Genomic DNA, 139,604 nt, shown 5'->3' on the forward strand with positions numbered 1-139,604 from the left:
TCAAATCTTTTAAGTTTACAAATGTTTTTACACTCAACGAAAACTTTATGCATAGAAACAGACCTCCCACCTCATTTGCTTAGTCTGTGGTATCGAATTGAAGCGTCAAGGATTAAATTTCACATGTGAGGCGCAATTTTTCTTTTGTTTGAAGGTACTTCAAGGGTAACATTTTAACTTTTTCAACTGTGCACTTATAGCTACTTCAGTTTCCGAGCATTTTATACTTTTAATGGCCCCTACCATTCTAGACAACCGAATATTTGTCTGCGTGTGTTCGGTGATGACCTTCTATACTTACAATTGATACCTCACTAGACTTCTCAAATGCTTTTATTAGTCAAAAAAATTATATTGATTTGTAAATTTATAAAGGCCAATTAGTTAATACTTTCCAATGAAAGAGATAGATATGTTTCCGCCATTATTTTCTTCTAGATTAAAATTGGAAAAATAAATGGCTTTCTTCTTCTTCTTCTTTTTTGGGGTATCTGTATGAGCTTCATGCTAAATAGTGGCAACGTTTTTACTTAAAGTGACGATATAACTAGACTTACATGGTTTATTTTTGTCACAAGTTGATACTTTTCAATATGCTTTTGCAAAGAAAGATCAAATATTGATGCATGTAAGTACTTCAAGGTCGGCGTGTCTTCCAACTTTTTTTCCGCACTTCATAATAATATGGTTGAGATACTTGTTTATTATAAGCTATGAAAGTCATTTTAGTTCCTTAATGATCGTGAGAATCAAAAAACTTAAGCACACCATTCATCAAACATTTGTAAAATACTTCCAAGTTTTCGTAAAACTTAATATGGTTGAATTTAAAAACGACAAATGCGAAAAACAACTTTTCAAGATTTGCTTCATGACACGTCATTTTAAGCACTCTTTTTCGGGAAAAAAAAAACTAATATTGGTCAGTGCAATAATAAATAAAATGCCGTGTAGAACAAATAAAACGTCAAAAACCCGACAGGCGACGGAGGAAGCAGGCACGATGTTGCGAGGGCAAGTGTAGGACGAGCAGCATTGAAGAAGGCAACAGGATGTCGACATTGAAGGGGCCAGCAACGGACGCGTGATGGTGTTACCTTCTCGTACCTCGCCCTCCCCACCACCTTTCTCATGGCGGTCCCACCAGCAATGGCCTCACCATGACCTCATCCTGGCAGGCAGACGCCAGCTCCCTTCCCCTTCACCAAAAGCTCCAAAACATTTTAATAATTGTTTGCAATCGTCATGCGCCAGCCATGAACGGCAGCTATCAGCAGCAGATCGCCGGCTTATTTTTCACCCAAAAGAAGGCAAGTCTCACTTAGATTCTCTGCCCTTTCTTCTTATAACTACAATGAAGTGGTAAGCTTTCTTAGTGTAGATGCATGCGGGCATGAGGGCGGTCCCTATACATCTCCTTTATGTAGAATGGTAGGGTAATTGGTGAAGACGGCAATCAAGGAATGGCTACTCCTGTTAGAATGTGGACGTTCCGGAGCCATTTGCTCAGCCCTTCCTGCTAAAAGTCGTCAGTAAAACTGAGGTCTGGAGAGAGCGATGGGGTGCTTGGAGGAAGGAGGACGGATGTTCGTGGTGGTGATGATGAGGAAATTGATGTGCTGGTTCAAGGAAGTCGTGGAGATCGTCTGCGATCTGGTTTCGCTCGCTCTGGTGGTATTCCGATGTACCCATCTGGTTTTCGGGCGGACTTCGACACCGGTCTCGAGCCAACGTTATCCCACCGTCCCTCCTATGCTTCTCAGCCAAGGCCGTTGACATGCGGGCAATCATTCTACGCCTGCTTGGTTCTCTTCTTCTCCCTATCCTTTTTTCTTTGTTTTCTTTTTGTTCTATCTTTGCAGTGTGTATATCTGTGTGTGCGCGCGTGTGTGTGAGAGAGTGAGAGAGAGAGAGTCTGTGTATCCCTCTGTCCATGGTTTTCCGTCGATATCTCTGCAATGACTAAATAAAGTAGCAATTCAAACAAGAAAAGATAGAAAGAAAAATCGTGGTATTTACTATTTTCCGTCTTCTTTCTTCACTAGTGAAATAATGAAATGCCCTAAACCAGCAGAAAGCCAGTCGACTGGGTCAGTTCGTCTAGCCATAATTTGCAGTTTTTCTGTTTCCTCCTTTTCCTTTGTAGGAGAAGAAGATCCAGATCAAAGGATCGTAGTAGTTTTGTCCAGATCATGGCTATTTTTGTTGCAGTCAGTTATCATGGTTTTTGTAATCTTGCAAGATGCATTTTTTTTCATGGGATTGTAATTATAAAGTTGTGAATCCCATGGTGATCATTTTGCCTCTTCAAGAAATTCAGCCAACAGGCTTCCCCTTTCAGGCCAGCCATTCAGTTAGCACATGCCGGTGATTCTAAGTGGAAAAGTACCAGTCATCAATCCTCATTGTTGGTAGGAACAATTAAAAACATAATGGTCCTGAACAAGAAGTGAAAAACTGAAGAACCACAAGAAAAGAAATCCACCGGGTCTCCTTATACACGAAGACACAAGCTCATGGTTGTTCTGTCAATCTACTGAACATGTGCTCTTCCACTGTAGTTACTCTTAGCTTAACTCTTCCCAAGTGCATTGAAAATATTTTACTTAGCCAAGAAGCTGAGCATAACTTCTGGATTTCTCCATGTATCCTACAACCCATCACTCTTCTGCTTATGTACCTTTGCACGCTGCACCAAAAACGAACCGTGTACTGTATTTTGTTTAGTTGCCTTCCATTATTAGCCCAAGACTCTGCATAATCAGCATGACTGGTCTTTGGAAGGAGAAGCTGCACACATATGTGAAGAAATTCAAATGGTGGGCCGACTTTCAGCCTACTTGTAGTCAGCATGAAAGTGGATCTGGCTGGCTTCGGAAACTGGGAGGTTGATCACAGACTGTTTGGTCATGTAAATACTTATAGTGTTGATGGTAATTCAGGTAGTTCATCAATTGATGGTTGAGATAGAGAATCCAATTTTGTGATTGAAAATTGATAATTATATCAAGGAGTGTTGATGTTATATGTGTTCCTGTCCAAAGACCAAGACGGCTGATTGCATGACTGATCAAGAACCTGAGAAGGGAGCTTCACTAAGATTTAACAATGCCGCCATCAATTTCACTTGTTTCACACACTCAGTTATCTCTCTCTCTCTCTCTCTCTCTCTCTCTCTCTCTGGGCAGGAGAAAGGTTGCAGCATCTGCAACCAACGATGATTGGCATCTTCTATTGTTTTGTTGATTAATAAATAAGTTTCTCTTAATCAAAGTCCACATATTAAATTTGAGTTTTTTTTTTTTGTGAAAAGAAAATATGCTTTAGATTATGAAGATTTCGGGCTCTTGCTAGTGCATAATCTTGTAAGTATGGATCTAAATATGTGTATATACCTAGCGTAGACAATTGTTTACATGTCAATAAGTTCAATCTATCTTCTTGGCTTCATGAGTTTTTCCAATTTATGCAGATATCTATAGGTTTTTTTGACATGCAAGAACATAATAAATGGTTCATGCTTGAAAATGTTCTCAGGGTTTACCTAAGATGCAAAAATTTCTCAGGCTTTATGTACTAGTTGATTGGTGATTTGCAAATATTAATGAAGCTGAATCGTTTGTATGTTGGAGATACTATGAACCAACACGATGTAAATCTTGCTAAATATGTGTATATACTTAGATTCAGCATTTGGTTGCTAGCTAGATCCATTAAACGAAAGCAGCATATGAGAACATGGTAAAGCATAGTTCTGCTCCTTATCTTGAATTCAATGGTCGTGGGTGTAGACAATCCTGATTTAAGTGGGAACCCAGTCACATGGTTGTCACTTTCGGATGGCCTTTAATTTTTTATATGTTGCATAACAACACAGTAAGCCAATTCTGGAAACCTGGACCCATCTCTTCTATCTAGAAATTCAAAGTTAAACGCATTGTAGCTTATATGTGGTTCCAACTTAGTCGCCTAATCCTTATTTGCTGAATTGTTAGTGCCTACCTACATGTGTTGTTCGCTTTAAGAAATGTCAATCACAAGTTACAAATTCTCACTTAGAATTTGATGATAGGAAGCTCGAATTGTTAACCAGTGGAGCAACTCCTGCCGCCAACGTAGATTTGCAGTGCTGATGGACAAATTGAGAAAGATATCTTTGTATAGCTCGACTAAATTGGTCTTTGCTTTGTAGATCTTTGCTAACTTTGCAATATGAAGATCCATCTGCTTTCTCTTTCTTAACCATAGATAGTACATACAGACACATATATATACTTAATTGCATGAATATGAAAATATTTAGTCATGGGGTTAATGAAATCCGCTCAAAGAGATCAGGTGGACAAAAGTTGGTACCAGTAGTACATCTAATGTATTCAAACTTATTGGCTTGGGTTAAGGCAGAACCCCAGCAAAAACAAGTTTCTAGAAAATAATCGGAAATATTGCACGAATTCCATGTTGGGGAGATGGTCTACGAAAGTCTAAGTTTCGAAGCTCAATCCATTTCTAGCTTGGCTTCATTCTCATTAAACTGAATTTGGAATGCACGTCAATTAGCTGTCTGGATTTTGATCTTGCTCAAGATGCATGTCCTTGGCTTCCCCCTGCATCCCATCCCATACTCTCTGCAACCTCATCTTGATTATGTATGCGTATATGTGTGTATATATAATATTTGTCTTTGCTCTCCCAAAGATGCAAATGAGCATAGTTAACTTGCTCCAAGAATGATAAGTTAAGAACCTAGTTTAATACAGACACACATATATATATATGCATATGTTTTATGACATGAACAAATTTGATCACTTTCATCAAGATGAAGCGTGCAAGCAAAGGGATGAGTATGATTGGTCGCTTATGTTGGTCCATTAATGATAAATCAAACCCTTAATATGGGTTTAGTCTACTTGTGGCTCTCTTCTTGCCTTCTTTAGACGTCCATGAACCACTTTTAAAAACTTTATTATCCATTACTATTGAATCGTTGATAAAGCATTAGGGGAAGTTGGTCATGGCATGGTGCAACTGACATCCAACTTAGGATCATTATTCATTGCTGAACCCAACTCATGATATAGTTTTTGGACATGTTCTTTAACTTGTTCGATCTATTCATTCCTGATCTGAAATCGATGAGGGCCCGATGTGATCCAAACAAATAAGTAAAATATACAGACACTCCTTTTGTTGGATCCTTGTAAATTGCAATGCCATGTGTTCTAGTATCTTTCTAATATTAAAACCAAATAGTTCTCTTCTCTGCAATTCATGCCATTAAAAACCTACATGGCCAGTTCTACAAAGCGGTTTGCTTCTCACAGGCATCAACCTCTTGTGCGAGCCAACTCGGCCACCTTGGGACCAAGGGGAAAGAGTAGAGTCTTGACTCTTTGTCCTTTGCAGTCTGGCCCATATCTGACCAAGACAGTAATAAAAGAAAAGTGCAGGTGCAGCATGTCTAACCTGGCTCGGCCCTACTTGGATCAAGAAGGACCCCATCATATCTAACCCAGCTAAGCCTAGACGTAGAAAAGAGACCAGGGGGGCCTCCACTCATCTGGTAAGGCGGATCATGAATGCCGGAAAACTTGCCAGATGTCGCGAGCTCGAGCCAGTTGGGTGTACTTCCTCGAGCTTTAGATCGATGGGGTTTGGCCAATGGGGTGGTTCGCATGGGATCGCCTAAAAAAAAACAAGGAGGGGACCGAAGAAACAGCTTTTGAAAAGTTTTCGTGTCCAAAGCAAACTTGTTCTCGAGCTTTTTGCAAAATTAAGTTGTTAAGTGATTGGTTGTCCTGCAAGTAAGAGATGAACGTAACAATCGAAAAGCACATTTGGTTCTTAAACTCTTATATAGTATGATTTCAGTTGGGAAAGCAATGCATTTCCTGCACGCTTTAAATTTTTCCACAGGAAGAATACATATATTTTAAGTAAAGTTGATATTGTCAAAAAAAAAAAAAAGTGAAAACAGTGAACGTTGATTGTTTGCCTTGGATTTACATATAATTTGTCCATAACCAAGACTGGATCCGACTTAAAAACTGAATCGAATTGAGTAGAGCCAAAGCCGTGGTTGTCCGCTTGTGGCTCTCCTTTTTGCATCCAATACAATGCAACTTCCAACGGGGTACGAGTGAATTTATATGCAGGAGGCTTACATGATCCAATTCTGGGTCTAAACTTTATGACCCGTGAATTAGCAATTTATCTGACTTTGCATTAAAAAACGTATGTGTAAAAATATAAGGTAAGGTTGTAAAAATGACATTTGAATCGCATGTACCCTTGACCATATTCAATAAAAACGACTTTGTATACATCCGATCGAGTATCTATTTAAAATAAAATCTGAAACCGATCAGATATCGCTGCTTAAATCCAAATCCAATATGATTTCATAGTTTGAAATGTTTTTTTTCCGGTTTATTTGAAACAAAAATCGAACCTAATACCTGATTTGAATCCAATCCATTAGGATCTCTAATGCAGATTTTAATCTAGATCCAAAACTTTTAAATAGCTGGACTTGGCATATGTTTATTATCTAGATTATGTCCAAATTTAGATGGAGAGGTAGAAGTGGAACTCGATCGAAAATTAACAAACCCGATCCGTTTTCACTTCCTCCGGCAAGACTCAGGAGCGTCGACGGGGGCCCGCGACGGGGCAGTGATGTAAATATCTTCCAATAGGACGGGCAACTCGGGGATGACATTGGCCTCAAAAGGTAGCGCCATGTTACTGGCACACGCTTGAAGTGCCGATGTATGCGGTGTTGCTGAGCTGGCAAAGGTACTCAGGAGCGCAATACACGAGGCAGGCAGAGAAACAGTCGGTTGACTAATGTCTACGGGCGACTCCACGGATACCCGAAATTACGCGAAACTCCTCCGACGGCCGAGCCACCGCGACCGAGCCCACCCCGATCGACCTCGGCTCCAAGTTGTGGCTCAAATTTAAACACCTGGTTACATCACCGAGCCTTTATGGCTGGGAAGTCACATTCATAAGAATCTACCAACGAGCCAAAAAAAAAAAAAAGGTTTACACCTTTGGAATTTATTCACAAAGTGGAAAAAAGAAAAGAAATAAGAAAGGTTTGTTGGACATATTGCGATTATGGTTGGTCGAGTGGAACCAATGTGAAGTCGACGTTGGCTCGAGCAACTTTCAAATTTAAACCAATCATTAATCCCTGGAATGTGAAGCCCGTACTCAGTTTTTTTAATGATAAACTCCAGTGCAATAATCGTGCATTTTCTGAAGATTAAATGTTCTTTAAGCCTTAACCAATACAAAAAGAGTTCCATACGAACAACTTATCGGTGGAAAAATAATCCCGTGTTGTTGATGAGCAAAAGTTAGTCGATATTAAAGTAAGCAACACACAAACGAAAAGGTGTCACGAGGGAAAGCGGTAGAAGTGACCATTATAAAATGTCACATTTTTCGGCGTGGTAGCGACAAAGCATCTTATAGTCGGCCTTCCTTCCATGGGTCCCATGGTCAACTCATTCATTCATTCAATTCAAGCTTGTTGTTAATTGCTTGACCTTAGGACTTGTGTTGGTCAATTGAGCACCAAATCTATCCGGGTTCGGTCAAAGTTCCAATCAAATTTTTATTTTCATTTGAATCGATTAGCTCATAAGATTAAAACTTCCACTTTTGGGGGTTCTGATACTTATAAGAATCGAATTGATGGTTGAGTTTATATTTATTATGGATTCAAAGCTGCGCTAATCCCAGATTTTAATCAAAATATACAAAGTCACCTTGACTTAGATCGAGTCAACTCCGACTGGGACGGGGAGGCGAGAGTCCTTGTCAAGCCCAGTGAGAAGTTGGCGCGGGGGAGGACGAACTGAGGGTGCTTTCGTCATTTGACACGCGCACCAACGGGGTTACGGGAGGAGAAAAAAAGTGGTGTGATAAAATTGGGAAAAAAAACGCAAGTTGAAGAAACGAAAATCGGAAAAGAAAATCTCCGTCGCCGCCCTCTCTCCTTCTCTTTCTTTCTCTCCCTCTCGCTTCGTTCTTGCGCCTCCACTCTTTCTGCCCTTCTCCTACAAAAGGTCTAGGGTTTTGCTTGGTCCCATCCACCAGAACGACACTTCGATACTCGAGGCGACGGAGGGCGCCGGCTTAGCGACCGCCGGTTTGGGTTTCCTGACGAGCTTCGTGGGATCCTGGGGCTTTTCAGGCGAGACTGTTTGTCTGCCGCATAGTTTTCGAAGGGCGCCGGGTTGCTCTGTCCGTCTATTCTTTCCGTCCCTCCCAAGGGCTAGGGTGGTGGAACGACGATCAAGACGAGCCATGCTTAGGCCGAGATTGGGACAAGGTTGAGATTTTGGAAGGCGGGTGGAGGGATTGCCATGGCGCTCGGGGATCCAACGTCGAGGTACAGCGTCGAATTGGGGATGCCGACGAGGTTTGGGCACGCGTCCGTCGCGAGCCATCTTGATGAATTGGCGCAGGCGGACGAGGATGGGGACGTTGTGGGCAGCAGCGGTGGGGCATGCCAGAGGAGTGATGCTGAAGCCAGTAGCAGCGGCATCGGCGGTTCGTGCGCGGTGGTGGGGGCGGCGACGAGCTTGGCGTACTTGCCCCAGACGGTGTTCTTGTGCGAACCCCGGCATGATCTGTTTGAAGCTTGCGTGCCTTCCGGGCCGGCGGAGAATGGTCTGGTCTCGAAATGGCGACCCAAGGACCGGGTAATCCCTGCTAACCTTCATTTATCACCCCGTTGGTCCGAGTAGTGTAACTAGTTTCTGCTGCTTATTTTTATGAAAATACGTAGTTAGCCTCTTGTTTTTCTTTCAAAATGTGAACTCCTTCCGGGAATGCCAGCGGTCATCGTCGTTTTGCAGGCTTTCATCCACCTAGCATTTCGAAGAAGCCATAGCTTGCACTTTTATTCTCTTTTAGCGTGTGAGATCCCCTGGTCAGATGCCTAAGTTAGTGCAGTTTTAGTGTTACCGTGAGACTCAAGATGCTTGTCTATATTCGTTGAGCCTGCTCCGCTTAATACTGGAACCAAACATGCAATGCCGTTACAGAGTTCCAATTTGTAAACATGAAGAATATCCAGTCTTGATACTCTTCTACTACTCTTTTCGCTGCTGATCTTGTGACCCAGCAAAACGTATGTCATGAACGAGGGCAGTTCATTGTGGTCATTTGGGTCTCTGTATGTGACAATTGAATAGAATTTCGGCCTGATGATTTTCTGCCTGGTGTTTCTTTGGTTGGAATGGTATCTGTGGGTACTGGTTCTCAACTATGAATGTGGGAGTCTCGTGGTTAAGTGTGGAAATGTCATGCTGGTATTTTCTTGAGAAAAGAAATATTAACTTGTCCTTATGCCTGCTCGGATTGAAACGTCTGTACTTGAGGCTTGATGGGCCACAGTATAAAGTAACGATGCTCACATCTCTTAGAAAGGCTTAAGCCTATGACTTTTGAGGACTAGTTAACTACTCATTTTATAACCTAGCTATATGCATTGGGTTCTTACTTTAAAATGAAGCTTATTAGGAAAACTAAAGAACATGGAAGCAACCTTAAAATGGAATAAAAAACTATACAAGTAAACCTAATGAAAAAGGCTGTATTTCAATAGTAACTAATAATTCTTGATAGTTCCTAACGGATAATATCTTAGGTCACAAACTGCAATTCACTGTTAACAATCATTTATTTCACATCAAATGCTGCACATCAGTGGACAAAATTATTCTGGACACACTCACAAATATTGCGTTTTTTTTTGGAAAAAAGCCAGATATTTATGATAAAAAAATTAGAACAAAAAATACCTGTTTATTTTGCATATTTTGAAAAGAATACGAAAATGGATTTAACACATTTTTTTCATTATTTTTACCTTATTTTTGCTTTAAAGCGTAAAAGTTAAGTTAAATTATTTGTCTTCTTTTCTATCATTACTAAAACATCTTTTTTTGTCATTTTATCTAGTTATTTTTTATGTTTTCTTGTTAGTTTATGAATTATGATTTGTTTTATTTTTTACCTGATTTTAGGATATTTTTATTTTTTTGGAAAATTGTCTAGATTTTCCCGAGAAAAACAATTTTGCTCTAAAAAACTCGAGAAAAACCTAACCATTCTCGATATATGCGACAATTTCTAAACAATGCACAATTTAAATTCTTGCCATTATATGATTAAAATGCTACACGAATTACAAAACAAATATGGAAAGTGTACAAGACACTCAGCAATTGTGCTTGGAATAACTAGTGGCCTATTCTATGTTCAGAGTTTATGCAGTAATCTGTATACTTCTAAATTTCTATTTCTGTTTAGCTGTTATTGAGATTGCTTGTTCATAAACTGATGTTACTTCTTCACTAAATCTCATGATTGAAGTCCTTATGCCTTCTTTAACTTTGTTGCTGTTGCAGATGAGGACAGGTTGTGTAGCGCTTGTGTTATGCTTAAATATAAGTGTAGATCCACCAGATGTTATAAAGATATCTCCATGTGCAAGGTTGGAGTGTTGGATAGGTATGTTTCAACGTGCATTTCCTTGTGCTTTACTGTTTCTGTCATGCTTTTGCTACTTCAGAGTTCAGACAGTGTCCTCCATGGTTTTTTCACTTGATAATCATACTTAGAAATATCAAAGATACTTTTATTTTTTTTGTAATTGACTACTGATGGTCAGATTTTTTTGGGAAAACAAGATACATATGAAACGGTCCCTGTTTATTTGCAGATCCATTTTCAATGGCAGCACCAAAGGCACTTGAGTCTATTGGAAAAGCCTTGCACAATCAGTATGAAAGATGGCAGCCTCGGGTAGAGTCCTTATACACTAATTTCTCCAAAGTGATAGAATTTAGCGTTGCATTTGACAAAAACTTTCTGTGTGTAGGCACGGTATAAGCTTCAACTTGATCCCACAGTGGATGAAGTGAAGAAGCTCTGCAATACGTGCAGGAAGAATGCAAAATCAGAAAGGGTAGTCTTTCATTATAATGGGCATGGAGTTCCAAAACCAACTGCTAATGGTGAAATTTGGGTTTTCAACAAGGTGCTTGTAGTTCGATTATACATTGCGGTTAATGCCTTCTGTTATACAATGGATTTTAATTTACATGCTTTTAATTTTTTACAGAGCTATACTCAGTATATTCCTTTGCCAATTACTGATTTGGATTCCTGGCTGAGGACACCGTCACTCTATGTGTTTGACTGTTCAGCTGCGGGAATGATTGTTAATGCATTCCGAGAGGTATGTTCAATAAAGTTAAATCCAGGAAGTATGCAAATAGGGGATCTACTGTAGAAGAATAAGGGTGTACTGTGTGTTAATGGTTAACAACTTAACAAATGACTGGCTGCATTAAACTGTAACCGTTAATCATGCAACCAGTTGCTATGGCAGTCACGATTACTTGCACGTTTAGATTTCATCTTCTGGCATGTGTGTTTTGTCATGGAATGTTTCTCTCCTGTATATGGATAATTTCTGCATTGGATGAAGGACAATTAGCAAGTGTCATGCCCAGGAGGGCTGGATGCCGGAAAAGAAAGTGGAGCTATAATTAAATGCTAATGATCCATGCTGAGTACTAGGAAGTGGACTGTCAACAAGATGTTATTTTAAAGAAAAATGGTAGGACTGTTTCAGTGGGATGGCTATGTGATGAGAGGGAAAATAATGATGAGAAACTTTCATTTCATGTATGAAGGAAATTGAAAATTGTGAAAGATACTTTGGAGATTAAGAGTATTATCTATATGGAATGACTATGACTTGTATGCTATAAGTAGGGGTTGTAAATTTTCATAAGACAATTCAGGTGCCTGTTAATTATTCAACATTTAGATTTACGTTTGTGGATATTGAATACATCAAATATTGGAGTTTGCATTTTAAATATTTGGAAAACTTAGAAAAAAGAAATAATAGAAATATACTTTTGTTCACCAGTGCCCCTTATTGTCTTCTACAAGCAGTAAGGTTTCGGGTGTTTGTTATGCAATTTCATAGCATTATGTTGCTTCAATTTAATAAGTTTAACTTCTATGTGTTTAGTAGTGTATAACTCAATCTATACAGCTCCTAAATTGTCTATGTTCTTGTTTAATTTGGCTAATTTGGTACACTTTTATTGACACTATGAAATGCCCATTTTTTATTGAAGTTACATTGTAATTGGAGATTAGATATATGTCATTAATCAGGTTTTTATTATAGAGGATGTCAAATAAGGGTAGTCAGTTGAAGTATATGGCAGTTAATTGGCTTTTATTGTTGAAAATCCCTCATAAGGATGGTCAATGTTTTTATGATATTCATGATGCTGTAAAATTTATTTAAGCAATTTAGGGCAACAGTTCTCAAGGTATAGTCTTCTCTTAAACGTTATGATTCTGCTTGCATTAAATACAGTTTGGTTACTTCACTATTGCTTATGGTTGAATTGTTCCAGAAAATTTGCTTTTCATGTGTCTTTTGTTGACTTTATGTCGCATAACTGTCATATGCTTGTTTGTCATCTCTTGTAAATTTAACAGAGGCTAGATTTGAACCCTACCAGTACTACGGCATCTTCAACGAAGGATATCATTCTTCTTGCTGCCTGTGAAGCACATGAAACGCTTCCTCAGAGTGCTGAGTTTCCGGCTGATGTTTTCACTTCATGTCTTACGACACCAATAAAAATGGCACTGCGTTGGTAAAAGAGAAACTAAAAACTGTTATATGTGATGCGTCATCATTTGTTATGAATCTTTGGCGATTTTGATCTTTTATGTCAGCATAATTGATGACTGATTTTCCTTTGTCCAATGTGTGGCTTCCAGTTTTTTTCTCTCATGTGTCCTTTGTAGTGGCAGTTTTCACCTTTCTGCATCTCTCTCTCTCTCTCTCTCTTTCACCCTTTTTTGAATATCAATGGTCATATTCATTGCTGGCTATTTGGTATCGTCTTGTTGGCTTTTATCTGTTACGTTTTTAAGGTTCCCAACTACTCATTATGTACACAAGGAGGTCGCATTCATAACTTGGTTAGCCTGTGGATATGATAATTGATTAAGAATTCCTAATCTAAAGCTTCTGAAGTCTCGTTCGGCATGTTGAAGAAAAAATCTTATGCAATTTTCACAATGATGGTTTAAACATGAAGCAACAAATCCAAATGGAGAAACAAAACTAACCTACTGCAATTACATCATTACATCTAAAGTAAACTTACAAGAAAAAAAATGAAAGTAAACTGAGAAAAAAAGAGATGAAAGTAAACTAAGATTCCATGAAATTCAGAAGGAAATGCAAGAATAAGAAAGTAGCCTGACAGAAGATGATGTTTGCCATACTGGATCAATTAGCTGTATGAATGTATCTATGGATCGTGATGGCAGATTTATTTTATGTCAATATGAACAGGTCATGCATATAGAGTGTCTTCATGGCTCAGTTTCCATTCATGTGGGTGCATCAAGAATGTGTCTGTGATACAAAATTTGTCCACAAACAATAAAAGTAATTGTTAACAAACTATCGCCTTTTCATAATTCAAAGAGGAGCAAATTGTCACATGGCATAATAGGAAATATATTATCAGATTGGTTGAGATAATCAAATAATAATGTTTTGAGTTCATACTTCATGATAATCGTACTTATAAATTTTGTTTTTGGGTCAATATTTTCCATTCTATGTATACATATGATGGTGTTATGGACTTACAGATTATATAGAAGTGGCTAAGTGCTGGCAATGAAACAGATTGCATATATGCATATACTCTGGCAAACAGATTGTATATGCATGCCAGGCAAACAGATCCAGAGCAGTGACATGGGGAAAAACATGAAGAAAAGCTTCAAGTTATATAAAACATTGATCAGAAAGGTTGAACAGACAAAGATGAACATATATAATGCATCATAAGACAGATTGTATAGTGAAACAGGTCATGCATTATAAATTAAAGAACTTATGTGCAATGACATACTAGGAAATATATTATCAGATTGGTTGAGAAAATCAAATAATAATGTTTTGAGTTCATACTTCATGAGAATCGTACTTATAAATTTTGTTTTTGGGTCAATATTTTCCATGCTATATATATATATATATATATACACATATGATGGGGTTATGGACTTACAGATTATATGATAGAAGTGGCTAAGTGCTGGGCAAACAGATTATAGATGCATGCCAGGCAAAGAGATCCAGAGCAGTAACATGGGGAAAAGCTTCAAGTTATATAAAACATTGATCAGAAAAGTTGAACAGACAAAGATGAACATATATAATACATCATACGACAGATTGTATAGTGAAACAGGTCATGCATTATAAATTAGAGAACTTATGTGCATACCACAGGAAAATCACAAAATAGATTATACATGCATGCCAGGCAGATAGATTGAGAGCAGAAAGCAGAGGAAAAAACTAGAGAAGAATTTACAAGTATATAAGTACGACACAATATATAAGCTAAAGGAAAAAACTAGAAATGAATCTAGAATTGTATAGCACAATGTATTACCTAAGAGCATCATATAATGTACCAACAGGAAGCAGTGGGTACTACGGGATGGTACGACAGATTAGAACCCACTGAGAAGGATTTTTTCCAGCCTTCCCACGTGACATAAGCGCTATTGAGTGGGGTGGGCCATCATTCGCCAGGTCTTGGAGTGCCCGTCGTACCACGAGGTTGGCTACTCTATGACTGGTGCTACTAGCTGGACAGCACTAGGAAGAGAAAGAGAGAGGGAGAGGACCAATGGAGGTAGAAAGCTGGGAGCTAAGAGAGTGACAGTGGGGAAAGGGGGAAGAGTGAGGCACTTGAACCGTATGGATTGATCCTTTTTTTTTGGGTCAAATGGAGGATGATTTTAAACTCTCATGGTTGCATCCACTCTCTCCACTGTCTCAGGTCGGATGGACACCTATTTCTGGATGACTGCATCTGATGCAGTGGGGAAGAGGACTGCTCCTTTAACCCAAAATCAGTGTCTAAATTAAACTAGGAGAATTGAAAGAAACGCAAAACATAACAGAAATAAATTAAGACAGGAAAACTCAAAGAAGATTTGGGTTTCATTAAACTGAAAACTCATCACAAATGAGGCTTTAAATATCTTTATATAGCCTACAAACGGATCCCTGGATCTGGATCTAAAATAAAAGAACAATAAATAAAAACCTAAAATGCTAGATCAGGATCCAAATAACATAAACTAATAAATAAAACTCAAATCGAGATTGAATCTTTTTCATGCTTTGCTCCTGCATCAGGATCCAAGGCCGCAACTTGCGTGCAGCTCCTATTTTAGCCTGTCCTTGTGACTTAAGTCTCATCTTTGATATTCAAGTTGAATGCGTCTCTTGAGAAAAATATAATTGGTGAATGCGAAGATTTGTGTTGATTGACTGGGCTTAATTATTTCTCGTAAGGATTTAGGTCATATTGTAAATGCTGCCAGGTTCTTTTTTTTTAACGTGGAAGTAGTGTTATCTGTATCGTAGGTTACAGTCCTATATCGTGCGATACATATACGATACACCTATGACACAAGATACGCTTGTGTATCGTAGACGTATTGGTTGTATCGTGCGATACGTACGATATGGCCGATACAACCCTGTATCGTACGATACATGGATAAAATGATTTTTTGGTGGTTTTTTACAAAAGAACCTCTCTCTCCCTCATTCTAAACATGTCAAAAAGTTGTGAGAGGGGAAAGTTTTACTAGTTTTTCTACAAAAATCACCCATTTGTGTGATAAATTGTTGATTTAGAGGAGAACTTGCTTGTCGATAAAAAGGTTTACTCATGGCCCGTGGGGATGATGGGACATTGATTGATGATAATCATAATATATTATTTATTGTAAACTTGTAATGTAATCTAAAACACTTCAAAGTGTAAACTTTAAAGTTGTAATGGATGTTTATTATGTGGTTATGAATTTCTTACTTGTCATTTCTAAATGTGTTGTTAATATATTATGGCTTATGAATGATGTGATGAGTTTTTTTTTTTAATAGAATATGTTTTTTTTTTCAATTTCTTATTTGTTTTTCCTGATTTTCCTGTTTTTTACTCTACTTTTTCTATTTTTTAAAAATTTTTATGAATTAAAAATTAATTTATGACACATTACGCTACGTTTACAATACGTTACAATACAATGTATAGGTTGGTCCGATTGATGTACGTTACGATACGCCTTTTACAACATTGCATGGAAGTACAAAATTGAGATGGTTCTACCACTGTAGAGTCTTCTGCTTGAAAACAAGAATGAAAGTACAATAACGCTTGGCTACACAATAAACCGTTGCTAATGCTCCTGCTCAAGGTTCTTTTAGCAACGATTTTTAAATATTGTGTCATCCTGGAACGTTTGACATCTGGTTGATTTCAGTTCCTTATATATATTTGTATGTATGTATGTACTAAAAGCATGACTTATACTTTGGGAAAAAATTCTTTGTTCATAAGGATGTGTATGTGGCCTCATCTGACCAAGCATTCATTTTAATGTTTTTTTATTTTCTTAACTTTTAAATATCCATTTTTTTTTAAAACCGTGAGTCTATCCATATGGCATAGCCCTCACCAATCTCTACATTTCTTTTTCTCTAGAATAAGATGCACTGGTGTTGCTTTGGCAAAGTACCAAGCCTAATATTGTTTTAGGCTTTTAGCCTAGCTGAGGAATTAAGATCAACCATGATATGGGATGATTGGGGTTGGAGATGTTGTCACTATGAATTTTGAGTTGAGGACCACTTATGAAGTCAAGTTTAGCATCACGTGTCCATTGTTTGGGAACAATATTTTATGTTTGTTTCATTTTTGGGAAGAAGAAACCTGGATGATTAGAACCCAGTTTAACAGTCCTAACATGCAGCTAAAATGAGAATTACATTGGCTACAACTACTTATTTTTATTGTAAGCAGTCAGTGTGTTGTGCAAGGCAAAATTATATTTCATAACTTGATTTGACTCTAAGAAACATACTTTTCACTTTGGTTTGTTCTCTATCAAGAAAATCAAGACAAAATGCACAGAGGAGTTCAAGATGGGCATTTTATGACCTTTGCAAGAGGGTCCTGGTTAACTTTGGTACTGCTAGTAAATGCTCATGTCTCTACCTATGTTGCTCAAGCCAGGGCTTCATTTATTCTCTTCTTGTTTCATGGTAGTGAACTTTTAATTTTTTTCGGGCTCCTTAATTCGTTGCATTATCTCTTAGTTCCTCTCATTATTTGTTGCTGTTATTGCAAACTGATGATTATTTGCTAGTGAAAAAGTAATTTGTTTTGTATGTGTACTCCTATAACTGTAATCTGCTGGTGTACTGATTTTTCTCGTTCATGCTTATGCTTAAGAGTTAAAGACTCATTATGTTCTTTCTTTTTTTTCCTATTTGTCTGTTATGATTGATGACTACATTTTTGTTCAGGTTCTGTAGTAGATCACTTCTCCGTGATCCTCTTTTTGGTGACATAATTGACAAAATTCCTGGCCGTCAAACTGACCGCAAGACACCCCTAGGGGAGCTAAACTGGATTTTCACAGCAGTGACTGATACCATTGCATGGAATGTGCTACCTCATGGTGGATATATATCATCTTACTAGGTTTCCTTCTTTTTTCCTTCCATTTTCAGTATGAAAAGAACACCTCACCTTTTTGTCAACTTTTGTCTTGCAGAACTTTTCCAAAAGCTCTTCAGACAAGATCTGTTAGTTGCTAGTCTTTTCCGCAATTTCTTACTTGCAGAGCGCATAATGCGTTCTGCGAACTGTTCACCAATCTCATTTCCAGTGTTGCCTCCAACACATCAGCATCATATGTGGTAGGTATTCTTCCAGATGATTAGTTGCTCCATTATATCTCTATAATTTTAGTCGATCATAATCGTCTTTGGCATTCTATTTACAGGGATGCATGGGATATGGCTGCTGAAATCTGCCTTTCTCAACTTCTTCCAACACATGCTGAACCGGATGCTGAATTCCAGGTCTGTTTTTTGCTTGATCTATTTCTTGGATTTGCCATTATTTTTCATATTTGCCATTTTTTGAAACCTTCTTGTTTCCATTTCTTTATGCAGCCAAGCCCCTTTTTCACAGAACAGCTAACAGCATTTGAATTGTGGCTTGAACATGGGTCTCAACATAAAAGGCCTCCAGAGCAACTGCCTATAGTTCTTCAGGTTGTAATGTCACTTTGTTGCTTAATGTGTTTGTTTTCCCTTGATGTTTAATAGTGCTTGTTGCTGATCTTGTTTGTCTCTCGTGAGTTTTCCATGTGGCCTTTCTTTGCATACTTCTGCAAAGTTTATTTTAGACCTATTATTGATAACAAGCTGATGAATTGCTTCTGCGAGATATGTGTGCCTTTAGCGGATATTAGACTGACGAGGAACTCCCGAGTGCTTAACAGTCGAGCACAAAACATAGTAATGGAATGCTCTTCTGTTGCCATGCAATAGTTCGTGGAAGCGACAAAGATACAGCCCAATGTTTGTTTAGAAACTGGAGCAGCAGTCAACAGTCTTGGATCGAGGGAGGGTTGTGTGCTCCCTTTCTATTGAGTGCTAGTCTTATTAGTCAAAAGTGTGCTTAGGCCCTAACTGCCCGTCTTCTTGACCAGGCTGTGTCATCGAGGTGCTTAGGTCTAAACAGAATATATTTTTTTTTCTCCTCCTTTTTTGTTGCTCTTCTGCTCTCCTACTTCTACCTTACCTGATTTCATTCTTTTCATTTTGCTCTTTTCCCCTTTTTCTTGTTTTTTCCATGTCACACGAGCTCTTAGAAAAAAGGGCAGCATCCACATTAATGCGATGCCGGCGCGGCTCTGACACGCACCCCAACTGCACCCTCTCTTATTTACTTTCAAAAGATTTTTCCCTCTTTCTTTTTCTTGTTTCTCTTCCTCGTTTTCTTTATGTACAGTGATGAAAGTAAAAAAAAAGACAGGTTAAGCAAAGAAACAACCATATATATATATATATATATATATATATATATTATGATATTCTTTCATATATAAAATAAATATATATGTACCATCACGGCACCCCGATACCCATGTTTTTTGGGATATGCTACATTGGCACCCACATCCGCACCGGCATCCTGCATCCATGTGACAGAGATTTTTGTCTTCTTATTTTCCTTCTCTTTCTTCTTCCTCGTCTGCACCGCCACCCCCTTCTCTTCCATGTACTGTTTTGGTGTGCCTAGGCACCCTTCTAGGCCTTCTTGAAGGGCCACTGCCTTGCACTTTTCATTAGTAAGGTGATAATGTGTGTATGGTTTCAGTCACTGCATCGGGTGTTTTGGGTCATTTGAATTGAGATGTTATCTACTTAGGTTGGCTACTTTTCATGGCCAATTAGAGTAGACATTTAAAATATGTAAACTACCTCTTCTCTGGATCCAGTTGAGGCATAGTATATTCTAGCAGGAACTCCATCTTACATAACATCAAACAACAATACCCCCCTGACAAAGATGTTGGTAATACCAAGTTAGTATGAATTATGTTTTCAGTGACACATTTTTAAATTCCTGTGTATGTGGGTGGAAGGAAAATTAGTCATGGGACAACCTGCGTCTGGAATTGTGAGAAAGCTTGTACTGATCCAGAGCTAATTGTGAGAAAGCTTGTACTGATCTAGAGCTATATCACATCACATGAATAGGAAATTATAAATGTAAAAGAAGTATAGACATTTGAATTATTATATTCAGTATAATAACCATCAATTATTAATCCCCATATCTGGTGTGTTCTTGATCTTCCTGTGGCAGTCTACTTGTGCACCCAGTGGCATAGATCCAGACTCAGAAGGCTACTTTGTCAAAAACGAGAAAAGGTCATTTTCATATATGAAAGGAATTATATTACTATGTTAGTATGTTTTTTTATTTTCTTGGTTTTTGCAGATCTACCTTTACTAAAATTAACATCTCCATCTGTCATCTGTTTCTTAGTTTCACAACATGTCCTCCCCTTTGTTAGTTTGTCAATGTCAACATTGTCAGTGTACTGCCATTATCTTGTCACCAAGTTGAGGTCATGCACTTCTAAAATTCTTGCGTCGTTTCATCCATGTCACTCCTCATTTTCTCTTCCTATGGGTTCGTATGAGGTTCCATCTGTGTTACTTCTCATTTTCATTTTTAAAGGGTATTTGGGTCATAGTCTCATGCACTAATTTAGAATAGTTGAATGAAAGGTAGTGGATTTGACAATCACTATGTGGCCAGTATGGATGGTGTCAATTACTCCAAAGTTAGTGATGCATGGGAATGCTTTTATCATGGTAACTGATACATTGCTTCAGTTAGTTGAGATAAGTTTTGATTGTCAATTAAATTGTGGCTCTCCATTTTGGAATGTTTCCATTGTCTCACCATTTAATAGTTTGTGTATTTAGACTTTAGAGTGGGGATGACAACTAATTGCTATCAACGGTTTTGGAGGCACTTTTAATATTAAGTTTCATTATTCTCTTGAAGTGGATGCATTGGGAAATTGTTATTCTTGTCAACTTATTTGAATATTCCTTGTTTGACTTTGACTTATTATTTGTGTTTTTTTTTTGCACAAATTAGGGATGTAATTGGGCGTTATGCTTTACGCTCGTATGCATTCAGATTTATGTTTAAGTGCACTGGGCATGAGGTTAGTGCCCAGGACTGTCTAGGGCCCTTGCTGGGCCACCTAGGGGCTTCTTCCTTTATATCTTCAACTTTCTTAAAAGTTAAAAACTTATAATATTAAAGTCTGTTACTTGTAATTTTTTTAACTGCTTTTGACTTCAGTATTCTTAATTAAGTTTGTGTTTCAGATCTTTTAGTCCCAGGTAGACTAATTAGTGTCGTCTAGATGTTTTAGACCCTAGCTAAGCACTGACTGTAGAACATTAACTATCTAGTGTTTAATAGGTCGTATAAATATACATATCAAGAAATATGACAAATATGGTGTTTCATTTCTGTTCATTAATACTGAGATTTTATATTCTCAGTCCTCTGTCCTCTTTCTGCATTAGACTCTTATGGTGAATCCATCCAGGTTTTACTTAGTCAATCTCACCGATTTCGAGCACTGGTTCTTCTTGGGAAGTTCTTGGATATGGGACCTTGGGCTGTTGACCTGGTAAGTTTTTTTATGCCTCTTTTTTTCTTCCAGACTTGTAAGCTTTCTTCAAAGTTTTTTATGTTATTATACCTTATCCATTATTTGGTTTTTGATCGTTGTTATTCTCTAGGCTTTGTCAGTTGGGATCTTTCCCTATGTGCTTAAATTGCTGCAAACTACAGCAATGGAACTGAGGCAGATCCTTGTCTTTATATGGACCAAGATCCTTGCACTTGATAAGGTAATGCTGTTTCAAGGTGTTTTTTTTTTTTAGGTTGTTGAGCTCTTAAATTTCTTTAGTAAGATTTTCTACTTTCCATTTCAGCTGATAGATGCTCTATCTTTCCTTTTTTTTTCTGAACATTTTTTGAGTTCTTGTTGTGGCTCATCTAAAATTTTGGAGCAATGATGTTCTTTTCTTTTTGTGCATTTTCTAGCTTTTCAATTACTGAACTTTGATATTGTTCTTGTTTTTGTCCCTTGTAAGTTTCCCGTAGTATTTTAGTAGTGTTAGTTTCACCAGAGTTTCTCTTGGTTTTTATTTCTAGTTTTCAAATGTTGTGGAATTCCTGTTTGACATTCATTCTTTTGCAAGTTCAGTCGTGCCAGGTTGATTTAGTGAAGGATGGAGGACATGAGTATTTCATCAAATTTCTTAATTCCGTGGACGCTTATCCTGAACAACGGGCAATGGCTGCATTTGTTCTTGCTGTTATTGTTGATGGACATCGGCATGGTCAGGAAGCTTGTATTCAGGCTGATTTAATTGATAAATGCTTGCAACATCTGAACGCTCCTAATCCACATGATGCACAGACCGAGCCTCTGCTTCTTCAGTGGCTTTGTCTGTGCCTGGGAAAGCTGTGGGAGAATTTCCCTGAAGCACAATTAATGGGTCTGCAGTATGGTGCGCCTTCAACATTTGAGCGTCTTTTGTCAGAGCCTCAACCTGAGGTCTGCTCTTCTCTTGTTCCCTGACTAAATTAATTATTCATTTCTCATGTTCCAGAAAAGCAATATGGTGAAGTAGATAATTTCTCTGCAGGTTAGAGCAGCAGCTGTTTTTGGACTGGGTACACTCTTGGATGTTGGATCTGACTCATTGAGAGATGGTCTAAGATGTGACGATGATTGTGACGATGACGAGAAAATCAAAACTGAATTGACTATTGTTCAGAGCCTTTTTGGTGTTGTTAATGATGGAAGTCCTCTTGTTAGGGCTGAGGTTTCAGTTGGTATGAATATTCCCTTAACTCATGAGTGAGCTGGTGTTTCCATAAATGATTTAGAAGTAGGTGTGGTTGCCCATTGAAGTGTGTCCTCAAGCACCTGCTAATGGTAGTTTATAATTGTATATGCTGTATAAACGTGTAGGTATCTATATGTGGATGTCACACGTTTTGTGAACCTTTTTATCATGAATTTATCTGTTTTTACATTTTTTAAATCGGTAGAGGAATTATATGTAGGTTGCACTCATTGTGAAGTTTCTTTGTTGAGAGGAATTGAACAATCAGAAGTTCTCTTATTTCCTGTTCCTACTTTCTTGCAGCTCTTGGAAGGTTTGCCTTTGGGCACAATAAGCATCTAAAGTCTATTGCTGCTGCATATTGGAAATGTCAGTCTAACTCTCTGCTGAGTGCATTGCCTTCATTGGCAAATATACGGAGTCCCCCAACTGGCTATGCTGGGTCGTCTCAATTTTTGCATAGTGCAAGTGTTGTCTCTACACCAGTTGGTGCCGTTCTGAGGGTTGGTGGCGATAGCAGCGCTCTAGTTCGTGATGGAAGGTCTTCAGCCAGTAGCCCTCTTCCTGCTGCTGGGATTATGCATGGTTCTCCGTTGTCTGATGATTCCTTTGAGCATTCTGAATCTGCTATTCTATTGAATGACGCCCCCAGCAATGGGATAATTAGCTCATCAAAGACGAAAACTGTGGATAATGCAGTGTACTCACAGTTTGTCATGGCCGTCTATGCCCTAGCCAAAGATCCATCCCCTCGTATTGCTGGAATAGGTCGACGTATACTTTCTATGATTGGTATTGAACAAGTGCCTACAAATTCATTCCGGCCAAGTGGTGGAAACATTCAGCAGACATCCTCTCTTGCCAACTTCACTCGGTCATCTTCTTGGCTTGACATGAATGCTGGTAATTTTTAGTAATATGCATGTTTAATGCACTTTACATTGTAATACAGCTCCATGGGTATCTAGTTTTTGGTCAGGTTTAGATGCTTACGAGTGCCTTTTCTATATGTGAATACTGAACCAAGTTTAAGCTTGATTTTTTCATCAGGTCGCTTGCCAATGACGTTCAGAACTCCTCCAGTTAGTCCTCCTCGGCAAAGCTATCTTGCTGGAATGCGAAGAGTCTGCTCCTTAGAGTTCAGACCAAACCAACTAAGTTCTGCAGACTCAGGGTTGGCTGATTCGCTTCGAGGGTCTGTTGGGAATTCTGGGGTTTCAGAATGTTCCGTGCTTCCACAATCAACTATCTATAACTGGAGCTCGGGCCATTTCTCAAGGCCCCTTCTTACCTCAGCAGATGAGAATGAAGAAGCTCTGTTGAGAAGAGAAGAGAAGGAGAGACTCGCATGGGATTGTATTGCTAAATGCCAACATTCTTGTGAGTCGCAGCGGTTATGCTCAAAAAGCATTCATATCTGTTCCTTTTTTAGTTTTTTAACAATTTCTCTGGAATTATGTTTCTTTATGTGTTAATTTTGTTTAATTTCTGAGTCGCAGCGGTTAGCAATCTTGGAAATCAAATTACCACTTGGGACATAAGGTCAGATACTGGCACAAAAGCAATGTTAATGCATCCATTCTCTCCTATAGTTATTGCTGCAGATGAGAATGAATGTATCAGGTAATGGTTTATTTTGGCTAGCTCATCAGTTTGAGTTAAGATGTCCCTGAATATTGTTTTTTCATACCAGTCATTTGGGGTTGGGTATGACAGACATGGTTGTTTGATGGCAATTTTACTTCATTGCTTTCTGGACATTGCATGGAAAACTTTTTCTTCATTGACTGTCAGATAAACTGGAAAATGCTTCATTCCTTTTAACAGAAAAAGGATGTTGTTATACAAACCCTTCCTTCAGCAATGTTCTTGGTCTTCAACGGCACTTCTGTTTGTTGTGTTGCTGTGTCTGGATGTGATGGTTTCTGGAAGCCTTTTGACACATAATGATAGAATATGAAGCTGTGTTGGGCAGTTCTAACCGTTTCAAACACACAGCAGTGGTGCTGCTGCAAAATTTTCAAATCCGAGTATTATTGTTGTTTTGAACCCTTACCACCCTTTATGCCATAAAAGCTTGACAATCTCTTGAATGATTTTCTTGCTCAATGTTCTCTATGGATTCATTTTGACATAGTTAGCATTGTATTTTCAAATCTACCCAACAAATATCATGTTTCATCTACTCAGATCCCTTAAAGTTGTAATCTCATTGTCGGATCTCTCTCTCTTTCACACACGCACACACATACAGAGACGACAGTCATGGTGCTGCCATGGCAGGATGAAGTTTATCGTGAAAAGTTAGCTGCTCACATTCCTACTAATGGTGATTTGCGGTTTTTCAGGGTATGGAATCATGAGGACACTGTGCTGCTAAATACTTTTGACAACCACAATTTCCGTGAGAAGGGGGTTGCTAAGCTGTGTCTTGTAAATGAGTTGGATGACAGTTTGCTTCTTGTTGCTTCATGTAAGACCTGTTGCTGGCATGTTTAAGGTTGTAGTGGTTCAAATGAGCCACTTTTCTTTGATTGTTTTCCCTATAAAAATGAGCACTGCTTCATCATCAGGTGATGGTAATGTCCGTGTATGGAAAGATTATACACAAAGTGGTAGACAGAAACTTGTGACAGCTTTCTCCTCTATTCAAGGTCATAGACCCGGTGCACGGGGTGTAAATGCTGTTGTTGATTGGCAGCAGCTTACTGGATATTTGGTAAATATCCTTACTCTATGTCTGCATTATGCATGTGTTTTTTCAATGTAAGATGTATGAACTTGCAAAGTGTCTTGCCCATGTTTCGGCATAACATGCACTGGTTCTGACCTAACATGCATTGATGCATTTTCAGTATGCAGCTGGGGAAATATCATCCATTATGGTTTGGGATCTGGACAAAGAACAACGTTCAAATTCAATTTACTCTCTGTCAGACAGTAGCATTTCTGCATTGGTCAGCTCAACTTTCCTTTCTCCATCTCTGTTTCATATTTCTATATATCTGTGTCACTGAACTTTCCTTTCTCGGGCTCTGTTTCATGTTTCTGTATATTTGTCAGGATAGCAACTATTGGTCCATGTAAGATGGGCCTGCCTGCAGATAAATAATAATTTTGAAGTGGATGTATCTCGGGAAAGCACTAAACATATATAGAATCTGACTATGTAAGATCATAGATATAAAGTCAAACGTAATTAAACCAGTGAATAATAAGAATTGCTACTTTGGTTTTAGTAATTAGTAATCAATAACATGTGGCACAGTTTGTACGGTGAATTGAATGGACAACCCTAATTGTTCATGTTGTAAACTTGTAATACTATACGGCACATTAGAGTGAAACGGCAAACGAGCAAAGAAACGTAGAATATTCGTGCTGTCAACTTTGTATCTACTGTTTTCTTTATTATGTGAGGAGCTTGCAACTTAATTAAGATTTTTTTTTAAAAATATTCTGATTGCAATTTGATTTAGTTTCAAACTTAAGTTGTGGTTACTATTGCACAGTCCGCTTCCCAAGTTTATGGAGGGCAATTAGCCGCAGGTTATGTGGATGGCCATGTCAGGTTATTTGATGTGCGAACACCTGAAAGGCAAGTGATTTCTTGTCTGGAGTTCATCTCCTTTGAAGTGTTATCTATTCTGAATAGGTTCAATTTTTTTTTACTTATTCTTTAATATTCTATTCTGTACTATTTATACAAATTCTTACAACTTGCAGACACATTGGTACTATGAAGGCTCATTCACAAAGTGTTGAAAGAGTTGTTGGAATTAGTTTCCAACCTGGACTAGATCCTAATAAGGTAATGGGTAAACAAAGCCTCTAACGTATATTAGTTTTGCAGATGTTGAATAAAACAGCTTTGTTGAACCTAGAGGTAGATGCCGGTGAGGCTTATACAATTGTGGAAACTAAATTTCAAATGCATTTGTTTTTCTGAATTTTCAATTTCAGATTGAGTCCAGTTTGCTTCCATTCCGTTTGTTTGTTAACCCATTTGTACTTTGCTTTGGCATTTTTTATTCATCACATGAAGTTCCGGACAATTCATCACATGAATATTTATTCAGCTTAATAAAGATGGCTTTTTTGCTCTTCATTTCACTTGTCTTGCTGCAGATTGTGAGTGCATCTCAAGCTGGGGATATTCAGTTCATGGACATAAGAAGGCACACAACTGCTTATCTTACCATTGAAGCTCATAGGAGATCTTTGACAGCCTTGGCTGTTCATCGTCATGCCCCAGTAATTGCCAGTGGTTCTGCCAAGCAAATAATAAAAGTTTTTAGTCTTGAAGGCGAACAGCTGAGTGTGATACGCTACTATCCTTCTTTCATGGCTCAGAAGATAGGTCCTGTGAGTTGCCTCAGCTTCCATCCCTACAGGGTGCTTCTTGCTGCAGGTACCGGCAGTGGCCCAACCGATTCCTGCATCTCTATTTATGCTGATGAGAACTCACCAGCAAGATGAACATGAAACAATTCCATCTGTTAAGACACATAAAATCATTCTTGCGCTACTGACATTGCGAGAAGCACTGGTTCAGTGGGCAACACCACCGTCATCCCTGCTCCATTCCTCCAGTTTCTTTCCGTTCATATTAAGCACGGGTGCTGTCATTATATGCAATCTGCAACATATTCATTAGGCCTCTCAGGTGTCATGTTCTGCAGGGTTTGGGCATCCAAACTGGAGGCTTTGCAAATAATCCGGTACATAGGTGAAGGATGTAAATATTTGCCGTCATTTTTTCTCTCTACCTGGTTCACATCAGGAGCATGCTTGGGTTCGTCTTAAAATAATTAATGGGGCTAGCAAAAATCTCCTTGAGCAGCAGCTGAAAGGAGTTTACTGCTAGAGCATTTCAAGATGCGGTTTAAAGTTGAAACCTGCTGCCTGGTCTCCTTGTAATATCTTTACTGTAACCGGGTATAGTTGATGTTTATGCAAGATGGTGCTGAATGATTAGATCTCTTCTTTCAGTGCTGCTGAAAAGTGGCTGATTTATTCAATTCCTATTTTCTACATTCTCTGGATTTTGGTATTTGCCGACTCATCTGGAGTAACAGATTCTTCTCCAAGCCTGCCTGCCTTCGGTGCTTCTATGGGCTATCGATCTTGATCTTTAATGCTAGCCCAGTTGGTAAGGACTGCAACTGTTGCGGCAAGATGACATACCTGCAGGGGAGCATAGGTAGAAATTGCCAGGAGCTTACAACCAGGGCAATGGTGATTTAGCCGCAAAAGACCAGAAGGATGCCTGCTTTCCTGGAGCTTGTTTCTTGCTCAATTTGTAAAGTATACGCTTCACATTCCTTGTAAATGGTACACCTTTAAATGTTATATATTTATTGCGATTGTGATTGCCATGTATTCTTCACCTCTCTCTCTCTCTCTCTTCTCTCTCTCTCGTGCACGCTTGTGGACGTCATGAAAATCCTTTGACCGCACCCGACGGCTTCTGGTAAAAGACCTTGTTTTATCTCTGCTTTGGTCACGTTGTCTTCACGCGAGCGTCTGAGACCAAGAATCCATATGCGCAGCAGGAAGGCAAAAGAGAAGCATGCTCCTAAGCGTCACCATGGAGGCCTCGAAATATCCAGGACCAAATTTCAAACTAGGAGTCCGAGTCCAAAGCCGTGTCACAATATTTAAACCCAGGTCTCGAATTCTGTACCCTCGATCTCAAACTCTACCGCTCGGAACTTTTAGGGGAACCTATGTTTACTCGGCCCAAATAAGATTGATAGGCAGACCATTACTTTTAATATGATACTTATCCGCCTTTGCCCAACGCGGGCTGTTCCAAATTATAGGGTGTTGACACCCTTAAACGTCATTATGGTGGCCGATGTGTTTCAGGACGGTTGAAAATTGGGTTGACAAGAAACCCCTTCAAAAAAAAGGGTACAATGGCCTCAACGGCTACACTGTAGCTGGTGTTAGGACTTGTGAAGAGCTAAAGCTGGTTATATACGTCACTTTTGTGCGTCATTTTAACTCATGATTAATACAAAAAAAAAACTTTTTATAAAGATAAAAACAAAAACTGCAAATACAAGATAAAATTTATGAGTTCGTATGTGCATAACTAATATATATCTCTTTAAGCATTAAAAAAATGTTGTTATTTTTTTTGTTTTGCTTATAGCGTTATCTTATTATCTCATAAATATTATTTCATACTTATGTTTAGTCTTATCTCATGCATTCATTCGTTATCTTATTATCTCATAAAATTTTTGTTATTTCATAAATATTATTTCATATTTATGTTTGACAGTATCTCATACATTTATCCGTCTATTATCTCATAAATCTTTTGTTATTTCATCAATATTATCTCATATTTATTTGTAAATTTCATGCATATTAGTTGTCTCACACATAAGTATATACATATTTTTACATAAAAGTAAATATATGTGAGGGTGGCGTACGTACCAAAAAAAAGGAAAATAATATAAATAAATAAGCATACCCTTGTCCTCTAGATTATTCGTATAAAGAGTCACTTTTATCTTGTCACCCAAATATTCAAAGTAGGTCTCAAAGATCGGATAAAAAACCTTATCGCTTCAAAACCTGGTTTAAAAGTTTTTTGTTTTTAGGATATCAGCCAAACGCAGCCTTCTTAATTTTGTTATCATTATTGTTTTATTAATTAAATCTCAAACTATTTGTTTCCCTTTAAACGTTCCAACAGAAGAAGCAAAGCGGACCACCTGGATTCAGAGTGAACCTGTCGCCAAAACCGATATACAGGCGGTCGGGGTGCGGGTCCTCAGTAATCCCCGATCTGTTTAAAGGTCGGGAGTGGGGAATTTGCGCGCACTGCCGGTTATTGTTAAGCGTTGCAGGAGGCTGGTCGCTTTTCGCTTTTCCCTCCTAAGTAGCAGCTGCGACGGCGATGCTTCAAATTCGGCTGAGCAAAGGGCCGCCCGGTGGTCCGGCCCCTTCTGAAGGCGGGGGGAGTGGATCAACAGGGAAGTCGCTTCCACCGCCTCCGGAGAGCGGCGTGACTGTGGCCTGCCCAGATCACCTGGTGCTCGCCGATCTCCCGGTTGCCAAGAGCCTCGGCAACCCATCCACTTCTGCCCAAGTGAAGACCGTCGGCAGGAGATCCAGGCGCCAACTAGGAGAGCGCGTCCATTTCTGCGTTCGCTGCGATTTCCCGATCGCCATTTACGGCCGCCTGGTTCCAATCTTAAAGCCCTCTTTATGGAGTCCTATTGTCTCTCTCTTTTGTCTCATTATTTGTCTCCTTTGTAGTTTTACATTTTTTTTTGTTTGGTTCTCAGTCCATTTCCTCCTTTTGCTATTTGTTTGGGTTCTTCACCCTCTTTTGGCATAGAAGTCTTTTCATTCCCTTGAAATACAGGACTTAATTTTGGGTTTTATGTTTATCGTGTCTTGTTTTCCTCACCGGTTTAGTTGGAGATTCGTAACTTATTATTGCCGTCTTCTAGGAAAGTTTTTGGTTGATGGAGTGCTGGTGTTGGAACAGAGGAATTTATCTTGATGTTACGCACCGATCTGTGGGCGCGAGTAACTTGTTCTGGCGAACGGGGTTTCGCAACGAGGGACTTGGTTCATTGCTTTTATTTGTTCTTCCTGTTAATTTTCTCGGTAGGGCGGTGGGACAGAAGCACAACTTCGAAGTAGCGCTTGGGTTAGGTTGCTTAAACTAAAATGTCACGTATCTTGTAGAATCAAGCGCATGTCAGTGTTTTGGAGGAGCTGGTGGTCCCAACCGGTTGATTTGATAACTATTTTTCCTTTTTAGTCAAATTTAGATTTATCCATAATGGAATACATGTACTTCATGGTGATATTACATGGAAATACTATGTTGCGACTTTGGACAGATGTCCAGTGAGATTCATGTTTTTGTTGGTTCATGTAAATGTGTCCTATCTGATTTCCACTACCTCATGAAACTATGTAACATAAGTAAGCCCCAGACAATGTAGTAGCTAGTATTCTTCAAAAAGGTTGGAAGAACAAGAGCAAAGAATTAGACATGCTAGATTTCTGCCTCAAGTTTTCCCAGGCTTTGAAAATGAAGGTAGCCCCATCTTCACCGTCAAAATCAATCCCTTACTACAATAGCTGCCTTTAACACCACTTCCTTTTACAATTGCCAACTTTGCAATTAGTTCCAAGACCACCTAGTTTACTGCCGCTTACAAGATCTGGAAAGAGGTTTAATGCTTATGACTAGGCAATGAGGCTAATTGTTCGTGATATGCTCAGGATTTACTTGAACCATTTTTTCACTAGTTTGTCTTTTAGTTTTGAATTTTTACTAATTTTGACATATGTAGGCACCTGTAATATGTTACAATATTTTTTTTTAATTTTTCCTATCTCTACAGTAGTTAAATTTCTTCTAGGTAATTACAATGGCCTGACACAAATCTTCTTGTGCCAAGTATTTAGCCTAGTCTACATCTGGGCAGCTTGAATTGTTATTGGTGTTGTATCAAGCTATTGTTCTCCTTTGGCAACCTTTTATTCGTAGTGTAGTATATGAAGTCTCTGTGAGATTGGAAAAAAACTAAATAAGCAATGTCCATAATCTGTATCTGTTGGCTTATTTGACATTTATCCTCTAACCTTATGCCAAGGAAATGATGTGCAAATACCAAAATATTAGTAATGGAGTTCATATGCAAAAGTGCTTCCAGCTTTATCTTTCAATTCATTAAGTTTTTTCAGTTACCATCTTTATGAAGCATAAATATTTGCATTTCTGTTTTGTATGATGAAGAATAATGAATGATCTGCTGTGTGAACTCAATGAGTATAACAAAATCCATGGCATAAAATAGGAATTTCTTCAATGTCAGTGCTTGATGCTCAAACATTTGCCTGATGCATTCCCTCCACCAGTGATTATCCTCAAAAAAGCAAGGTAATTCGCATTCTTGAGGTGGTTACTGGCTGGCATGACATTTTTTTTTGGGGTAATCTGGCCCAAAGGTTGACTACCACCACATCGAGTGGGCTGTTGCTAAGTTACATCCTTCCTTTCTTCCCATAAGTAGAACAGTGGAATGCTAAGGGAAGAATTGGAAAACATGAAGCAATTATTCTTGGACTTGATCCTGACTTTTGGAGAAAAACAACTTCATGTTTCAACACATGGTTCCATCTCCATGCATACTTTTTTCCTAGAAAACAATCATGCTTTCAGGAAGTACCGATATTGTCCTATTTAATGGAGAAATCTTGTTTGGACTGCCATGTTTTACATTAGTAAAGAAAGAATCCAACTTGGAATTGTTGAAATAGGAAAGTTAATACAAAAAAGTAGAGAATGTAGAACAAAGTTCAGACAACACAACAGCTAATTCTTTTGCATCTGCTATTGAGCGTGTCTAAGCAGTGAGAACACCGAGAACTGCATGTCTTTTTCATTTTTATTTAAAATCATCTGATCAAATCAGTTCGTTCTTTTCTGCACAAAAGGTGTTATTGTTTTGCATTTCTGAAGGTATATTAGCTGCATATCATTTTTTATTTTTGCTTTAAAGTCATCTCCTTGTAGGAGAGATATGAATATGCATCCACATGCGTGTGAATTGACATTACAAACTGCTATACCTGTCAATTTCATAATCCATGTTTTCATGCAATTGATGCTATTGGAGAGAGGTTCATACAGTTCTTCTAGTTACGCTATCTTATTCTTACCTGTTGCTATTTATTCCTTGTGTGCTCTTTTCGTTGAAGTCCATTGTGGTTAATTGATTCTTTCATGTAACACATATCATGTAGGCTCTAATTGCTAAAAGGTAGTTATGTCTAATTGATTGTCATGCCTGTGGAAGTTCTTGTTCTCAAACATTGCCCAAGAATTGTAATACAAGAGTTTCAAATGATAAGAGTGTCTACTTGACTTCTACAAGTTATATTTTTGCTTGTTGACTAAGCGATCTGCTGAAGCTGTGTTTGTTCATGTTGATCTTGTGTCCTTACAGAGCCCTTGCGAGCATGCTTTCTGCTTGGTTTGTGCGAGGAGTGATTCCAGCTGCTATCTGTAAGACTCTTTTCTCTACTTTTCCGGAAAGTTCTAGATTGATTAATTCTCTGTAGTTTTACTCTTCTGACTGGCGCCTTTAAGCTTTATGAGGTATGCAAACTCTTGGTGGCTATTATATTTTGCAAATTTTACTTTGGTTTTCATCCCTGGTGAAGTTTTGAGGTTGATCTTCCGTTCAAGTATTTGAGAACATGTTTGTGCAAGCGAATGCATGCACTTAAAACAAACATTTGCATGTTTAAAGTATAACCTTATTTCTGCTATACTACTGTTATAGGCTTCTTTATGCTTTCCTGCTTCTGGTCTTGTTCAAGTGCATAAACGTGAGCTTTATCAACAAGCCGCAAGCTGCTGTTGAGTTTTGAAAGGTTTCCAAGACAATGGCTTATTGGTTCGCTTAAATCCTAGAGGTCATTATACATATGGTCTACATATAAAATGCAGCAGGTTTTGAAACATCTGATTTTCAGAGGATGGTTGACTTTCCAAATTCTGTCACGGACAATATTAAGAACTGAAAAGTATACCTTTTTAACCAAGCCTGAGTGAGCTGGACTAAGCTTGTCTTAATGAGCAGTTTGGCCCAAAATGAGCCTGGCTTGTAAGGACCAGGTTCACTTTTTGGTTAGTGTAGCAGTCCTACTTCATTTGGATAGAAGTTTACTCAATTCCTTATGTTTATTGTGGATAACCTTTATTTTATAATCATATTGTGTGACTTTTGGTTTCTTAAGGTTTGTTCTGGCAAAGTGTACTTGTTGCTGTCATTGTTGGATAGTCTCAAAAAGTTGCTCTTTGAACTGTATTAGGAATATCCATATCCCGGGTCTTTGTTGGAAAGTCTTAGAAGGTTTCAGTTTTATTTGTATTAGGAGCATCCTTGTCTGCAGGTTAACATGTGAAAAGGATTTGGAGTTCTCATCTTATAAATGTTTTCAATCTCTATTAGCAGCAAGGAGACTTAGTTGCATGTCTAGAGGCAGTGTTGTACGTATCGTACGATACGGGGCATATCGTACAATATGTATCGTACCGTTTAGGTTTTACGCTACGATACACCCCCCGTATCGTAAATGGGGGGTGTATCGTCCTTGTATTGCACGTATTGTGCGATACAGGGCCCGTATCGTACAATACGGTGCGATATGCCCTGTATCGTACGATACGGGCGGTTTTTCATATTTAATATTGAAAGTGATTAATACGCCTCAGAACCTTCATTTTGGGCAAGGAAAGTGGGCTTGCTTGGCAGCTAGAGGGGTTCGACACCCTGTTTTCCAACCGACCAGGGAGGGATAGAGTGATTGAAAAGAAAACTAGGAACCCCTCCGCCCGATCGAAGGCTTGTGGGAGGGAAAGCAAAGGTTGAACGAGGGTTTCTTCCGACCACACCAGAGAGAGAGAGAGAGAGAGAGAGAGAGAGAGAGAGAGAGAGAGAGAGAGAGAGAGAGAGAGAGAGACTTACCGATGGAGGGAGGCCAGAGATTTGCGGGAGCTTCGCCGAACAGGATGAGGAACACGACTCGCCGAACAAGATGAGGAACAAGAATGAGATGCATTTTGATATATGACCTCCTTTTCATCATTTTCTATGTTTATGAATATTTGATGATGATGAACATATTATTCTTGATTTTTAGTGATTTTTTTATGAACTTTTCAATTTTTTCTGATTTTTTTTTTATTTTTTTTTTAAAATACGATACAGCTTACGATACGCTTTTTACAACATTGCCTGGAGGCATAATATCCAAAGTCTAATACCTGTGCCTGCAAAGGCGTATGCATGCTTTGGCTTAGGCAGGAATTAGTTGTTATTGGTTTTGAATTCACAAATGCTGTCCCTGTAGCTGAAACCCCAGGCACTACACCAAACCCCCTTTGAGCAGTGTGTATCCTTGTTGAAGATGTTCTTTTGGTTTATTTAAGAAAGTATTCATGGATAGATGCATTGAGTTCTTTCTTTTTACTCTGGTGCCTGTGAGGGTACTAGTTTAACAATTACTAACTAATCTGGCAGGATAATTTGACAATCTTTCAAAGCTGTATTCTTCTGTTCTTTCTTTTCAATGATTCTCAAACTTTTTTTACTGAACATACTTTGGTCGCTTGAATTTTTTTTTTCATCTTTTTCTGCTACCAGCTAGACCACACGGATTGTCTGCTTTGGCTCCTGCATTCTGTCCACTCAAGTTGAACTGATGTTATAAATTCCTTAGTATTTACCTTACCACTGCCACAAACATTTGATATAGGCAAGTGGTTAGCTGGTCACTATTGGTGCACTTTCTGTGAACTGCCATTTGAGGTATTTTCTGGCTGTTGGGTTCTGCTGTACGTGGTGATATATCATATCCAGGAATAAGATCAGGTGGAAAAACAAAAGGGAACTAGTGATTCAGCAGCTGGAATATTTCCTTTGGATAGACAACAAAGAATGGGGGCCTTCTATAATGGGTGCTGTTGATTGGAGGCAAGTTTTTCGTGTTTGAAGATTTAAGTGAAAGGGGCTGCTTCTATTTATTGAAGAAAGCTGGTGGCTAGGAAAATATAATGCTTCTTTGGTGAACATAATGAAGGGCCTGGAGGGGCTCTAGTGTGGATAGCCAAATTGATATTAATAAAAGCAGTTACAAGTTGAATTGGTAAAAAGTTGAGGTCCATGGAGTTGGCTGTCTGGGCTGGAGGGAATTGGGTGTACATCTTGGGGCAGGTAAAGAAATCCAAAGATGGTTGACCTGGGTAACCAAACTCATGTGAATATTGAGCGATGACAGGTTACAACATTCAGTTTGATTGCAAAGAACTGCAGAAAAGTTTATCAGTGTTGGCCATCTTGGCTGCAGGAAATTCGGAGTATATCTTTGGGAAGTTAAGGAAACCCAAGGAGGTTGCATAGGGCACAATTGGAGGAAGGTATATATATATATATATATATATATATATATATATATATATATATATATATATATATATATATATATATATATATAATCACAAATATTGTATGTGGGTTTTGAACAATGAGGTTTTTTCGGATATAATACGGTAAAATTGATTTTTGCGAGAAAATCTTGGCAAGGTTTAAAAAAAATTAAATTGTCCTGAAAGTAGAATGCAAAAATAGAAGTTTGGTAATAGAAAATGCAAAAAAATGACAAAAGTGCCAAAAATTGTGTTTTTTTTTTTTTAGTTTTTGTTGTTGCCTGGTCTTTTTGCAGTTTTATACAGCTGATCTATTTTTTGAACAGGCTTTTAGAAAAAGTGCATTTCTTGTGACTATCATATATATAATCCTCACTCCTTAGATTTCTCTGTCCTGGTTTAGACGGAAAAATCCTCTGGCCTCTCGCAACACAACACGTCTGATGCATTGATTAGGTGGACATGATTGGATGGAAGGCAGGATCGCTGGAGGATTTCACCTCTTTTTATTTATTTATTTATGTATGTATGTATATATGTATGTAGGCATGCACACGTGCACACATACACGCAGTGCACACCTATGTGCAGAGAAACAAAAAGAAATTGGACAAATTAGACTAGCCCAATTTTGTAACCTATTTTCTGGACAAAAATGACCTGGAAGTTTGCATTATGAAGTTTGTGGACCTTTCTCTGTGGGATCTAATGCACAATGGCTACTGGCACTTGTAACAGTTTCTATGTTTTCTGATGCCCATGAATTGCTCATGCCTACATGGGAGCACACACCTCCCAGTATTTGAGAATATACATGACGAAGCAAGGTATTGAATCTTGAACTCTGTGGAGGGATCCTTTCATAGAATGAAGTTGCCAGAATGGAAACTATGTATCTCTTAAATGCTGCCAGGCCTTATTGTGCCATACACGTTGTTGAAACTTACATGGGAAGTGCTGTCTTGATGACCATATATGTAATTCAATAGGAAACTTGATTGATATCATGTGTCCTGGTGAATTGTAGAGACATGCCTATGTTTCTTCTCAGGGGAGGCGTTTTTATGAGATATACAATCTGGCCTTGGTGAGTATTATTCTTTTTCTGCAAAAGCTTTCAAAAAATATCTGCAAGATATTCCCCTCTGAATTTTAATACAGAACCTTAACTTCCAGACAAGGTTAAGGTATCAATCATAACACCTAAGTTTTCTAGAATGTCAGGAAGCTCATTTGATTTGTTGGCAGGCAGAAGATTTCCAGCACATATGTAATGCAAGCTGCAGTATTTGTGATATGCTGTCATTTGCTATTTATTGAAGTAACAAACTGCACATAGCCACGAATAGTGCAATCATCGATTGGTTCAGTACATTTGAAACGATATTTTTCTGTTGTCCAATGGGGTAACATTATGGTGTGCGTTGATGCTGCCTTTGGGCCTTTGGGGTGGTTCATATGTGAAGGCCAAAGGTATCTTTAAGTTTGAAGCTTTTGTGACTGAATATAGCTATGTTCTTTTGATAATGTTGGCAGTTGTGATGAGCGAATCCAGAAGATCCAGACCATTAAGTTGCTGGAGGGTATATTCATCTGTGCAGCACCACATTGTCTTAAATCCTTTCTGAAGAGGTCCCTTTTTGAAGCACATATCAATGAAACCCATGCAGACCTGCTTCAGCTCAATCCTGATAGAGAAGAACCTGCCAATGAAAATGATGGTTTTATGGCCACTTCTCGACCGTCTTCTGCCTCATCTGATGTTCACCCTAAGCCCCCCCTCCTGCCAGAACCTTCTGCATCTCGTGCACAGTCGAGGCCTATTGCTCCAACAAGCCACAATGCAGGTATACTTTCTTCTGAGCGTGATGATAAAGCACGTAGGAGTCAGCCAAAGGAACAGTTGCCACCTCCACCAGCAGTGAAGCAACCTCCACAGCTGAAGCCACCATTATATGGCCGAGCCCCAGATCAGCAGGTCGACAGTGCACAGCACAATTTTGATCGGTTGCCTCCACCACTGCCATTTAATCGCTTTCAGCAGCAACAAAACAATTTTGACCTGCCAATGGGACCACCTCGGAAGGATTCTGAACCATTTCCTGAGCAACAACAAGAATCTTCATCCGTCCAAGATTACCTACCTCCGCAGGGTCCATTTCCACCTGCTTTCCCACCCTCGTATGCATATCCTCCTCCAATGCCCGTGTCTGCAGATGGTAGTCAGTCATTTTACTATGACGCATCAAGGACAGACCTGCCATCAGCTGAGGGAGTTCCTGAGCAACAAGGGTCTTTGCTGGGATTCCCTTCTGTCCAGTCACAAGGGATGTATAATTTTCACGAGAGTAATTATTCACGGCCGTGGAACATGGGTGTTGCTTCAGGCCAGAGTACATCCTACGAAGGTCTGCCAGGGATTCCGGGAGCACAAGGCAGCTACATGCACGATCAAAGCTCAGATTTTTCTGGGGCAAGGGTGCCATATTTTCAAGGGGACAGTGGTCGTGTTATGGGAGCTTTTACAGCTGGTAAAGGAACTGAGTCAGGTGGCAGTGCTGGTAGCGTTGGAGGTGCCGATTACCAGGAGGGTAAGGGAGTGTTAGCACCATTGCCGCCGCCCCCACCATTGCCCTTGCCTCCTCCACATCTTAAAAGGGGTAAGTTTGGAGGGCGACCACCTGATGCAGGCCGGGATGGGTATGGTTGGCAGCATCATGACAAACGCAGCTATAGTGGGAGCCAAGATTAGTTTTTCCTGCAATCATTTTCAGTTCTCTAATAATGTAAACTGTCAAGGAGATTAATAGGATTTTCCTTTCCGTGCGTCTCTCATGACATGTTTCAGTTTAATTATGTAGATATTGCAAATGCCCTGTCGGTCTGAATCACATCGTGAACTGATATATTTTTGTGGATTAGCTTTAATTAACTAGCCAAAACCCTTGCCAATCGGTTGTCGTGATTTTTTGAGACCTAGTACCGTTTTAGTTGTGGCAATTTGTGAAAGTTTTCCAATCGGGCATTGCTATTTTCGATGTCTTATCTGAAAAAATCAAACCTGAAAAAGTTTTCAGCTGAGCTGCCTGATGCTATTCCTTTTACATAATCAGCTGAATTGCCTAATGCTTGTCCTTTTTTAGCTGCGCCATTTCCGTAAGTTGAACGGCTAGTTCTAGCACTCTTTCATCGCTTTTTAGATGCTCGACAGCGAACTTTCTTTTCCCTCACGATAGTATCGAAGTATGAATGTGCGGCCTTTACTCATTTCTGTGGTCACCGTTGGTGCTAACGGTGATACTTTCAAGTATGATTCAGGGAGCAGATGGATGCGTTCGGGCATCCATTTGATCCATAACTAGTTCGCCTCAGCTTATCTTTCTCAGACCTGTGAACATCCAGCCACGATCTGCGCATCACATAATCGATATTTGATGGAAGCAACACTCAGCGCACCTCCTTTCTAAGTCCAACCTAATCTGATTTTAGTTTCTAGTTTGGAAAGTGGACTTGCCTGTTTTAAAACCAAACCCAGGTCCAACTACTTCCAGACCCCAAGCTCTATACCCAAAATCACTTCAGGTTTTTGCCTGAATAATTATCACAAGTATTATTTAAGAGTTTTAGATGTTGAGGTTTTTGTTAGGTATGATATGACAAAGTTGTTCTCATGAGGAAAATCTGGACAAATCTCGAAAAAAAAAAAGCCAAAAATAAAATGCAAAGAAAAGGACAAAAATGTGAAGGAAACACATTTTTCCAATTTTTTTTTTTTTTTGAAGTTTTTTTCGGACGACCTAATTTTGATGAGTTGTTTTCGATAAAAACGAATTTGCTATGACAATGAAATGAATGGACTTTGAATGGGTACTTGACAGTTAGTGCATGCTCCCATCACGACAGTTAATGCATAAATGGGTCTGTACTCCGGTCGACCATTAACTAAACCCAATCCACTCACAACCTACTCCCCGTTTGATCATCAGCAGTAACCATAATTGCTTCTGAACCTATCGAATCCTTTTAAGCGAGAAACTAGCGGCCTTTTTACTAATTTTCTCTACTCTGGGTTTCCTTATTTGAGTAAACAGAGAACAAGTTCCTGCAACTACTTTCATCTAAACGAATAAAATATTTGACATTCATTTATTGTGTTCCCAGGTAAACTGAACTGTAGCCAAAAAAAGTGATTTTTAAGGACAAGGCTGCGCCTTAATTGCTCCAACTTCAAGCACTGCTCATTTAAGGTTGGTGTAGAAGTATTATGTCATGACCGAGAGTAAACGGTGATGCAGTCTACAACGGGAACCATTTTAGAAAAATTATAAAGGGACCTAATATTTATTTAAAACTTAATAAATATGTGCTTAATGTTTGAGAGAAATTCTCAAGGAGCCGCAACTTTACTAAAAGAAAAGGTTAATTTTCCTTTTATAAAAAGATAAGAATACCCCTTAACAAAATTAGTGTTCCTTTTAGTATGCGGCTGTTTGATAACTCCTCTCAATAATTGAATGACTATTTATTTACTTTCAAAAGCTGAACGGTAATTTATTGTTTGCCAAAATATTAGTGATCCTTTATCAGATTGTTCACCATTTTATGCAAGTCTAAACACAATGTTGGTCCTACCATTCTACGTCAATGTAGGACCATTTTGACGAGAAGACGATAATACTAAACAGAGGGAATAGAGTGGCGGGAGCGACAGCTGATGGGTGACAGGCTCTCCTCCACTCACCTATAATAAAGGAAACAGAGGTGTAATTCTAATCTTAACTCATCCAACTCTGAATGCAATTGGCTTGGCGAAAGTTCAACGCCCCTTTGATGTTCAACTCTTGCAACGATACACTATATTTAGGAAAAGGAAACATGCCTTGATAACATCCGGATAAGTTCACTATCGGTAATTGTCAGAAAGAAGAATTCAACTTTAGCAGTTCATTGCTTTTGTCACTTCTACCATAGCGGCACTGCTGGATCAGCCATTGATCAACGAGCCATCGGGTTTCCTCCGGTCTTCACCAAGAACAGAAGACCACCTAAAAATGTTCACTAGATAACCAAAAACCGATGACAACCAATACGTCACGCAAAACTGAACCCCGAATGGCAATGTGAATGGTTCGAATTCCAAAACTCTAGTGCATGAAAAGTCCAATTTCAACAAGTCCAGAAGCATAGCCTAGCCATCATTTACTTTTCATTCAAAAGATAGATCAGATAGAGGGAGAGATTAATGCATCGTTATCCCATGCTCTTAGACTATGGAAAGCACAGAGATGTAAACGATTAGGATATGGTTTCAGATTTTAATTTCTTTGGCTGTAAAATATCCGACTGTATCTGATCTCCAGTGGATTTAGTTTTATACCTTTCCGGCAGGCGTCGGCTGCCGGAGGAGGTGGTAGTGGCCACAAACCGCTTTCGGCGAAATGGTTTCGCATCGGGCAATTTCAGAATCCAGCCAACAGCCATGCTGATTGCTTCCGTCGGCGATGACGGCCGAGGATCGCCGTAAAATTTTGAACGCACATCCCCCACCACCGCCCATGGCCTTACAAAACGGCATTGAGGTCATCCGTCACTAAATCTTTCAACTTTAGATCAAAATTAAACACTTTTGAAACGGCTGCCAACCACGGAAATCCGTTACGGGAAAGGGCAGCTTCACGTGTCCAGTCCTGGTGAGTGGACCTTCTGTGCAATGTGTAATTGACGAGTCAGCAACCACAATAAAAAGACAACTGATCAGCCGCCATTAAACAAAACCAGGATCTTGATGATGACCGCGACAGTAAGAACCGTAGGGAAGGGCACAATATTTGGCTGGTTTACATTGCAAAAAACATTGTTTTCTTACAATTTTTTGAAACTACATCTTTGTTACAACCTTAATAATGCGCACTAGTAAAAGTGTTCACACAATTCACATTTGATGGAAATGCGAAGAGTATTATTGACTTGAAGATTCTTCGTGGGGCTTATGTCTGGGCTCATTCGTGTTTTTCTTCTCTCAAAGTACTTCCTTGTAAAAGAAAAGTTTCTAGTTAATGTAATATCAATAAAGAAGTTACGGGGAAAACAGACCACGAGGAGCTTTATTTTAGAAGATAAATGTTGGCTGCGCTTGTTAGTTCATTCCGTAGCCAAACTGACATCTTGAATGTGTTTCATAAGACAAAACTGTCATTTCAAACTGTTCTTGACAGTTTCCACAAAGCAAGACGATGGCTGTTATTAGCCTTAGAGACTGAAACGTTGCTAAAAGGACAAGGTGGTGCCACATAGTTCTGATGATACATGTCGAACGTGTAGGAATACAAATGGTTTTAACTTAAAGTTTGAGAGATTAATTTCTGCTTGCTTTATCAAATTCGGACTGGGTAGGATTTCCAGTTTCTTGGATAATGGAATTCGAACAGTTTACTTTCCCGACTTGTTTCACGCCGTTTAACCATTAGCCGCAAACGCACATGCACCTCCGTTTCCGCTAAGGAGAAAGAAAAGTGAACCACATAAGCAGGAACGGGAAGACCTCTCTCTTCCCCATTGTTTCCTTTGCGTTTTAGAACAGGTAATCGTCGGTTCACATGTGATTGCTGGATTAATTAATTGCAACTAATTCCAATAAGAACGAGTAATAGAAGCAGGGGAGATAATCAATGGAGAGGAGATTCCAATAGAAAGAAAGAACTCCGTTTTCCCTTTCCTTCTTTACCCGTTTCGTGTATGCGACAGGCACACACATGAACCAATACGGCGTTTGGTATTAGCTTCTTTTTTAGCTGCCAGTTTCCGGTTAATACTCCAAAAAACCGAAATTCAGCGGCTTCTGTTTTCCTCAGGCATATATAGATCGATCGCCTCTGTCTCTCTCCCTCCGTCTCGCTCTCTCAAGAGCAAACCCAATGGCGTCGAAAAAGGTGCACTACAAGCAGAAGCGTGTCTCCTGGTGTTAGAATCACAAGTTTTTAACAGCAGAATTGAGAAAGCAGTTCCCCACTTACGCTTCTATCTTCCTCTTTGTTGAATTAGTAAGAAGGAAAATGGGGAGCTTCGGTAGACACGCCTCTGCTGTTCAATCAAATTTAGAGTGCTTCCTCGATTGCACCACGCCCGTCGTCCCCCCTCAGCTCCTCCCAAAGGTGATTCTTCTTCTTCTTCTAAAGAAAGCAAAACTTTCTGTCCTACTTTTTGTGGGAGGACTTCAGTTATGGCCTAATGGGATTTCTTTTTCCGTTTTCATTTTCATTATCTGTGGGGACGCTGGCAACTCAGACGAGTGTTCGGGATTTCAACCGTCTGTGGCATCCCCTCGACAAGAACACGATCGAGTACTTCACACTGGGAGACTTGTGGGATCGCTACAACGAATGGAGCGCCTATGGTGCAGGAACCCCCATCGCCCTGAATAGCGGCGAAACCGTTGTTCAATATTATGTCCCTTACCTCTCTGCCATCCAAATCTATACCAGTAAATCTTCTCCAACTTTAAGGTCTGAATCCGAATTCATAGTCCTCTCGTTATTACTTAAATTGTTTCCCTGGTTTAAGTTTATAGCAATGGTTCCATGATTGCTATATTCTCTTTTTTGTTGTTCTTTCCTGCTTTTGGGGCTACAGAAATTTGAGGGAGGAGAGCGATCTTGGGGAGTTGGACAACCGGGACTCTTACAGCGACTGCTGGAGCGACGACAGCGAGGGGGAGAAGATTTCGAGGTGTTTGAGCAATTCGAACCCTGGGAGGGGTGGGGCGTGGGATGCGGCCTCTGAGGATTCAAGCTTCGACCAGGAGGGAGTTGGGTTGTGGCCCATGAGCGATAGGGATAGTAGGCTGGGCTGCCTCTACTTTGAGTACTTCGAAAGGTCTGCTCCATATGGCAGGATCCCCCTCATGGACAAGGTGTGCAGAGCAGAGGGAAAGGAAAAGGGGGAGGAGTAGCCTCTCTGTTTTTGTTTAAAGAGTTGCTTTCTTGTTGTTTGTTGAATTATAAGTTGCCTTCAATAATTTTTGCAGATAAATGAATTGGCTGAAGTTTTTCCTGGATTGATGTCTTTGAAGAGCATAGAACTTTCTCCTGCTAGTTGGATGGCTGTTGCCTGGTATAGTCCTTCTCTTTTTCCTTTCTGTCTTCTTTCGCAGTTGTAATTACTTTATATTTCGTTCGGTTGGTGGTGGAAATTGAGCCCTTCTGAAAACAGAAATATGGGAAGTTGCAACTGTGGTTGTCTGAATTGTGAATTTCAGGTATCCCATTTACCACATACCAACAGGCAGGACGGTGAAGGATTTATCCGCGTGCTTTCTTACTTATCATACTTTGTCATCGTCTTTTCAAGGTAAGATTTTTCTCTCATCAGAGAGAAATCCTTGACGTTCGGCAGTTTTGGTAGCCCTTCACTTGTGGCCGGCCAAACAACTCGATTCTTAAGGGACGGTTGAAATTAAAAGTTTCGATTATTGGCGTCACATCTCATGTGCAGTAATGACTTGGTAATGATCCTGCGTTGAGAAGAAGCTCAACCTAAGGCATTCACAGGTTTCTTTGGAAGGGTTCATGACATGCCAAAAAATGAGTTTGGATTGGTCAAATGAGGTGCTCGAGCAAGCTTTTTGAGAAAAAATGAGACGATTCAATTTGCAAATATGAAAATGACTAAGAGGAGAAGTGGTGGTGGAGTAAAGGGGGGGAGATATCCCCAATGTTCTGTCAGTTTGTTTTTTGTTTGGACTAGTTCACTAGAGGATCATGTGGTTAATGTGAGCTGTTACCGTGTGTGTCCTACTTCCTGGTTGGGACATGGCTGTGGTTTGACAGCAACCACCAAGAAGAGTCAGTTGTTCTAGATGGCAGACTTAGCAAGTTTCTCTGTTCTTTTTTCTGCTGAACTAGAGGGTCTGAATCTTGATGGCTTTCTTAATCGTCATCATGTTCGCATTCACGCTCAATTCATTTTCTTAATATAGAATTTTTTTCGTGGGGTGTAGCAGATGATGGTACCGAGAATGACCAGAAGGATGCAGGGGCAGAGGACTTGATGGAAGGGAGGAAATGCAAGGATGAAGTGAACGGAATCGCCCTTCCACCGTTCGGGCTAGCCACCTACAAGATGCAGGGGAACCTGTGGCTGAATCCCGATCGCAGAGACCAGGAGAGGCTCGTGGCTCTCTTGAGTGCTGCCGGTTCATGGCTGAAGCAGCTGGGGGCTCAGCACCATGACTTCAACTACTTCAACTCTCGCTCTATCTGAGTTCTTGCGTACACGACGCGGCGTCCTTGTTCTTCCATGGCTTGCACATCTCAACCTCTGTGAGAGAAGAGAACGCGAGTGGAGACTGTGCAAAAGGATAGAGACAACCCAAAAAGTGAGAATGACGAGAACAGACCCTTAATGTATTATCTGTAATCTTGTTCGTCTTGTGTAGGAGATGGGAGCGCACCATTGGCGTGAAGTGGGCAATGACATGAGCGTTGTGACTTCTCATCACCAAAAAAGTGAAAAGAAAAGAGCGATGCATTAGGCGTGTGGTTTTCCTTTTCTACCATACCTTTTTTTTTTTTTTGCAGAGAGAGAGAGAGAGAGAGAGACACCATGAAAAAGCTCAAGGATGTGGGGAGCCGATTCCCTGCTTGGGAACGGTGTCCATGCCTTTATGTGGAGTGAGGGAATCCATCTAAAGACAGAGGAGAGGTTCTCTGCGTGGGGACAATGGCTACGTACTTAATATGAGTTTTGTGAAGCGGTCGAATCTGTCAAAAGACAATAAGATGATCAGCAAGCTTTCCAAAGTCATGGTCTAGATTCTCCCCTTCCTCTTTTGATTCTCAGAACTATACATGAGGCTCAGTTTTCTTCCTTCCATTCCCCTGATCACGGTCGATGTCTATTCTTTCGGATGCTCTTGACCCCACCAATGAACGATTGAACATGTCTTTGCGAAGGAGGAGAAAGAGGGAACCCGTGTCACTTGAATCACTTGACAGGTCGTTTAATACTTGAGCAATTTTGCCTTAAACATTTAGCAGATTTATGAAACAGAACTGCAGTTTTACTGGACAGTAACGATTTGTTACTGGTGCCAAACAGTCTCTTAATACAACCCCTCGCTCTACTCTCAATACTGCATTAGGATAATGCCCATGAGAATCAAACATCTCTTTGTTCTCAAGTCTGTCTTCTCTTTTGAGATTTTTTTAATCTTTTTGGGTTAGCTCGTTGCCAGACGTGGATGCGAGAATATGGTTGATTTGCTATCATTCTCAATCCTTTGGAATATGTCGGATCAGGATTATGGTTCTTTTCAAATTGATTCCCCCCACTGTGACAAGCAATCGGTATATCTGCTTCTTCTTTATTGACATTGATGGATCCATTACTGATATTTGGACTTTCCATATCAGTGTAGATTGTCCCCATTTCAATTGTGTTTGGGGGCTTACTATAGCAACATATGGGAAATTATGGAAAAAAAACTAATAACTTTTAGATTTTACATTTTATTAAAGAAGAGAAGGCACTTGACGATCGGACCTACACGAGCCCACACCTGATGGCTGGGGCCAGTGGTCTGCAGCATAGTTGGCAAACTAGCCAAGTTGGCTAGGGAATCGGCCGACTCGACTCGGATTGCTACCCGGCTTGTCCCTGACTCGCCCGATTCAGCTATAATGATTCATATTATGGTTATTTTAAAACTGGATACTGAGTTGGCAAATCAACTCGCTGACCCGATGATCCAATCATCTATTGATCCGAATCCGAGTTACAAGTTTGCCAACTAGGATATGCATGACCATTTTATCATCAATTTAGAACCTGGATCCGTGGTACTGGGTCCATGTAAGTGCAACTATTTGCAGTGAGCATGGGTGGGGGATATGAGATGAAATCATGGCGCCACCATGCCAAAATGTTAACCAGTTTGAGTCCGATTTTCTCTTTTTAAATCTATGAAAATGTTTTGATATGGATGATGATGACCAAGAACTCAAAGAAATACTTTATTTGAAGCGCAAAAGGGAATAGAATTCTAAAATCTATTCAAAAATTATAACCAAGATTTTCTGTTGAAATCTTTTAGATAGATAAATATAATATCTTCATCCTACCTTTATGATTAATGTGAATCTGTGCATGGAAATTAAAAAATGAGAGAATGCTGAAAACTTCCAAAATAAATTAATAGCAGGGGCTCCAAAAGACGAAGGATGTCCCATGGTAGGGACAAAAACAAGACCTCTTAAATTTGGGGAGGGACAAAGACAAGGCTCCTTAATTTGTGTTAAAAAAATATTTTAAAAAAAAATTGAACATCCTGCTGTATTCATGAAGACTAATTTAATATGTCATGTTTTAGTTCAAGTTATCTTTGTAAAGAAAGCTGATTTTACTAATATCAAAATTTCAATGTTTTAAGAGCCGTTCATGTTTTTTATCATCAAAAGATATTACTAAAGTGAAATAATGTCTAACTTAATGCATTTTTCTCATTAAATCCCTCTTAAAATTATTTCTGTAAGGTAGATTACATAAAACTTTATATCAATTAATTTTAATTAATGTGTCTGGCTTTTATTCCTTATCTAAATAGTCTGGTAGTTATCAGTTACTCTCTCTCTCTTTATATAATATATATATATAGAAATGGAGCTGGTGTGCTAGTTAAAATCCGATCGTCAATTTGATTCTTGTAAATACTACTCTTTTCGATCAGCGGAAAAAAGAGGACAGTTTCAACCTCTCGCCTTTGACTATTTTTCGCATGGAAAACAGAAAAAAAAATCACATGAAGGGTTCCTTCATTTTCTGATTACAATATTTTTGAACCACAGTCTTCTAAATAGACTAAAAAAAAATCAGCCGAATTGATGTCAATCATCCCCATTTTTAACTATATTAGTTTGTAAAACAATTTTCCAGTTAAATACTAAAAAAATTTAAAAAGTGAGAAATTACACAAAAAAACAGTAAAGGAATAAAGGGCATGAGGACAGCATTCATTCAGCCAATTCATTCCATTCATGCCGCCTCCCCGAAAAACTGAAACTATTTGTTCAAATTAAGTGAAACCAGAATAAGCACCTACTGATCAATGCTCCTGGATTTATTTTTACCTAATTTTTAAGTCCTTATACTTTTCTTGGCGAGCCATCGACAGACTTCCAGTCTATAAAAATCCTTGCAAATTGGCGAATTGTTTGATTAACTTAAATGATGGTTCACAAGGTCACCCGTAAAATTATTTTTTTAATCGACGTGTAAGTTGTCGTATACATTTTTTTTAAAAAACAAAGTAACTTGAATCTTACATTTTGTGAATTATTAACTAAGTTGATTGAACGATTTCATGATCTTAGTTTACATTTTTCATTATATAAACCTGAGTTGGTAGTTTGTGAAATATAAAACACTGACGCCCTCAGCAATGAACAAAAGTTTATGTAACTTGATCAATTGTTTTGCTAGGCATTGATGTTGTTAAGCACTTTGTCAAAGAAATAGTGTGCATGTTTGAAACAAATGTTTTTCTTTTTTCAGAATGCTTAGCGCCAAAGAAATGTGGTGGCATATATTCAAAGACGATATGCTATATTTCCTTCATTAATTCCCTGATTTTGACGTCTCGTTTTCAAGTCAAAAAATCCAGCAGCATAAGCATCTTCACAGCTGGTTGGTCACAAGATATTTTAAAATACTAATATACCAAATGCTGCTTAGGTTGAAGTGTTATGGAGATACACTATCTTCTTTTTTCTCATTATTTCAACCTCTATTTTGGAAATATCAAATGCTACGCCTAAGGATCTCGTGCCCACCAAATTCTCCAAATATCAAATGCAATATATTTATTTAAATTTAAATCATAATACTCATTATATGATATTTATTTATTAAAATTGAATCTGATCATACGTCGTTTCTTAAATCATAATCCAACCCTTCCATTGGATATTTGATCTGAATCCAGCACCGTCCCAAATTTTACACTCAAGCGCTCGCTCAGAGTTTCCTCGCAATAAATGCTAATCAAGATTCAAGAAGCACCAATAATGTTGGAATTCAAGATGATCAGTTGCAGCGACGAAGGTGCTAAGACGCTTAAAAATCTCCATTCCATCTCTTTCCGCGTGTCAGAGTCCAAGACGGACCACCACCTCGGCTACCCGCGTGGACAAGCATCTCGCTCTCTCTCCTAGCCTTCGCTCTGTGGAACAGTTTGGACTCGTAACGGCCTCTTTCATCCCTCCGCCCGCCTTTCCCTCGTTCAACAGTTACCCCCAAGCGCTGCTCCCCACCCCCCCTCTCTCTCTCTCTCTCTCTTGGAGTCGATGGATATCGTGCCGGCTTCCACTCCACCGAACTGAGCAATCTCTAGACCGCTACTGCGAACAGACGGTATGACTAGTAGTAATGGCGTTTCCTTTTCTGTAGTTCGCTGCCATAAACAACTTCTTGCCTAAATTCTCTTCCATTCTCCTCCTGCGCCTGGATTCTTAAGTTGCTCTGTGTCGGTAGCGTTTTGCTTTGTTTTGGGGAGTGCTAGAAGGTTGGGATCCGTCCGTATCTTTCTCGCACTTGTTTTTCTCCCTTCCCGACGATTCCGATGTCTTACGCTTCACTCTTCTTCTTTCTTTCATCTTTATTATTCGTTTTCTGCCATTTTGTTGTCTTCGACCGAGTGATGATACCCTCTTCTTGATCGCCTTCAATTTCAAGTGGGTGGTCAAGCTTTCTGCTTCTTTTGGCTTCTCTTTGTTTCTCTGGTGGCCGAATTGCGCCTAACTAGGGTTTCTCTTGTTTTGCTTAAGTCTGCGATCTGATCTTGACGTTTTCGGTGGCGTTCTTTCCTCTATTCTCTTTGTGTGACCTCTTCCAGCCATGATTTTGCTCTTCCTTTGCTACTTGGCGGGGGCTGTGACGGTTCTGATCGTCGAGGCTGGGCTTCTTCTCTACGCTTTGGATCGTCTGTCCAGGAAGCAAAAGCCGGCGTCTCTTGTGCAAGAAGAGACAGATTCGGTTCCTGAGTTGGCCCCAGACCACTCGGTTGTGTCTCTGCTGACTAAGAAGGTGGGTTTGCATTTCCCTTTTTCTTTTCTTTTTTTTTCCCTTTTAATGCCTGTTCGTTCTGCGTACTGAACGTCTTACATTTCCCTGTTATTGGTCCCGGAACTCACATTGGTCTGCACAATATTTTTTGAGCAAGTAAAGACATGTAACTATGTTTTGTAATTGCCATTGAACTATTGATTGTCTTACCAACCAAAGCTTGATGGTGTTTCTAAGCGATCTAACCTGGAGATGGGATGAATTTCTGTTATAAGTTAATGAAACGGCACTGAGACTGATGTGGCCGGAAAGCTACTTATCGTGGAAGCCCTGCACAACCACTCTCCCACTTCTCTCAGTGTACGTAGTATGGTTACTTCTGTTGGCTTACGTGCCTATTGCGTACCCAAATTAATACCTACCCTACTTACATTAGGCGATTAGGCTTACTCGTTCATTTACAACTTGATATCCAAAAGATTTTGCAAGGTTGGCACATTTGTATATTACTTGCCTATATGTACTATATAATCTTACTCAAGTGCCCATTTTATAGAACTGTGATCTTCACCCTTCTTACCTTGCAAAACGGAGACCTCCTAGTTTCCAGGGGGAGAGGGCGGGTGGATATTCATTGTTTTGGTCAGTTGGACTAGTGTTGTATGTAACATTTGTATGTCACTAATAAAGAAGCATATAGATATCTATACAAGGAATGCAGATATTCAGGGATAAGTCAGTTGGACTAGTGTTGTATGTAACATAGCATATCACACAATATGTAATGTAACTATGAAGAGGAGTGATATGTTACACACCAGCAACTAGTTTCAGGGTGTAACTATATCGTATCAGGTCTGACTTACACCCCATATCATATGTTACAGTCCAATATGGAGTGTCACACACATTACACCTTGAAACAGAAAAAAGTGGTAATTTTTTCTTTTTAATTTAAACTTTAAACTTTAAAGTTACATGGATTCATTGAGATCAAACACTATGTCCTATGTTAAAGTCATTCTTACACATCTAAAGTAAAGCTAAGTAACGTGGACATGGCAGATTGGTCACCATATCCATGTCAACACACTGACTTGGGTATGGGACCACAGGTGACACATCAAGACACGTTTTGCATCAGGTCCAATCTAAAATGCATTAAACCCTTTTCCTTTCTAACAAAATGCACAAATGTTGTGGATTTTAGTATATATACGGGCAACCTGATCACAATGGATTAACAAAATGCATTAATTTTTCTGAGATTTTGTTGAAAGTTGTCGTATCCATACCCTTTGCCGTACCCGTACCTATGTGACTTGAAAGTAAAGAAATAAACTTTGGGGTTGATTCTCATGCAATGAAAATAGAGCTTTCTCTTATATGATCCTTATGTTTATTATAATAAAAAAGAAAAAGTAGAAATTCAAAGTTTGTGTCCACTAATTGCTTAAAGACTCGAAGGAGTATCCCATGGATAATTAAATCTTGTTTACTTGGATATACATTCAAGTATTATGAGTAATTTAAGTGTTCAATTTGATCATTTCAAATGAAAGTTTGGAAGGTTTAGGTAACATGTACTTTTTATTTTTTATGTTTATACAATTTATATTTTTTCGTATAGAGTTTTTTCATCCTATTATTTATTAGTTTCTGTTTTCTTAATTTTTATTATTTTTTTATATTAAAAGATTAATTTTGCAAAAAAAATTTATGTTACATTAGGATAGATTATGTTACATATCTAACTTTGGGCCCATCAATATGTGTTACATTCCACATTTTACAACACAGTTGAACAACAAGTTTGACCAACTAGTTGTTGATTTGGAACACAGGTCGATTTAACGAATGACCAACTACCCATCCTACCTTCTCTACGTTCTTGACAGCCCATCTTTGTCTCTCAATTAACTAGTCGGGATTTGGGCAACTGAGATTTGGGAAGGAAAGTAATTCGTGTACATTGTACAATGCTAAATGTATTTCAGGCATCAGGACTGGAAGGTGAATGATAGAAGATGTTGCCATTTTGCCTGTAACTTGCATTTGATGTTGTGGTCCCTTGACAAACTGTTGTTCCTTCTAAAGTCCTTTGGGAGCCATTCCATTGTAACAAAAGATTAATTCAATAACATAGTTAAGTTGTGCACCTAAATGGATGCTTACTAGTTATGTATTTAAGGGCTGAGCATTGATTCATCATTCAAGTGTAGCAGTTAGGAACTTAGGATCACCAGGCTAGGGGGCCTGTCCGTTGTCGGATTCATTATATTGTTTCATGGAGTGTTTTCCCTGAACTTATGTTTAGCAGATTAGCTGGTTGCACTTGCCAAAATTCTTCCATTACTGTTGCAGGGCGTAATCTGGGTTTTGGAACCAGAAAAGGTTCCGAAGATTCATCTTTCTGAATCTAGTCAACAAAAGAGCAAAAGGGAAGTTTTTGACATTGCACCTGTTAGACGATTTGCAAGACTTGAAGGCCAAGCTCTTATCCTAAGAGATGCAGAGGGTGGTCAGTCATCAATCCAACTTGATGGTTGCACAGTAGCAGCTGTTTCAGCTAGTAATCTTCCTACAAGAAAATGGTAGGTGAAATGTTCTCTTCTGCTTTTATCTGTCAAAGTTTAGCTGGTTCTCATTACATTTTTTTGTTGTAAACTAGGGCTAAAAGATATCCTATCAAACTGGAAAACAAGAGTTCAATAGTCTATAATGGAAGTGAAATTTGCTACATATATGTAGAGACTTCTTGGGAAAAGGAGTCCTGGTGCAGAGCACTCCGTCTTGCTTCACGTATGGACAAAACAAAACTAAGATGGTATATGAAAATCAGTCAAGAATTTCGTCAATATGTGACAACTTTAAATGCACAGTATCCTTTTTTCTCAAAGCCCACTGCTGCAGTGTTCACTGAGCCAGCAGATAGATCTCAAAGACTTGATGGATCTTCAAGGGTTCGACTTTTTCTGAAAAAGCTAGCGAAGAAGGCAGCAAAAGTTGGCTCTGAAGGCAGGATGGGAAATGCTCCATTCCTAGCCAGTGAAGAGAAAAGGAGCAGTAACAAATTTGGTGCTACAGATATAACACCCTATGGTGCCTCCAGTAAAGCTTTTTCAGCAGAGAAAAATAATGCAAGTTCATCGCAGAAAGATCTGACTTTCCCTGTGGGTGTTGAAACTGGAGCCAGTGACCAAGTTTCTATATCTTCTGACATGGAACAAGACTCTGGTCCCTCTTGTAGTTTTGAAGGTTGTCAGGAGAAACCCAGCATTGATGAAGGAACTCTTTGTTGGAATTTGCTTTTCTCAAGATTATTTTTTGATGTTAAAAGAAGTCAGGAAATTGTTAACTTCATGCAAGCTCGTATACAGGTATGTATACCTTTTAAGCTCATACCATAGAATTGACTTATTCTTCTAATTCATCTTCCCTGTTTTCCATAATAAGTCCAATATACGTGCTTTTGGAACTCTCCATATTATTCATAATTTATTTGATTACAGTTCTGATCATCAAATTCATAAAATATCTCCTAATATGAGCAGAAAGCATTATCCAACATCAGGACTCCTTCTTATGTTGGGGGAGTTACATGCAGCAATCTTGATCTGGGGAATCTTCCACCTTATGTTCATAATATGAGGGTTCTTCCTATGGACATGAATGATGTGTGGACTGTGGAAGTTGATATTGAATATTCAGGTGGTGCAGTGTTATATATTGAAACTAGACTGGAAGTTGGTGCACCAGATTTTCAGAAAGGCATAATTGGTGCAAGCTTGGAACCAAATTCAGAGAGAGATGCAAACACAGACTTGCTTGAGGGTTTGGAAGAACTGGGTGATCAACTGGGATTATCCCAAGATGCTTCTGATGGCTTTAAGAAAGGAACTGAGGATGATAGCAAAGGTATTCAACCTAACCTTCAAGCCTTTTAAAGTTTATGAGTATGTCAAGCCTGTCTATTTCAAGAGTTAAATATACTGTTTTTAAGGTATTGTATCTCACACATTCCATAACCAGGCAAGTGGTAAAACTAAAAAGTTGGTTTTCAAGCAATAGGTCCAGAGCTCCACTCATATCCTTTGAATAGTTTACTTCTTTGTACTTAGGTGGCTTGCTTAAGCTCCTTAACTTCTATCTCATTTCACTCTCTATTTGAATGACTGAAGCTTGAGCACCTCATGTTCAGCGTGTTTAATTCGTTTGGTGGCCTAGGAGAAAGATGCGTAAGAATAACAGAAATTGACAGTATATCAGGTGAAAGTAGTAGTACTCGGCAGTTTTCATGTTACAAAATTCAGTGGGCCCTGGCTGTGGCTTCCTGAAGTTGATGGCAAATGTTTGATGATGTTGCTATCATCACTAAACATTCTGTCATCTGCATGCTTACCCAGATGACTTGCAATTGTTATTCCTGTGAAGTGTGTGAAGCTAGTACAGTACTATATTATCCAGCTCGGAACTCGTTTCCCTATAATCAGGAATGTGGTGGTTATATTGTTGAGAGATGAGTAATGGTGCTGGGCTGCATGAAATCGAGTAGGAAAATGGCCATCTTGAAAATGGAAAAAGATGTCATGAACTCATAATGTGATACAGGACCTTGGTGATTGCTGTAGCTAACAAAGCTTTCAGATCAGCCTAACCTCGTACTCATAAGGTGTGGCGGTCCTATGTGGCATGGGTACTCAAAAAAGTGTCAGTGTCAAGATCATACAATTTGTCGAATACAGATGTATGGTAGGACGAGGTTGAGGTGCATTTTCCTTGTTGGGCCCTGGAAAAAATTGCACCAATTCATATCTTTTATCGAAGTTATTTTTTTTATTAGTTTTTATTTAGGAGACGGCATGTAACACTCACACACATATATTGCTACTTGTTCTTTTAGAAGGAGGCAGACCAATGGCTCAGATTTCATAAGAACTTGATTGGAGATAAACGTATAATTTTCTGCTAAGCTAATGCATAGCTACAGGCTCATATTGTACAAAAATGTCTTCTATGCCTGGTCTAAACATAGAAGTGTTAGGACCAGTGAATTATATGTGTTTTGGATTTCTCTGTCTGATATTCTTAAGGTGTTTATTTCCGTAAATCTAACTGCACTGTTGTACCTGAAACGTTCAAAAAGGAGAAATGTAAAGAAACATAGTTTCTGACATTTGAATTGCATGTTATAAGTCATGACAAGAATTGCATGTTATAAGCCGAAGAAGCCAAGACTCAAGGTTCTTGGGCTAAGGCTCAACTTCTCAACATCTCAAAGAGAGAGAGAGAGAGTGTGTGTGTAATAATATGCACGAGAGAGAGAGAGAGAGAGAGAGAGAGAGAGAGAGAGTTCCAATGTACCTAATCTTGTCAAGATCGCAAGGTTCTTTGGTTAGGCTTGGCTTCTCAACATCTCAAAAGTGTGTGTGCGTGAATTGGAGTGTGATGTTCATAGACTATCAGTAAGACCCATGATTACCCTGCACCCACCCATGGGTGGGCTTTGGCTTAGGAGCTTATGTTTGATGTCTATCTGATGTAGGTTACACATGAAATACCTACTGGTGGACAGTTCACATATAAGACATTTGAGAGAATCAGAGACATGTCACTAGCACAAATAAATTCTAGGATTGAACCACCAAATGGGGTTTTAGCCTTCATTTGCATCTATGTTGTCAAGGCGCCCAGACGCTGCCTGGGCAGCACCTAGGTGAGCGTAGGCAACTATGTCACCAGGGTGCACCCTTTTTTGACCCACAACCGCGTCGACGCGACGCGGATGCAGGTGCACACCCAGAATCGGTCAACGTGAGTCGGGTGCGGTCAACTGCACCCAACTATTTTCGTCAAATGTCAACACGTACCCTACTCACGTCAAACGCGAGTTCGGTGCAGTCAAACCGCACCATAGACATTTTGGTCTTTTTTTAAATTTTTACGTATGTAAAAATCGATTTAGGGCACAAAATCGTGCCCTTCCCGTTGATCTCTCTGACGTCTCCAGTGGCGGCATTCTCTCCTCCACCCCAGCATTCTGTCACTGCTCTCTCTGACATCTTGACTCTCTGTCTCGCTGCTCTCTCCGACGTCTCCATTCGCTGCTTTTTCTCCTCCACCGGCAGCCGCTGCTCTCTCTCCTCCACCGGTGGCATCTGCTCTCTCTCCATCCGCTGCTCTCTCTGTCTGCTGCTCTCTCCGGCCGCTGCTGTCTCTCCTCCACTGCCGTGACGCCGTCTGCTGCTGTCTTTCCTCCACCAACTGTTTTAAGGAAGGAAGGTAGCTAGAGTGACGCTGTGTTTTTGTTAGCTCTCTCTTTCTCTCGACAGCAAATTGCAGAGGCATGGAAGCTTGTAGTAGTCAAGTTTAATAAGACAAATACTAATGTTATTAAGCTATTTGTCTGTGCGCCCATGTGCTGTTTTAAAGGCTGCAAATGCTTCAGAACTATATTGCAGGGATATGGCTGAAAGCATAGGGATAATGATATAATGATTTTTAAACTCGAGAAGTATGAAGGTTTTATCCTTCACGTTTACGTTTGCAGATTTGTTTCCTTTATTTCACATATTTCTGATGTATGATATTTTTGTTCATGCCCTTCCCTGGTATCCTTTTGGAAGAACGCTGTTAGATGCTAAACATAGTACTGGGTTCATGTGTCATTGATGTAGATGAAAGCATATTATGAAGAGTTGCAAACTTGATGATTGTGCGTGTGTTTGTTTGACCATGAATTAGGTTGTGTAATTCGAGTGCATGTGCAATTGTGCATTTGTCCATTTATGATTGAAAGGGAACTATGCAGATTATCTATTCTTAAAGTTGAACTAAATTTGTGCAACTGACCCATTGATAGTTTTGTGGTTTAATGACAATTTTTTGTCATATTATATATATATATATATATATATATATATATATATATATATATATTATAATAATAAATACCACCGCTGTACCTAAATTTTTTGAGATGTGCGGCATCCGCAACCGCATGCTCGCACCCCGGTGACATAACTAGGCAATAAGGTGACCATTTTTTAATTTTCTTTTAGTTATGTTAATATGTCAAGTTATTTTGATTAACTATTACTAATATTTGAAATGTGGGGAATAGTAATATAACAAACATAATCAACTAAAACATCCAAAAATCAATTGTTGACTTCATTGAGTATACAAAGCCGATAGAAGAAGTTTAACATTACTCATTAAATGTAATCTAATACAAGAAAAAGAAAAACTAAATCTAATCTCTAGAAGAAGGAATGTAAATCCACAAGAAGGCTTTAATCTGTCGGTACTTAAAGAAAGACATAATATAATAAAAAAGGCTAACAGTATTGTCAGTACACAATACTATAATAGTATACAATAATATACATATAAGTACATAACAGTAACAATACATATAAGTGCACAACCATACTGATGTATACATATAACAGGTATCACTATATATATATCAGGCTAACAATATGTACATATAATATATTGATGCTATACTGTATGACAGGTATAACAGATTATACATAGCTGTATATACATATAACATGTATCACAATACATATAACAGGAATAACAAATTGTATTACAATACAAATTGACATAATAGTATATACATATAAGCTTATAATAGGTATGACAAATTAACAATACATATAACTATATGATATAAATACGTAACATAACCATACTAACGTATACAAATAACAGGTATGAAGGATCACAATACTATATAAGAGGCTAAAGTTACTATATAACAGACTAAGTTACTGACAGTCTATATATATACCCCATATACATATAACAACATCAAGCAAAACAATACATAAAAATACGTAATCAATACAAAATAAAGTACATGACATTGTCACATATATCGTGTACGGGTATTATATGGCGAGGAATTTCTTGGGCATAATACGGCAAAGTTATATATCTTGGGAAAGCTCAGCAAATTTTTAAAAAATTTAAAACATTTAATAAAACCTGAAAATTATAAAAAAAATAGAAATTAATAAAAAATACAAAAAGCGTGTATAATACGCTGTTTTTTTCACGTTTTCTTATTTTTTGGCATTTTTTTAAAAAAGGCGTGTCTAATTGCCAGTTTATACAGCTGGCTTATTTTTCGCGTATTTAACACATTTTTTTCAATTAAGACGTGTTTTCTATGACAATGGTACATAACAATATATACTCAATTAAGAAATTTTAATTGAAAGGGAATGTGACTTTTCACTTTCCCGTGGACTAGGCGTGTTGGCCTAGGCGCCAACACATGTTGCATCGACGGGTGTGGACTCACACTTAGTCCATGCCTAGGCCTCGCCTAGGCAAGACAGACCTTGACAACATGGATCACCATCCGATTGATATGGTTGGATGGCTCTAAAATGGACATAGTTTTTCCAAAAATTAACTTATAATTGTCTTTATAAGTTGGCACTTTCCTTTTCAGTTGCCATTCTTTATAGCCATAGATCTGAACCAGCAGTTGCACAACTACTGTAAAAGAATTATACAGAGAAAACATTTAGCAGTCTTCATTTGTCTGTTCTGAAAAAAATGTTTTACTCATACCCAAAATAGAAAAATATTCAAGTGATTTTTTCATAAGAACGTAGAGTCAACTGAAAATATTTAAAAAAATGTGCAGCCAAACGTGAATTGCCAGTTTATTGGATGTAGCTTTTTAAAGCAAAAATTTGGAAAGAAAACAATGAAAAAGTTAATAGGGCCGCAACCTGGATGATATTCCCTTTTTTCTAAAACCTGCAATTTCTCGGTAGGGAACTGCCTTCCCTGAGCAAACGTGGCCCTGCCATAGTGCAATTCACGTTTTCAATTGATCTCCCTTGTGAATGATTATTTTGTGAGAATAGCAGAAATGCTCTTTAGGAGGTTGTAGTATCATATTCTGCTTCATTCCAAACTCCTAATCCTGTTTGACATATGTTTCTGCACTTGTTTTTTTGCAATGCAGATTGCTAGATTACATCTGATCATTTCTTTCTATCTTAAAATTTTTCATTAGTTTTTCCTGCTGCAGATGGGAAAAGTTTTAAGAGTTCTAATTGGAGAACAGGTTACGTCTCAAGGTTGAAGTCGAGATTGAGTTCTCTTGCTGATCAAGTATCACAGGTTAGCTGGAAAGCTTACACGTTTTCCCTCAAGAATTAGCTCCCTCGCATATTTTTTAGCGTCTTGGGTGAATAGCTCTCTGATATCACCGATACGAGTTGCAAGTTACCCATGTATCTTACGCATTTTCTCGTAAAAGTACAAAAGTTTTTAAAATAAAACTAAATCGGGATCATCCAGTGAACTGATGCTACGTTATTGTGCACATAATGTTTGAGTACTTTTCATTATCTATTAGCTATCCTTTTATTTTTTATGTACACATGGAATTTATTCCAGGCATTTTGAATGGCAGATGCCGTTATCTTTAGCAGTCAGGGTTCTGCAGCTTCGGGGAACTGTGCGCATACACATAAAACCCCCTCCTTCAGATCAAATCTGGATTGCATTCACAACCATGCCCCAAATAGAATGGGATCTAGACTCACAGGTTGGAGACCATAAAGTTACTAGTGCACAGATAGCTTTGTTTATTGGCAATCGAATTAAGGTTAGTTATATTGAAATAAATTCCATCATTAGTCTGTTTGTCAGTTTTATTTCTCATTTTCACGATACGTAAGTGCCAGCCGATAGTGACAGCCACTGAGGTATTATGTAAAAATTTTCTGCAGGCAGCGCTCAAGAATAGCATGGTTCTTCCAAACTGTGAGTACATACGCATCCCGTGGATGGTAGCTGAAAAGGATGACTGGGTTCAAAGAGATGTTGCGCCATTTAGTTGGCTTCATCAGGAAGCCAGTGATTCTGAAAGAAATGATGCTCCTGATACGCAACTGGAGAGAACTAAAAGTAGGCCGGAACCTAAAAAGGGAAGCAAACGAGGTTCTGGAAGACATCCCAAAGATGGTGGTGATATGTCAGATGCTGATTCTCCGGACTATCAGTTAGGGAAGTCTAAGAATAGGCAAGAGTCTGGCAAGGGAAGCACCGAGAGTTTTGTTGGATACCCTCCTGCAGATGATGCTGAAAAGTCGGGAAGCTTAGGTAGCTCACGGACTTCTGATGCTGACGCTCCAGATGCGGTTTGCCCACCTTTGCCAACTACAGTGACTTCATCAAGTACTGAACAGTCACTGCGTGACGATATAACTACTGACCTGAAGGTTCCACTCCTAAAGCGTGAAGATAGCCAAGATAGCTATGCCACTGGTAGCAGTAGGCAGGTAGTCTCAGATGGTTTTGGTGCAGTACCTATACCAGAGAGAGCATATTCATCAAATAGCATGGCAGAGAGTGACAAGTCAAAGAAGTTTGGCCGGCGAGCTAGAATGTTGGACATTGGAAAGAAGATGGGAGAAAAACTAGAGGAGAAAAAGCGCCACTTGGAAGAAAGGGGTAGGCTTATAGTTGAGAAAATGAGAGGAAATGAAAATTTGAATTAGCTGCATTCGCCTCGGATTGTATAATCACAATTGGAATGGATTCGGTAGATTGAGTTGCCATTGACCTGCTTCTGTTGATCATCCATTAATTCTGTTGTAGATTACCAATTGTTTGTGGTTCATTTTTTGTTGACGTGCAGTAAAATCATGTAAAGAGAGTTGCTTTCTCTCCCACTGTGCAAAAGTGGAGCAGGGGAATAAATAGCATCATCCTTTCCTACCCCATTCTTACAAGATACACGAGCGTTTTCAACGGGATTGTCCCAGCTAATTGCTCAATCTACAGCATAGCAAGATTCCCATAATGCATTTGATATCGTTTGGCGAGGGTCTCTAATGTGCGGCAGCCTAGTGCGCTGGTCCCGGCCCATTGGCAGAGTGGGGTTGACGCCGGCTCTCCTCGAAATAGTGACCGGTTGGCCGCTGGCGTGAGCCGGTGGTTGATATTGCAAAAGGTTCGATTTGTCAAAACCATGATACATGTTCAGGTTGCGGTTTCAGAAACTGGGTAGGGTAGCCTCAAACTCTTACTCATCAATCGGATCCAAAAAAACTATCTACCGGACAAAGTTCAGGTTTATGTAATGCATTATGTAGGAAGATTTCACATTCAGTTTTGAATACAAATGAAAAAAAAAAAAGTCTTATCTGAATCGAAATTCAATTTTAGAATTTAAATCTGATTTTTGTATTAATATCTGAATCTGAACCCAAATATTGGACTAAATCTGGCTGCTTTCAAAAAGTGCAAGAGTATTAGATATAACATATCTATTTAAAACTAAATTTGATTCAAATCTGAATATGAATTTGTTTGGATATTTATGTATATATGAATTCAAATCCAATTGGATGTCATTTCTTAAATTCAAATATGATTTGATTTTTTAATGTGAAATTCAACTTTGTCCCACATCAGATTTTTTTTTTTTTAAATGATTCGATTGGATATCTAATTCAAATAGGATATATTCACATCCCTATCATTCAAGTTCTTCAACAACAGCAGCAATAATAATAATAATAATCTGGTAGTAATAATAATAATCGGCAGTTAACGTTTTATAACCCTAAAAATCAAAATAGGAGAAAAGAAAGAGCGGGAAAGTTTTGGCGCGAAGCCGTCTGTGTTCTTGGGCGTCCTCAGACTTCTATAAGAAGAAAGCAAAGAGCACAGAGAGGGCCGTCTCGCGGCTCTGTACATGCTCCTCCTACCCACCACATTTGCGAAGGCCGCCATTCCTTTTGTGCCCACCTTCCGCCGCCCCTCTTCTCCCCATTTTGTTCTGTCGGGCTGCCGCTCGACGATGGTTGCAAACGGAGAAGAACGAAAAGCTGCTGTTGATGCGGAAGGGGATCTGCCCGCAACCAAGATCCGGAAGGTCGTTCAGAGCTACGGAGATTCCCATCGTGCCCTATTCCTGAGGGTGAAGAAGCTTTCTCCAAATGCCGTGCTGCCATCTAGGGGTTCACCTCTTGCCGCAGGCTACGATCTCTCCAGGTGAGTCCCTGTCTTGCTTTGCTTTCGTGCCGTCGGCGCCGTTGCGATGATCGTTTCCAGCAATGGGAAAGACCCTTGTTGCCACCCATTTGTGCAACTGACACACCATTGCTTTCGTTCTCTCAGTGCCGTCCAGGCTTTCTCTTCCCTTCCCCCCACCCCCATTCCCTTCCTCTCTTTCTCTCTTACGGTTCTGCTTTCGTGCTTTCAGTGCCGTCGCGACGAGTGTTCCAGCAAGGGGGAAGGCTCTTGTAGCCACCGATTTGAGCATTGCCATACCGGAGGGAACTTATGCAAGAATTGGTACCTCCTCCTCCCCATTTTTTCTTCCAACAATTTCTTTCCCTATGTCAAAGAAACATGAAATATGGTTTAATTTCCCTGCGTAACATTCCTCTGTTTTCTCGCTGAACCTGCAAGTGTTTTGGCTCCCATGAACGTGACGAACCCCCACAATAGACTGATTAGGCCGAGTCCCATTCTGGTGCATTCTTGCATATGCCGGTCTTTTGAGTGGTCAACAATCTATTAGATACAGAAAGAAAAAAAGAAGGGAGCTATGGTATACGTATCAATTCTTGCTGATGTTATTTACTCGTTAAGTTGTAGCATTTCATGGGTTAGTTTCATCGCTGCGCACATGATATTTTTCTCTTGCTGCAGCTAAATCCTGTGTCAAGGAAATATAGGAAATGTTTCTGCATGCTATCATGTTCAGGATTATGGATGAATCTTTTGATTGTTCTAAATCATGGTTTTGTTGGGTGTCTTATAGTTAGCTGGTGAGGAATAGGGGTGTTTATTTGGAGCATTTCGACAGAACATGATGCTAAAAGGAAGCCTTTGATAGTTACCGTCATGGTTTTAGTGGGGTGTTTTATAGTTAGCTGGTGAGAGATGGGGGTTCATTTAAGCATTTCGTCAGAAAGTTAAGCTAAAAGGAGGCCAGATTTGACATTACTTTGCCGCACTCTGATCCTAATGTTTTAAGGCGTAGAATCTGTATACAGAGTTTCCCAATATACCGTAAACAATGAAGCGTTAACACATCTCTCTCCTTCTGGAGCTGCTGCTAGTGGTACAAATTGTGTTTTATCTGGGGAAATGGGCTTTTATCCTTTAATTCGTTTTGCATCTCCTTGATGTCATTCTGGATTGCAGCACCCCGTTCCGGATTGGCTTGGAAGCACTCGATTGATGTGGGTGCCGGGGTCATTGATGCTGATTACCGTGGACCAGTTGGAGTTATCCTCTTCAATCATTCCGATTCAGACTTCCAAGTGAACGCCGGAGACAGGATTGCCCAACTCGTTCTCGAGAAGATCGTGACACCTGATGTCTGTGAGGTCGAGGATCTCGACTCCACTGCCAGAGGAACTGGGGGCTTCGGCTCTACCGGTGTCTGTAAAGCGACAACTGGACTTTAATATGTCTATAGGCAAGCCATTTGTTGACTTCGTGAACTATAGTTACACAGTTTCTCTGTACCCTTTGTGGAGAATCCATGTTATGTGCTTGTTGGTTCTGATGCTTGCTTCCATCTGCTTTGTGAAAAACAAACATTTTGTTATTTCTTATCTTTTCTCGTTGGTCCTGCTATCCTCTTGGGGCTTTCTATGCAGAAGTCTGCTGACTTCCATGCCAAGTGAAACTCGTTGCAGTGGACACCTGATACCTCCACAAGTTTCAACCAAAGTTCCTGACCATTCCAATCTTGGTCTAATCCCTGCCAACAAAGGCAAGGTCCAAAATTTTTTCAGATCTCATTCGCCCACACACACACACACACACAGAGACAGAGAGAGAGAGACTGGACTGCATGAGTCGTCGACAGGCAACACAAAATGGGTGTATAATGGCAATGGAAGAAACTGGCTACCTTTGTTGACATTGCGGAAAAACCATCATTCTCTGAAAACATGTATTATAGACAGCTTACACCGAACTCATTATCCTATTTTGAGGAAGGACAAAGAAAACTGACAAGCTAAGTACAAAGGGGTAAGTATGAGGAGGCCATACTCATACATACTTATTTCTATATTTGTGAGTTATGACAACACATTCAAATACAGCACAGCAAGCCTATACTGCTTTACAAACACATTACATGCGCGCCACCAGCATACGATTGACTAAATGCAAAAGGAGCAGGTACTAGTAATCTTCAGGAGCCAGAGGCTGGTGCGTGCGTGGGGGCTCGGTGGGGATCATAAGGAACTCGTAGACGAGCCCAGCTAGCCCCCCACCCAAAAGAGGTCCGACCCAGTAGATCCAGTGGTTCCTCCACCGCCAGCCCACCAGCGACGGGCCAAAGGCTCGCGCTGGGTTCATGGACGCTCCATCAAAAGGGCCACCTGCCAAGATGTTGGCACCCAGTATTAGACCGATTGCCAGCGGAGCTATCGTCCCCATCGTCCCTCTCTTAGGATCTATGGCCGTCGCGTAGAAGGTGTAGACCAGCGCAAACGTCATGATTATCTCCAACACCAGCGCCGGCACCTCTCCTTCGCCGGCGGCGACTGAGAACCCGTATGGTCTCTGCATGCACGCAAGCAAACAAACCGTCAATTTTATATGCGCGAAGTCCTTTTGAATTCGCAAATAACAACTATCTGTTCATGGGAAATCGTCTTCTTCTATGCTGCTTAATGAATCTATCACAGGATTGTTGTATATGTCCTATTTATGGTTCAGTAGGAACAGTGGGACGATCACCAAATTTACCACCGGAGCTGGCTGGTTTCAAATTGCGGTCGAACCGCTCTGCCCTTTGAGAAAGCAGTTAAATTTCAGGTGAACAGGCGCACAAATGGTGATAGTTACCATGCCATGAGTTGTAAATCTGAGCAAGAGAGAGGCCACGACGGCACCCAAGAGCTGAGCAACCCAGTAGAGGAAGGCACGGAGGAGGGAAAGCCGACCACCCACAAGAGCTCCAAAGGTGACGGCTGGGTTGACATGGCCGCCTGATGTATTGAACCCAACAGCCACGGCGACAAAGAGGGCCAACGCGCTAGCTAATGCTACGGCGACCAGCCCCGCCATGGATGACGTTCCCTTCGTCAACTTGTCTGCATAAGCAAGTGTAAAAGGTTCGTTAACTCGCACCATCACACTTCCGGAAAAGTTAGTCGGCTCCATTTTCAACTACGAAGAAAAAGAAGAACACCGATCGACAATGTTATGAAGAAAGATTTATAGTGCATGAAGGCGCTGTCATCGTGCAATCTACCATGAGCAAGAACGGCCCCTTCGGCTGCGAAAACGAAGATGAGGGTGGAGATGAACTCGGACAGAGCTGCACGTATGGTGTCAGGGTGGGTGGCGTCTTCCGCCCGTCCCACTGCAAACCGGCGCATGGTCGGAGACAAATCTAGTAGCCCTTCAACGACGCCGAGATCTTCTCCTGGACCTCCTTGCTGGTGAACGATATGAAGGAAAGCAGATCGAAATCGAATGCCCCCGGCGGCCGGAGGAAGGGATATACTTAACACTGGTGCTGTGGGAGGTCCTTCGGACACATGGAGATGTGGTCGTTTTGGCTGCAGGCCACGTAGTGAAAATGTGTAAACAAGGGGACCTGCCTGGCTTACACTTATCTTCCCTTCATGGCTGTTCATAATCGTCGCACCAAATAAAAACGACAATCTCTCGCATCTTTCAAGTTTTTTTGATGTCATTGCTTCTCTCGTTGATACGTGTAGAAAGATATATAGCTATATAGAACAAAGAAAGATCTATAGCCATATAAACTGGTTATATAAACGGTATGGATAATTTTCTATCGTCTATCACGTCAGTTGGTGAAGGCATGGATTTGAATATTTGTAACACAAACTAAAAAATAATACGCATATTTCACTGGAAAAAATTGATACACATATCCTTTGTTGCCTTTTCATTTGTATATTTTGTATGTTGTATAAGCAACTTAGACACTGAGAAGTATGCATGAAAAGCATATTCTGGGATTTCCCAGGCTTGTTCTTTTGAAATATGCATCTTATAAAGTCTAATAATTTGCACTTTCTGACTGCCAAAGAAACTTGGAAACTGATAAATGTCTGATTAAAGATATGGAAATCATCTTTCATAAAGACTTTCGACTTACAAAATTTAGTCCCTTTAGATTTGCCCTTAGTACATTCATTCAAAAGTTGTCGGACCTAGATTCTTTTCTATGGTTAGATTTGTGGAAAAGTATGTCTTAATAAAGGTTAAAGAATGATATATAATCAAATATGAGTTGTTCAATTCTAAATGGAAGGACCTAGATCTCCTTCTCTCTCCCCATAAACTTCTAGTTCTCTTTCTCACTTGAGCCAACGGGGAACCGCTGGGGCTCCCTCTTGCAAGAAAATGAGATAGGGAGAGAGAGAGAGAGAGAAAAGGAAAGAAAGAGGAAGATCTGGGTCGTCCATCTACATGGGGTCAAACTTAATGTCTCTTGCAAAAGAAGCACTTCCATGCATGTATATCGACCAAGCAAATGCAAAAGTTGTGCGGCTAATATCTATAGCCTATAAGCATATACAACTTTATAATCTGAATAAATTGATCATTTTCCTAATGTATCTCATATTCATATCGAAAACCCTTCATGAAAATTTGGATCCAACAAGCCCCTATGGGCTTCTCTTGTGGAGCACAAAGCTGTAGGCTTCAAGCTCTTTGCACAAGTCTTAAACATGAGGTACCAATTAGTTACCCCGATGTTCATTTTGAATGAGTGTTCTAAGTCTATTTTAGGTGACTTAATAGTATTTTATCCCAAGGACCCTCGCCCTAATAAGGGGTCGTTTGGTAACAACAATACATTGTTAGCGCAGATTCATAAATGAATGTGTTTCAAAAATTAGCACAGATTCATAAAACACTTATTACAATATTTCACGACTCTCTCGCCCATTTTTTTAGAGCGTTCATGAGACAATAACAATGTGTTACTGTAGCCTTTAAGATTGAGATTTGGGTGAGAACAAGTGCCCAAACTCACATCAACTGTTTATTTATATATTACTATCCCACTAACCCGCACACATTTACTTAGTTATTAGTTGCTCTATAAAAGTTTCAATTGAAGTTTAAACACACGCACACTTTAAACAATTTATAAGGGGCCGTTGACACTTGAAATGTTATTTAAGAGGAGTATTTAGTTGCCTTTTTTTTTTTCATATAACGAGGAGCCAACGGAACCAAACAACTTTGTAAGCCCAAATCTCAACCTTTTGGTGATAAAAAAAAAAAAAAAAAGGCTAGAGAGGAGAGACTTTTTGATCTTTTTTTTTTACAAATTTTAACAAGAGGTGCGTTTGTATTTTGTATGCATTTCAAATTATATTAAAAAATAAATTAATTTAAATTTTTTGAAAATCAAGAGTCCCGCTGAAACGCCCTACCACATTGCCTTGCCTTGCCACCGCGTATAATACAACAAGTCTCCAAATAGAAGGCCTTTACCTTTCACCCCAAGGGGTTGTAGCATACTGGCGCGGGGTTAAGAACTCGGGTTGAGTTCTTGGGCATCACCGGCCCGCTCCAGACGTGCTTCAGTCCCTGGCCCGTAAAAGGGTTCGAAGCAAGCTCAGTTCACCCAGGGAAGAGGGTGACGAAGGGAGGCCAGTGGCCTCTCTTAGAGCGGTGGAATGAACCTCTCACCCTAAAAAAAAGAAAAGGCCTTTACCTTTCACTGTTTTAAAAAAATGAGAAAATTTGTGAAGGATGTTCGATTTGGTAATGTACTTGTAAGAATGGCTTAATATTTGAAAAATCACATATAGTTGCTTATTTTATAAGATAATTTACAAATCTGAATTTACGAAAAGAGGTATTTTTGGGTGAGCAAGAGGTATTCAACCCACCACTCGAAAAAGACTCGAAAGGCCTCCATTTTCTCTGTTTCCGGAGTCATGAGCTACGTCGGTATCAGCGATAGCAACGATACACCCTTCAGCTTAGGTGCTCCGCTCTACCACCTTAAGACAAAGAAACATAGCGTCCACTGAAATCAAACCAGAAACCTACCTTAATATAGGCTCCTAGTTCGACCACTTAGGCTATGTTTTTAAGGCTACCAAAAGAGATATTAAAAAATGTACTTAAAACAATAATTTAATAAAAATATTTTTAAATAAACAATTTCTTTAGAGTTTACATTTTGGAATGCTTTCACCGTTCCTTTACATGTAATCGAAAACATGGGGAAAGTGTGAGAGACGTGTGAAATTAGTGATAAACAAACTTAAAAGGTGTGCAAGGATAAATGGAGAAAATGCCGAGGAATGAAAATGTTTCCAACAGCTAAAGCCTCAAGAAGATCGGGCGGGCGGCAGTTAAATCGGCGGCTCGATCTAAGCGAGTCGCGTTACTCGTCACTGGTGAACACCGCGGGGGTTCTTTTCCGGCACATTTCACCTTACTCGATCGCATTCTCTCCCCTTTTCTCTTCTTTTCTTCGCTTTTTCTTCCGCTTCTGTTATAATCTGCGGGACCAGGGAAACCCTAACTCTGGGCTTTTGATGGAGGAAGAATTAGAAGAAGAGTGAGGTTAGTGGATTTTAGTTGGGGGTTTATGGTCCTATCCCTAGAACAGGGGTTCTTGGTTGGTGCCTGAGGAAGGAGGAGGAAAAGAAGCAAGGAAGAGGATGGGAGGAGGAGGAGCTGAGGAGACAGTAGCAGGAGGAGGGCAGGAGGGAGAAGGGCAGAAGGAGCAGCAGCGGGATAAGCTTCTGTACCCTGATGACAAAGACCTGCTCTACGAGGAGGAGATCCAGCGGAACCCCTTCACGCTGAAGCTGTGGTGGCGCTACCTCATCGCTCACGCCGAGTCCCCTTTCCGCCGCCGCTCCGTCATCTACGAGCGTGCCCTCCGCGCCCTGCCGGGCAGCTACAAGCTATGGCATGCCTACTTGCTGGAGCGGCTGAAGCAGGTGAAGCACCTCCCCGTTACCCACCCGCGCTACGAGTCCCTCAACAACACCTTCGAACGAGCCCTCGTCACCATGCACAAGATGCCCGTCATCTGGATCATGTATCTCACTTCCCTCACCCAACAGCAGTATGTCACACGCACTCGCCACGCCTTCGACCGCGCTCTCCGCTCCCTCCCCGTCACCCAGCACGACCGCATCTGGGACAAGTATTTGACGTTCGTTGGCCAGAAGGGCGTCCCCATTGAGACCTCCCTCCGCGTCTACCGCCGGTACCTCAAATTCGACCCTACCCATATTGAGGACTTCATCGACTTCCTTCTTCGCTCTGGCCTCTGGCAGGAGGCCGCCGAGCGCCTCGCCGGCGTCCTCAACGATGAAAGCTTCCGTTCCATCCAGGGCAAGACAAGACACCAGCTCTGGCTCGAACTCTGCGACCTGCTTACCAAACACGCCTGCGAGGTCTCTGGGTTGAAGGTGGATGCCATCATTCGGGGTGGGATCAGGCAATTCACTGACGAGGTTGGCCGGCTATGGACCTCGCTTGCCGACTACTACATCCGCCGAGGGATGTACGAGAAGGCCAGGGATATATACGAAGAGGGCATGCGGACAGTGATCACCGTAAGGGATTTTGGAATGATCTTTGACTCGTATACCCAATACGAAGAGAGTATGCTTGCTGCGAAGATGGAGACATTGGACATCGAAGAAGAGGGGGGAGAACAATTTGGTGGTGAAAATGGTGCTGGTGAGAAGGTGGATGGAGAGGATGGTGGCGCTGGAGGCGATAGGACAGACCTACGCGGGTTCTGGTTGTCGGACGAGAATGACATTGACCTCCGCTTGGCGAGGTTGGAGCACCTGATGGACCGGAGGCCGGAGATTGTTAGCAGCGTCCTTCTGCGCCAAAATCCTCACAATGTGCACGAGTGGCATAAGCGGGTGAAGCTATTCAAGAATAATCCAGAGCGGCAGATCATGACGTTCACAGAGGCGGTGAAGACGGTGGATCCGATGAAGGCTGTGGGTAAGCCTCACACTCTCTGGGTTGCTTTTGCCAAGCTGTACGAGAACCACAAGGATTTGGCAAATGCGAGAGTGGTGTTTGAGAGGGCCGTGCAGGTTAACTACAAGGCTCTTGATGATCTTGCAAGCATTTGGTGCGAGTGGGCGGAAATGGAGCTTAGACATAAGAATTTCAAAGGGGCGTTAGGTCTTCTTAGACGTGCAACTGCTGAGCCATCTGTCGAGGTTAAGAGGAGAGGTAACTATTCTCTATTCCGGGCACTCTCGTGTTTGCTTTGTCGTATTCATTTTCTTCTTGGTTCATTCTAGTCTTACTTATAGGTTGATGGCTAGATTCTATTTATATGCATTATACCTCTTTTCTGTAAGAAGAGAACTGTTTCTTCCATTGATCAACTTGTGTGAGCTGAAGTTATCAACTGGATCCTCTTCACTAGTTTGAACATCCAATTCTTGTGATTTTTTTTTTTCTGTCTTTTGGAATCAGTTGATAGGCTGTATATGTCTTTACAATGACATGGCATAGCATGTGCATTAAATACCTTTTAGCAGATGTGTACTAGTAAACAATGACAATGTAAAAGGTTTTGGAAATGTGAACTCATTAACAGTCTCAAATGGCAGGATATAGTTTTATAACTTTTACCTCCACAGACTATGTGATGTAAGTTGGCAACATACTTATCAACCCAAGTGGGTTTGTCATAGTGGGTGGGGCTAAGCTAAAGTGTATAGTCCTTGGGTGCAATGATGCTAGCGTTGGGGATTTATGCCACCAGGAATACAACTATATCTCACTGCCCAGTGCAGTTTCTTCATGTAAGAACCTTTTTCTCTTAAGAAGATCGATAATACACTTGAATATAAATAAAATATCTGCAACAAAGGGGTTGGCTGTCGACAACCAGGATCTTCCATTTGCTACATGTAAGGTAATTGAGGATGACTAAATTAGTCATGAACTATTTTTACATCAAGATTCTGCTGGTTTTTATGTGGTATAGCTGTACCGTGACACATCAAGTAGCACTGAAGATTGCTCACTGGTGGATTGAATCTGTTCACTGTCATATGGGCATTCTGCCATTCAAATATTAATTGCAAGCTTGTTTTCATCAAGCCAGGTTTGTCCTAGCAAATAGCGAGGTGGAAGACCTGATCAGTGCTCAAAAAGTTTCCAGATTATGTTATCTGCAGTCCATTCTAATTTAGTGAACCATCAGCTGTCCATTTTGCCTCCATAGCCCAACCATGAGGCTCAAAGGAGTTTGCCTTCAGTGGTTTTCTATTGCCCTCAGTTTAACATACGTGAGCTTAAGCTATGCTATATATTAGTGGTCCAAATCTCTCTAGTTTATGTACTTTAAAGATGATGTAGAATCCTCAAAAGAAGGGCTCTCATTTGCTCTTCTTTTAACACTGACTGAAGGAGCATTGTTTTGAGATTCTCCTTATCAGATACTTAAAAAATTAAACCCATTGGTAACATAAAACATAGCCTTAATCAGTATGCTAAATAAACATGAAACTTGGTGTTTTTCCTAGTGACCAAATGTATTTTGTTAGAAAAGGGTTGTCTGTAAGATCTGGAGTTAATCTGTCTGCTGCCCTAACAAAGTTGACTGGTGCTTGCTAGGGATGAACCAGTTCTCTTTGAACTTAATTGGTTTGTGGAAGATTGGATCCATGGGATTATGTTATGTTTTGGCTTGGACTTTGAGCCAGTTGAATCCTCAAAATAAAAGGGCAAAGCAAAGTGTGATCAAGAATACTCTTGAAAATTTTGTGCTTCCATCAACGTCATCCTCCAAAATTAAGAACTTTTTACCAATGAATTTATCCATTAAACCTCCCTTTCATGAAATTCTTCCTAGGTAGGGTCCTATTACTATTACAAGTTATAACCCCCGTTATTAGGTTCTGAGCCCACAAGTACCAAAGACTGAAAGTAACTATCCCTTGCAAGCAATGGGCTTGTGAAAGAAGGAGTTTATTCTATTATGACATAATTACTAGTTCAGATAGATTTCAGTTTCTTTTTTTTCTTTTTCTTTTTTTTGAAAAATTTGGTTTGGCTGGGATTGCTACTGGGTACAGATGTCAATGGAGCAGTTAATTCCATTTATAAATGGTTGAACATTGAGATGTGACTCGTTATTGAGAAGTTTTAGTTTATTCTACTTTTGCAGTTGCTGCTGATGGGAACGAGCCAGTACAAATGAGGCTTCACAGGTCTTTGAAGTTGTGGACGTTTTACCTTGATATAGAAGAAAGCTTGGGGAATCTGGATTCAACACGAGAAGTATATGAAAGAATACTTGATCTGAGAATAGCAACCCCACAAATTATAATAAACTATGCATTTCTTCTAGAGGTAAATATTTACTAACCACATAGCTTCATGCTCTTTTCTTTTTTTCAGGAAAAATTTGAACCCTGTAATTTATTGCTGATTTGTGTATCTCTTTTATATTTTGGTCTCCAGGAGAATAAATATTTTGAAGATGCATTTAAGGTCTATGAGAGAGGTGTCAAAATTTTCAAATATCCACATGTGAAAGATATTTGGGTCACCTATTTATCGAAGTTTGTGAAGAGATATGGAAAGTCAAAACTAGAACGAGCAAGGGAATTATTTGAGCAAGCGGTTAGGACGGTACGTAACATTTTTTTGTTCTTGCGTATTAGTTCTTTTTTATTTTTCATATGAGGAGCTATTTCAGTAAATTTATGTAGGATTATACCAAGTGTTAACTTGCTTCTCTTGCCTAAATCTTTCATGCCTCAGGGCTCAGATAGTTGTATTAATGTAGTGTTTGCATTCCCTTATGAACCATGTTCTGTTTTTAACTCAAATCAGTGTCTTGGATTTTTTTTTTGGATTACTTTTAGACCATTTTGTTGGAAATTTCAGACAAATAGAACATTTAACAGAACACTAGGAAGCTGAAAGTTTTGGAAAATGATTGCTGAAGTTTGCTCCTTGCTAGAAATTTTGCAGTTTATTTTTTACACGGCTAAAAATCCGAGGCAAAATGTAGTGCCCAACACTTTTACCTTTATTTGATGGGACACCATTGTAGGTTTTTGTCTTTAAATGTTATTATACGTTTGTCACATTAGCTTGCTTAAAGAATAACGTGAGTTCATTAATCATTTGAGTTGGATGACATGAGATAAACTATTATTTTGTTATTTGTTACAGTCTTTTTGGCATTCTGTATTGCAACTCTTCTATAGTCTAGCATCAGAGAATACACTGAATGGAGAATAAGGGTCTTCTTTGGTTATGGTTGACTTGTTAAGAAGATGGGAGTTTCCTGCTTTTGCTTTCATGTCCACCTTCATTTGAATGTTGTCTATCTTGAGCTCAAGCTCTCTTTCGAAAATTGGATTTTTATGATTGTAAGTTGGAATTTTATATTAGAGACAACATTAAGAGATTGGTCTAAGCAGTATGATATAGAAATGCTGTTTCTGAAACTTTATGCCTATAGTTCAGACGTCAGTTGGTAACTGGTCAAAGGTTTGCTGGAGTCCAAAACTCCAATGCGCTTGGTCAGGTGAAGAACCCAAGTATCATCATCCCTGCTGTCTGAATCTGATATATTGGTAGTTGGTTTGTTTTATTACTTGATACCGGGAGTCTGCTAACTGCTAAGGCTGCTTTTGTAAAAGGATTGCTATTAAGGGTTTTGTGTGTGTCCATGTGCTTGCATGCGTTGTGCTTGAACATACTTGTCTTGCACATTGGCATCCTGTGCGTGCATGCACATGCATAGTATGTGTGCATATACATGTTTGTTATTGTCAATTGTGGCTGAACACTGTTGCATAGATGCAGCAGGTGGCCATGTCTGTACATCAGTACATGTCAGCTTCTGCATTCATGTGTATTAAATTTTCACTTCTTATGGTTTTAACTTGTAATATGTTATTCTAAAATCTAAATCCATAATCCAAAATAGTAATATGTCATCAGCATTGCTGTCATCATAAAAGTGCTTAAATTATTGAACAAGAATATGGCACTATGATCCTAAGTTTTAAACATTAACTATGTGAAATTCCGTACTTGAACGAGGGCAGTCAAGGAAGACTAAGGTGGAGGCGATAATTGTCAGAGGTGGTTTGGGTATGTCAACCAACTATTACAAATGGCTGATATTGTTCGTGTGAGCTCATCTTGTGTTGATAAAGGAAGCATTACACATAAGGATTGTTAAACCCTGACCTGATTTTGAGGGTAAAAGCCAAAGAGCAAGAGCTCAGCTAGAGCATTCTGCTCACATTACACTACCTGATTATTTTCTGTCTTGGGTTATTTTGCAATGTGCATCTAGCATCTGTTGATTCTTTGTGACATGAAATATTTGAAGTATTTTATTTAGTTTATTGTCTGTCATTGTACCTTATATGTAGGTGAGGTAGGTCTTCTCTTGTTTTTGCTTTTCCTTTTTGTGTTTTTCACTTTTTGTCCCTTAATTACTTGTATCATCTTTTCCTTCCTGAGCAGTTTGTTAATATCTTCATATATCTAATGTATTTGTCAGGCTCCTGCTGAAGATGTCAAGCCACTTTATCTTCAATATGCAAAATTGGAGGAGGATTTTGGTCTAGCAAAGAGTGCAATGAAAGTTTACGATCAAGCAACAAAGGCTGTACCAGATCATGAGAAAATGAAAATGTACGAAATATACATTGCACGTGCAGCTGAAATATTTGGTGTTCCTAAGACACGGCAGATTTATGAGGTTGGTACAGTGTTTAAGACTTCCTGACCTCTATTTATGAGAGATCATTATGATTTTCAGTCACATAGGTCATTCTCACTTCTGCATCTATGTCAGATGGGTGTGGGTGCGGGTGTGGACCAAATCAAAGTCACGGGTATGTGGGTGCGGCTGGCCATATATATATATATATATATATATATATATATATATGAAATAATATGGAAAAATATATTCATTAAGATTTTAAACAAACTAAAAATGTACCATTCACCATTCCAATCATGATTCATCAATTCAAGTCAAGTTTGGTTGTAAACAATTGTAATAAGATAGTAAAAAAGAGCAGGTATAGGACAGTAAATAAGAACATACAGTTTATAGCAGTGTGTATGAAGGACAGAAGGCAATGTAAAGATAACGGGACAAGGTAACAAGAAGGAACGAGTAAAACTGGTGGATTACCTGCCAAAGGAAGCTGCAGCACTGGTGGTGGGATGGAGTTCGATGGTTGGAGTCATCGGCTGAATGGTATATTGAAAACTGAGCATAAGGAGTACGGGGAAGGGAGTAAGGAGGTTCGAAGAATTTGCGGATTACATGATGCCGGAAGTGGTGAAGGTGTTGCCAGTGAGGAAGAATCTGTTGTGAACAGGAGGCATAAGTGCATCAGCAAAGAGGAGGCGGAGGAAGGAGAAGGACAGAGCACACTAGGGAACAGGCAGAAGGAAGGAAGTCGTGGGAGGAAAGAGGAAAAGGGTGAAAATCGACGAGATCGGGTTCGGTCAGTGCTGACCGTATCTGAAAATGGACGGACACGGGGTCGGATGTGGTCAAAGGATCGGATGCGGCTGACCAGCGTGTTCGTGCGGTGCTTAGCCCAAGTCCGTACCTGCACCTGTGTCAGGCCGAGTCGACACCAACACGCGACCTTTTGTGCCGACTTGTGTTTCATAGTTCTGCATATATTTCACCAGTGTATACTTCATTCTGCTGCAAGAATGAGCCCAATGAGATTATTTAGGTATGACATTTGATAGAATCTGTTAAGCCTTGACCAGCCATATCCTATTCTGAAGCTATAGTGGTGCAAGGGTGTCAGATCTGGTACAATCCTTTTCTCAGTAGCAAGTTTGATTTTGACACAATAACAAATGTGTATTTTCTATTTAGCTGTTCCAGATCTACACTGTTTGCATCCCTGGTTTCAAGTATGGATGTGCTACGCAATATTTTGGTTGTATCAGTATACCTTGTATTTTCGGTGTTAGCAAATCCATATTCAGACCAGGGCGCACCATACACCTGCAAGTTGTTAGTCATCCATGTCTTGTGAAATACAAGATGAAAAAAAAAAAAAGAAACCTATAGCTGATGGAGCTTGAATTGATTAGCCTTGGTAATGTTTGATAGCCTCGGATCTCAGATCCAAAGCTGCATTAAAAAGTGTGCATTGTAAGATCCTCAGTTTGGGTTCTTTAGTAGCGTGGATTTTAAATCCACATTACATGTAAAGACTGTGCATTTAAGGTCGCATTTTTCTTTTTTCTGCGGCGGGGGGGTGGGGTTGGGTGGAGAAGGAGGGAGATCCATGGGTCCGAGGTCCCGATGATCTCAGATCACTGTGGATCTCAGATCTGCGGCGAAACAAACACAGCTCTGATGTGCCAAATTTATGGTCAATTATATCCATCCTGCAGATTGAGATTCCCAAAGCCCATTCTTTTGTCAAATGGGGAAGTTTAGGCGGGTTTGTGTTTTTCTTTTGGAAAGACCCCCCTCTATGTCTGTGATATTATTTGTTGTTAACATGTTATAAAATTGGATACTCAAAACTTTCTCTCGCATATGCAGCAAGCAATTGAATCGGGACTTCCAGATAAAGATGTGAAGACAATGAGCATGAAATATGCTGACCTTGAGAAGAGTCTAGGAGAGATTGATCGTGCTCGTGGTATATACAATTTTGCTGCACAGTTTGCTGATCCACGTTCTGATACTGATTTCTGGAACACTTGGCATGAGTTTGAGGTGCAGCATGGTAATGAGGATACATTCCGTGAGATGCTTCGTGTGAAACGTACAGTATCAGCAAGCTTTAGCCAGGTTTGTTTCTCTCTTTCCCAGAGTTTATTGACGTACCATTTTTTGACACCTGTAACTAACAATTTATTTGCTTGTCTTGTTTCCAGAGACATAATATTCTTCCGGAGTATTTGATGCAGAAGGAGCAAAAGCAAATTGCTGAAGAAGCAGCTGACAAACATGACCAAATGGCAGCTCTGGAGAGGCAGTTAGCCTCTCCGGCCGTTGAAGCAGTTCCTAAGGATGGTATGAGGGCATTGGGTTTTGTAAGTGGTGGTGTGGAAGGTCAAGTTGGCACTGGTGGAGGAGGAAATATGATAGCAAATCCTGAAGATATCGAGTTAGAAGAAGATGGTGAAGATGACTTTGATGAAAGAGTTGAAGTTGCACAAAAGGATGTCCCTATTGCTGTTTTTGGGGACTTGGCCAAAAAAGTCGAGGCTGATAAATCTCAGAATAATGCTTCTGAAGATGTTAAAGAAGCTAGACCTCTTGGCGCTCTTGAGAGACTCAAGAAAAGACAAAAGACTTAGTAGGTCTCTGTAGAAGTTGAGGTGACTATGGATAAAACAAAGGGTGATTTTTTCATTGCCAAGGGTTCTCGCTGTTGTTTGAGCACAGAAAGAAAATTAGGTCAAGGTATCTTTTTTATCCTCTACTTGCTTTACTTTTCAGTTCTCGAAAAGATTAGGATGACTCGAGCTCTTCATTGTCCATGTAAAACACAGCCACAACCATATGTTTCTTCTTTCTTGGTTGGTGTGCCATTATCAATATATTGTTCAGCCTCTTAGGCCCACGACGATATGTTCAGTCGTGGTTATTGTTCCATTATCAGTACATTGATCAGCCAGGGACATAGATACAGCGGACTATGCCTGTTCTTTGAAATGCCATGCTTCCAGTTGGTTGCTTTTCTTTTTCTGTTGACTAATGCATTAGTTGCAAGGTTGTCTAACATGTCTCATGTGCACTTTTTTTTTTGGGTTGACCCAGTGCCTAGGAACTTGCTACTGTACCACAGGGAAGAACGACGAACTTCTATGCCGATTGTGGCTGATGCAGATATCGAGTTTTGCTGGTGAAGTTGGGTGGCACGTGCTTTTATGAGTGGAACAGGATCCAAGCAACAGAAGTGATGGAACTAGCCCGTTGTCGAATGTAATGAGGTCCGATCATGAGTATATTTTTTCATCAAGTAGTTCCGTGCTGAAACGCAATTTTGTTTCTTGACATGCCGATTATCAATAATTGTACCAGTTTTGTTGGTTGATTTCTAAACTCTCACAAATTGAGCTCTATTTTTAGAGAGTGATTAAAGTGGATAATTTAGACTGACTTCGGTCATTTAGGCTTCAGATTCTGATTAGGCTACTGGTTGTTGTAAGCACATATAAATTATAAGTTCTGACTTGGAGGCGTTCAGTCACAATCCAGCACACGAAGCACATGTAAATTCATTAGTGTTGATCACGGTTGACAATGGAGGTCTCAGCGGTGAACGAGGTGTCTCGAAAAGGCACTTTTGTTGCCAACTTCTCTCTCTCTCTCTTGGAAATGAAACAGTAAAGAATGTTAAAATTAATGAAAAATGACCAACAGACGCTTAAAGAATAGGCCAGTATCAGAGAGCTGCTTAACTGTTCAAACTCGCACAGAATAAATGCTAAAATTCACAAAAAGTTTCTGATAGAGGTGGACAACAGGCCAATCACAAATAACCACATAACTTTTACAAACTTATCAAAACGGCACTTTTGTATGTATTTCTACACTACCCAAAAGGCCGAGAAAAGTAAGTCATCAGTAACCGCAGGTAAGTAATTCATCAGATTCAAGACGGTATAAGCTAATAACGGGATACGGAACCTTGCTTCAGATTCAACACTCACCGACGAGTTGGCCACCTCATTCTATTGCCGGGAGAGGAAAAGAACGAGGCGTTTTTATTTAAGATGGGAGAACCTTGCCGGCTGCATATGTGCATGGCAGGGTTCACCCAACACATTCTTCATATGTATATATATATATAACGACCTATAGAAACGCTGAGCATTGAGGAAGAGAGAGTGAAAGCTGTTCGAGTTGTTTCACTTAATAGTTGCTAAAATTCAAATGCTTTCCTTTATTGATATAACCTTATAAACCATAAGAAAAACAAAAACGAAAAGATTCTTTAGAAAACAGAACTGCACCCTATCCGGAGTTGTTCTTGTTGAATATGTCAGTAGCAAATGTATTTTTAGCCAAACTGTATGGATGTAATAAAAAGGATATTGGAAACAAAGAACTTTGATTGCCGAGTTTTAAATCCCTATACATATTTACGTGTTAAAGAACATGTTTTTTAATAAAAGTGAGCCAATCGAGAAAAAGTTTGTTACAACAAAGGTTACGTATCTATACTGTAACATTTTCAGCTGACATACTTAACTAGAGAACGGATGGTCCCCGAGTTTACACGGAATTTAGCTCTCGCAAAATGCCGACGAGTTCTCTCTCCTCGGCTTTCCCTATTGGAGACTTCCCTTCACCTCGGCTTATGAGAACATCCAAGGCGGCCTGGGTATATTGATATTTAGAGGACGAAAGGAGATATTTTCGTCTTCGTGGCGATTAAAAATCGTGATCGTCACGTCTGCTTCACCACAGGAGCGAGAGCGCGCTCATATCTTTCATGGTGACTGTTAATTCTTCATATTTTATGTGAACGCTATTTGAAATTGTTAAATAAGCATCTTAATCCTTTTCCTTCCCGTCCTCCTTCCAGTGACCATGGCCTCGGCTACCTGCGGTGGCTTGCTTCTCCATCGCCGTTATCTAAACCTTCCTTACACGCGTAGTTCCATCAACTACCATCCAAAACCTCGGGGAAGTCGACCATGGTGCTCACCAACCTCCACCAACTTGAAGAATTTGAGAATTATGACAAGGCCCAAGGAGTCCGCACCTCTCAGAATCACAAGCAGTGGAAAGCCCAGTTCGGAAATGGAGTCCCCTCCCGTCGACTGCGTGGGAACAGGTCTAAACGTCGAGTGCGTTGTGGTTCCCGAGGAGAAAACAAAGTTGGTTTCCGGCTTGAATGTTAAGAAACCGGAGGAGGAGGCGGAGTCCAATCTCTTCTCCCAAGCCTTGGAGTGGGCAGTCCTGATTTCGCCATTTTTCTTCTGGGGAACGGCGATGGTGGCAATGAAGGAGGTCCTTCCTAAGGCGGGACCATTCTTTGTAGCGGCTTTCAGGTTGATACCGTCGGGTTTGCTTTTGGTGGGTTATGCGAGCTACAGCAAGAGGAAACCTCCTTCCGGCTTCATGGCATGGTTGTCCGTTGCGCTGTTCGGACTGGTGGATGCCGCTTGTTTTCAGGTGGGCATTGTAGTGATACCAATGACATATTTCAGATCCTCAAAGGGAAGGATACAATTGAGATGAATGCATGAATTTTGAAACAGAGACATGATGGAAGAAGTAAAGACGACAATGATACCTGAGTTTGAGATTTCCTTTTTCTGATATCCTTTTGTTTTTAGGTTTTCTTCGGAAAGGAAATCTGCAGATATGTACTGATTTTTTTTTTCTTTTTACTTCCTCTTCTGCCCTGTGGGGATTAAAAAAAAAAAACAGGGGTTTCTTGCTGAAGGATTGCAGAGGACGTCAGCTGGATTGGGGAGCGTAAGTTATTTTCTTTTCTTTTGCTCTATGTGCTTGAAATCATTTTTCTCGCCGTTCTTTTGGCCAGCATTGTCATTGTATTTGCTTGCGTAGTGTGATTTCTAAGTTCGCGGATTTTCTGAAAAGGTTTACGTATTTATGGTTGCGAAGCATGGAGACTCTACCGGCACTTATCCAATCAGCATGTACAGAGAAATTTACTCTGAAGGACTCCTCTGGAGTCTGGATAGTTAATGGTTCTCTAGCCTTGAAGCTTCCTTCAAATTCTTCTGTCACCGGTTCACATTAACCTAAATTCCGCCTTTCTTTAAGAATTCGGATTAAAGATGCTTGGAGCTCTTGACCTTATTTCCGGTTTGAATTTATAGCACAGCTTAATATAGCCTTTTGTGTACCGCATTTTCAGGTTATCATTGATTCACAGCCTTTGACGGTAGCAATCCTTGCATCTCTGCTGTTCGGGGAGACCATTGATGGGGTTGGAGCTGCTGGCCTTGTCCTTGGCGTTATTGGTCTACTACTGCTTGAGGTTAATTTCTCTTATCTGTAGTCTCTTGCATACCCGTCCTTTTATTTTATTTTTTTTCCCTCATTCTTTACAACACATTTTGACATGAATTTTGTTTTTAGATCAATACACTTTCCTTAGGTTTGTCGTTGCCCAGGCTTGGCCTACTATATTTTGCAACACGGCCAAGCCTGAATCCATGCTTGATTATTGATCAAACATGAACGCTGTCCATGTGACCATTTGATCTTTTGTGCCTGAACATAGCAGAACCCAGCTGCACCTAAAAGCCAAGAGTTACCTATCTCTAGCAGAAAATACTGGTGGCAAGTAAACAAGGGTGTGTTTGTATGCATGATAAAAAAGGAGTTTTGGAGACAAAGCGCTGTTTTTCTTCCTAAACTCATTTTTCAGCCTGTTTGGGTTGCATGAAAAACAGAGTTTTCACAAAACTTGGTTTTCTGAAAACACTGTTTTCACAAAGGGCTGAAAAAACCACCCCCCTCAGGTTATTCACCCAAAATCATTTTTTTGCCTCCCTATCCAAACATACAAACAATGCTTTAGAAAACCATCCCCTTCAGGTTATTCACACAAAACCATTAGTTACAATTGCTTGTTTGTTTTTTCCTTCTTTTTCCTAGTTTCAGAAGCTGCATCTCTAAGTCTAAAGATGTAGTTTGCATCATAAGTACTCTCAAATTGATGGTAATATGAACTGCGAAGCACAACATTTTCTAGTTAATGATGGTATAGAAACCACCATTCTTGAATTCTTAAGTTGAAGTAGCGAGAACTAATATCCATATCTTTTCTGCACAGCTTCCTGTACTGACTTTTAATGGTAGCTCAACTCTGTGGGGCAGTGGAGAATGGTGGATGCTCCTCGCTGCCCAAAGCATGGCGATTGGAACCGTAATGGTGCGGTGGGTGTCTAAATATTCTGATCCAGTCATGGCAACTGGATGGGTATGTTTCTTCTATCCTCTACTGACCTTACTATAATTTCTTATATACTTGTGGATCGATATTTTCTGATTTCTTCCTTCAGATGCAACCTGTTTCTGATACAATGTTGCGAATTAGAGTCCTCATGTATGGTTTCAAACATGAATTGATCTTGAATAGAAATCCAAAATTACTAGGCTGATTGTATTCTATACCCTTGCATTAGGATTTCTCAGATTGTTGATGGCACCACCTTTTCAGAGTCAGATTCAAAGGCAGTAAATATTTATGTGAATCATTCTGGTGCTTGCAGGTGGAAAATCATACTGAACTAGCTTTCCTTAAATCTTGATACATCTCCAAATTTTATATATTTTCAATCTTGAAACTCCAGTAGGGGTGACTTATGCTGCTTGTTAGGATGTATAAGTGAATTTAAACATTTTGTGCTCAATATCCACTGTGACATCTTTGCCTGGCTAGTTGTTGTAACTCTCTCTCTATTTCTCACTCTCACTCACTAACTCAAACACACACACATGAGGATCCCCAAACTGACATGTTTTAATATATGTACAATCCTATTTATGCTTCCCCAAGGCACATTTCAGTGGTGACCTCTTCTCAACAACCCTATACCTTAGAGTGGTAGCTGGTTTTGCAGCTTTTATCCCAGCCATCAACAACTCGGCCCATTCATCTTCTATTATGATCGCAATGGCTTGCAACTTGCTGAAATAACGATTCTAGTCTTTAATTGATTTTTTCTCGAGGCTTTCCAACAGTTGTTCAAATGTGTTGATAGTGCTTGAAGCAGTCCAATCTTTTGACTTATGACATTTCTTAAGATTACTTCTTCAAGAAGGGCTGGTTTCGTGTGTGGATTTACTTTTAAAGAAGTTTCTTTTCCCCATTTATCTGAGTTGATGGCATAGGTGCTTTTTTGCATTTCGTGAGATTTATATCCATCCAGAAGGAGTTCAATAAAAGATATGTTACTTGGAGGAAAAAGATTAGCCCATGTGATACTATTGTTTTATTGAGGTATTCAATGAAATATGGTATTTTCAGTAATAAAATGTTGAAATTGCTTTACCATTTACAGCATATGGTTATTGGAGGACTGCCTCTTTTGGCTATCTCTATACTAAATCATGATCCAGCGATTACTGGAAGTCTTAGGGAGCTTACACTCAATGATCTTTCAGCACTTGCCTATACATCTATATTTGGAAGTGCCATCAGCTATGGGGTCTACTTTTACAATGCAACTAAAGGTCAAGTTCGTATCTTCATTCTTCAATTTTAATTGTATGAATTTTAATTTCGGCTGACTTATCCAATGGTATGTCTTAGTTACTTTTTCTTGCTTTCTTGCACATATAGCTAACGCCATTGAGGTTCTGAAATTTATATTTAGTGCTTTCTGCTAGACTTGGAACTAGGAAATAAATAGTGCATGTTATAGATCCCATTCATTAACATACCTGCTTCTTTGGCGAGATGATCGTTAAGTTCTTATATTAATTTGAGCTTCTTGTATTGGTCATGAACAACATTATTTTGGCTAGATTGTCCAAGAAAAATGTTCATGCAAGTAAGCCAGTTGAATTAAGTGTACAGTGGTTGTCAATCATGATTGACATCAAGAAGTTTGATGTACCTTTTAAGCCATGTAGGTACCCTTTTTCATCTTAATTTTTCTGTCCCCAAACTTCTGAGTTTGTTTCAATGTAAAATGAAACTCGCCAGAATGTACATTTGCCTGCAGGTAGCCTGACACAGCTGAGCTCACTTACGTTTCTAACACCAATGTTTGCATCCATCTTCGGGTACTTACCTATACGAGGAAACTGCATAATGTACTTTTATCAAAAGTGTCATTTTAAAATTTTGGTTGCATCGGGTGAACAGATATTTGTATCTGGACGAGACATTCTCGACAGCACAACTGGTTGGAGCTGCTGTCACTCTAATTGGCATTTACATGGTTAATTTTCGCCGCGGCAGTCACACAGATGAGTGAAAAAAACAGGGGTACTCATTAGGATCCACACACATCGATTTGGCTGCTCAAGAACTGGGGATTCGGTCGCCAAGGATCTTATTTTATGATGTTTTATGCCGCATGGCATGCTCTTTTGAGCTCATCAGCAGCCAGTGCCCCTGTAACATGAATATGTTGCCTCCGTCCAATTGCATTTTAAATGTTGGCGGAGCGCTTAATTTTGTAAACAAGAGCTTCAACTCGTGTATTTTACCCAGATTACTAGTTAAGATTGAGGTGGTCTTGTCCTCCAATAACAGCTTCTTTGTGCACCCGTATGGAACTATTCCCATGGTACTTTCACCACGTAACACAATGGGCTGCTGAAGATTTAGACGAATAGCTTTGGGTTGTCAGGGAAGATATCATGCCTGCAGAAGAAATCTATGAGGATATAACAGACACGTTTCTTCTCTATCTGCGTAAGGTACTGTAACTACATGGTTTCAAAAGCATGCTCCTTCTTAGTGAATTCTGCAGCCGAGTTGAAGATTCGATTCATTCCAAACAGTACTCTCCTGTCGTCTTTGTATGCAGAAAGTTCATCGAGTTTTGCCTCGAAGGCAAAGCAGGATGTCCTCTGTTAAAAAGAGTCGGACCATCACCATCCTACCAGTGATATACAAACCCCCAACTCGCACTACTGGATTATGCGGTACCAGAAAAGCAGACAGCTGATAAGAGTAAGCCATCGCCACAACCCAAAGAGCAGGTTGCCTTCGCCAGAGCCTGATGGATCAGGCCCATCGAGTGCCGATTGTCCATGAAAACTTCTGCTGGCTTCTTCTTTTGGTTATAGTCAGCTATTTGATGTCCCAACATCTTCCATGAATATCATAATCAGCCAATTGGTTATGCTAGATGTAAGCTGAATAAGCCTGAAAAGCGGAATTTCTCTAAACCAAGTGGTATAGAAATTAAACCTGAACCTCAACCAAACTCAATTGTCGTTTTGATCTGTTCTTGAGCGATATGTATGATTCGTGAGCTTGGATACAAACTAAGTCAGACGCAAAAAAGTCAGATTTAAATAATCAAACACGTCTCTTTCTCTGACATAGCAAAAGCTTGTGCGTTCATCTAAACTGGACAATGAAAATGAACAAAAAACCGAATGGGGTTAGATTTGTTATTTTTGAAAGAAAACATTTAATGATTGTGGTAACAACACTATTTTAACAACTTTCATTATAAAAAGAATTAAAGTTTATCTAGATCACTAATTGCATCATGCTAGCATTTAGAAAATGTTGACAAAGACACAACTTCAAAAGCCAAATGCATATCAGCATGATATCATACACATAATTATCCTGCAAAAATAACAAGTTATTAAATCCTACAGTCAACCACAAGTTTATTGGCTGTCTAAATAGAGGAACTTAAGGGCAGAGCCAGAAATTTTTCATGAGGGTTGCCGAATTAAAGTTTCCAAATTTTGACACAAGACGAAATATTATTTTTCAAATTTAATTTTTATATAGCACAAGTAAAATTTTCTAAAATTTACATGTAAATTTTGTTTTCTTTTATTGAGGTGAGGCTAGGGCCCATGCCCTCCCCCTTGGCTCCGCCCCTGGGGAAAGTGATGCAAGTTGCTCGCTAAGAATGACTAATTAAAGCAAGGCTCGGCATTGATAGACGATGGTTGAGAGACAAACCTGGACACAGGCATCTTGCCAAGGAAGATGATGCATTGTGTGTGTGTGTGTGTGTGTGAGAGAGAGAGAGAGAGAGAGAGAAGTAGGGATGTGGTTTAGATGTAAGTATTGAGTTGAGTTGGGCCCTCATCACTCGGTCCAACCCACCCAGCCTTTTTTTTTTTGTTCTTTTTACTGAGCCAAGCCCCACCATTGGATATTCGACGGATACCTTCGTCACAGGTTCAATAACAAACACAAGAAGCAGACTCACTCCCACCCCTTCATCTTGCCTAGGTCCATGGTTACTTGGGCCGACTTTTTATATGATACCCACGAGAATCGAACCAATGACTAGCCATCAACAGCTAGTAGCGGGTCAAGTAGCTAGACAAGCCAGAAGAAACATCTCTTTGAAGGAATGCACGCCACTAGCGTAGGAGCGAAGTTGGTTAAAGGACCTACTTGGAGGCTAAGACATAGACGCGCCTACCCTGACTGATGACTCCCCGTACAAGGCCCTTTGTTTGAATCGAATTGGTGCGTGGTGGCAAACCTTTTTGATTAATGGCCAATGGGTTGATACAAAGGTGCCAACTAACATATACTGTTCTTCTCTATTATTTTTTAAATGTTCTCTGAAGTTTTCTTTTCTATATTTTTTTTTCTTTTCACATTCATTTCTTAATCCTAATAATGGTTGAAGAATATTGTCTCTAGCTCTTGCACAAGTAGTTAAGCTATGGTTTTAAGTCGATTCATGTATTGAATATTCATAGCAAGTTTTGGAACTCTAGTTGTTGATCAAATTAGCCAAGTTGGAACAACTTCTACATCCCCAAAACTGAAAACCACAACTGATTGGCAGCTGAACAACGATCATATTAAATTCATGATCTTACATCATAAAAGGGCAAGTTGGTGCGCTCTAACTGAGAAGTGCGACTGAAGACTTCAACACAACCGCATTACTTCAGCTGACACCCAACCTTTGATCATGTAAAAAATCTGAAATGTTTTCGTCTACGAACTAGCTTTTGAGCATAAACTGGAAAAGGGGTCTTAAGTTTTTGAATTTATCGTGAGGATTATCTCAACCTTTAATTACAACTCTCAGTGGACCTGGGTTCAGCCATAAGAGTTGCCTTAACAAAACTTGGGTTTTTATTGAAAATTCAAAACTTTGAGGCCAATGATGTCTCTCTCTCTCTCTCTCTCTCTCTCTCTCTCTCTCTCTCTCTATATATATATATATATATATATATATATATATATATATATATATATATATATATATATATATATATATATATATATATATATATAGGGAAAGATGAGCATATTTTTCTTGTTTGACTTGTCATCTCATATCTCTCCGCGAAGAAGGACGCGATCCCCCGGTTTTGTTTTACGCAAACGACTTGTGCAAATTAAGCAGAGTGGTGCCATCAAAAGGTCCCTGAATAGATAGGAAAGAAGGGCTGGAATCTTTATTGGCAAACCTCATGAGAATGACCAGGACATCTTGCTTCTGGACTCTTAGACAAAAGTTAGAAAAGTAGAAGGAAAGACTATTAAATTATGCAGGAAAACTATGTCTGATCAAACACGTTCTAGACAGCATTTTTCACTATAAGCAATGACGTTTTAGGATTTCCAAATTAATGATATCATTCTTGAAGTTAAAAGGATTAATTGGGAAAATTCCTAGGGGTTCACCTCGTCAAGTGTTAAGTTGTAAACCAAAGCAAATACTTGGTGTTGAACGCAAGTTGTTTGAATTCCTTATGGGATAAAGTAGTGAAAATATATATTGGAAGGCGCAACCCCTAGATATATGAGTTCAAAACTTGAGAGTCTTGGGCTGATTAGTAGGGACTCATGTGGGGCTAGAAGGAAGTCGACCACCTTGTATGATACTTCAAGCTGTGTAAAAGCGAGCTCAAGTGAGTGGGAAGAAATTTATTGTTTGACTAAGAGGCTCCTCGGGTTTAGAGCTGTTTCAAGACTTAGGTAGTCTTATAGTACATCTTTCAACTCAAGTGTTGTGTTGTGCATACTACCATTTACATTGTAGAAAAATAAAAATTGAACTAAAGATACACCAATAGGCTGGCTAGTTATTGTGCTATCTATAATAGAGTTCAAATTGTGTTTTTCTTTACAAACGATAAAATTCAAACTCTTCTTCTTTGCAAACGATAAAATTCAAACATTAGCACATAGAAGGAGAAATTCTGGGTTTAGGGCAAATAAGCGATGATCATGAATTTCCTCATTTCACAGTCAAAACTTCATTTTTCCCTGTCGCTATCTGCTGAAAGGTCATGGTTCGTTTCTTTGGTTTAATTTGAAAACGGCCAATACTAATAAGATAAACAACAATTAAATACAAAATATCGGTACCATGCTTGCAATCAGTTCATTAAACATATTTTTCATTTTTAAAATCGGCTGATGAGCTTTCAAGTATAAATTATATCACTGTCTTCTTTCCTTAGGCAATGAAATTCTTATAAAATTCGTTTCGTGTGAATTGGGGACCACCACATAGCAAAAAGCTGAATTAATGTAGAAGACCTCTTTTTGGTGCCTTGAAATGTTACCTTTGTTGCGCTTTAATTTACGCATCTGTGTGACCTTTGACTGCACTTGAACTTAACTTCGAAATAAAAACTGTCTGCTATCATCTCATGCCCCAAACAATTATGCAACCACGTTCAGATTTTCTTATTGATGACACAGGCCATAGCGTGCAAATATTAATAATTGCCATATTAAAGGAAGGAGATTTTCTAGAACCTGATCGGGCGATTTTCATGTCGTTGGTCGTCAGCTCCTTCTTTCATTGACAAAGAAAATTTGAAGAATTATTTATCGGACAATGTATCCTCCTTTTTCCGATGTGATGTCCGTTGGAGGAGTAATGTGAATTCCTTGACACACAAGTCTATAAAGTCAAGCCCACACGTATATTTGTTGTCACAAATGCGTCATATCATTCATTATATTGGTCATACGCGTGTATGGTGAAGAGGGGTTGTGGGTTGGTAGAAGCAGCCCAGTAGACGTAACAAAGAAGCATCTTTAAATATTTGAAAGGGTGTGCCATTTTGTCTATATAGAGTCATTTGACAATCAAACACTTTGTGAGTATTTTATGTAGTGTTTTATAAATTTATTTCAATTTTTTTTTAAGTAGATTCATAAAACACTCATTGCCAAACGACCCTTAAGCACAACACCCTTCTTGTGACTTCTACCACCAGGGTTCCAAAGCTGTTCTGGACATCCGACCTCTTCAGGTAGGTGCCATTGATGAAATGATGCAGCCCGCTTCTTGGGTTAGTTGGTTGCAGGGGCAAAGGGAAGGGGAGTTTGTGGGAGCTTGGCATTTTCTTAAAATTCAAAAACTTTAAAAATTTATATGTAAATATAAAAAATTTTAGTTTAATATATATAAAAAAAATTGAAAATTTGTATTTTGACCCTGATAAAATTTTAAAACTATAGTTTTACCTAAGCAACAAAAAAAGTTCTAACTTGACTTCACCCCTGGTTGGTTGACATGGCCAACATTCATCGATGGAACACCTTAAACGCGTGTTGGACAAGCAGCCATTCTAGAAGGTAAAACTCCAATAAAGTCTTGGACAACAACAGAAAGAAGGCTAATTAAGTGGAAACAATCAAGTAATAGGCTATGGTGCAACGTTCTGTGCAAATGTCTTCTTTTCTATAAAAAACGAGAGGAATTTTCCATGCAATGAAGTCCAATTTTGTGAACCCAGTAGGAACTCCCCGGACCTAACCATCGCTTTATGTGCGTTATTAGGTGGAGAAGGTTAGACTTTAGCAAATGGGCAGCCATTAGAAAAAGCTTTGCCCGCTCAATAAAAGTCAAAGGTCTGAACCCTCAGCCCTCATTACCCTCAAAGTCAGGACTCCCCACCAATGGAAAAAGTAATTGCCGTTGCTCTACGGACTCGTCTTTAAAAAGATTTAAGATTGGCAGCACCGAGAACCTTAGCCTCCCTCACCATTTCCTCAAATCCTCTCTTCTTCTTCTTCTTCTTCTTCTTCTTCTTCTTCTCTGTTGGTTGATCTGCCAACAACTACAGACAACCATGGCAGACCAACAGAGAGTCTACCCATACGACGTCGAGGCTCGGCCGACCGCACCACTAGCTCCACGCAACGCTCTCATCTCCGAGAAAGGTGACCCGTCGACGCCGCCCCGTATCCCTTCTTATGGCCGCCGGCCCCCGCCGCTGATCTTCTCGCCTCCTCCCAGACGCTCAAGCAACTGTTGCTGCCGCTGCCTATGCTGTTTCTTCTGCGTGCTCCTCGTCCTCGCCGTGGCCATCGCCGCCGCCGCCTTTGCAATTTATCTGATCTTCCAGCCGAAGCTGCCGGACTACTCCGTCGACCGGCTCAGGCTAACGGCCTTCCAGATCACCCCGGGCTTCCCCACGACCCTGTACTCGCAGTTCGTGGTGACGGTTACGGCCACGAACCCGAACAAGAAGATTGGGATTTACTACGAGTCCGGCAGCAGGCTGAGCGTGTGGTACACGAACACAAGCCTGTCGACGGGGCAGCTGCCGGTGTTCTACCAGGGTCACCGGAACACGACGGTCCTCAACGTGGTGTTGACGGGGCAGAACGAGGTGGGGAGCGGGTTGCAGACTGCCTTGGCGGAGCAGCAGCAGACGGGGCAGATCCCCTTGGACTTTTACGCGGATGTTCCTGTGAAGGTCAAGCTCGGAAGTTTGAAGCTCAGGAAAGTCATTTTCCGGGTCTATTGCAGTTTGGTCGTCGATAGCCTCACCGTCGACGGCCGGATCGGTATCAAAGCTAATGACTGCAGTTTCCGATTGAAGCTTTAGATTAACAAAAACCATATGTGGATACCTTCCGGCCTCGAATTTTTTTGTTCTTTAGAATAATTTCTTTTCTTCTTTCTATTTGTAATTTTGCGTTGCATGCCTCCCTCCCCCATCTCTACGTTCCTCTTTTTTGATATATGCTGGGGGCACGGTGGAGTGATAGCCACAGATCCCTCTTACTTCCTGTTAATAAATATCGAGTCTTGCCTTTATTGGATGCATGAAGAAGAGAGGTTCCCCAATCGCCATGGCTACTGCATGAGCTATGCTTAAGATCTTCTCAAAATGTCGTAGATAATATGGGATTACTTTATCTCATAATTAGTGCATTTACAGGTGAGTTTTGTGTTCACTATGAAATCGGAATTCCAATTCAGATAAATTTTTGTCTCAGCAGAGAAATATATAGATAAATAAAGAAACAACATCGGTCACATACGTATAAGTTGAATTTTCTTCTTGGGAGTTGTTCCTGCTCACCTTCGTCACTCATGATGCAACAATGGAGGACATATTCCAATACCATCACCAAGAAGTCAACGTCTAAGACAGATTTTCGCCCTGATCTACAGTGACGGCTGCCATATGAGGTAAGCTTCCATCTCTAGAAAGAAAGTTCTTGGCTCAAGTTTAACCTTGTTACTCTTTAACTAAGGAAAGATAAGGTTTGTAAGATAATTTCTACACGACCCGACCCAGCCCACTTCTCCACCGACTTCAGGTTCTTGGGCTGTGAATTTTAACCTGCTCCTTAGTAGCTTCGGTTTTTCACCATAACAACCAATCACTTAACAATTTTTTTTATAAGTTTTCTTGTTCAAATTAAAGAAGGACATTTCTTGTTCTTTATTTTCATGAACAAATAGATAACAAGCAAAACATAGGCTCAAACATGTAACCAGTAAGGACAAGGAAGTGACTTTTTTTTTTTGGCAGCACTACAAGACCAGATTTTCAGCATCTTAAATGTATTAATCCTGAACATTTATATGGAGCGCACATGGGCATGAAGAAAAGGTATGAACAAAAAATATTTGGAGTCAATAATGGACAAAGTCAGGTGATCAAGCTATGGCTGGGCCCCAAATGAAAGTTGCTCTAGGAGGAGCTGTTGGGCAGGTAATGGTGAGCCAACCAGATCTTGGAGGCCCTTCATTTTTTGAATTCCAAGACTAACTACTATTGCAAATGGGCCAGACCTAGTCTCAGAGTCTTGTCAATTTCTGCTATTCTACTAATTCTAATTAAACTGAACTCTAATATGTATTTAACTTTCCTTAATCCCCCATCTGCAATCCTACTTATCAGCTCAACAATTTAACTTGATTAAGACAATCCATTTCACAAACAAACATTAATTAACGAATCATGGCGACCAACTTCAAAAGAAGGTTACTGAAGCAAATAATTCAGAAAAAAGTGAGAGGTGGAAAAGGAAAAGTTGTTCTCCACTTGTATTAATCTTGAGATTATAAGTTTGGTTTTGAATTGGACTATGTTTGGAAAACTTGGATCGTGTTTCGCTTTACTTCTAAGCGTAGTGGGTACACCAACCATGGTAATAAAAGTTTATGACTATATACATTGATCTTTGGGAGATATGAACATGTCAAACGCATCTTTTCTACGTGAATGAAAAGGAAATTTATCTGTGAGACAATCACTCAAAGCTTTTAAAAGATGTACCAACTCCATGACAACAACCTCCGCCGTAAAAAACTTGCAGTTGATACATATTGTAATGATGCAGAAAGCAAAGAAAGCAAAAACGCTTCGGTTTTACATTCAAAATCCTCTTGGGAGGAATATAAACAGAATTGCCAAAACATTGCTGATTTTCATTGTAGTTTTTCACTTGTTCCTCAAAGAGATTCAGGATCTGACGAATCATAGTTTTTGCATTGGATTTTTTTTTTTTCATATGGAGATGGAGATGGAGAAAACGATTATTAATAATTATAACTTGATGCATATCAGCTTCTAACATACATCTGAATCCTGTAATACATAAACAAACTAAAATGGCTTAATTTTAATCTTTTTTTTTTTTTAATTTGATTCAAATATGAATTCAGGTTGAACCATGCAACATCATTTGGTCTCATATAGGAAGGTCAATATATCCGATTCAGAATCGGATATTCGGCCGAACCGATCTAAAAAAAACAGATATGGAAAAAAAAATATCTAATTAAGAAATTGGATTGGATTCAGATTCATATATACATATAGGATTCAGATCATATTCATTTTTAGACAAATATCCTGTCTCTACTGCTTTTAAATTTTGAAAATTGATAAAATCTGGTTGGGGAGGAACACCGAAGTATATGGAATGGCGCTCCGACTGAAGATTGGGACTTAGTATTGGCTTAAGATTTGATCTCATCCAATCCCTGTGGTTTTTTTTTTATCTAATTTTTTGTCGTAATTATCTCCATTTTTGTTTAATAAAGTTCGAAGGCCGATTCCTCAGCAGGTTTTTGCCGGGAGTGGTGTCGTATCCAATTTGAATCCAATCCATTATCCATCGTCTTCGTTGCTTTGGAGGAACAACAGCTTGAGTCCCGACCCAAATCCAGTTCCGCCTGTAGATAAGATCTGGATTTTTTTGGCAACAAACAGACAGTTGAGAACTGGTTGTCTTAAATTGGAAGCCAAAGTTCGATCAGCATGAACTTCAAGAGAGTCTTGGTGACAAGCCACGTGTGGATTCTCCCATCAAATCTCTTTCACACAGCAGCAGCGTGTTTCACCAATATTGTTGAATCAGTTTGAAATTTGTTCACATTATTAGAAGACCCCCTCACGTCAACCAACTCTTTCCTCTTTCCCTTGTCTTGTTAATGAATAAATCTGAAATCTCTTAAATTAGATGCTGGTCTTTAGAGGTGAGCTTCGACATGGATGGCCCTTCTACTGTAAGATGTTCAAGTGGAAGAAAGTCCGAAAAGTTCAACAATCAGAGTTTCTAATGCTTTATTGAAACAAGGTTGGGAGAGTGACCCATCCATCAACGTTGAGATGGCCGAGTTGGTCTAAGGCGCCAGATTAAGGTTCTGGTCCGAAAGGGCGTGGGTTCAAATCCCACTCTCAACACAAATATTCTTTCTTTTTCCTTCCCCTTCCCCTCTTCTTTTCTTTTATTTCCTTCCCATGTTCTTCGGCACTTATTTTATTTGCCCTGTCTGGCCTTGAGTCACAATTGTATGTATCTCCTAAAAAAGTTATCATGTTTAAAGTAGCGAAAAGAACTTGCAAAATAAATGTGATTAAATTATGACGAACCTATATTTCCCAAAATTAAAAACCTAAAATTAGCAAAATAATCAAAAAGCTTAAATCTTCTTCATATCATAAAATTATATCCATACATTAAAAAAATGATTCAATACCTTCCGTTTTATATTCCCCATCTGAAAAGGACATCCGAATCACCATTTTTTTTGGTCGGAGGTTGCATAAAATATTGACCATAAAATTGGTGCGATCGTGACCTAATATTTAGGTTTATCCAGGGAAAAAAGTATATAAAAGTTTTATGGTTGAGTGGCCGACTGTCCCACCACATATAGGCGGGCTTCTCCAAAAGTTTATTGGGACATGTGGGCGTTTGAGGGAATACAATTATCCAATTTTCATACGTTTTTAATTAAAATAAAAATAAAACTGTAGGCTTTTCCAACCAATAAGTGGGTGAAGTTAATTTTGGATTTATTTTTAAGATATAGTTATAGATTTTATTTTTATTTAAGAAGAGATACCTTGAAGAAGTTGGACATGAGCCGAGTCGAGCCCGAGTTCAATCAACTTGAGCTCGGCTGGACTAATGAAACCTTGAGAATGGCTCAACAGAAGTAGCGTGAGCTCCACTCGATTAAGACTAGGCAAATTTGAATGAGATTTTATAAAAACTTACATAATTAATTAAAGCTAATATACTAGTTTTTTAATTAAAAAAGTAAGTCAAATATTTAGAAAATCGCTACACTTCATTCTCAAAAGCCAAGTCGAGCTTGAACACTTCAAGTTCGAACTTATGATCAAACTTGTGAACTCAAGCTGAACTGATTCTGCTCAAACTCCTTTACGAGTCTAGCACCTTATTCGTTAGTCGTGAGTTTTAAATGTTGAAATATTAAGAACAAGAAATGACGCTTGTGTTATTCGAACCATAAACGTACTACCTGCCGGCTGGCTCGAGCCCATGTGCTAAACCCCTCTAGAATTATTAACCTGCAGGTGGGTCGGGGACGCGGTATTGAAAATTTAACTTTTCAGACCGTTCCGGGTTTGACCGAACCGGATCCAAATTAGATTGATGGATCCGAGATCGAGGTCGGATTGAACCCCTTGACTCTATCAAGAACGTGACGAGATGAACGAAGGCATGTGAAGGGTTCAGATTTGAAACAATTTAAATCAATAAAAAATTAATCAAGCTAAATCGGAAACCAGTGCCGGTTCCAAACCAGACCCGGACCACATCTTTGTTAATGTGAAATTACGGATTTGGATTTGGTTAACGAGAACTGGACTTTTCTTCAAGTTGGAATCCCGGTTTAAGTGTTCCGTTCGACCCGCTCCGAATCTGATCGCGAACGCACAACGATGCCACGCGTCCTGTTCAAATACGCCGAACCTCGTAGCGAGCCGACCAAGTGCCGCCGGCGGCCGGACTCCGCTTCACAGCGGTTTTCCGGTCATCGGAAAGCCGAATTCCTCGTCCCTTTTTCCGCCAAAATTTCACCCTTCTCCCGCCCCCCCCTTTCTCTCTCTTTCTTTTTAAGTTTAAACGAACAAAATAAATAAAAAAAACAAAAAAGAAGTAAGATGGAGGTGCTCCTCTCAAAGCTGCTTCCAATTTGCAACACGTTATGTAATTATTTCTTTCCACCTGTTAAAAAAAAAAGGAAAAAGAAACGAAAAAGGAGGAGAAACGGCCGCCTTTCTTTTGATTTTACTTTTTTTTCCTCCGGCTGGGCCTTCGCCGGAAAATGCATTCGCCGCCTTCTCCTCGATCACTCTTCTCTCTCGTTATTCGTTATTAATTGTCAGCGTCGTCGAGATCCCATTGGATAGTCTTTTCCGGAAAGAGATCGACTGGAAAAATTAAGATACAGTGCGTTTAGGGTCAGTATTTAGTTTCTTCCTTCTTGTTGTTTTTTCCCTTTATCTTTTTCTTTGGATTGTTCATTTTCTGTTCCACATAATTAAGACCGAGAAAATAAGATGCTTTCTTCCTAGCTGTTTCCGGATTTGTTGTTGACTGTCTTTCGACAGAAGGATCTTTTTTTTTTCCCCTAAATTTCTTCCAGGCTTGGATCTCGAAATATCTAGATAATTTCTCTCCCTTTGTGGTTAGGTTTCCGGCGACCTTCTTGTAAAAGACTGTTGAAGTCCGTCTGGCGCAGACTTTGTAGTTGACTGCGCCTGCTTCCTGTTCTCTTTTGGATCGGTGTTCCTCTCTTCCCCTCTTCGTGTTTACGTTTCTCTGGTTTGTGGAGATGAACGGCGACGCGTGTTGCGCTGATGCACAAACTCTTAGGTTTGCTTTGGTTCCTAATTGAGTATTGATCACTGACCTCAAACGCCGATCGTGGATTCTTCATCTTCTCTTAGGGTTGTTGCTTATTTTTACTAGATCTTTTGTTATTAATTTTATAATGTTCATGCTGAAGCTGGAATAGAGGAAAAAAAGGGGCCCTTTTTCAACTCTCTTTTGGAAAACCATCCGTTGGAGAATTCCTTCATAATTTGTGGAATTTTTTCCCTTTTGATTATCTTCTTTTCTTCTTTTTGTTTGAATTGGGAAGTTACTATTGATTCGAAAGGCTATTCTACATCATCTGCTTTTCCGTGCGGTCTGTTTTCTGATCAAAACAAGCGTCCATGTTCGTTTTCTTCGTTTCGTTGTTTGTTTTCCCCATTGTTTCTCCTGGTAGCGCATTTCTGCTCTATTTTTGTTTTTTTCTCTTTCCATTCAATACTTGTCTGACAGACTGAACTCACTCTATTTTCTGCTGCTGCAGATCCTGAATTTTGCCATCCATATTGGAGTTCGGATAGGAATCATAGTTGGGCTTGTTATGTTATCAGCATGCAGCCGGAGCTGCAGACAACATCGTCAATTGGGGCAGCTGCCTCTATCCCTCTAAGCCAGGATGTGATAACAGGGATAGATGCCAATGCGAATCTTCCTTGTTCACCGCCCGCTAAGGATGACATCCCTTCTACTCAAACCCCTGGTAGCAAACGCTGTTCTCTGATTTTTATTCTTGCAGTGGTTCTTGTATGCATGCTATAGCGATCTGGATATTGTTCTCTTTTCTGGCAGTAAAAAAACCAACACGGCAATGGGCTGCTTGGACACGTCAAGAGGAGGAGAGTTTTTTCAATGCATTGCGACAGGTTGGCAAGGTAATACTCTTGTTCAGTTGGTTTCCTTTTGTTAGTAAACCATGTTTTGTTTGTATTTCTGATGGATGGCTCTTGCAGAATTTTGAGAAGATCACCAGCCGGGTCCAAAGTAAAAATAAGGATCAAGTAAGCTGTTGCCTCTTTCTCTTTCAGTTTGTTCTGATATATTATCGATTGCTATTATATATATATATATATTGAATTTTTCAGTTGCGGTCATGATTGATGCTACTTCTTTTAGTTGTCTTAGACTTAGTAGGTTTTTTTTTTTTGGCTTAGAAACCTCTGTTTTCATTGTCCTTAAGATGAAAATGAAAGAGAAATGACTGTATGAAAGGGGGATACTGTTCAATCCCTGTTCTTGTTGGGACTTGGGATGTGATAAGATACACATATTGGAAATTTATCTCTTAGAGCTAGAAGATATGCATGATACATCCCGTGATCTTATTGTTAGAAGATAATGGGAATCTCCTTGGTGATGATATACAATATGAAGTGTAGCTTGATATTCACAGTCGAAAAATTTGGTTTTTGATTGATCAACTTTGTAATTGAATGGTAAAGGCTTTTAGAGACAACAAGAGGCATTGGCTGTTTACCAGTACTTGATTTTTTTTTTTGTTGGTGACATGGTGTTGCATGTTTGGTATGCTAATTTCCATGATATTTGATAAAGATAATATTTAGCACAGAATTTTTAGAACCACAATGTGAAAAATAATTTTATTACAAAATGCAAAACATGCGGACCCACCCTATTCTAGAACTCAAAATAAGGTTGTTGGAAAGCCCCAAGCTAAAGCACTCAGGTTTCGGGACTAAAGGTAGCAAAACATACTTCTTTCTTCCTCCACTCCAGTAATAATCCTTATTATAATCTCACAGGCCCAGAAGATGAGGATAAAGTACAAGAAGATGATTATGACTTCGCTTAGTTCGGGAAATGGAATTAAATTTACGTATATCCACACATGGCATTTTCAAAAATCTAATAGCTGGATTGATGATGCTGCCTTTTGGAAATTGTATAAGAGGTGAATGAAACTGGAAATGGGCAGCAGAGCTTGGGTGTCATCTTGAATTGCATCAACACATAAGTTTCAGCATGGCATTTGATATGCATATATTGGAATTGTTTTTTGGATGTCTCATGACCTAGATATACTAGCTGAGTTTCACAGGAGCAAATACCAAGTGGGAAGTCAAACTGAACAGACTCTAGATGCAAGCTATGCCAACTTAATCTAATTCCTAGATCTGTTCACCATGTTCTGTTTGCTATATTCTGCACCATGTGCATCTTTTCCTCAATATGGAAGATTATATCTTTGACCTAGAAGAAGGTTGTGTGTTATGGGCCACAAATCTTGATTTCCGATTGAGAAACCTATATGCACGTTGTACTGCCACTTTCAAATTCTATATCATCAACATAAACCTAACATTTGTATCTGCAAAAAGCTGAAAATAATGTGAAACTGGTGGTTTCTGTCAATGTTCAATAGGAAAGGAAAGCAATCAAGCATCTTTATGTTACTGCCATGATGCCATCTTCATTTGTGAATTTCTCTGGTGTTACATTATGTTTATGCCTTTCTTAGTTATCTTTTTTCCTTTTTTCTGAAAAATTTACATCATTTAAATAATTTCTTGTACTTTCATTTTACCCTTGATTATATATAGAATTACTTTTGTGTTTAAAGAGTTCATTGACTGAAAATCAGTAGATTTTGAGTATGATCCGTTCATATTAACATGAACATGCTTTTTGGCTACATTATATTTTATTGCTAATTATTGTTGAAAATATGTAACTATTTCCCTTTTTTATTTGGACGTGCAGGTTAGACACTACTATTATCGCCTCATCAAACGAATCAATAAGCTTTTGGGTCCTGCGTTTACTCTTGATGCCAAAAATTCAAAAGATGCTAATGCTGCAATGCTTCGATGGTAACTTGAAGAAATTTGATTAGTTGTTTTGGACATTCTTTAATATGTCTGTCAAAAGATTGTGTCGGTTATTACATGTGCATATCATGTGGTTACATGCATGACTCTTAGATAAGCTCCATGCTTGTTATCTCCATGGTCTTGCATGCATGTATTCAAGTATTCTAATAAGCACCTTTGTGCAAATTTTAGTGGTAAGGTAGTATGTTGAAATTTGAACTTGAACAATGAGCTTGCAAACCAACTCACAACCAGCTCTTAAAGCATAGAAGAACCAAGCCTAAATGCTGGTGCTGTATATGTGTGCATGTGCTGCATTTATGTTCTATGTTATATACATCCATCTCTTACTAAATTTTATTTCAATAGAGTAATGCCTTAAACAATAAGCCAATTCATAAAGGTTGACCTATCTAGGCTTGTGATGTTCTTGGGCTTAGTTGGGCTCATAACAGATCATGAATTAGTTATTGGTTGGGCACATAAGAAATCGAGAATTAGTTCAGTGACAAGTATTACTTGTATTGAGGTAGGTGAACCTCCTCTTGTACATTATCAGGACCTGCACAGCACGGCGAACAATCAAACTGTATATAAAATTATAAATCATCCCATGAAGTTATAGGTAAATGAGTGCTTTCTAATTTTAAAGTTGTAAACAAGGTCGAGTCACAATTATCAGGAACCAGCTTCCCTTTTCTAAATTCTCTTCCCCCTTGACACTGCTTCCCTTTGTCTGATAGCCCAAGTTTATGTAATATTTTCCAAAGTACTTACTTACCTCCTTTTCCTTCATCTATTGGGTTCCCATGCTCTTACTTGTGACTATAGGCTGAGTACATGGTTGTTAAGGAGCATTCCACTTACTCATCAATCTCTCTCAGGCAGCACATAATCTTTCTCTAACTGCATAACGGATTTTCTCTGTGACCCCCTTTCTTACATCATCACCCCTGCTTCACCTTTATCTAGCTACATGCTGAGTTGATACTTAATTTCCCTTGTCTCTCAAGTAAATTCATCTCCACAGTTTTAGCTCTCTAATCAAGTAATCACATAGCGTTCCTTTGTCAAGAGGACATGGGGCACCTCAGCAGCTTCCTCACTGCATGTCTTCTAACATCTATTATTGTTTAAATCTCTCTCTAAAATATAAATATTCTTACATTTTACTGCTTCTTACATGTACAAAAATATACTAAATTTACTTGCTGAAGTAGAAGTAAAGACTTGCCCATCCCCTAAGTCACATGAGTGTGCCAACTATGCCAACTATGGTGGCACACCCGCATCGATGCGGGATGGTGCTGGTGCGGGTGTGAGTGCGGCCTGACACGGCACCTGACTTGGTCAAATTGAATTGGGTGCTGCTGACTACACCCGTTCTTCTTTTCTCTTGTTTTTTTTTTCATTAATTTTCCTTCTCCTCTGTCACATAGGTACGGGTATGGGTGCTGGTACGGGTTCCGGTTTTCGGACTATTTTCAAAAAACTAGGAACGGGGGTACGACTGTGTGTGTGTGTGTGTAACATAAAATAAGAATTCAAACAAAATAACACGTTCATGATTCAAAATTTATAGTTTCTAAAGAAGAAACTATTGAACTAAATATGAAAATGCAGCTTTGTATGTGTTTCTTGAGTGCAAATGGTGTAAAGAACAAAACTGAAATCCTAAATTTTGCATAGGAAAGGACTTTGTCAACTTTGATCGAGTCCTACATCATACAAATACGGTCCTGGATGCGTTGACCGTATTCGGTTCTGTTTGACCAGTATCCAAGAAGTACCCTGGACAGTACCAGTACCGATGTCGTACCTAATCGGTATGGGTACGCTGCCTTTACAGCAGTACCCAGGTGACAAAGCTTCTCCTATCTTTCCCTCTTCTCTCTCTCCTCTCTTATTTTATTTAATAAAACTTTGACTGTTGTATGAGATTTAGGTAACCTTGATAAGAAAAGTTAAAAAATATAGACAAATAAAATTTACTTATATAACAAATAACATATATATATATATATATATATATATATATTATATGTTTATAACTTTATATGCTCTCACCGCACCCATACCCAATCTTTGTTAGAACTTGCCGCATCCTCCACCGGCACCCGCACCCCGCACCCATGTGACATAGCCCATCCCTTCTACTGATTGGTTATATGAAATTATGAACTACCTGGTGATGAAGATGTGATGCTCTGAATCCTTTGTTGACCTGTTGCTGCTGAAGGTGCTTTCTCCACTAATGAAGAGGAAGTATGGAAAGTTATGAAACATTTTGTTGACCACTTGGGGACAAGGTGTTCTAGATTAGAGACCAGAAGCAGAAAGATAGTCATGTCTACCTGATATTTGGTTGTTGAAATGTTGATCAGTTGCTTAAACATATGAATATTTGTAGTTTTATATTTATGCCGTTAAGTGGATATCAGTTAGAAATAGCAGTTATTCTTGGTATCTGCTGAGATTTATTGCTTCCCCTTGTGTAGCATTGTTTCTCTTTAATTGAATCCAGTTATTAAGTGTAAAACTGTTGGTATCAGGTGCACATCTTTGCAATCATGTTGATTTTGAAACTTTGGACATTTTTGGCTTTATATCACATGGATATTGGCTGTTGCATATTTTGGTCAATGGACATTGTACTTGGATGCTTGGAGTCTAACAAACTGCTCTTTCAATAGGTGGTCTTTGCTTGAGAAACATAGTTGCTCTGCTTCAAAGCTTCATCTGAAGCCGAGACGGTTCAAGACATTTGTGACCGCACTGGTTGGTTCTGCATTTGTTTGTCCCTTTTTTCCTTTGTAAAACACTAATCCTTTGACTTTAAGTTTTAAGGCTTTTTTTTTTGAAGCTTCAATCTTGTTTTTTGTGTCTGAACCAAATATTTAGCATTCCTCCATTTACTGTTCTATTATGTTTCTTCCTTTTGTTTTGATAATTAGTTTCCTCCTTTCCCTGAAAATGAAGGAACACCAACTTCTGAAAGATCGCAAGAAGACAAAAAGAAAGGCTTCTCAAGCGGAGCAGATTTCTGCTGCACCCTTGGTTACAGTTTCACTGCCAAGTAAAACACCTGGAACTGGAAATGAAACCCGCGGACAGAAGGTTGTGACCTTGGAGAGCCATATTGCTCAAAAAGCAGGAACTGGAAGGGGGAATTCACTAAAACGTCAGTTGATGACAAGCACTGGTGGTTGTAAGGATGAAATTGCTACTGTAAAAGCAACACGACAACGACGAAAAGCAGGAGGTATTGTGTTCATCATGAAAATTCTAGCTTTCTCTGTCTATGTCAATGTTAACATGAACAAGAATCTATATTGTGTTTGTGGAGTGTTGATTTTGATTGACTTGGCCACTAGTTTATGGCAACTTTGACAAGGGAAATGATGCATTACATTTCTCCTTCTGGCCCTAGAGTGTCACAAGCTAGAAATGGAAACAGCTATATATTCTCCATAAAACGTAGTGGAGGAGGTCATTTTGGATGTCTACAATTTATAGGGAGTCGACTCTCGAAAATATAGTTTTAGAGGGTATTGAGTTTGCTGATACTTTATCCATAAATATGAAGGCTTTGGGTCTTTTTCAGTTATATAGATATGTGTGTGTGTGTGTGTGTGTGTGAATGTTTGTGTATATATGTATTGGTGTTTGTGTATGGATTCAATAATGTTGATGAATCAGCTCTAAAAACTGGAAATCTGTATCCCTAACTAACTGTTTAGCTATCCTATTTTTCATGTCAATCCATAATTTTGGGGTGGTTTTCAGTTGTTTCGGTACCTAGTTTGCACCTGTGATAATTTTCAGGTGCATCAATGATCATATAGAAGTTTTTGTGATCTGAGCATACTTTTGGTGCATGCTGGTGCTGCTGGATCTGTCTTTTGCATATGCCCTTTCAGTTGGTGTTTGTCTTATCCTTTTCCACAGTTTTAAGCATGTATAGATAACCTATCCAGTTTTAATCGGTTTTTTCTTCTAGTGTCGTGCAGTTCGATTGCTGTTTTCCTTGAGCATTATTGTCCCTGAGAACATCTAACTGATGGTCTAAGTTGTGCCATATGTTTTGGTATCGTTTTTCAGTAGGCTCTGTCTCATTGAGTGAGTATAAGAGATGGGAGAAAGCTGCAATAGCTGGGGTGTCTTTGGTTGCTGATGCTGCTGTACACTTGGAGCGCACCAGTAATGGTTTTCCCTCTGATCGACTTCTGGATGGGATGCACAGCATGACATTTTCCTGTTCCGAGGGTAAGCTCTTGAACAAGATGAGCTACTTTGGATACAATGGCAAGCTGTGGCCTGAATTTGTGTTATGTTACTCAGGAAACAGGAATATTCAAGTTCAAAACACAGATATGCATCTGCTACCCTCTGGATCAGCCAAAATAAGATCACCTGATGGGATCATCGAATCTGGTATCTTACAGAGACAAATGGGGAATCCGTCTGAACCGGCGCAAAGTACCAGGCTGTTGTCAAAAGACCCTAAACTAAAATTGCAGCTATTCCCTATAGATGACTATACAAGGAAAGCAATGGAGAAGGTAACAGAATTGGAAAAATGACTGGATTTCTATAAATTTGTTGAATTGGGCTCTTCTATATTCAATTATTTTTGCATATCCTGTAGGATGACCACAATCCACACCTAGAACTCACTGTTGGGGCTAGAAAGAAGATATCCTCAATAATAGAACATTTGAATCGAAAATGGGGCAACGCAAGTGTAGCTTCAGGAGAGCTTGCTCTCTTCCCATATGCTGCTTACCAAGAACATATTGTTGGTCATCATAGCTGGACTTTGAGGGACTCATTCCTTAGTGCTGCAGATGTGTATGAAGCTGTAGGAAGGCCTGCTGTTTTTCGTTTAAGGTTTGTGTTCATTGGCATTGTGTACTTGAGAATCATTTTTCTCATCCATCTTTCTGTTAAAATTCACTTGGCTATCAGACTAACTTTGATCTTTCTCTTTTAAGGTATGGCTGGTTTTCTAGCACAGGGCCTGGTCTTAGATCCTCTGGGCAGTCATTTTGTCATTCGGGTGTATGCTTCCATTCTAACAAGGAAAATCTGTCCATGGAGAGAAACTGTACTTCTGCGAACAATCTGCCTCCTTCTGTTAATCAGGACGCTGAAGCCTTGAAGGAAAGTGGCTCAACTGTTGCAAATACAAACCAAACAAGTAGTGTTCATTCTAGTGAAGCAAGTCCTGACAAATCAGATGTTTGTCATGCCTCCAAGAACCATGACGTTTCAAGTAGCTGCTCAATTGACAAAGACAAGCATCCCATAGACATTATATCCTTGAAGAGCAACCTTCAGACAACATCAGAGAATCAGTCAACCCCTTGGCTTGGTGAAGACAGCACTGATGGATTTCTCCGGAATCTCTTTCAGAATGCGGTAGGATATCTCTCTACCTTCTGTTATAATTCTGTTGCAAGTGTTCTGATATCTGGTTTCCCTCAAACTGTCATTCAGGATAACATGCAGACAGGGGGCGGAGCTTCTTTGGCAACTGTTGAGTGGGCTGACAGCCTCACCAATTACAGTGTGGGTGATTTTCTAAATGAAGCATCCAATGTTGCAGATGGTGTTATGGTAGAAAGTGCTGTTGCCGGCAGTGCTTGTCTTGAGCAGACACCGTTCTGTTCTGATTCATTTGATGCAGCAATAGCAGCACATGTATCCCGTCATCAAAATGCAATCAGTGTGTCAGCCAATGTTTGGCATCCATCTATTTGGAATGCAGATGATACACGTGATGCATTTTCTTTTCAGAAGAACAATCGTTCACAAGAGAATGCAATAGGGTTGTCTAGAGATGCTTCAAGCGAGAAACCTGTCCAAAATATCTTTCCAAATTCAACTGGAGATGCTAAATTGGTTGAGGTATGTGTTCTTACTGAGGTTTGAGACACGTCAAATTGAGATTCATGTTTGCCATGAATGGATTTAGGAATGGGATACGTCTTACAGTTGAGAACAAGTTAACAGTATATGATAATTAGACAGATTGATTATTATGTCTTCTACTGTATGACCTATCCACGGATCAATATATCATTTATTTTTTATTTGTGAAATGGATTTTTTCTAGGCACCCACTTTTTCATATGGATTTTCTGGTTGGTTTTGCACCTAAAAAGGTTATGCTATCTTCTACATACATTTTGCTTTAAAAAAAGCAACCGATAGATGGAAAATTGAAGAGGCTTATTGTTGTGACTGACACTAGGAAAGTTCCACTCTTTTGCCCGGAATTGCTTTAGATGTTTAATGGCAGACCCAGGCCCATTGGTGTGAAAGTTGTTTCGGATGGGTATGTGTACGGTAAGTTGGGGGGCTCATGGCAAACTTATATTTTTTCCTAGTTGTCTTGGAAAATTGTTCTTTTAGAAAAGAAAAGTTCTGGAGGTTTGCATGCCATCTGAAGTTGGACTTGAGGGCTCATAGCAGACTTGAATTTCTTTCTACTTGTCTTGGAAATTTGATCTTTTAGAAAAGAATTCTGGGGTAGCATCATCATAAAAAGTATTTAACTTTCACGATAGGCAAATCATGCCATCTTTCTCCATCTGTATACTGAATATTTCTGTGGTCTCATTTGGTCCCAAGCATCATCTCTGCAGCTTATTAGCTTCTAACTGAAGTTTTCCTGTCTTTGATCTTTGTTTAGCAGGAATTTGGTGAAGCTGAAGACCCTTCCGAAGATATTGAAGCTGATTCGGAGACCATGAAACAAGTCCAAGCGAATGAAAGGAGCTGTGGCATCTCCGACATTTATTGGGTTAGTACCTTTCTAAACAATTTTAACAAATGAGTTGACCTGCAGGGCATTTGATAGCTCCTTCGCCTACTCGGCTCATCATGTGTGTTTGTTTGTTTGTGCAGCCTGATTCGTTAGGATGTATGATAGAGTTCGGCTTCTCTTCCTCGAGGTTTCAGAGCCAGTGTTTATTGAACGCCGACAGTGTGAGTAGCCTCAATGGCCTCATCGCTAGCAGTCTAGATGCATTTCAGAACTGTTCCTTTTTTGGCACGGAGAAAAAGGCCACGCCATGTGAAGGTGCGCAGAGTCAAATGCCTAACAGCGTAGCATTGGGAAAGCCTGTAATATTAGATCAAAGTATATCAAAGATTTCTGAGAACCCTGGGAATAAGTTGGTTGATGCAATTTCCCTGGGGACCTGATCGGCGAGGAAGCCTTTTTATTTCCAGCTTTTTCAGGTGTAGAGATAACACAGTAACTTCAGTTCTGACCATGCCCGTCCGTGCACGTATGACATGGTCACTTAGTCTCTGGGAAAAAGGGAAGAAATGTTTTTGTTCCCTCGAAAATGTACAAATCAGCGTGTTTAAGAACCAAAAATTTAAATTGAAGAAAACATGTTGGAAGCTGTAACGACGAGAATATTCGAGTTCAACAGTTTCTTGAATCGGCCCAGCTTCTTTGTTTTCGATGCGTGCTAATTTTTTTTATAAATCACCCCTCCATAAAATATTGTCCTTTGCATTGTTGGCTTTTTCTCCTCCTCATAAGGCAGTGTTATCATTTGTTATAAATTTACGGAAGGTGGTCTTTGCCGGCCTGATTCTACCGCTTGTAATTCCATCTTTCAAGACTAACAAGTTCTTGTCAACGTCGTTAAATTATGTAAATATTTTTTATTTTATAGTCGATCATCTTGTAACTGCTATGGTTTTAGTACGTAATTTTTCGTGTTTCTAGCGCCAAGGGTTGGTTGTGGTTGGCAGGCCTTTGGGTGTCAGGACAACAGTTGGAATTCAAATCACTCTTTTACGTAGGTCGAAGCAAAGTGTACGCCTCGAGGAGGGGTTTACTACCAATGTGGTTGTTGAAGTTCGCCTAGTCTCACATATACCGTGCCGTAACAACCAATGTGTTTGTCATGGTGACCAGGAAATCTACTTTCATGTGTTAAGCTTTGCTTGTTTGTGGCTTTCAGCACTTTGCTCATTCGCTTGCAACCATGCAGTTCATTTTCTCTCTTATCCAAGGGTATTTTTGAGAAGGAATGGTAGATTTCCCTGACACACGCACAACGCATTAAGTGAAATAGGATTCTTAATATAATACCATATAGTTGACAAACAAAATCGATAATCTACACAAGATCATTTTCAGGACTCACAGGAGAGACTCAATCTCCTTTGCTCAATGATTTGACATTCATAGTTCCCTTCTTTACGGTCCCTGTTTTCCTGTTCTGGGAACCATCGTCTTCTCAGCCTCAGGAGACACCAGATCTGCATTCGGGAGTTCAAGCCAAAGCTGTAAACGAAATTGCACCAATCTCATGGATTACTTGTTCCGGATCGTTGATGTTCTGTCTTGATTAGCTATACACGTGCAAAAAATGACATACGCAGATTGACAACCCAGAAGCGACATCATTAGAACTGACTTCGGGTTTCACCGATTTGCTCTTTACGCATGTTCCCTTTCAAATTCCAAGATGCATCTGGAGAAGGGAGACTGAAATCATCGGGTTTTAAAGCCACAGGAAAGTCCGGCAACGGAGGTGCCTTCTCTGTGAAACTGCAGAGTACCACATTGTTTCATGTCAGAGAAAGAGGCAATTTAACAGTTACATATAATAATTGCCATGAATGCGTTTTATCATAAGATGGGCCCCAAACAGGATTACACGGAATTTGCAAGAAAGAAACCATGCTCAAAGATGTATACTTTCTTACTTTTCGTGGCCACTATGGAGCTCATTGTTGGTACGAGCCCTGCAGGAAGCATCTTTTGGTATCCGCTCGTATAGATACTTCGTAGCCCCCCAGAGAGGTGGATTCCTGCTAATACAATATAAGGTAAATGGAAATTTAGCGCAATAAAAATAATATAACCACTTTACACTTGATACCATCGAAACCAAAATTTTCCCACAAAAAGGAGGAAAACTAAGATAAATTTGCGAAGGATGGACAGTGATCAGGAATGCCAGCTGACACTGGGCAAGGATGAAGGTGAAGGTAGCAGAGATCTTTTCTTTCAATGTTCTTAAATTTTCTTTAGATAGCAAAAAGGACAGCCACATTTTTCAAGATTAAATCCTCTGAAATATAAGAAGTAATGGTTAAGAATTTACTTTTTAACGTCAGTCTGACAGTACACATTGTCTACATGAATCAGAAGACACGCAAATCTGACTCATAAACTGCTTTAATCAAATGAAGATTGAAAAATGCTGACTACCTTGATTGAGGAGGAGCCATGGAAAACTGCTCGGAGGCCTTTTTACTTTCATTGAGAAACTCTTCAGCTGCTTGTAGTGCAGCGACTGCCATAGCATGAGACTTCTCCGTGTTTGTCTCATCAAGAATTAGTCCATGGAAATAGTAGGCAGCAGCCTGTAAATATAGCAGTCCGATAAATTAGTATGCGTCAGTGTAAAAGGTGACACAAAGTCAAAAACTACTAAAATATGTGATGAGCTAAGAAGATCGATGACAGCTAAAAACAGTATTTAATATTTACCGTAAGGTTCCATGAACAGTCGACGTGTTGAAATTGCTATTCAAAATACTAATGTTAGAAAACTTTTCTCTATGTTATGACACACAGTGGAAGTACACAAAAAATAATAGCTCAATAGATACAGAATTTTTATCTTTCAATGCCCACAGAGCCCTCACTCACAGGGAAACAGTGAAGTATCTCATATAATAGAACCATGACCGAATGGCTTCTGTGTGCTTGATAAATGAAGAAATCTGGGGTGGCGTTACCTTTCAAATAGTTCTCAATTTACGATGAAAGCAATGCAATCTGCCACGGCAGACGTGTAGAAATATATGGCGAAATGATCCTAGCACATAGATTTCATACTAACTTGACTAGGACATAAAGTCCCAGGTACCTTCATTTTACAGCCATGTTAGCATTACCAGTCATGGTCCAATAATTCGTAGTCTCAAGATGGTAAAAGGTGAAAAAGCGCCAAGAAAGAGAGTTGATGAATGAAGATGTCAAACATACATCAGTCCCTGAGCAAATTCAAAGGAATAAAACAACAATCTAGAAGCAGACCTTTGCTTCAGCATATTTCCATTTGATAAAGAGCCGATGTTTGTCTCCCCAGTAACTTGCCAAGGACACGTTCATGATATTTTCTTGAGCCTGTTAGAAAAATGAAACAAAAAAAGTTAAGAATATTTGCCCATGTTTTGAGCTTGGGGTAAACCATATAACCATGTCAACAAACAATGCCATGGCAGATATGCCTAAAATCAATACACTGTTGAACAACACAAAACCAATGTCACTGGAGAAAGAAGCGTATAGGAAAACAAGACAGAACGGTAAGGTCCATTGCATAACAAATACAAAAAAAATCGTAATACCTGTTGCCAATACTTCACCATTTCACAAGCAAGCCGTCGTTTTACAGCTAATGTCGCCTTGGCACTATCAATTGCCATTCCAAGTTGTATGTAGGCACCCTTTGGAGAAAAAGGAAAAAGTCAAGGGCAGGACAAACGAACTTAAAATTTGAATTGAAGGAAGTCAAATGATGGAAGAATGAAATAGACAAACCCCAAAGAAAAAGGTACAAAAAGGAATTTAAGCTATTAATTTGGCATGATGATTTTCCAGAACTGTATGCAAGAAAGGCGTTCATAATTGGTGACAGTTTACAAAAGTATACCTGGCCCAAGGCCTGTAGGCAAAGAGCGTTTAACACTTCTTCTGTCAGATCAACTGGAAGATTTTTCCTGCAAATTATTGATGAGCTTTAAAATCAAAATTGAAGGTTTCCATCCCATAAGAACGCACTGTCAACCAGTCGACTGATTCTGATAAGGGCCCAAACATCACAAGTTCAACAAAGAATTAGTCTACAAACCTGACATCAGGAGGCAATCGAGGAATGACATTTTGAATAGCACAATCTAGGTATCCTGCTGCTTTTAGGAAAATATCAACAGAATTCCGCTTGCTATCTATGACAAAGGAACACACGACAAACAAAGGTCAGGCAGACATAAGCGGGGACGGTAAATAGACATACTCTATATAAGCATGAGTAAGCAGCCAAAGGTGGTTACTCCTCTGATGGGATACAGAAAGCCATCAACAAAACTGCTAATGTGATTCCTTCAAATTTTATATGAAAATCATTTTTTTTCTTTGTTTTAGCGAGAACTTCAGCACAATATCAAGGCTGTGCAACTAAAAATATTCAAAATTTAAGATCGCCAGCATATCAAATTAGCATTCATGTAAAGTATACCAATAGCAACCCGTACTGTCTGATATCTGAGTCCTATAACACAGTGCAGATTGACCAGCCAGATACTGGCAAAATCCTCAGCACTCAGCAGCGCATAACAAAAAACTATCACAGAATGAGAAGAAAAACTGCTGTAGGTTTACAAAATGAAAGTAAATGTATCAGCTTCAAATGAACCAAAAGCCATAACAAAGAGAAAAAGCCAAAATGAAGTCTACTTATGTTTCTGTTTATCCTACCATTCCTACCGTAATTTGACCAAGTCTGTTTGTATGACTTACAAAGAACACTCTTTAGAACATGACAACATCTTACAAACGAGACGTGGTTAGGTTGCCAACTATAGGAGGAAATCACTGACACAAATTTCCAGTACCATGGTATAACGGCTAAAAACTTAAACTATGTCAATCCCGAGAAATTTCATAACTGTGAAGATAGACATATTAAACTACCAAGCAATTTAAGCAGCAAAATTTCTGTCTTGGACTGATTTGGTTAACAAGTATTCTCCGGCTTTATCTGGTAGCTAGTGGATGAAGAAGCAAAGAAGAAACATAGATCTCTGACATGCATGGACATGCTAAGATGCTCAACCATGACATCCATTTTGTCTAATTCAGAATGAACTAGGTTAGCCATCATTAGATTAAAAACCTCCCTGGTGGCACAGGAAAACAGCAAATAGAGAGAGAGAGCGAAAACGAAAAACAAGAAGAAGAAAATGTCCAGAAACAAGGGAAAATAATAAATATTCGTCACTTAAGGCTTCAAAAAAGGCTAACCAGCCCACCTAATAGTGAAAATTTTAAGAATTATATTATTATTCAGATGGAAAAATTAGACAAATCCACAATGTATCAGCAATTCATGAACTAAAATAAGAGGCAGATGACCAAGAGAATAGACTTCCTTATATTGCCTGCTCACCTTCTGATATTTTTGGTTGATAACCATCGGTGGTTGTTTTAGGTAGAAGTAGCGCATTTGCCTCTGAGAGTGAAAGCATTGCCATAAAATGTAGTACTGACAGCACCTCATACCAAGCACTTGACATTCCAGTTTTCTGCATGAATGTCTATGTTATCAGAGTGCAAGTCACTTGACTGAAACAAGGATAATAGGAATGAACCAATAGCCAATCCTCACCTCTGTATCATCTTCCTGGTTGACCCACACAAACTCCACCAAGTGCTCTAGACGGTTCCCTGCACAGTCATGCAAGAAACATACTCTTAAAGATCGAAGGCTAAACTCCAACTAAGAACCTTCCATCCACAAATGTTGTTGGACTCCATTTATTGAAAATTACCATCATTCACTAATCCCAACAGCATGCTTAGATAAGGTTGAAGGGGCTGTTGAAGGTCAGCCTGAGTTGACCCTCCTGAAAAAAATTAACACCTGTGAGAACATCATAGGCCTCTTCAAAATAAAATTCACCAATATCAAATAAAGTCCTTATATATCAGCTAATACACTTTATTTAACATATGGCGCCAGCACCCCAACAAGAACGTTGTAAGTAGCCTTGAATTGAACTGAACAAATAAAGTCTTCTATTGTCAGCTCAGAACAACATATACTCTATATTCCGCAGAGCGTCTTAGTTTTGCCCCAATGTATGTTCCATTTCTTTAATCGGACAAGTGGACCGTTACTACAAAGAGAGGCAATGTGACCTCTTACTGCAACTATTTGCATAAAATGGAACCAAAGGTCCTAAAGAAGTAAAATGGCACTTGTTTTGCCAAAGAGCCGGTCAGGGACTAATAAGGCAAGATAATGCAATCCAGCTGAATGCAGCTAGAAAAATATGATACAGATCACTTCACCAACCATGTCGCGTGGCCGTTTTCTTCTTTGACTTTGAGGCCGTTTGCATCTCTTGGTCAGCCAGCAAAACTATTCCAGTTTGGAGAGCTGAAAGGCGTTGGATCAAATCTGAAGACAAGCCTTCTGGTTGTAGCGGAGAAAAATCTGAAGATTTAGGGATACGCAGGCCAGGAACAAAAACAACTATTTCACCGACATTGGCCGGTCTTCTTCTAGTTCCGCCGCTGTCACTTGGAGTGGATACCAGGCATCCCATATCTTGGATCTCACACCTACACTCGTAAACAAACTGGTCATGCAAGAATAAAAAGAGAACTTGGCAGTTACCTAATCAATGTGCTTCCTCTAGGAGGTTCAGCTAAAATGAACACTGTATGGAATCAGCTTGTAAAAACTGAACAGCAAGAACCAAGTCATAGGAACTGAAAATGAGCCGAATAACATACAGTTCTCTATCAAAAACTCAAAACTAAAGATTGATGACCAGGAAAAAAAAAAGAGCCATGTTTAGCCAACAAGGGCTCCGTTCACCTTGCTGAACAGTTGACTTAAAACGTAAAAGATTTAGATTAAAGAAAATAAACACTTCACTATCTGGTGTCTGCCCCTTGGCCTAGTATTGTAGGAGCTGCTTAATCCCAAATTGCCAACAGAAAAAGAAAAATGCAAAGGAAACGTTATTGGGGGCTTGAAAAAAGGAGCATGCATGTCATATAGCCGACAGAGAAAAAAGTTAGAGAGTAAAATTTAACTTAGAAAAATATACATAGCTTTCCAAAAGAGAGATGGCATCACACGAGGCAACGCCAAATGGCATTGCAAGTAACTATGACATAGAAGACTTGAGGCCTTTATTTTTCTTTACCTAATCGATTAACTTTCGGTCGAACAAGCTTATAACCGGCAATTATTACAATTTACATTAAGAATACGGGTCAGATACACACAATGGTGGACTGGGTGTACGGGAAAATATTCACCTCAAAGTTTTACGCTGACGGGGGTGACCTTGGTTACACAAGATAAACCAGGGCGACCAACTGTGGCACCGAAGTTTCTCAGTTCTGGGAACAGCTAGAGCGAGAGAGAGAGAGAGAGAGGAAGGGGGTTGAGGTGGGGGTGGTTGTCGGAAGAGACCGCACGCAATGACAAGTGTAAACGTCACATGAAGAAAACTTTTTAAGCCCTGCAAAGCAATACTCAACCGTAAGAAAGCATACCTCCTTGCCTAGACCAAGCCCAGAGATTTAGACTTCAGTTAAAGCTTTCCCTGTTCCTGAAAAGCAAAAATTAAATGTCATAAAAAGCGGCTTAAGGCTCCATGCAACTGAAAAAGAAAAGCAAAATTCACATGACAACGGATGCACCAACATAAGGATCGACCGTTCTGAACTAACTCCATAAATGCAATTAAGCGGAGAATAATTTACACACACAGAGCCAGTAAAATGCGTTATCATTTGTAAATAATACATATGCATCTCAGGAAGATAAAGCAAAACAAAGCAGGCCTCCTTAAGCCATATCTACATCTGCACAAAAGCAGACCCACAACATCTTTTCAAAATCTGCAAAAGCTAAACAAACGGAAAGACAAAGGATCCGCCCTACGGATCAGACAAATGTATCAGTTGATAGCAGAAGGTATTCCCTCAAGGCAGGGGAGAAATACATAAATGAAAAATGAACTGGACAAGCAGGAAAAAAACGGATCTCCTGTAGCTGAGTCAAAATTGAAGCAAGCAGGGTGTTTCGGTGCTAGAAATCATCCATAGATAACGTATTAGCCAATGAATTCTAGGAAAGGAAACACAAAACGTGATAAATGAGATAAAATAAAAGAAAAGGGAAGCTACAGGAAAGGGAACCTGGAAAGATTTAAAAGAAATGAAGAAGCTCGAGATCATTTCATTAAGAGAAGACGATAAGCAGAAAATCCAGCCAAAGTTGTACAGAAAGGGACTGTTGAAGAAAGGCGCCTACTCAATTCGACAACCAAAGGAGGGAGAAAGCAGAAAGAAGCAAAAGCTGAGACTGTGAACAGGTGAGAAATTGATGAAGCGTCTAAAACCTTCGAAAACTTATCAAAAGAAAGCCGAGAATTCTAAATTCAATAAATCAAAGTTCTCCGAACCTAAGGAAGTAAAAGCATTGACTAAACAGAAAAATCACCAGAACACCATTAAAAGGAAGTCAGCCAACTTTAATCCACCTCAAAGAGAGATAAAGCGAGTGAAGGACCGAGATTTCTATTTGAATGGAACAAATGAATTCAGGTGCGAAGAGGACGGATCGATCGGTAAATTTTCCAAGTACGAATTTTCTTCAATTTACCTCCAAAAAAGGCAATAATTTCTCTTCAAAATCACAGCACAACAAAAAGACTCCAGATAAGAAAGAAAACCACAACGAAGCCGATTCGAGAACGAAGAAAATTAGCGCGCGGCGGAAAATGAAGAAAACGAAGGACAAGGATAAGGAAGTCAAAAAAACAAGAAGCAAAAGTAAAAGGAACAAAAAAAAGGAGGACGAATCTAACTTTACGCACTTCTCCGTCATAGTGGGAAAGAGACGATGAGCACAGCAGAAGGCACAAATTTCAAGAGAAATGAAGGCGATCGATCGCGTCCGCCTTCCTCTTCTCCCAGCTCCTTCTTCTTCGGGCCAAAGGCACTGTGACGGGCACGGAATCCTGGCTTCCTCGGCACGCAAGCAATTACATATATATATGTATATATATATATATATATATATCTCTCTCTCTCCCTAAGAGTAGGGTTTGCTTGAGAAAGAGCCTTCGTTCGTAGTCCTCTTAACTAAGAAAGAAGAGTAGCAGCAGAGAAGAGAAGAGGAGGAAGCAGCTGGCGATGATGAAGGAAAAGTGGGAAGGGAGAGAGAAGCGTGACTAGGAAGAGTCGCGTCGGGATGGCGCCCGACTTCAAGTCTCCCCGCCCCCACACCCCCCATCCCTTTTTTATAACAAGAGTTTAATAATAATAAAAACATCATATACTAATAATAATGGAGAGAAACCGACGTCTCTCCCTCCTCATGACTCGACGGGTAAATTCCGGGATTTTTTTTATTCAAAATAAATTCAAAAGTTCCACTAATATGTTGAATTAGTTTTTATGCAAACATGCTTAATTAGTACTACTCCCATGGGGTCGTGTAGTAGCTAGTCGATCTTACTAATCAATTGTAAATGGTGAATATATATATAAAGGGACAAACTCCGGTCTCAAAGCAGTCTTAAACCCGAGGCCGATGCCAAAATATCAAAATGATTTGCCGACATGAACAATATTGATTTGGTTAAGCGAGCCGAGTCGAGGAAGAGCTTTCAAAGCCAGCCTAGATGGGGAGGGTGGGTGCGGTGTAACTTCATTTTAGGAAGGAAGGAGGTAAATGCTCCAAACACGTTGTCTACGTCCAACATGTTATGTGGTATAGATTCCCATAAGTCTGTTCTACCTGAATCGAATCACATTCTGTCTCTCTCTTTTCTTAGTCTCACAGTCACTTATGTCGACATATGTCCGCCCTTGTTCAATTTTTAAAAGAAGAAGACAGAAAAGGCGTTTTGCTTTTGAGAAAAATTTTATAAAAGGCATGAACTATATCACATCTTATTCTTTTGATATGAAATAACAAATTAATCTTTTAAATAAGAATGAGTTTCTTGATGGTTAAAGAAAGAGCATTTTTTTATAGGATGTATGTAGGTATTTTACGTGATGTTTTCTGTCAATATATACCTCTTCAAAATTTCTCTCAAAAGCGGAGCACCTACTAAACTAATCAACTCTTAAAAGTATGAAAACGTTTTCTTAGTCACTAGAGTGTATATCAACAATTTCTCTAATAAAATAATAAAAAGATGGAATTTTATTATTATGGATTAAGTTAAATTGAATAATAGTACTTTGGACTTCGCCATTTACAACACCACTAATTCTTTCTTATTGTGGATCTGACAGCTCTTGAAAGACGCCAAGATACTAACTATGGCACATGATGCTAAATTAACTAACGATTTACCAAGTGCCAAACATACAATTATCTAAAAAAAATATTTACATCAACTACTTTGAAGTTGAAAAATAACTAAATATAGACTTAGTAAATATGAGGATCATGTGGTCAAATCTTCCAATCAACCTGACTAACGATTCATGATATCTTAGATATAAAGTTAGTACTTTAAAATGCCAATAATCATTAGTGTTTTAACTTTGAAAAACGACTTTGTATATGACATCTCGTGAACAATCAAATTATATACATATTTATTCTGCTTTCCGGTTGTCCTCCAATATAAAGTACAAGATTTGGGGCTTCTCCATTACCCACTCAAAAAGGTTTTGCTGTACAAAGAAAGAAAAGACACTAAAGTATTGAACTGTGGATCTGCTTCAACTAGGAGCATGTTTGTGGAGTCCTTACAAGCTCACACTAGCTGGTTCGCTTTCAATTCTGACCGGATAAGCACAAACACGAACATTATTCTGATGGGGACACCCTCTACCCTCATACAAACAATGGTGTGACATATATACATAAGATTTGAAATAATCAAACGCCAAGTCTCTTGGCTTGGAGGGAGGATATAAATAACTGCAATCTAGTTTCCAATTCAATAATCTTCTGGTATATCAAATGTTCACATCTCTTCAACCAGAAAAAAAAAGATTTATGGTTAAATAAATTGAATGTGTGGGATGGAAAGGATGAGGCTGCCATCATCATCGTCTTTTTTTTTTTCTTTTTTTGTTGAAAAAAAAAGTATTTAGCATTACTTTTCATGTATGAGTGATGGTGACGGGATCACATGGGAGGAGCAGTAAAAAGTTGGGGCATTAATGGCTAAACCATGCGTGTTTAACGAGAGCAACTTCCACCTCTATCGACAATGCATGCATCCACCCCAATTAATTACCCCGTTGAGAAACCACTAATTAGTGTTTTACTTTCAAAAGTCACGCTTCATTAGTCTCCCATTAAAGTTTTTTTTTTTTTTTTTTTTTCTAACTGAGGCAATACCAACATTAGCATTTGGTCCGAAAGGTGTGTTTGAGTCATGGTTGGCAAATTTGTGACTCGAACTCGGATCAACTGCCTGTTCAGAGAGTTTGACTCAATTAGATGGTAAGTCTCCCGAGATTTGTGTATATTTAGTAAAGTTTATGATGTTTCACAATTCAAAAAGTAACAAGCTACAATGTTCAGTAGTTGAAGGCCTTAACTGATTCGGCCTGCCCTAACTCGTGACCCAGTAAATGAATGATCTTAGCGGATTTGGACGAGACTCAAAACTCAATAGGCAAGTTTTACCAGTTATAGTTTGAGTGACACCCTTAAATGCTGTTTCAGCGCAAAACATCCACAAAAAAGTGTTTAATGCATACTTAGTTGATCAACAAAACAAAACTGGGTGTTTGAAAAGATCTAAAATGCAGAAATTGCCCAACAATAAAATTAAAGAAAAACTGTTTTATAAATATAAAACTACAAAAAAAGAAATTAAACCCTAAGTTATCACTAGATTAATAAGCTATGGTCAATGTGTTGTTTAAGAGAATAGCTTCAAGTAAAACGCATTAATTATGACAGAATGACATTCCTTTGAATCCTTCTCCCCTAACCTCCAACTTTTGCTGCTTTCTTTTTCTGGCAGAACCCACCAACTCCATGATCACTCGGACCTTGGAACCGCCATGAGCCACCCACCTGACCTACCCTTCGCCCACATGTGGCAGACCGCTAGAGGTCGGTCCGGCGGACCTGCAAAAGCTTATGGTTAAAATTCGAGGGCCGTGAAGACGATCACTGCAATGCACAGGGAAGAAGGGACGGCCAGATCAATAAAGCAGAGAGCTGAAAGAAAGAGAAGGAGATGACTTGGCCTCTTCTCCCACGCTGCTTTTTTCATGGAGACCCACCGGTGGAGGACGTGGCCCAATGCGTCCCCTCCCGGACCTATGAAAACGTGAGCCCTGAGTTGTAGAGATAGAAAATGAGAGACAGAACAGAAGGAAGTAGCAGCTGCTGCTTTAACTGAAGCGGTCGGTTCAGTCAGACGTTTGGTTCTCTCTTTTTCTCTGTCTCTTTGTAGGACGTGTGCGTTGTTAGGCTTCACGAACTCGACTCTTGTGGATCTGAAAGCCTTAAAACAAGGGGACACATGTCCGGCTTAGAGGAGGACGGCCGTAACTTTCTTCTTCTTCTTCTTCTTCTTCAGCAACGCTCTTGCACCTCATTGATTGGAAGATCTTTCTTCCTTCTGCCCTGAACCACAGGATGGCTCGACAAAAATATCAGTATTTGTTCTTGGAAATGTCTAGAATGTGAATAGTTATTAAGACTAGTAGTTTCAAATTTCAATAAATACGCTATAGTGGCACACAAAATTTATTTGGTGAGTACAACTATGATACTTGAAGAGATCTGATAAAATTATAACGATCTAGAGAAGATTAGCATGGGGAGTTTAAAGGACGGGATTTGATAGCATTGGAGGTTGAGTTAAAAGGTGTGTTTTGAGAGATTCTCTAAGTTTTTAGATCATTGGCAGTGAAACCAACACAACCTTAGCTATTGTTCAATTCTTAATATGGATTTTAAAAATAAGATATGCTTAGGATAAGTTTGAACAAGAAAATTTTGAAAGGTCTAGAAATCCAGTAGTGTCGGTATGGTGCGGTACCACAAGTGACAAGCTCATCGTGACCGTGGGTGCAAGTTCAAAACTTCAAATCAGAAAGTATCGTCTTGTCTTCTACTCATCTTTCTTCCAATGCCGAGACAAAATGTCATTTTGCAACGAATCATTTGTATTTAGAAAAGAAGGAATCTTCCCAGCATGCTGCATTTGAAATTTTTGTATCCATGTGCGCTTCTAGAGTCATGCGAGAAAGAGAGAGGGCGAGAGAGAAGATTGCATGGAGTTATTTATTGCCACAAACAATTTATTTTAAAAGTTTGAATAATATTTTCATTATATATATTACCATTGATTAAAAAAAATTAAGAATCTATTGCTAAAAGCGCCATAAACCATTATTGTACCATAAAAAGTTGCTAATATTCTCGATACAACTGTTTTTTAAGACAATTTTTAAATTTTTATCCATTTGGTATTGTCATACTTAAATTTTCTTATGTTTCAATTTTGCAGAATGTCTGATGTTGCCAAATGACTAAAAATAAAAATCAATTCTTAAAGAATAATAATTACAAGAGCATTAACAACGGTTTATGATACAAGGACAGTTTATAGTACTTTAAGAGACGGTTTATGATGCATTTAATGACAAATTATCATTTTTTTAGCCATCCAACAACATCTACATCGACATACTAAATTGTTCATGTGTATGTGTGAGAGAGTAAAACTGGTCTCACATAAACATTATCCAGAACATGGCACACACGCAATCTTATCAGATGTCACCGAAGAGACGGCTTTTCATATATATATATATATATATATATATATATATATATACACATATATATATATATATATATATACACACACAATAAAAAAAGATCTTTCAATTAATGGTTTTAAAAGACCAGTTTGAATATGAAAGTCAGCAATCAGCAATCAATTAAATATGGTAATCAATTAATAAGGCTTCAAGAAGTCAAAATATATGGAGCATGGCGGCAACTTTTATTCAAGCCATTAATGCAAATATCTAAACAAAACCCTAGGGTTGCTGGCGGCCCGCCCCTGTTTGCTGGCTACTTGGGTTGCCCTTAATATAAAAATCTCGTCTCTACTCGAGCTGAGTCAACTTCTCTGGCTCAAGACGGATGAAAGATTAGTACACAGCCACGTTATTCATCAGATTTCCGTAGCAAAGAAAACGGATCTAGTTTCCTCTGGTTCAGCATTGGATAATGGAGGCATATGTTGTCTGGGGATAAAGTTATCAATAACCGTTCCTATTTTTAGATTAAGAAAACCATGGGGCTTGCATTTTTTGAAGCCAATCTGCATCAGTCTAGAAGGAAACCGACTATGCCCTTATATATATATATATATATATATATATATATATATCCAAACACACATATATATATATATATATGTTTGGAAGAAGCAAATTTAGTGGTTGGATGGGTGATCTCAACTAGATCAATGTTGGGAGCTGACCTTATCAAATAATTAAATGGACAAGATCTAACCCAGTTGGTTGCAAGTAGAACCATTTGTGGCTCACATATTGGGCCCTGATGCAGTCAAGCTGGCCAGCCCAATGAATATCGGTCGGCGGATATCCGGCCTGAGGACTACGTCACATCTCTCTCTGTCTCTCTGCATGTATATATATGGATCGAGATCGAGAAGATCTGGAGCTTTTAGATTTGCAGGGGAGATGCGCAACACAGTCGGTCTAGGCGAAATCTGCGGTGGCTTCTTCAGGAGAGTCGTTTTCAACGTGGACAATTCGAGATAGCATGCATGTTGAAGCAGAGCAACTCACGTATATTTGGAATATTTAACGTCTGCACATGGCTGGTTTTGAAAGAGATGGCATCTCCCAAGAGCCTTAAGATTCGAGCAAGTCATGATCGGAAGGATCTTCCCCGATATCGAGGGCGGATCTCCCTTGTAGATATATACAGCTTTGCTGCCACCGATCCAAAACAAAGGCATCCTCATGTCTTCATGACTTCTAGCATAGGTTGGATGATTGAAGGTCTCGTGTTAGTTCGATTTTCATTCAAGCTACTTACTTTTTTTAGACGGCAAACACAACACTATAGTTGACAAGTATATCGCTTTCCACCTAGATCCTAAAGTAGCCTTAAATCTTGGTAGCAAGTAGAAAAAAGGAGAGGCGGAAGCCTCTTCTGAGTTACACCCCTCACCCCACCTTTTTCTTAGAAGTGACTGCATTTTCAAGGCTAGTTGGCCATACACAAGGTTCCAACATCTCCTCTTTCTCTCACTCTCTAAACCAAACAGTTGTATGAGATCTTTCCATGCACAATGCCAATGAGATCTCCGATATTGGTCTTTTGTTAAAAGAAAATAAATCTTGAACTTCTTTTGGGGTCTAAGAGGCCCGAGTCTGCCATGTCATTCCCCTTGAAGCCAGGGGTCCGGCAGGGGCCATGGCACACCTTCATATTCTTTAAATTTAAAAAATTTACATATAAATTTTATAAAACTTAGTTTAACCTATATAAAAAATATATGAAAAGTTATATTTTGGTCTTTGTTAAAATTTTGAAGGTATAGTTTGGCTCTACAACAAAAGTTCCTAGCTTTGTCCTTGCTTGGATCTTCTAAAATATGAGCTGCATGTTTTTTAGAGCTGCATGTTTATGCAAATTAAACTTTGATAAGTTATAATGAAGTTGGATCAAAGCTGCATTGTGCTGCCAACGAAAGCCAATATTGAAGATGATGCTCTTTGACTCTGTCTACGGCAAGATCTTGGTGGTTAATGCGCACCAAGAAAAAAGCCAATCAATGTTCATAGGACATAGTAATTGAACTGAATCTCAATTATATCCTCTTCTCTACTGCTAGATGTAGTAAAGAGAGCAACGCACTCAATCCGGCTTGTCTAACCTTTCTCCCGGTGTAAGTAATTGGTGAATGCCAACAAGCTAATTAATTAAATGCCGGCTGCCCACTGATCGATGAAGTGTTGAGTCATGGTTGAAATTGATTGCAAATTAATCATTGGAGTTAAATTTGGCAACTATTGCTTTTATTGCAGCACACAAGTACCCTTGAAGAAGAAAGGAGAGTAGAAGTCCATATAGTGACATGCACGTATTTTTCAATTGTCATTCACCCATTTCACTCTAACTATGCTAAGTTGCTAACTATGGTTAAAGGGCAAAAGAATGAATTGTTTCTTGAATGTGAAACTAACCTGCCAATTTGAAGAAGGCAGAAAATGATGTTTCAAATTGAATAGAAGTGACGAATGATTTTGAGAAACTTTTGGACCATGGAACTACGTATATGTGCACATACTTAGAAATAATGAGGCGATGTCTGTATAGTTCCTCATTAATCATCAGGCCAGCCCTTCACCTGGCAAACCTTGCCAACTAAACGCAGTGGACCACGTTGGGCGGCCGTGAGAAGTATGTATTTTCCACCTTTTCGTCGATAGAGATGTGCCATTGTCACCTTCTCACAAGAAAAGATGTCTGGTGAGCAACCTTGACTTTGGCATGTTACGTAGTGCTTGCAGCATTGGCTTTTCCATGCTTCTGTTGTTACATAGCACAGTGACGTAGAACTTTCTGCAATTTATCTTTTGTTGGTGTGTCTAGAGCATGATGTCTCTTCGCCTCTGGGGGTTAGAACGGAACGTGTTACGTGCAACACCCTGAGACCCTTGGATCCTTCTACTTAACGGACTAAGATGCATGGGTTGCTTGCTGGCGCCAACCCTAAAATAGAAAGCTGTCTTTTAATATGTCTCCTTCCTACTATATTTTGACAGATGATGACCTTGCTACAATTTTCGCGTGAACAAGAGGTTAACAACTGTTCTAAGAGCATACTCAAAGGCCCCCCTTCATTTCTCCTGCTTACAGGGTTAGGGTTTTGGGCTGCATTAACGTCAACAATGGTAGTGGTGCATCCTTCAACTTAGGTACCATGCTCTACTACCTTAAGATGCAATGAGATAGTGCTCACCAGAATCGAACCGGAAACATTCACTTTCACATGCTCGTGGCACAACCAAACCATGTTCTACAGTTTCAAGTCAAACCAAATCAATATGAAATTGACTAAATTGGCAGTCTTAATTTGTTAAAGCCTAGAAGTTGGTCGTTTCCATGCGCCAATAAGTTAGGCTACAGCTGACCAATACAAATTTAAGATGCTTGACTCTCAAAACCGGCTCCTTTGTTTTTCTTTTTGGCCCGCCTAATTAATGAGGCAGTTTTTTGCACTTTCTCTGTCGTCGAGGAAAAATATACACAGCCTGAAAAGGTATCTCAGGAATATCCCAATAAACCAACCGATTATTGGACTGCCACATAGTCGTTGAGCCATCAGATCACTAATTTTCAGTAGCCATCCTTCACGTCCTCTTCCTTTGTGGCCATTAAATGAACCCTGATTTCTTACGGATTCTCTAGTAATGGCAGCAATCTTTCTCTTAAACAAGAATCATAAAGAGACAACATTCCTAAACTTGGAAGCCAAAAAGAGTTGGATCCTTATATTTAAGCTTTGAGACCCGAGGCAGAGCCCGAAAGTTTTTTTTTTTTTTTTTTTTTTTTTTTTAATGGGGGTAGCAAATACATAGTTAACACTTAGGTCTACTTAAACCTATAAAACAGTGGTGGCTCGGGTCTGGTAAAGTTGTTCTATAAAGTTTTAGAGTGAGTTCCAAGAAATTATATATTTTATGAAGACCCCATCTATCTCCACATTTCATGGGGCCAATGTATGTTGGCTTAAACACCTCAATATATATATATATATATATATCGTATCTTCTTCATTGGTATATGAATCATATACTTGGACATACCCCTTTTTTTATTTGTGCATTGCCGTTTTATTATTATATTCAACCATTCTTATCCGCAATAGTTCGAAAGTTGGATTAAAAAAAGAAATCTTCGTTCTCTTTTCAAGAATTGACTTGTCGATCCGGCAAAAGTATGAGAGCGAGACGTTTTATACCAAACAGGGTGATGAGAGAGTGACGTGTCTTCGCGGGACCCACGGACCGACTATTGGTTGGCCAGTTGCCTTCTGGTAGCCGTCAACGTGTCGGCATCTCCTGCCGTGGGAAAACTGACCTAAGCCCCCACCCCCCCTAAGGTGACACTCATCGGGACCATCTTGTCCACGTGTTCTCGTTTGAGTAGGACGTCCGTTACACCTTTGCTCGCGTTTCCGCTCGTCGGAAACCCCATCGTTCGTAATTAAATCGGCTTCTCGACACTTGTTTCTACCCTAACTAAACAAAAGGCAGCCTTCCTCACACGTGGGTTTGTGTGGACAATTGCCCACACAAAATTTACTTAAATTGTTTATTGATATGTCAATATTTTATAGATATATACTTAATTTACACATTATTTAGTTTTTAAGAGGTTGTTTTGGACATGAGAACAATAATAAACTCATACTAAAATGTCATTCCTTTCTTCACTACTACGTACCGTGTGCACGCAACTTTCTTGCCTTGTCTTTGATTTAATGACTTATTGTCTGTCAAGTGTCCAGTTGCTTTCCTTTATACCGAAGTAAGGAACCAAGGCATATACGTTTAGCTTGAGCCGCATTTTTTTTTTCATACTTCTAGATCATAAGAAACGATGAAGTTATTAAATGAATTAAAGATCAATCTTTGAATGAAAGAAAAATTGGAGAAGACCTCAAAAGCAAATGAATGAACCCGTGTTCAACCTCCCGCACGCATGATTCACGGGTTCCTGCAAACGCCATGGCGCCACATGTAAAGTAAGTTTATATTCATTTGTGTCTTAGAAACGTTAAATAAGAACCACAACTAAGTCTTTGCTTTCTTTTCGCTTCTTCCCCACGTGAAACAACAGGAAGTATCTTTGAAATTTCTTTGTTATTTTCTTCAAAGTTTTATTATCCATTGATACCAACCACCTTCTTTAAACACATTATATACCTATAAAAATTCTCAAATTATCTTTAAAAAATGACACGAAGAACCCTTGAATTGGCCACTGAATTGAATCCATTTGCCACTGATTTGATGGCCCGAGAAAAAGATTCTTCAGTTTTAATACGATCGCGATCAAAATGGACTTACGCGTGACCAAGATCAATCAAGCATTAGATTAATGTTGCCGACCCTAGATAGACGTTTCCAATAGAAATCCGCCACATGTATGAGAATCCGAAAGCAGGCCGCATTTTTCAAATCCAATGTGGAGAGTTTGGTGAAGAAGGGCCGGCAGAAAAGTGACCATCTGTGTTTTTAGAATTAGGCACCGCAAAATACATTGGAGGTCAGATCAGGAACTACATTTAGTACATTACAAGTTGACAAAATCATGAAATAAAAAATACTTATTAAATGCATAATATTTACGATGATATAAACATAGACGGAAAATTTAATTGTCGGTCTTTCTTTTTTCTTCTTTCTTTTTTTTAAGGATGAGTAGTTCATTTCACTGTCTCTCCTCCCTGGGTTCACAGAGCATGCTTCGAGACCTTTTACGATCTAGAAGTAAAGCACATTAGAATGTGACAGTGACCACTTCACAATTCGAACACAAGTCCTTAAAAGAAGTGGATTACCTTGCTGCCTAGTACATTACCACCCTTCACTCGGTCTTTCGCTCCGATGTTGTGGAGTTGGTTTCCTATCAATTTCAGACAAACAGGATCTTGTCTGGCAGTGCTTTCCAACACTTAATCACAATCAATCAGTTCATTCTTCTCATCCAGGAAGTTCCTAAGGGGTATTTGATAGCTCATATTTGAGATCCTTGAGATTTGAGAACTATGGAGTTAAGATCAAACCCTCACCTACGATCTTAAATCAGACATTTTCTTAATGAAAAGAAGTAAAATAATGATCTTAAATGTGGATCAGAGGTTTAGGATCCTTATTTTGAAGAACCATGTCCTTTGTCATGGATTTTTTGTCGTATTAGCAAAAAACATACTATTTCAGATCAGAACTATAGATTTCAACTTTGGAATAATTAAATGCCCCTAAATAAATTCTTTCTCTCTTCCCTTTCAATAATTGATCTACTTTTTGAGATGGGAAACTTTGCCATATTCGTTTAACTTACTGTAGCCACAATTATGTGACAGTGTGTTATTATTGTCAAACGGGCCGTATAAGTCTCCCTCATCATCAGCTACAATGGTGTTCTTTCATTTCAAATTCAAGGGAACTTGTTCAATGGAAATTCAAGGGCACTTTTTTTTTTTTTTACCAAGAAAATTTGTATAAGTAAACCAACCAAACTTATATAATGGTGTGTTCCGATACACACATTCAGAAAAGGCATGTTGGATGGCTTGAAAATAGAGTTTTCAAATTTTTCTAAAAAACTTTTTTTGACAAGGAAGTGAACCCTTAAGTTATTCATCTAAAAGTCTTTTTTTGCCTGCCCACCAAACATGAAAAGATGTTTTTCAAAACCAAGTTTTTCAAAAACATTACCTAAGGCTCTATCAAATATTAAACCAAAAGTGGCCAACAAAATGTTCGTTTCCAGGTTTTCAAATTATTTGCTCGAAACTATGGAGTTTTAGAAATGTGACTGCACATGACAAGTTGAAGTGGGAGTTGATGGTAGTATCAAGAAATATCGTGTGAAGGATTTGTCAAGATCTGGTTATTAGAGGCTGATAAAGATAAAGAGATTTGTCAATATCTGGTTGTATATATACATGGCTAATATGATCTTATTGCAGCGTGGGAACATAGATTTATTATGTGACTACTTGCAACCTGAAATGGAAGGAAAGGGTAGGAAGGCTTAGACATCTTATCCCATCTAATCTAGGTGGGAAAGTATAAAACCATTCTTGTAGTCCTCAATTTTTTTCCTTCAGTTGAAGTGGGGAAAGTTCTATGTCAATATGGACATCTAGATAGAAAGGTAAGATGTAAAGATTCTCCTAACGTGATCCATATTCAATGCCCTTATATTTTGAAAACTAGCCAGATTCAATTCAAAATTCAGATTCAAATGCGAAGGTAAAAATTGGATTTTGATCGAATTCACATTGAGAAATCCAATTTTGAATTCAAATATAACTTTTTTTTTTCGTTCTTATTTGAATCCAAACATGTGGATACCTAGAAAAGCAGATATGGTTAAGAGTATATCTGATTCAAATATGATCCGCTACCCGTTGTTGATGGGCCCAACGATGGGTCCCCAAATTTAACAAGCAGATGTGATCTATCTTTGGGCCGAGCCCAATGCCCCAACCTACCCAAGACTCTGTAATAGTATATATAAACCTGTCCCTTGTTGATCATGTATCACTCTTTAGTCAAGTGAAGCCAAACTCCATGAGGAAAATTGGGGGCTTTGTTGAATTAACTTAGGATCAATGCAGTTGAGGATTATTGCACAGAAGTCTGTTGTCCTACCTTTCCATCTAAAGAGGTGGGGTGTTTGGTTAATAATTTCTATTCTAACTTGGCCAATGGGTAGCCTTTCATAGTGTCTTCCATATGCCACTCCCTCGAATTACATGGGAGGGTTTTGTTTTTTGGAATTTAACTTATCCCTTCCCGTTAATGCAAAAAAAAAAAATTACATTGAAAAAAATAAAATTTTTTAATTGCGCCATGTATTTTTGAAATTTGAATTCAGTTGGCCCTACCCAGATTCACAAGTTGGACTGTTGGCCCACCTTTGAAGAGAAAATCGTAGCTTCCCCCTTGGTTCCAAGTTCACTTCTTACTCAATCTGAAATCTATAAACGGACATCAAGTGCAGTTAAATTGCTAGAAGTCAATCTTAGGGTCACATCACATCAAAATGAACTGGTTAATCTTTTAATCAACAATCATGTTTTCAGAAAAATATATAACTTATGCATGTTTATTAATGAGTCTTACAACCATATTGAACTTTTGACGTCAGCATACTCAAGCTAATTAAACTTAGAAAGGGTAAGTTTACACGGCCACCTTGTTAACGGTCATTCATACAACTCACAATCAATTCACGATATGCTTGCTGTTTTCACATATAACCTTAATTTACAAATAACTTTTCGAAGTTTTAAATGGTAAAATTTTTCTTGGGTATAATTCGGTGACTTTGAAAAAATGGAGAAAAGCGGTAATTTTTTAAAAATTAAAAAAACTAAAAATAAGAGAAAATAAAATAAATAAGAAACTAATAACACAAACATCAAAAGATAATAACACAAACATCAAAAGATAATAGATTTGCGACAAACAAAAAAAAAAAACTGTTTGGCATTAAAAAATGAAAAAAACGCAAGAAAAAAGTGTTTTTAATGTTTTTTTTAAAACGTGTTTTTTAAGTTTTAAACGACAATTTAATTTATCATGTTCTTTTTCACGTTTTTTTTTTTTAAAAAAAAAAACGCCTTTTTTGTGACTATGCCTAAACTATGTCTATGGTAACTAATAAAATCTACCCCAATAGACAATAGTGACAAAAAAAAAAGAGGTTGAAAGAGAATGGCCCATGCATGCGAGAAAGCTACTAAAAATTGAACGTTCACATCAATTACTCTAAACATAGAGTATGCTAATTTTTCACAATTATGGAAGATATATGCTCAATTGAGTTATATGCGTTATATTGATGCATAATTTTTCATGTGCCAATAATGGTTAATGAATAAAATAACTTTAATTCACAATAAAAAAGAAAACTGACAAAATGAAAAATGAAAAAAAAAAAAGATTATAGAGAACATTTTTTTAATAAATTATTAAAATGTTCTTACCTCCTTTACTGTGCATGGTGCCCCCGGCGCACTTAACGTAACTTTCTCTCGAGATATATATCAACGTAATTCTCAAGCAATAGCATAATGAGGCCAGTCTCTTGAGAATGTTCAAGAATAAACTTTCACTGATCCCAAAAAAAACACAGTAAAGGACCTTCCAACATCATTCATGGCATAAACGAGACACTAAGCATAATCGAGTGCCGTAAAGCCCATTTTAATTTATGTCACGTCTCATCAAAATAAACTCGTCAAATGTTAAACCTTTTTCTTGGAAAGCTAATCTATACATTTTCATTAATAAGCACATTAAAGTACCTTAGATGCCATTGCATGCATGTTTGTAAACTTAAAAAGAGTTACTTCACAAGTGACACCTTGTTAACCATCTATTAAACATATCGCACAACTCATAACATTCAATGTTTCACATAGTACGAATGTGTTCACATTTTTCACAAACTATATACATATATATAGGAAATGAGTAATGATTGTGAAATGAACAAATAAAAGAAATGAGGAGAGAAAAAGAAAGATTCAAGCATATATATATATATATATATGGAAGTGAATAAGATTTTAACTATTTAGAATCACTCACTCATCTAATCAAAGTCGACCATTTAACATAGATGAATGATTAAAAGAAAAAAAAATATAAATTAATATTAGATAACAAATATACCTATCACTTTTTGTCTTTGTTATTCTTTTGACCATCTATCGATCAGACAATAAGTCGCTATATATATATATATATATATATATATATATATTCGACTGTCGCAGTGAAAAAGATGAAGATAATTAGGTCGACCCCAGCCCCACAAAAAAACCGTGCATAAATGGCCCATGCACGAGAGCCTGTACTGAAATTGCAAAGATAGAGAGCCTGCAACCAATTCCGCTCTATGAGGCACCCGCCGCTCCTCCTTTGCCCCTTCTCTTGTGAAAAGTTTTCCGTTCCCCATCATTGAAACTTGGGGATTTCTCACCATTTACCATTGCCTTGCCTATTGAAGGTGTCTAGACTCCGTACTTGGGCGAGCATTCCTTCCTTAGAGGCCCCACTACTGCAGCAAATAAAAACAGACTCCACAGTTTCCTCCCCACGGCGAACGATCATCGTATCAGGAACTTTGTGTTAGCTCTGGTTTATCTAGGCCACTGACTGAGTCTGTGGCAGCCCATGACTATTGTCTCTTCCATTCCGCAACAAAGTTGTTGAACGGAATTTGCCGACCCACGATGCCCTGTCCTCCTTTAACACTTAGGTCGTTGTCAACCTGTCCATGAAAACCCTCTTGGAGCCCGACTGCCTGAAACTCCCTATGTATTGCCAATGCTAGAGCAGGAGGTGTACATATGGCTTCCTCTGCCCCATTACAGGGAGAGTGCCACCCTTGTCTTTCTTTGCCCCATCGCACTCCATCCTCCTCAAAACAATTCAAACACTATGCACCTCGATTTCATGAGACCATAGCAAGTCGATGGATTCTGGGAACCGAAATATTGAGAATTGAATTGGAGTCGGTCATGCATTTTCAGAGGAATATTTCCATGAGTGCTTAGAGGTGAATTTGTCAAGGAAGACTAGTGTACCAATAAATGGGAGCAACCTCTTGTGATGCATAGTTCTTGTATACTCATACCCTCTTAAAGTATAGCAGATCAGTGTGTACAGGTTAATTAGTTAAGTTCTGTTGTGCATATTGGTCAGCTGACACATGAGTCACATTGTGTAGAAATTAGAATGGTATTGTGCAGTAACAAGTATAAATATGGGAATATGTGATATTTTGGCCTCTACTATTTCTGCTCTGCTCTTGCTCTTTACTCTTTTCTGCCACTATTCTTTGAATTCTTGATTTCTACATGGTATCAGAGCCATGTCTGAGACCAGCCTGATCATTCTACTAACTCAATGGCTAATCCTGCAAGTTCTCCTGCATCAGGATCAGAGTCATCGCCCCTTTCTCCATTTGACTTCCTGAACATAAGCTGGTTGAAGCAACTCATGTTGGAGTAATCATTTTCTCATCCTTCTTTACAGTTAGAAATGTTTACTTTGTTCCATAATCTAGTTTTAATCTTTTATCAGTTAGCCGACTTGTTCCTGGAGCTAAGTGCTCTGTTTCATTTGATGTCACCAGCTGCCTAATTCAGGATCGGACTTCAAGAATGAAGATTGGAGCTGTTGGCCTACGGAATGGGCTATCTTACGTCATGCCTAGTTGCAATTTCAATGCTTCCACTTCAACTATTTTGCTTTCTTCTAATCACCGGACCAGTTCATGGCACTTGAGATTAGGTCATCCCTCTTGTTAAAAAAAAAAATGTATGCTCTATGACACACTTGCAAGTCCACAAAACACATTTCAACCAGATCAGACTACAAGTTACCATAGCTTAATAAAATTCACATCATAAGACAATTAAGAGATGTAAGAACAAGTAAATGCCTGTCCGTGGTTTCTAATAGTTAATACAAATAGCATATTGTATAGGAGCTATAGAGGTGTAAGAGCTCTGAGGTTTCCAATTTCAAAACGAACTGAAGGTACCCAAAGTCCAAACCATCAATCCTATCAGTCCAAGACAACCAATACGCTAAAAGCAACTAAGGTACCAGAGGTGTATGTGTATGTCAGACCAGAATGAGAATTCTTTTATACACAAATTCTAACTGGAAAGCTTCTACATCACATGCATTAGAATTTGGCAGCATGGACAACCAATAAACATAAAATGAATTAATCCCTTTTCAAGAAGCAGTAAAATAGACGCCTCTTACTGCTAGGAGGAGTAAGAGATATAGTGTGTAGGAGTTGTCAAGACATGTTCATGGGTTTCTGGCTGTCAGAGGCAGATAAAGAGCGTACTCAATATCTGGCGGTCTACAGGCCTAATATTCTTTTATGATCTAAATGCAGCATGAGGACAGAGGTCCGACAGAGATCCATTCAGACTGCTACTTGGGTTGGCAGGTCGAGAATAGTTGTTGGTGTTGCGTGGTGGGGGACGAGAGGAGACCATCTCAGGTGGGAGTTGGTGTAAGCTAAAGAATGGATTGACTAGGCTGAATTAATGTTTTTTCTTAGCAAGTGGATTACTAATCTCAATGACCATACAGGACATTATCATGTGACTTCTGACAACCTGAAATGGAATAAATGACTAAGAGGACTTCAAGAGGGTACGCGTCATCCTTCCCATGTAGGTGGGAAGGTATAAAGCCATTCTGCTCCAAAATTGTGGTCCTTGATATCTTCCCTTCAATAGAGGTGGGGAGAGTTCAGCATAAATATGGTCATCTGGATGGAAAGCTAGACGTGGGCTAGAAAGGTTGTGTTCTGTTTCTTTGTTTTTCCCATTAATGTTTTATGTTTTCTCGTGTTGCTACTGCTTGTTTAGTGGTTTGTCACAATTCGTGGTTTTTTGGGGCCTCCCTATCAATGTCTGGGTTAGTAGGGGTCCATTAACTTGTTTTTGTAATGTCTGATGCATGTCATCCTGATTTTGTTGCCTTGTACATAAGTTGTTCTTTCTGAATCAAGGACAGGAGCCATCTCCCAGTAGCTGTCTATTGGAACTCTTTACTTGGCATATATATCCAAAATCATTGGAACCGAAGAAACTAGACTAAGAAAAAAGAAAGGAATGTGGCTTTTGTGAACATTGAAACAAGGGCTGGAAAGAAGGAGATGGTCCATGCAAAGAAGAAAACTTTCGGTTTTGGTTCATATTGACCCACAAGAAAAGCTAGTAAACGTCCTTCAGGCTTCAACAACTGCTATTTCACTAAAATCCTTTATCCGCCTACATATGCAGGCTAACAGCTATATATATATATATATCTTGAGTAACCTTTGGATCAATTTCGTTGCTTCAGTGACGTTTGGCTCATTTTCTTCAGATTACTAACAGAAAGATGGTTGAGATCGTCAGCTAGCCTCTGGACATGGAGAACCCAACGCAGAAGCTTTTTTTCATTTCTGAATAATGGTGCCGGGGGGTAATTAGGTAGACAGTTCGTGAATTGGATATACTCCAACAGACAATAGGAAGCAATGCACAAAAGGATTACCTGTTAGTGACGGAAGAGCACCAAGCTGGCCTTGAGAGCTTTGTCATGCCGCCAATGGAAACCTTTGTATACCTGTGCATTAAAATGTGTAAGTTGGTTCCAAGTTCCAACCATGTGCGATGGCACGGTGTGGCGGTGACAATGTTAAGTGAACCTTAGGGTCTCAAAGACTTTGGCATGGTTGGACGAACCAGCAGCTGGTTCACCGATTATAGTCCTGTGAACATCAACCTCCTGTGCGTTGGCTTGTCGGCTACATGTCCTTCATGGGCAATGTTGAACTTAGGTTGCTGACAAGTTCGGAGAGGACTTCGGCATCAACTGCATTAAGGTCAATTAGGAGATCTTCAACCTTGACAGCCCTCATAGCATCCTCTTAAATATTTTATTATTTTGCCAAACTCATTGCTAAACTCATATAAGATTATAACTGACGCACAGGAACAATTTATTAATTGGACAGGGGGAGGGGACTACTAAACCCCGATCTGTTTATCATAAAAGAAAAGAGGAACTAAGGGAGCAAGTCATACTATTTGTATATAAAGATACGAGACACTTAACATCCCCACACTGCATCCATCCAACAGAAAGAAGACGAAGAAAGAAAGATTGGGGATTCATGATGCTCTGTTTTCTGTTCACTTAACAAGCCCAAGGTTGAGGATGCCCCAGGAGGCCTTGGGCCAAGACCTTTCCTTTGCCTTCATCACCAACACCCTGGCCCATGAGATCCACCCTTCCCACGACATCCTCTTGTCCCAGCTGCTTCCCCATTCCAACATGAGCCTCAACCCTACTTCAGCCTCCCTTTCTCCTTCTTCATAACTCCCCATCGACAGATACGTCTGAGCCAGCACCACATGGGGCTCCCCTACAAATGGATTCTTCTCACAGCACTTGACCAGGAGCTCCGCCGCCGTCTCATTTGCTTCTCCTACACCACTCACTGCCTCCCAGTACAGGTCCCTCGCCTCGATTTGCTCATGCTGGTCCAGAACCTTGGTGCAGTCATCGAAGACCGGGGGGATGACAAGCTCTATTTCCTCCATCCTCTCACTGAAATACCCGTTAACCAAGTCGCCGTTTTCGTTGCTGTTGTCGGTGCCACGATGATCACCATCGTTTCCAATCCTGCCATTAGCGCCATGATGGTCGCAACCACCATCTTTCCGATCTCTCTCCATTATGTAGAGGATCTCCTCCCTCGCGATGAGATTGTACAGTGCGCCCATCCGAGAGATGGAATTCATCCACAGACCCGGTTTGCCGTTTCCTGGCCAGAGCGCCGTGAACGAATTGCCGGTGAACTCCATTCGACCATTCGCGTTGTCGAAGAGTACGTCCTGGAACCCGAAAAGCTGATCGCTGAAGTCGGCCATCGTCATCAGCAGGAATATGGCGACGAGCCGGCGGGGCACCACGACGTCTTCTCCCGTTCTGATGTGCTTCACCGTAATTCCCTCCGCCGGCAGGAGAGCCTGCAGCTTCCTCCTCCATTCCGGAAGGTGGTTATCGCTGGCCACTGGAGGGGGCTTGCTAGAGGCTTCGAGGGAGGCCTGCGAGTCTGCGAGATCTTGGACCAACTCGGCGTCGGTGTAGCGGAAAAGGAGGTCATCGTGGATAAGGGGTTGGCGAGGAACGATGCAGAAGAGGTGGACGAGATGCTCGGCAGGGCCTCCGATGATGCGGCGGACGTCGGGGCGGCCCACATCCGGGGGGAAGATGGCGAGGTTAACGTAGGAGTTGGAGTAGGCGGAGTGGAAGAGGCCGCAGCGGGAGACGTGGGGATGAGCCCCCCACAGGTGGAGGATGCGGTAGACGTCGAGCAGGTGATGGAGAAAGTCGCCGTGTTTGTGCCAGCACTCCCCGGCACCTGCCGACGCCAGCACCTCAACGAACGTCGGCAGCTCCTCGTCCACGCTGTGGAGCTCCCCTCGCAAGAAGGGCCGAGCCCGCGTCAATATGTCGCCGACAGCCATGCTTTCCTTCAACTCCCCCGCTGCTGCTTCGTTTTCCACGAGAGACAGAGACCCAGAATCGTGGCACCAGTATAACGCCTATAACTAGGTTCGAGGAGAGAAAGGGATAAGGATAAAGATTGAGTGCCATCGGACTATCCTCAAAACGCTAATTGCTGCATTTCACGAAAATCCCCTTCTTATCAGTCAAATCCCCCGTTTGTTTGCAGTTAAAATGGTTCTATCGTTCTTTAACCGTAACAGACCCATTCCTTGCGTTATCTGTTCTGCAGATATTTGACAGAACCCGCCAAATCCGAGTAGAAGAAATGTTACAGTGTCATCGTGGATTCAAAATGAATTCGCATTTAAATATTATTTGCAAGATCCAGTCTAAAAATCAACCAAGATACTTAGATGTTAGTTTCCATTAATCTTGTTTTCAAAATCTGGCAGCTTAGTTCATGTAAGAAAGGTATTCAGGCATCAACTACACACTGTAAATCTTTTTTTATCCGATTAGGCTATAATTAAAGCGTGCAAAGGCTATTTTAAGTAGGTGGTATTTTCTGCCCCTTATTTTATACTCTGCTCTTAGAACGCAAAACCAACCACAATATCTTTCTCATTCCTATTATTGTTGAACACAATGCCCATTTCCGTCTTCCCCCACCCATGCGGAGTACGCTGACAACGGTTTCTGAGTGATTGTGAGTAATATTTACTTACAGGAAAGCACGAAACGAGAGACTCTCGGCCGTTTGGTTAAAGGCTTCATGAAAGTAGTTACACAAATTTAATAAAGAAATACATGCTTGGTATTCAGCCTCTCCAAGAATGTCGAAACAGGCAAGTATAACAAAAAATACAAATCTTCTTTTGTGGCATCTGCATGAACGCCAAGCACCAAATAAAATAAAATTAGTAAACTGCAACCAGTTCTAGCACATTAGCGATATCTATTCGGTTGGTGTAATACGCATTCCGCAAGCTTCCACCATTTTTCTGTAGTCCATCCAAGCTTACAAGTGTTGCATGGATCATATGGAAGACAAAAAGAAGGATCGGGTGCAGCTTCAAGAGAGAGGGACGAGTGTTCCATGAAGAATTCCCATAATCGCGGTTGACGGAACATAACTAAGTCGCCCCCGCAAGCCGCGCATAGACGGCCGATACATCGGAGCCCTTACAGAAACTGCAAAACAAGAACGTGCACATCAATTACAGTAAACCCTTCCATGTACTCTGTAAACCTCCTGTTATATATATATATATATATATATATATGTATATATATATATACCAGCAGTTACCCCAAAAAGTAAGCTTCCAATGCAATCATTTGCTGACTTGGCAGTAGCATATAGAGATGGCTCTATCCGAAGAAAGTACAGAAATGAGACTTCACTACTATAACGTTCCCTTGTCACTCAATTTAGTTGTACAAACGAAACGTCGTGCACAGTTAACTGCTAGGTGTCAAGTTTTAGATCACTTCTCACCCAAAAATATGTGTTGTCTAATCGTGACAATAGTCACCAAATTCTTCCTTTCATATATATATATATATATATATATATATATATATATATATATATATATATATATATATATATATATAGAGAGAGAGAGAGAGAGAGAGAGAGAGAGAGAGAGAAAAGAAAGAGAAATTGGTAAACGTGGGGTATTAAAACAGAGTATCTCGACCAGAAGATTTTACAAGGATATTACAATAGCTTATAAAAACCGATATGAACGTCAATTTTCCATGTTCTTCTTACTCCCACATTTTTCAACGTTATGCAGTTTAGATTTTCGAAAAAATACTTGAGACTAATATATATATATATATATATATATATATATATATATATATATATATATATATATAAGATAAGGAAATATACCAATAAAGGAAGTCACCAGTAGATGCTATTTTTTGGGAGATCCATTCAGGAGCAAGTTCTTCCATTAACTTCAGTTTTTCTTCGATCTCACCTGCAATTTGAATCAAGTGAACACCATCTCGGTAGTAATACAATAAACATAGTGTCAAAGATCTTACTTGTTTCAAATGTTTCAGAACTGTAGAAGAGTACTTTATGCAGAAGCTCCTGCTTCGTGAAATATGGACACTTTGCAGACTGAAGGATCCTACATATTGTGTTAAATAAGTCTGTCAAAAGCATCTTCTCATGTCTTGCAACATTGGCCCCACACATCTTATGGCCCGTTATTTTGCTAGCAGTTCCTGTGTCCTGTACAGAACCCAAGCAAATCAATTATGTTCAGCTGATCCTTTAGCACATCAATGAGTGTGTAATAAATGCCTCAAATGAGAACTACATAATTCAGGCTGGAAGATTGCAGTTGGTTGAACAAGAAGGATTTGTATGAAAAATTCAGCAGCAGCATATGGTACCACTTTCTAAAGAGGTCAGTACTATCCATGCAAATACTGGATTTAGGGTTTTAAGCTTTCAGACCAGACGCACTTGGAGATGAACAGTTGCAGTGGTTACTAACAAAAGGTTGTTAAACAAACTAATCTAATGGGATGGTGAAAATTGACCACTCTAGAGAGGCGAATGGAAGGCACACCTTTGGTGGGAAAACAGGTGGAATCCTGGCAGATTCCGCTTTATTCACAGAAGGCCCCACAAGCTTACCAAATTCACGAGTGGAATAATCCCTTTCCCTGTTTTCTTCGTTCAAAGACAAAATCTGTTCTGAATCACTCCCATCGACATTCTCGCAACTAAATTTCAGAGATCTTCTTCGGTTTATGTTTAGTACTGTTCTTATTTCTGCAGATCCCTTAGGTGTTTCTTGAGCCGCAACCTTAGACATTCTTTGGGCTGGAGTTGGAGGGTGTGCCACGGGGCTGCATTGACCCAAGTGGGGATTAATTATGGATGCTGCAGACCGACTTGATCCAATTTTCTCAAATTCAGATTCCTGCTTGATGGGGCTGTAATGCTTCATGAAACTATTAGAAGTATTCTCTGTGACACAATTTGGAGCTGCTGATGAAAGATTTGGAGCTTCCATTTCCTGATGATGTTGCAAAATATTAGAGAATCTTTGCTCGAAATATGATGCAAAGTGTGTCGAAGGCATGCAAGCAGTTGAATCAGTCCTCACTGATGGAGATACTTCATCGGTGAAGGTATCACTATTTGAATTGAATGGTTCTGGTAGTGTTGCCTCCGGGATATCAATAACCTGCCATGTGCGGTAATAGCTCTTACAACCCATTTCCTCATTAATTACAGAAGCCCAGAGAAACAGCTAGGAAAATCAACTCATTTGTGGTAGCATCGATTATCAAATTGCACATAAGACAAATTGATTCTAAAGTAGTTACAAAATTGGCATCCTGAATGTTTTAAATAATCCAGTAAGAATATCGAACTAGATTTTCCGTCATTGCTGAATTGGGAGGACGAAGAATGAGCAAGAGACATTACATTGGCCATTGAATCTTTATCTTAAATCTCATTCTATATAACATAAAGTATAGCATGTTGAATCGACTAAAATACAGTCAATGAGCTGGGATATCTTTAGTATCTGTAAGGCCATGTCATTTGCCGTCCAGGACATAAATCATGCAATCAAAGTCCAACTTAAACACAGTGGTTGGAGCATTAATCTTAGAACATCAATTAACAATATCATACAAACAATGAGAAATGATTTAGTGCAACCTGATTGGCACGTAGACTTTCAGAAGATGACATATGGAGAAAATATGGAACGTTTGCAAACCAAAATGTTTGGTCTAAGCATAAGTACTAATTCATAAGCTTACGCTCACATTCTAGAATGTTGAGCTTCTACGAAAAACTTAACCACAAAAAATGTTAGTCACATGGACCATCAAAATTAACTACTCGAATAATCAACCATAGATACAGCCAGAACAACTAACCTAACAACCATAATCCAATATAATGCTACACGTATCAACATTTTAATTTTTACAGTAAGATACCTCAGGATGGTCCAGAATAATATCACGAAGTCTTGTCCAAAAAATATCCCTCAAGGGTTTAGAGTCGCCAGCTTCAGGCCCAATGGTGAATGTTTCAGTCTTTCCAGATGTGCTCGGCAGTAAAGTAATTTTCATGTCCGGAAGCATGCAGAAACTTTTCTGGTCGTGCACAAAGGTGCTCTCAACAAGGATGAATTCAGGCATGACATAATTCATCTGAGCAAGATGCTTATATAAAAGCTTCCTGAGTTTAGGGAAATCAATTTATCAAGGTTAGCCAGCAGCAAATTCCTTTGAAACTCACTTGATGAAGGCAAGTATATACCTCTTAGTAAGAATTTCCACCTGAATGCAAACATTTTGAAATGTGACTGGCTTCTTGCACAAACGAAGCAACCTCACAGAAGTCTCCAGACCATCAAATAGCTCACCAACTATTTGGAAACTGATAACCATAATAAAATAAATCCAGGCACAGTATGCAGAATACACCAAGTTGAATAAAATACAAGAACGTAAACAATGATCACGTAAATACTAGCACAAGCACTGAAATTGCTCACTTGTCAGGCAGTTTGGCCTCCTCAAGTTTCTTACTCCTCCGGGAGAGCTGCGGAGCCTTGACAGGTGTTGGAGAAGCAAATAGTTCCTCATTTGTTTCAGGTTTACACTTCTCCTTGTTTATGATTTTAGCAGTTGAAGAACTTGACTTGTCTATATGAGAAAGGATCTTTTCACATTTAAAATTCAAAACAGGCCGCCTGTTTTCCTCGTGCCCCACAGGTTCCATATGTTGCTGCTGGTGTTAATCTAGAATTTAAGCAAATAAAAATATCAACCTTTGACTCAAAACCATTTTAGAACCAAAACCCAAAAGGCGTACATACTAGTTCGTGAGAATCAGCAAGAGACAACTAAGCGGAAATGTGGTTGTGCAGGTCCAGTGATGCAAATATCACACATTGAGAGTTCAGACAGATGTGCATACCACACACCCGCTTGCCCATGTACGAGCATTCAAATGATTGCCTGTCCATACAGCAAGCATAAATAACCCAACAACCGGGGCGATGAAAATGTGGCGATACCGTGGGAACGGACATAGGCACAGGACAAAATGTGGAACAACTTGGATATGAAGATGGCAACATCACAGCCTTTCATATCATCCGGATGACTGGGTACTCCTCATTTACTGGAATACACAAAGAGCTGCCCATTCACAGCGAAGAACATACATAACCCAATAGACAAAGAGTCAACTATTGTTTAATCAACAGGCAGATGGAGCAAAACCAGTAAAATCGCTGAAGCAGCACCAAATTCTGGGAAGATGATGGTGATGCAACGCGTCGACACCATAAAATGTAATCTGTTTATATCAAATTTTAAGTACCAGCAACTGAGTCAGATGTGTTTATTTGCTGAGTGATCATCATATGATGATAATTGTATGCTCGCACCACCACCCAAAAGGAAATCCCAAAACAAATTGACGAATTTTTTATCGAATAAAAATAGGAGAGATGTACAAAATCTTCCGAAGAACAAACGGAATAGTGCAACATACACACCATTAAAGATCTAAATCACCCATTAGTGTTTCAAACTGACACAA

At 39.4% G+C, this 139,604-nt stretch overlaps 13 protein-coding genes, 1 long non-coding RNA gene and 1 other non-coding gene across 26 annotated transcripts in view; 11 read left to right on the plus strand and 4 right to left on the minus strand.

Moving 5' to 3' along the window:
* The first annotated feature begins 998 nt into the window (after positions 1-998).
* LOC126409839 (uncharacterized) lies at positions 999-4,242 on the plus strand. Its single transcript, XR_007572659.1, has 2 exons — positions 999-1,805; positions 4,073-4,242. It is a non-coding gene; the product is annotated as an uncharacterized LOC126409839 (long non-coding RNA).
* A 3,735-nt stretch (positions 4,243-7,977) lies between these two features.
* On the plus strand, positions 7,978-27,807 carry LOC116248113 (regulatory-associated protein of TOR 1). The gene is made up of 23 exons (XM_031620721.2): positions 7,978-8,723; positions 10,437-10,539; positions 10,751-10,833; positions 10,910-11,068; positions 11,153-11,269; positions 12,559-12,719; positions 17,486-17,640; positions 17,737-17,881; positions 17,968-18,046; positions 18,140-18,241; positions 21,115-21,198; positions 21,311-21,421; positions 21,781-22,134; positions 22,226-22,415; positions 22,733-23,332; positions 23,480-23,809; positions 23,929-24,052; positions 24,778-24,902; positions 25,003-25,148; positions 25,285-25,386; positions 25,942-26,027; positions 26,156-26,240; positions 26,558-27,807. The coding sequence occupies exons 1-23, from the start codon at positions 8,385-8,387 to the stop codon at positions 26,906-26,908; spliced, it is 4,131 nt and encodes a 1,376-aa protein (XP_031476581.1). The 5' UTR covers positions 7,978-8,384; the 3' UTR covers positions 26,909-27,807.
* Positions 27,808-29,166: 1,359 nt separating this feature from the next.
* LOC116247685 (E3 ubiquitin-protein ligase HAKAI homolog) lies at positions 29,167-38,363 on the plus strand. Its single transcript, XM_031619937.2, has 3 exons — positions 29,167-29,636; positions 32,425-32,483; positions 36,948-38,363. The coding sequence occupies exons 1-3, from the start codon at positions 29,349-29,351 to the stop codon at positions 38,161-38,163; spliced, it is 1,563 nt and encodes a 520-aa protein (XP_031475797.1). The 5' UTR covers positions 29,167-29,348; the 3' UTR covers positions 38,164-38,363.
* Positions 38,364-41,972: 3,609 nt separating this feature from the next.
* LOC116249183 (uncharacterized) lies at positions 41,973-44,961 on the plus strand. Of its 3 annotated transcripts, none has more exons than XM_031622363.2 (7): positions 41,973-41,991; positions 42,453-42,562; positions 42,696-42,913; positions 43,041-43,320; positions 43,435-43,520; positions 43,666-43,757; positions 44,407-44,961. In XM_031622363.2, exons 2-7 carry the CDS (start codon positions 42,464-42,466, stop codon positions 44,667-44,669), a joined length of 1,038 nt encoding a protein of 345 aa, XP_031478223.1. In that variant the 5' UTR covers positions 41,973-41,991; positions 42,453-42,463; the 3' UTR covers positions 44,670-44,961. The 3 variants fall into 3 exon arrangements, with proteins under 3 accessions (XP_031478223.1, XP_031478222.1, XP_031478224.1); XM_031622362.2 differs by lacking the exon at positions 41,973-41,991 and adding an exon at positions 42,054-42,340; XM_031622364.2 differs by lacking the exon at positions 41,973-41,991 and having other exon boundaries at positions 42,062-42,562; positions 44,410-44,961.
* A 3,513-nt stretch (positions 44,962-48,474) lies between these two features.
* Positions 48,475-60,224, plus strand: LOC116247982 (uncharacterized). Of its 2 annotated transcripts, none has more exons than XM_031620489.2 (8): positions 48,475-48,815; positions 49,297-49,487; positions 51,831-52,060; positions 52,138-52,846; positions 53,021-53,384; positions 58,513-58,619; positions 58,915-59,109; positions 59,234-60,224. In XM_031620489.2, the coding sequence occupies exons 2-8, from the start codon at positions 49,299-49,301 to the stop codon at positions 60,002-60,004; spliced, it is 2,565 nt and encodes an 854-aa protein (XP_031476349.1). In that variant the 5' UTR covers positions 48,475-48,815; positions 49,297-49,298; the 3' UTR covers positions 60,005-60,224. The 2 variants fall into 2 exon arrangements, with proteins under 2 accessions (XP_031476349.1, XP_031476350.1); XM_031620490.2 differs by having other exon boundaries at positions 48,476-48,815; positions 58,528-58,619.
* Positions 60,225-61,192: 968 nt separating this feature from the next.
* LOC116248594 (deoxyuridine 5'-triphosphate nucleotidohydrolase) lies at positions 61,193-63,082 on the plus strand. Its single transcript, XM_031621476.2, has 3 exons — positions 61,193-61,505; positions 61,717-61,808; positions 62,667-63,082. Exons 1-3 carry the CDS (start codon positions 61,207-61,209, stop codon positions 62,930-62,932), a joined length of 657 nt encoding a protein of 218 aa, XP_031477336.1. The 5' UTR covers positions 61,193-61,206; the 3' UTR covers positions 62,933-63,082.
* A 327-nt stretch (positions 63,083-63,409) lies between these two features.
* Positions 63,410-65,155, minus strand: LOC116248345 (aquaporin TIP3-1-like). 2 transcript variants are annotated; one of them, XM_031621085.2, is made up of 3 exons: positions 64,741-65,155; positions 64,332-64,579; positions 63,410-64,046 (listed from the first exon to the last, which is right to left on the minus strand). In XM_031621085.2, exons 1-3 carry the CDS (start codon positions 65,126-65,128, stop codon positions 63,663-63,665), a joined length of 1,020 nt encoding a protein of 339 aa, XP_031476945.1. In that variant the 5' UTR covers positions 65,129-65,155; the 3' UTR covers positions 63,410-63,662. The 2 variants fall into 2 exon arrangements, with proteins under 2 accessions (XP_031476945.1, XP_049932154.1); XM_050076197.1 differs by having other exon boundaries at positions 64,657-65,155.
* Positions 65,156-67,808: 2,653 nt separating this feature from the next.
* LOC116248034 (uncharacterized) lies at positions 67,809-77,645 on the plus strand. The gene is made up of 7 exons (XM_031620600.2): positions 67,809-69,707; positions 71,659-71,843; positions 71,955-72,125; positions 74,023-74,223; positions 76,057-76,308; positions 76,395-76,926; positions 77,284-77,645. The coding sequence occupies exons 1-6, from the start codon at positions 68,156-68,158 to the stop codon at positions 76,818-76,820; spliced, it is 2,787 nt and encodes a 928-aa protein (XP_031476460.1). The 5' UTR covers positions 67,809-68,155; the 3' UTR covers positions 76,821-76,926; positions 77,284-77,645.
* A 1,124-nt stretch (positions 77,646-78,769) lies between these two features.
* On the plus strand, positions 78,770-83,718 carry LOC116248807 (WAT1-related protein At3g02690, chloroplastic). The gene is made up of 8 exons (XM_031621787.2): positions 78,770-78,967; positions 79,058-79,650; positions 79,909-79,956; positions 80,363-80,485; positions 81,287-81,433; positions 82,518-82,689; positions 83,184-83,244; positions 83,327-83,718. Exons 2-8 carry the CDS (start codon positions 79,063-79,065, stop codon positions 83,436-83,438), a joined length of 1,251 nt encoding a protein of 416 aa, XP_031477647.1. The 5' UTR covers positions 78,770-78,967; positions 79,058-79,062; the 3' UTR covers positions 83,439-83,718.
* A 5,311-nt stretch (positions 83,719-89,029) lies between these two features.
* LOC116248274 (NDR1/HIN1-like protein 6) lies at positions 89,030-90,073 on the plus strand. The gene has a single exon (XM_031620967.2). The coding sequence runs from the start codon at positions 89,227-89,229 to the stop codon at positions 89,986-89,988; it is 762 nt and encodes a 253-aa protein (XP_031476827.1). The 5' UTR covers positions 89,030-89,226; the 3' UTR covers positions 89,989-90,073.
* A 2,933-nt stretch (positions 90,074-93,006) lies between these two features.
* Positions 93,007-93,087, plus strand: TRNAL-AAG (transfer RNA leucine (anticodon AAG)). Its single transcript has one exon. It is a non-coding gene; the product is annotated as a tRNA-Leu (tRNA).
* Positions 93,088-94,806: 1,719 nt separating this feature from the next.
* Positions 94,807-105,886, plus strand: LOC116248992 (TSL-kinase interacting protein 1). Of its 6 annotated transcripts, none has more exons than XM_031622072.2 (15): positions 94,874-95,121; positions 95,354-95,611; positions 96,021-96,236; positions 96,326-96,408; positions 96,487-96,534; positions 98,255-98,364; positions 101,058-101,142; positions 101,344-101,626; positions 102,466-102,630; positions 102,706-102,926; positions 103,013-103,254; positions 103,359-103,785; positions 103,864-104,274; positions 105,062-105,172; positions 105,277-105,886. In XM_031622072.2, exons 3-15 carry the CDS (start codon positions 96,089-96,091, stop codon positions 105,574-105,576), a joined length of 2,634 nt encoding a protein of 877 aa, XP_031477932.1. In that variant the 5' UTR covers positions 94,874-95,121; positions 95,354-95,611; positions 96,021-96,088; the 3' UTR covers positions 105,577-105,886. The 6 variants fall into 6 exon arrangements, with proteins under 6 accessions (XP_031477927.1, XP_031477928.1, XP_031477929.1 ...); XM_031622070.2 differs by having other exon boundaries at positions 95,354-95,536; XM_031622067.2 differs by lacking the exons at positions 94,874-95,121; positions 95,354-95,611 and adding an exon at positions 94,807-94,867.
* A 567-nt stretch (positions 105,887-106,453) lies between these two features.
* On the minus strand, positions 106,454-114,428 carry LOC116248994 (uncharacterized). Of its 3 annotated transcripts, none has more exons than XM_031622076.1 (13): positions 114,034-114,428; positions 112,706-112,761; positions 111,489-111,757; positions 110,962-111,036; positions 110,799-110,857; positions 110,580-110,715; positions 109,263-109,359; positions 109,065-109,131; positions 108,760-108,858; positions 108,446-108,535; positions 107,612-107,766; positions 107,104-107,208; positions 106,454-106,945 (listed from the first exon to the last, which is right to left on the minus strand). In XM_031622076.1, exons 3-13 carry the CDS (start codon positions 111,739-111,741, stop codon positions 106,801-106,803), a joined length of 1,281 nt encoding a protein of 426 aa, XP_031477936.1. In that variant the 5' UTR covers positions 111,742-111,757; positions 112,706-112,761; positions 114,034-114,428; the 3' UTR covers positions 106,454-106,800. The 3 variants fall into 3 exon arrangements, with proteins under 3 accessions (XP_031477936.1, XP_031477933.1, XP_031477935.1); XM_031622073.1 differs by having other exon boundaries at positions 107,104-107,211; XM_031622075.1 differs by having other exon boundaries at positions 107,104-107,211; positions 114,025-114,428.
* An 18,019-nt stretch (positions 114,429-132,447) lies between these two features.
* On the minus strand, positions 132,448-134,087 carry LOC116248886 (uncharacterized). Its single transcript, XM_031621911.2, has one exon. The coding sequence runs from the start codon at positions 134,008-134,010 to the stop codon at positions 132,670-132,672; it is 1,341 nt and encodes a 446-aa protein (XP_031477771.1). The 5' UTR covers positions 134,011-134,087; the 3' UTR covers positions 132,448-132,669.
* A 697-nt stretch (positions 134,088-134,784) lies between these two features.
* Positions 134,785-139,604, minus strand: part of LOC116248494 (CDT1-like protein a, chloroplastic) — a 5,207-nt gene continuing 387 nt past the window's right edge. The window contains exons 2-8 of the mRNA XM_031621314.2: positions 138,550-138,796; positions 138,312-138,431; positions 137,987-138,230; positions 136,591-137,214; positions 136,055-136,247; positions 135,897-135,987; positions 134,785-135,184 (exon numbers count right to left, since the gene is read on the minus strand). Of these exons, the coding sequence (XP_031477174.1) occupies positions 135,127-135,184; positions 135,897-135,987; positions 136,055-136,247; positions 136,591-137,214; positions 137,987-138,230; positions 138,312-138,431; positions 138,550-138,776 (1,557 nt within the window). The 5' untranslated portion in view covers positions 138,777-138,796 and the 3' untranslated portion in view covers positions 134,785-135,126. The remainder of the gene's footprint in view (positions 135,185-135,896; positions 135,988-136,054; positions 136,248-136,590; positions 137,215-137,986; positions 138,231-138,311; positions 138,432-138,549; positions 138,797-139,604) is intronic.

This window comes from Nymphaea colorata, chromosome 2, assembly GCF_008831285.2.
Source record: "Nymphaea colorata isolate Beijing-Zhang1983 chromosome 2, ASM883128v2, whole genome shotgun sequence".
Lineage (NCBI taxonomy): Eukaryota > Viridiplantae > Streptophyta > Magnoliopsida > Nymphaeales > Nymphaeaceae > Nymphaea > Nymphaea colorata.

Bases quoted from the DNA above. Each gene is read 5' to 3' on its own strand.
- LOC116248113 (XM_031620721.2), top strand. From the start codon at position 8,385: ATGGCGCTCGGGGATCCAACGTCGAGGTACAGCGTCGAATTGGGGATG. The intron at 24,053-24,777 runs GTAATGGTTTAT...GCGGTTTTTCAG, and splicing joins GATGAGAATGAATGTATCAG to GGTATGGAATCATGAGGACA. The intron at 24,903-25,002 runs GTAAGACCTGTT...CTTCATCATCAG, and splicing joins TTTGCTTCTTGTTGCTTCAT to GTGATGGTAATGTCCGTGTA.
- LOC116247685 (XM_031619937.2), top strand. From the start codon at position 29,349: ATGCTTCAAATTCGGCTGAGCAAAGGGCCGCCCGGTGGTCCGGCCCCT. The intron at 29,637-32,424 runs GTTCCAATCTTA...GTGTCCTTACAG, and splicing joins TCGCCATTTACGGCCGCCTG to AGCCCTTGCGAGCATGCTTT. The intron at 32,484-36,947 runs GTAAGACTCTTT...TAATGTTGGCAG, and splicing joins AGTGATTCCAGCTGCTATCT to TTGTGATGAGCGAATCCAGA.
- LOC116249183 (XM_031622363.2), top strand. From the start codon at position 42,464: ATGGGGAGCTTCGGTAGACACGCCTCTGCTGTTCAATCAAATTTAGAG. The intron at 42,563-42,695 runs GTGATTCTTCTT...CTGGCAACTCAG, and splicing joins CCCCTCAGCTCCTCCCAAAG to ACGAGTGTTCGGGATTTCAA. The intron at 43,521-43,665 runs GTATAGTCCTTC...TGTGAATTTCAG, and splicing joins AGTTGGATGGCTGTTGCCTG to GTATCCCATTTACCACATAC.
- LOC116247982 (XM_031620489.2), top strand. From the start codon at position 49,299: ATGATTTTGCTCTTCCTTTGCTACTTGGCGGGGGCTGTGACGGTTCTG. The intron at 49,488-51,830 runs GTGGGTTTGCAT...TTACTGTTGCAG, and splicing joins TGTCTCTGCTGACTAAGAAG to GGCGTAATCTGGGTTTTGGA. The intron at 59,110-59,233 runs GTTAGTTATATT...AATTTTCTGCAG, and splicing joins TTATTGGCAATCGAATTAAG to GCAGCGCTCAAGAATAGCAT.
- LOC116248594 (XM_031621476.2), top strand. From the start codon at position 61,207: ATGCTCCTCCTACCCACCACATTTGCGAAGGCCGCCATTCCTTTTGTG. The intron at 61,506-61,716 runs GTGAGTCCCTGT...TCGTGCTTTCAG, and splicing joins GCAGGCTACGATCTCTCCAG to TGCCGTCGCGACGAGTGTTC. The intron at 61,809-62,666 runs GTACCTCCTCCT...TCTGGATTGCAG, and splicing joins GGGAACTTATGCAAGAATTG to CACCCCGTTCCGGATTGGCT.
- LOC116248345 (XM_050076197.1), bottom strand. From the start codon at position 65,128: ATGAACAGCCATGAAGGGAAGATAAGTGTAAGCCAGGCAGGTCCCCTT. The intron at 64,580-64,656 runs GTTGAAAATGGA...TTGCTTATGCAG, and splicing joins TGTTCTTCTTTTTCTTCGTA to ACAAGTTGACGAAGGGAACG. The intron at 64,047-64,331 runs GTAACTATCACC...GCGTGCATGCAG, and splicing joins GATTTACAACTCATGGCATG to AGACCATACGGGTTCTCAGT.
- LOC116248034 (XM_031620600.2), top strand. From the start codon at position 68,156: ATGGGAGGAGGAGGAGCTGAGGAGACAGTAGCAGGAGGAGGGCAGGAG. The intron at 69,708-71,658 runs GTAACTATTCTC...CTACTTTTGCAG, and splicing joins TGTCGAGGTTAAGAGGAGAG to TTGCTGCTGATGGGAACGAG. The intron at 76,309-76,394 runs GTTTGTTTCTCT...TCTTGTTTCCAG, and splicing joins TATCAGCAAGCTTTAGCCAG to AGACATAATATTCTTCCGGA.
- LOC116248807 (XM_031621787.2), top strand. From the start codon at position 79,063: ATGGCCTCGGCTACCTGCGGTGGCTTGCTTCTCCATCGCCGTTATCTA. The intron at 79,651-79,908 runs GTGGGCATTGTA...AAAAAAAAACAG, and splicing joins TGGATGCCGCTTGTTTTCAG to GGGTTTCTTGCTGAAGGATT. The intron at 83,245-83,326 runs GTACTTACCTAT...TCGGGTGAACAG, and splicing joins ATGTTTGCATCCATCTTCGG to ATATTTGTATCTGGACGAGA.
- LOC116248274 (XM_031620967.2), top strand. From the start codon at position 89,227: ATGGCAGACCAACAGAGAGTCTACCCATACGACGTCGAGGCTCGGCCG.
- LOC116248992 (XM_031622067.2), top strand. From the start codon at position 94,822: ATGGAGGTGCTCCTCTCAAAGCTGCTTCCAATTTGCAACACGTTAT. The intron at 94,868-96,020 runs GTAATTATTTCT...CTGCTGCTGCAG, and splicing joins TCCAATTTGCAACACGTTAT to ATCCTGAATTTTGCCATCCA. The intron at 103,786-103,863 runs GTAGGATATCTC...ACTGTCATTCAG, and splicing joins GGAATCTCTTTCAGAATGCG to GATAACATGCAGACAGGGGG.
- LOC116248994 (XM_031622073.1), bottom strand. From the start codon at position 111,741: ATGGGATGCCTGGTATCCACTCCAAGTGACAGCGGCGGAACTAGAAGA. The intron at 111,037-111,488 runs GTTGGTGAAGTG...AATTTTTTTCAG, and splicing joins GAAAACGGCCACGCGACATG to GAGGGTCAACTCAGGCTGAC. The intron at 109,132-109,262 runs GTTTGTAGACTA...AATAATTTGCAG, and splicing joins CGATTGCCTCCTGATGTCAG to GAAAAATCTTCCAGTTGATC.
- LOC116248886 (XM_031621911.2), bottom strand. From the start codon at position 134,010: ATGGCTGTCGGCGACATATTGACGCGGGCTCGGCCCTTCTTGCGAGGG.